Genomic DNA, 144,179 nt, shown 5'->3' with positions numbered 1-144,179 from the left:
GTAGGTATTCAACAAATATTTAACAAATATTCAACAAATATTTATATACAACAAATGTAAAACCATCATTCATATGCAGGTTTTCTGTTACTGAACTCTTGACATGCATCTCTGTCCTTCTCAAGAGCACAGCTGCCCCGCCCCCATAGTACATCATGGTGCATTTGACACCTAGTAGTTACACATCGAATGAATAAGTGCCTGCCTAAATTTAATATTTCCGGAGCTTACACTCCAGTATTTCTGGGTTTAGACTCCACAGGAGAACCGCTTTATAGTTAATTCCAACTGGTTGATGGTGAAAGCAGGAAGCGCTATTCTGACTGATTACGTAAATGACCTGGTCGGTGCTGCGTTCTGATGAAGACTTCAAACTTCCTACACGTATGTTTTATGGCACTAATATACTTTATTATCACTGGGCTTTATATTCTGGCTAGGGAGAAATTGTCATTGGTCTGTTTATCAAAATCTACACTTTGCTATGCAAAGACCTGGCAGAGAGCCTCTCAATTTCCAGCGGATTTTCCTCCCTAGGACAGTCACAAAGGAAAACCATCTCTGTATTTGCAAGGCATTTTGGCATCATTTCCTCCAGTCCCCTGGGGCAGAGATTCTGCTTCCAGATACATCTTTTCCTCCTCTTGCATGGTTGTAGAATTTTTAGCTGAGGTGTGGCCACCCCGTTCAAGACCACATTTCCCAGACTCCTTTGCAGTGAGCTACATCGCGGACTAAGTTCTGGCCAATGGAATGTGAATGGAGAATATGAGTGTACCTTCTTCACAGTGAGCTTGAAAGCTGAGTACCTTCCCTTTCTTTTCCTCTTCTGGCTTAAACGTGGACGTGGTAGTCTGGATGAGGGCAGTATCGAAAACGGCAGAACAATGAGGAAAAGGCAAGGGGATCAATTACATCCTAGCTGCTGTGCGGCCTGCATTAGAGTTCGAAGTTCACAATTTTGCTTAACTCACTGTTAGTTGGGATCTTGTTCCGAAAGATGGCGTGATTGCGTCATCTCTTCCTACCTTCCTCACTAAGAAAGTCAGCAGTAATAGCCCCCATCCCCGTTTAGTCAAACTGAGGTTAAGAGGAGGTATGCCCACACTGGGCAGTAAAATCAGTGGAAATGCTTAGCTTTAAGCCAGTACCTGCTGGGTCTCATTTTCTTTAGCTTCCTCAGCCACCCAGGCTTTTCTCTTACTGCCTATCCTTGGCCTTCTCCTAGCTCCTTCGGAACCTCAATCTCGCCCATGGACACCGATCAGTGGCACAGCATGATCTGAAGAAAGGATATTTTGAGAGACCCTGAGCAAGCTTATCTCCTGCTAGCGGTGTTTTTTGCATTCTCAGATGGACTCACCCCGTTCCCTTTCCTCAGCTTTCCCTGAGGTGTCATTTACTGCAAGACAGAAGCACAGTTCTTTCTGCCTTAAAGAGGCTTCCAGAACTGGTGATCTGAGCCTGTCCCTGTGGATTGTTTTCAGGTTATCAGAGACCCCTCGAACATTAAGACTATTTACTGATAGCAAAGTGCTTTCAAATGATTTCCATTTCCCTTCCCTCATTTACCCTTTGTTGAAAATAGATGATCTACTGTCTGCAAGTGCTCTAAGTGGAAGTAGCCAAGGAGGAAGGTGGGGCGAGTCAAGGTGTTCACACAACAAATGTATGCTGAGCACCTGCTCTGGTGCCGTCCCAGGCACTGAGATCCATCTGCAAGCAAGACAGGTAAGGAGGTTGCCTCGTGGAGCTCCCATTTTAGTGAGGGAGACAAACAAAGAGGTGGCAGAAGAAAGGAGGGGGAGAGGAGAAGGGGAGGGAGAAGGGAGAGAAGAGAAGTGAAACAATTTTGTGTTGTGAAGAAAGCACTAGGAGGAAAATACAAGGACAATGGGTCAGGCAGGTCTCTCTGGGGAGATTCTGAGCTGAGACGTGAAGGACACCAAGATAGGGGTGGGGATAACAATGTAGGGAACAGACCCAGGAGAGGGAACAGCAGGTGCCAGGGTTCTGGGATAAAGGGAAGAGCCCTGTGACTATCGTGAAATGAAGGAGGAGAAGGCTTGAGACAGACTCAGCTCAAGGTCCTTCAAGCCCCAGGAAAGGTCATGCATGGAGCTGAAAAGGTATGCCTGGAGGTCAGGAAAAGAGATGAGAAGCTTAACCTTAACTAGTCTCCTTCCTGAGAAGAGAGGAGCTTAAGAAATTTCTGGAAATCTGGCTTCAGTTGAGCCCATTCTCCTGTAGAGAGCATTCTGCCTGTGTTCACAGTTGCTTGAGTGGTACTTATAGTCATGATGTTAAGTATTGATAACTGACAGTGTCACTCAGCTTTGGTGTTAAACGCATCCTTGGGGTACCTGGGTGGTTCAGTCAGTTGAGCGTCTGCCTTCCGCTCAGGTCATGATCCTGGAGTCCTGGGATCAAGTCCTCTATCCCGCTCCCTACTCAGCAAGAAGTGTGCTCTCCCTCTGCCCTTCACCCCCACTTATGCTCTCTCTGGCTCTCTCTCTCTCTCAAATAAATAAATAGTCTTTTTTAAAAAAGGATCCTCTCCCATCTTCTCTAAAATAAGTACCTTCTAGCACAAGCAGAAAATAAAACTTCTTCTACTAAGCCTGAATACTTACTAAAACAACTCATTCTAAAAGCAGATCCTCAAATCTAAAACAAAAGATTCTTGCCCTGAAACTCTTTCCTTCCTGCATTTATGACACTGCGGCCCCAAAGGCCCAATCTCAGCCTTGACTGACCCGAAACAGAGGTTTTGATCAGGCCTCTGGGATGACCGAGATGAGCTCACGTGACTCACTTTATATATTTGGGCCTCAGTTTTATCATTGAAATGAACAAAAACACTTTAGAAACTAATGTCAGCTCACTGGCAAGTAGACTCTAGAATCTACCTTTTCTCTCTTTTGGTAAATCATGATGACTTCTGCCTCTCTCTGCGGCATACCTCCCATTCTCCATAGTTTCATAGAAATTACTGCTGGTGGGTCTGTGGTTATTTACTAATTGGCTGGGCAGCCAAAGGGGATACCATGATGGACAGGACGGCCATAGTTCCCGCCTTCAAGACACCAAGTCTAGTGGGGAACACAGATGCCGAACGAGTAATTTCTGGAGGCAAGTGCTTACAAGAGAGACTCAGGTCCCTTTGGGAACAGCCATCTACAATGGCCAGTCCTGGCTGGGACAAATCAAGTCTCCTCGAAGGTCTCATCCATCTTAAGAAATATATTCTATCTTCTGAAGAGTGTGTTGCTTCGTAACGAATTGAAAAAACTATAGAAGCAACTAGTTTTGCTTCCTATCATCACCTGCCTGTGGTATACCATCTCCGGAATCATGGCCTCACCCCATCTTTCTCTAAAGTACTTGGGAGCGTGTAACAGAAAGTGAGGTGGTGTGGTGGAAAGACCCAGCATTCGGCCCAAGATGATCTGGGCTCATATCCCAGCTTTGCCTCTGAGAAGTCCCCACACACTCTGAGGATAATAACTCTTCTCCCCACCCTCCCACCCCACCCCCCTCCACGTGATCATTTACATGAAAATGCTTTGCAAACTACAGAGCATTATTCTCATGTCAGCTGCTGTTTCACAAGTCTTAGCATATTGGGGAGGGGGCCTTCAGTTTTCCTGACACTAATATACAGATTCCCGCTACTCTTTTGTGACACCCTTCATCACGGGCCCCTCCTTCCATCTTTTGTTTGTGTTCATTTAAAATCGGAGCTATGACGGCTTTCCCTCTACACCACGTTCATTGGCTGCTTCCATCTTTTCTCTCTTGTGATTTTTTTTTTTTTTTTTTTTTGGGTAATGGTACAGATAGGATGTCATTTAAAAGTTCATAACCTTCCCAGGTCCTTTTAGGTCACCCTCAAATCCCAACTTCCCAGACATCCGTCCCGTTTCATACTACAACTTAGAAAATCAGAAAACTCCTTTTAAACAAGATCAAAATGATCTCTCTCAGCCTGATGCCAAGGAAGGATCAGCATACCCCTCAGCTTTTCCTTGAAATCTGTCCCATTTGGTGGTGACCCCAGAAGAACTGTATGAAAGCCACAGGGGCCAGAATTTCATCGAGAGCCTAATAGGGCAGCTCGGACAACCTAGAAGCTGTTTATCTGGGGACATCCCAAAGTTGTCTTGGGCCTCCCAGACACACCTCCCCATACACCGCATCAAACCCAAAGCTGGGCCTCTGTTGGCTGGCCTGCTACTCTAGATCGCTGCCTCAGCCTCCTGGGCAGTTCAAGGCAGGACAGAAGCCAAATGGAAGCCAACTTACAGCAGGTGAAGGAGGCAGGCTATTTCTCCCAGCGCGCTCAAGCATGAGCTCCCCTTCTTTGTCCAGGCAAGGAGAGGCTGTGGATTAATCCAGAGACTAAGTACAAACACGTGAAAACTCAAACTGATGGAAAGGAAATTCACAGCACTTATTCCCCCTTCAGTGGAAGAGGTCACTGGATAATAATGGCAGCTCAGACTCAACTTCTTCTTTGGAAGTGTCTTGCTGCCCATGGCGGTAACCAGGGAAGCCAGTGGAATGGATGACCAAACCCCAGGTCGTTACCGTGAGGAAAGGGGGCAGCTTGGTGATGCCAGCCTGCACACGGCTATGGACCAGTTCCTTCCACGCCCTGGGCACCTCAGCCATGGATCCACAGCTTGCCTCTCTGGCCGAGGCAGTATGGCCCCAGAAACACACCCAAAGAGACATACACAAAGGGCATCTCATTAAAAAGGATGCAGCCCTTGAGCAAAGAACCGAACATGGAGGGGCTGTGGCCACACCCCAGCTCTCAGCCTCTGACCTCTGCTTTACCAGGCGACAGCACCTTTCTCTGGAGTGACTCAGGGGCCATCCTGGGAGCGGGTGCATGTGTTTTCAAACAAAGACACTTTGGTTCCTGCGCAGGACCCAGGCTTCTTTCCTTTTTTAGCCTTCTTCAATCAATCTACCCATCTTCCATAGTCATTCCCAAGTGTCACCGAATCTTCTGTGTCAGAAACAGCCACTGTTAGCTTGAAACACAGGTTCGTTGGTATGCGGGAATATGACACATCCTAGAAAGGCAGATCAAGATGCACGCCAAAAACCAAGCACGGGCAAGAAAACAAAATGTAACTTTATATTGTCCAAAACACTCAACTGGGAAATACCATCTTTCACACTTGCTGCCGTCAGAGCCCTTAATGGACCTCATCTTTCTAATTCTGAGTACTGTTTGAAAATGTGTGCCCTTTAAGTCCCCTCCATTAAAGCCTGGGCTTTCTGTTGTTGTTTTGGTGATGACTGCCGGATTGTTTAAGGATTTCTTGGAGTTGTTTAAGGGTGGCCTTATTTTCTCTTTTCCCTTCTCGCTCTCTCTCTTTCTCTCTTTTCTTGGAGGCTGGGGGGAGGGGGCGTGCAGTGAGGTGGGGTAGGGTACGGAAATATTGACCCACGAGGATTTACTTAAATCCTCCTTGGTTAGAGGCCTCCAAAGACAAAGCCATATCCATGGCAACAGCAGGCGACCCAGCAGAAGAGAGAGCACACGAGACACAGAGCATAATAGCTCTGTTTACTGATGACTAAGGTCTTGAAAGCACTACTGTACATTCCAAGTCCCGGCTCGGGGCAGGACTCCAGGCTGTCCTCATCCTCCAGACCCAGCAATCTATAATCAGAGACACAGAGAGGAAAAGAAGTCCTTTTCCCAGCCCTCAAAGAGTCCTCCTCCTCCCTGGGAGGGAGGACTGTGCCCCTTCTCACGAGCCTCCAGATAGATGATCCTGCGGGAAAGGAAATGGTGAGCAACCCGGGGAGAAGGCAGAGGTGGGGCAAGTCATGGGGGGGGGAGCACAGCTGCCAGAGCCCTCATGGCTCATGGTAGTCCCATTGTCCCTCCAAAAAGTGAGCTCATCCAAGAAAACACCAGCATAGGAAGAACTCTGACCCAAAGTGCTTTCATTTAAACCCAAGACGTACGGAGCCCTCCACAGGAGATTCCGGTTGCCCAGACCTGGGAGGAGTGAGAGCAGTGGAAGGTGGGGAGCAACAATAGACAGGGCCATGTTCCCCAGGGTCTCCCAACAGACAAGAAAGGCCAGCCCAATGGCATCGAAACTGCAGAAAGCTTCCACTAGGAAGAAACGGACACAAGACAGGGCCTTCCTTGGTAGCCGCTTAGGGCATTTGTTTTCTATGTTGGGCTTCTACCTACACATTTATTTGAATTTTTTTTTTTAAGTTCCAGCAGTTAGGGACACCTGGGTGGCTCAGTCGGTGAAGCATCTGCCTTTGGCTCAGGTCATGATCCCAGGGTCCTGGGATTGAGCCCCACATCCAGCTCCCTGATCAGCAAAAACCTTGTTTCTCCCTCTGCCTGCCACTCCCCCTGCTTGTGCTCTCTCTCTCTGACAAATAAAATCTTTATAAAAAAAAATTAAAAACATAAAGTTCCAGCAGTTAAAATAGTTTGAAAATCATAGCTCTAGAAACAGGAGAAAGGGGTGGAGAGCCGGAGGAGAGAGAGATGGCAAAGAATCTGGGAGTGCCTCCTGGACACCTCTCCTATTTATTCAGCTATCCTCACGTTGACCTTACTACGCAGGCACTGCGTTTTCTATTGCTTTTCAGACGAAGAACTAGGATTTAAAGAAAATACAGAATTTGCCCCTAAGGTCACACATTGGCAGAATCAATTCTGAGCCTGTCCAAGTTGAAGCTGTGCTCCCAGGGTCTACTTGATCCCCCCCACACCCCCCAGCTTTATTCCTCTGGAAAGCTAGGAGCTGTTTGCCTCTGCTCCTGGATGACACAGGTTACACAGTATGGGACAGCTTTGCCAAGAAATTCAAAATATTCGGGGACCCACTAACGAACATTCCAGCAGGCCCGGAGTTGAAGCACTCGCTGTGACTGAACCTTTGAGACCAGATTTCTTCTAAATTCTGAAAGCTCCGGCCGCCAAGGGAGCCCTCCCTTCTTGTCAGAGGGCCCCAGGGACTCTTTGTTTCAGATTCCAGTGATCTGCAGAAGTTTAGGCTGCTCCCATTTTACCATCACAGGGACAGAACTTCGTAGAATTGCTGGGAAATCGAGCCAGCTCTCTATGTCCGGAGAATTTTCCACAGTGTCCTTGCCAGAGAGGGAGCCTGAACTCGCGTTACAGAGTGAAGCGAAAGGGATTTGCCAAGTGCGCCATTCAGAGCTGTGTGCCCGGCAACCACTCGCCGTGGGGGACCAGCTTTTGTGCTTCCAAGAGGCTCGTGGAAGCAGCCAAGTTTCCCTGACCAGAAACACTGGCTTTTTCCGAGTTTTGGCTGGTGGAGAATCTTGCCTGAAAAGGTCTGGTCTCGCCACAGCACCCAGGGCCAGCAGAAACCGAGAAGCAACATTGTCCTGTGGGCAAGGCCTTCTGCTCAGCATCTGGTCGCTGAGGTCATTTTACTCGTCAGTGGCTGGTGGCCCAAGCGATGCTGGCGCATGAGTCCATGACACGAACTTCAGAAAGAATCTTCCGCTGGCTGCACACTTGATCCCTCAGAACGTCCCCAAGAGTCATTGCACTTGGGTGACCCAACTCAGCCCTGGGCAACTGGGCAAGTCAGTGGTGAGGAAAGGACCTGGAGTGTCTATACTGGAATTCAGCTGCAACGCCAGGGACAGACACCCACACCGAGTCCTCTAAAGTCAACAACAACAACAACAACAGAAGAAGAAATAACCCCACACAACCAAAGCTAGGACCGCCCCTCCCCCCACCCCACTCCAAAAGTGTTCAAGGAAGACACAAGTGTTGCTTCCTCGATCTGGTGGTGGAAAGGTCGAACCCACAGCTTTCACTTCTGGTGTCTCTGCACGTGCTCCACTCTCCGCTCACCAGCATCTACCTCTCCCTCTGGTTCACCCACCAAAGGATGGTGGCAGATTTGGCAATCCATGCCTTGAATCTACATAATCCCCCAGCTCCTTAACTTCCTTTTTTTTTTTTTTAAGATTTTATTTATTTATTTGAGAGAGAAAGAGCACAAGCAGGGGGAGCGGCGGGCAGAGAGAGAGGGAGAAGCAGGCTCCCTACTGAGCAGGAAACGCAATGCAGGACTCGATCCCAGGACCCCAGGATCATGACCCCAGCCGAAGGCAGATGCTTAACCGACTGAACCACCCAGGGGCCCTTCATTAACTTTTTGTTCTGAAATAGTTATAGACTCAGCAGAAGTGACACAGCATTTAAATCTGAATCGAAATTTTACCTGAGGGAAAAGCTGTAGCCTTCCATGCTCTGCCTCCCTTTCCTAGAAGTCTCTTGGCCCTGTGGTGGACACCACCTGAGAAAAGGAGTAATTGGAGAGGAGACTGGAAATTTATGAACCCTTGGGGTCTAACTGTCTTGGAAGCAGAATGACTTTCTATGTAGATATGCACATGCATAGAGGTATATTTCTATCATGCCCTCTCAAGATCAAGTTTAAAAGGTAGAGAGCTCTCTCTAAATATGCAAGTTTTTCATTATGTTTTTATCATTGCTGAGCCTCATATGGAATGAATTCTATTTTCCCTTTTTATTGTCGTATTTGTAATACCTGACATTGGCCTCTTTACAGCTTGTGGAAGTACCAGTTGCTTCTGCTAACCCTCAAATAAGAACTCAAATAGAAATTCATTTTGATAAATCTCCCCAGGGCTTTCCATATCCAGCGAAGGAGTCATGGGTCAAAACTCAACCTGAAAATAATTTTAAAAGGGAAAACGACTTTGATTTTCATTTGCGACAGAGCAATAAGACAAGGCAGCGCCGTGTCAAGAGGAAGTTATCAGATGAAGAAAACCTAATGAGATCCAAGTTGTGCGCTTAAACAGTCTTTAAACTCTGGTGAAGAGCGTCTTGTGAAAGGTTACCAGATAACTGGTTTACTCAAAGAATCTCACATACAACTACCTGGCATTTCCTGTGTGAGGCCTGGGGTACCCAGGTTTTGTTTCTGGATGAGAAGATGGACTGCCCACCCCACTCTAGGGGAGGACATGGGGGCTGGTGTAGCGGGGCCTGGAGCTTCATCCCTTTGCTGCCCGCACTGCCCCCTGGAGGGGTCAGCCCAGAGCCCCAAGTCTGGAGGGTAAGAACAGCAAGTAAAGACTGACAGAAGGCTGGATGGCTCTGAAATCTCCTTGTCCTGGGGTGCTGAGAGCCCAGGAAAGGACCTCTCCTAACCCTTAACATAGACTCCCAAGATGTATGGATTTATTTCACGGAAGAAAGCTTATGACTATGAAAGTAATTATATACTCATTTCAAAGAAGTTGGATAGTTAAAATAAGCATAAAGGGGCAGAATCACTTGTAATTCTACCATCCAGAAATAATTACTGTTAACATTTTAGTATATTTCTTTCCAGTTTCTATGTGTGTGTGTTTACTTATACAAACATATTAATATGGGACACAAAGTTGGGCCCGCACTACACATATAGTTTGGGATCCTGCTTTCTTCTGTATCCTAAAATAATCCTGACTGTAAATAACACCAGCTGTACAATATCCCATCATATGGATATACCATTTGTTCATCCATTCTCCTATTTTTATCATTTTATTGCTTCCCATATTTTTTAATGATAGATGCTGCTGTTAGGGAAAATATCCTTGCTCATAAATCTATCCTCGTTCATAAATCTATTTCTTTGCTCTTCTCTCATTCATCCTTCAAAATCGATTTCTGGAAGTAGAATTACCAGGTGAAAGGAAGAACCACGTTTTTGGTTCTTGCTCTGTATTATATGCTAAGCGGCATTGCATGAAATTTGTCCCACTCACCTTCCCAGTGTGTCCAACAATCACACACAATGCATGTGCAAGAAGCTATGTGCCGACACGAATGTGCCCAACTTACAAAATAAGTAGTGGCCCGGGGCTTTGACTGATTCCCCACATAACGTAGCAAGATCAGAAGGGACGGGAAAATTTGCAAGACTTACAAAAAATAACCTAACAGGTACCCCCAGAGCCTCTGCCAGCTCATAGAGTACCTTTGCACAAATTAAGAAAAGTCACACCTTCTTCAAGACATTTTGCCCCCACCTGCCAGAAAATCATCATCCACAACATCACATCTATGCCGGCTGCCCAGCGACACGAGGCTCATGGAGCTGGGCCGGGCACAGCTGGTGCTCCTGGGATGTCTTGTCACGGTAGGTCAGCTACAGGACAGAACCTCGAACACGTTCCCGTGCACACGCTCTTCCCTCTCCTCCCTTTCTACCCCTGGCCACCTGCAACAGCCACCCCCACTCCAACCCCCAAACCCGGCTCCCTGAGAAAACCCCTCAGTCTCCTATTGGCCTGAAAATGACAATTGTTCCCTAGGTAGGTGTCGGGAACACCCTGGATGTCTTGCGCTCTTACATTGCTCCATTTAGATGTCCCCGCAGTGCCTCGGATTTGTCAGAGGAGACAAATCTCATTCTCTCTGCCCCACTTCTCTGTCTCTCTGGGGATGCTTATCATCTTGGGGTTGTCAACAAATCATCCCTTCCCTTCACACCCCACCGCTGAACTGTTGCCAGCTTCTGATTATGCCTCCTTTCCTTCCCTCTGCGCACCACTCTCTCTGCCTCCCTTGAATCCATTAACCCCAATCAGGACATTAACAAGCACAGGTTATGGAAAATTACTCTGGCTTCTGATAACTGTCAGGTTTACCATTTCCACCTCCACTCAATGAACACATTGGATGCTTACAAAATCTCCTGCCTTTTTCTCCACTCCCCCACTTCCAATTTGTCTATATTAGAGCTTAGAATGGAAAACAGCATTAGACCAGGAAGCATCCGAGGCAAGAAATAAATGGTGGGGGTTACTGTCTATGGCAAATAGACTCGCTAAGTTTATACACAATAAGGAGGTCAGGGCAGAAGGTGATGCACCCAGACTTGTCAGCCAACATAGCCAAGACCCACTGGGGAGGGGGGTGCGGGGCAGGGGTTGGGGAGCTCCCCAGGTCCACTCTCAAATGCTGCCAGATCTGGACAAATTCCTTATAAGGCCTCCATTTTCCACATGCAATTCTGTAACTTTTGCTTTTGAGCTTTCCAGTGGAAATCCTAAGGCAGGTGCTGTTCTTCAATCTAACCTGGGCTTCTCTTAAACATCAGACACACCCCAAGGGCCCACAGTTTCCATTTTAAAATCAGAGCACGGGGCTATGAGGCAGCCAGCCAAAGAGCATGGGCCCCGGAGAAAACCTGCTATTCCCCACAGCCCCTCCAAACCCTTCTTTTTGGAGCTTCCCCATGGGAAGTCTGGAGAGAAGCAAGAGGTGCCCAGAGCCAGCGTGAGATGCTGTCCTGAACATTTACCCATGTTTTGGCCATTTGTGATAATAACCAATCCTCTCTCCTCCATATCTAATGAGGAGAAAATTAGAAAAAAAAATGTAACGCATAGTAAAGAAATTGCCCGGAAAGAGTCTGGCCTTTGCCCTCAGCCTCTTGGAAGTCATCTATGTCATACCTGCTTGGAGTATCTTTCCTTAGGACAGGTGTTGGACACACCTGATAGTTTTAGGAGGGAACTGACCATGTCAGAAAGACCATGTGACTTAGGGTCAGGGCTCTGGGTCGCTTGTTATCAGTCAACCTAGAGACTGAGTTCAATCACGTGGGTGATCAATCAATCATGCCTACATAATAAAGCCCCAATAAAAACTAAGATGAGCTTCTCTGGTTGGCAATGCATATTGTCACATCAGTAAGGGGAAGGTAAAGCAACCTGATTCCCTGGAGAGAGAAGGCAATGGAAGCCTGGCATTTGGAACCTTCCCAGACTCTGCCCTCCGTGTCTCTTCCTTTGAATGATTTCCTTCTGTATCCTTACTCTGTAATAAACCATAACCACAGGTACTACAGCTTTCGGTGGGTTCTGTGGGTCCTTGCAGCACAGCATCAAACGTAACGGTGGTTTTGGCAAGCTCCCCAAACTTGCAATTGGTGTCCAAAGTGAGGGCGATTGTGGAGACCATGCCTTCAAACTTTGCAGTCTTACTAACTTCAGGCAAATGGGCTGAAAGAAAGCAAAGTATGATGTGAAAAGAAACTTTGTTTTATGACAAAGTTGTCACATTCTGAAAATGAGGTTATAAGCCATCTCGAGAGAACTGTCAAAACTTTCTCTTCTTCCTACAAAAGTGGCGTTAGTGCTGACTGCAAGCAGAGGGCCAGGCCAGAAGATTCTCAAAGGCCCTCCAATCCAGGGAGTCTCAAGCTGGGCTGGAGCTCTCTCCACGTTTAACCCTCTAGAGGTTTCCCGTCCCACTAAATGGGACGGGAAATCCAATGAATGAATGAATCCAATGAATGAAATCCAAGCTTCTTACCTGATTGTGAGTGTGCGTGTGTGTGTATGTGTGTGTGTGTGTTTTCCCCCAACTAAACTGTCTATCTAGATCAGTGGGGGCACATAATAAGCTCACTATAAATGGTGGCTGAATAAATGAATGCCTCGAATAAAGGAACATTAAAAAAGTTTGTTTTGCCAGCAAGATTTTACTTCTGGCTTACTTTTTCTTTTTTTTTTTTTAAGATTTTTTTTATTTATTTGACAGAGATCACAAGTAAGCAGAGAGGCAGGCAGAGAGAGAGGAAGGGAAGCAGACTCCCTGTTGAGCAGAGAGCCCCATGCGGGGCTCGACTCCAGGACCCTGTGATCATGACCTGAGCCGAAGGCAGAGGCTTTAACCCACTGAGCCACCCAGGTGCCCCTTATTATTTTTTTTTAATTGAGATACAACCCACATACCATAAAATTCAGTCTTTCACAGCAGAGAAGTTTTTCGGACATTCACAGAATGGTGCGACCATCACCACTCTTTATCTGACATACTTCTGAATCCCTGTTCCCCCTTCCTCTCCACCATGGGATTCTTGACAGGGCTGCCAACCACAATACCCCATGCGCATCAACCATCAGGAGAATGTGGGGGCCGGGTGAGGCCAAATTTGACCCTAGCACTTTCCAACAGAGACTGAGAAAGGCCTTCCGTCTCAGTGAGGGAAGCTTGCAGAATGAACATGGGGCTGGCAGGGCCCAGATCTCTTGCCATGTGGAAGCAGCTGGCCTGTGAGAGATGAGAAGAAATCTGACAGAGAGAGAGAGAGAGAGAGGGAGAGAGAAAACACTGGTTCTGGTTGTTCTGAGGCCAGTCACACTACCCCACTTCCCACAGTTCAGTTACATAAGACACTGATTCCCTCTGGCCCTAACTAGTTGTGGTGACTTTCTCTAACTCAGAGCCTAAGGTGTTCCTCAGGACAATACAGTCCTTGTCTGGCTCACACCTTCCCTCAGCACACATTTGTGCAGTATTTACTGTGTGCAGGGCGCTGGCCTTGCAGCACATAGTCTAGGGGCGCCACAGCAAGTGTGGGGAAGGCCGTGAGAGAGAAACGTGCAGAGCCAAGCATGTCCCATGTCAGTGGGGCAAGGCAGACTTTTGGAGGAAATGCCCTCGAAGATGAGACCTGAAGTTAGAGAGGAATAACTATCAGAAGGCAAGTACGCCAGACACCAAGGGGAATCAGAAGACATCCCTGGGACAGGAAAGGTAAGGGAAGCTCCGAGAAGGACATGACATCTGAAGTAAGCCTTAAAGGATGGGTAAGACGCAGATATTTAGAGAAAGGACACAAGAGCATTTCACAGAGGAAATACAGAGTAAAGGCGGATGCAGGACCCAGTGAGAAGTTAACGGGAATCTGTGATGCACGGAGGGAAGAGGTAGGAATTAGGCTGCAGAGGTGGGCTGGGAGCTCACAGCAGGTGAAGCCCCGCAGGTGTCAGGTGTAGGCGCAGGGCAGCAACGAGCTCAGCTGCGAGCTATGACAAGCGGAAAGAATGTGAGACGAAGAGGTGGGTGAGTTGGGGACAGAGAAACTTCCCACAGGTCATGGAGCAAGATGATCTGACCCAGCGGCAGGGGAAATAGATGTCAGCATACGTGGGCACGACAGAAAAGGTAGAAATGATCAGATTTAACGTTGTGCCGGGAGGTAGAAGAGAAAGAGGAACCAAACGCGGTAACAATGGTGATGGCTCCGGCTAATGGTAAGGGCCACCAGGGGCCACTGGTGCCGCCCAGGGCCAAGCCCTTTGTGTGGACTTTCTGATCTCATCTCCACAACGCCATGAGGCAGGTCCTAGTATTACCCCCATTCTAGAGTACAGAAACTGAGGGACGGATGCAGTAATTTGCATCGACACCACCTGAATGACATTTTAAGGAGTCAAGCAGAGCCTTGGGAAAGGACAAGGTCATTTTTGCACAGACTGAGTGTAAGTTGCCCATCTAGGGGAAGTCCGGCCTTGAACTTTGCTTTGATGTGCCCTTGCCACCCGCCAATAGCCGTCTTCCTGAGTACACAAAAAAGGGCAAGATCCCAAGGTTTCTTCAATCGAGATACATTATCGTGACCACCCCCACACCCCTGCCCCATCCACTGTGCCTGTCACTCTGTGACAGAAGGAAATTAGATTTACCTGCTAAGCTTTGTTTTTCACAAAGCTATGTGCGATGATTACCCAGGACCCCGTGGTCTTCTAGGTGTTTGCAAATTGATTTTTTGATTATTTGTTCCAGTGATTTTCCAGGTAACCAGTGTTTTTCCAAGTTGCTCAGCTTTACAACGTGGGTGAGTTCAATTATGTATTTGCCTTCCCTTTCCTGTATTAATATGAAGATTTAATGTTATGATTATAAGATCTCTTTTGCATGCAGCATATATCTCTGAGGGAACATACATACAAATCTCTAGGACTATAAATACATACGTGGACAGGCACACCATAATCTTAATGCACACTCCCACAGACTTTATGACCCCGTGCAAAAACGGGAGTACAGCGAGAACCTGCAACTAGCTCAAATACCCGAAATAAAGATCCTCACTGTCTAGAAACATTTATAGGGCAAATTAAAAAAAAAAAAAGTCTCAACATTTGTTATGACTATGTGCATGTAGCTATTCTGTAAACACTGACCAAAAGCCAGATACAACAAAACTTTAAAATTCATCTTTTCTGCACCCAACCCCCTTTCCTGAAGCCAGGATTTGGAGAGTGTGTGTCTGGACAGGACACTATGCAGAGACTCCGTTTCTTATGGGTAAATCTAAAGCCCAATACCAAGGAATCAGAGGAATAAAATCTCAGACCCATTGTTCCATACTAAAATGACCAGCTCAATGAAATAATGGCTAAGGACCTTTGTAGCTCAAATAGTCACTGAATCTAAAGACTGATTATGAGAATGATTAATGAAAATCATGGCAAAATGCTTTGCAAAAACGCAAGGCTATAAGAATGCCGAATGTAACTCAACCATTTCCCCACAAAGTTAAACTCTTTTTGTTTTATTAAACACGTCTTTAGAAGTATGTACTATGCTCTGAGCCTCAAGCGTCATAGGCATCTAAAGAAAGCTTTTGTCAAATCTGTGAGCCCCAAAATCTATTTTATGAAAATGAATTATTCATAGGCTGAGTACATTTGACAGCCTTCATGTGAATAGAACTCACCTGCTAGATCAAAGCAAATTTTGAACCAAACAAACAAAAAATCACAACTTCTCACTGGCAGCCCTCTCCATAAGCAACCCTCCCTCCCCCTACCGGTTTAGACCCAGGAGCCGAGAGGACTGACTGCATTATCCTTTGTTTCCCTAAACTCTGAATAAACCTACAGTAGTCCCTTTATTAAATTCCCTACTAAGAATCTGTCATCTGTTTCCTACTGGGCCCCTGGCTGATAGAGGCATAATAATATTACCTAATAACAAAATAAGGATTGAATAGCGCTGAAGCATTTAGCCTAGTTCATAGCAAGTGCTCAATAAATATTACCTATTATGATGACGATTGGGCTTTTTATTTTCCCATCAGTTCTGTCTTACTTGATTCCACAAATGCCGATTATCAGCTGATGATAAATATCTCCTCCAAGCCCTTTATTAGGAATTTTGAATAAATGAACATTTTCGCCTAGTAATATTCTCATGAAGGAGGACATTTGCTTTCCCGTCCCTTAGAATCCCAAAGGACTTTTAAAGGAGAGCAAATTTCAAAGTCACATGGACACCAAGTCTTTTTCACAGTCATTTCTCAGTGTTGGTGGCAGTCTGCGAACAACCGGGGAAGCTTCCAAAAATTCAGTACTAGTGGGAAAGGAGTGTGGCTTCTGCAGGCCTTGAGGATTTTCCTAATGGCAAATGTTTGGAGTGGTAAGCAAGCTAAGCGATTGCAGCCGAGGAAAACACTTCCTGGGTAACAGTTGGAAGCCGTCTTGTGACACATCCATACTAAGATTCCTAATTCCAGTTCAGCATAGCATGAGTTCCAGAAGTTTAAAAAACAGAATGTGTCAAATAAATGTTAGGGCTGGAGAAGAAAGTGGAGTTTTTTGGTTTTTTGGTTTTGGGGGTGGATAGTGTGTGGGGGGGGTGGATAGTGTGTGTGTGTGTGTGTGTGTGTGTGTGTGTGTGCGCGCGCGTGTGTGTTTTCCGTTTCCTCGCTCCATAGTTCCAATAACCTAAGTTTCCCTTTCCCTCCCTCCCTCTCCCCACGGAACCAGTTCAGTGAGCTCTTCGGATGGCGAACGCCATAGGTCCAACACTGAGCTCCTCTGCCCTTAATAACACGTCTTTTCTGGCAATCTTGCTGTCCTCAGTAGAATGGCTTTAGGCAACTTAAAAGCCTTATAATGCCCCCCCTCCACCATGCGTCTTTTCTTTTTCTTTCAAAGAAGAGCACTTTTTGGTCATCTGCTCCATGTCCACAGAACAAGGGGCAATTACATCGGTAGTACCTGCTGGAACGTGTGCTTTAGCACCAGACCCATCTTCTTCACTCGGATTTAAATCCCCCATTTCAAAAGCTAAACTTCCTCACCGTCGCAGCTACTGCCTTGCCGCCCGCTTCCGCCGGGGGCGCCCGGTTTGGGGAGGGAGACCCTGATTCCCTTCAGGCCCCAGCTTCCCTGCTGCTCTGAAATTGGGTTATAGGTTTTTCTATAAACACCAGCCTTCTGCTGGCTGAGGAGGGCCTAAATTGGTTTCTCTTTTTCCTAAAAGGATTGGCATTCCCACACCGGGAGTCGAACCCGGGCCGCCTGGGTGAAAACCAGGAATCCTAACCGCTAGACCATGTGGGAGACGACGAGAGAAGCAGTAAGTCTAGGTAAATTGAGTCGTTCACAGCGGCTTCCGCCCGCCGCTTCCTGGGTCCTTCGGCGTCAGGCTTCTTTCTGCGCCTGCGGGGATCCAGAGGTGCCCTTAACCCCTTGTCGCCCCGCTGTACTCTGCTCCCGGCTGAGGGCTGCGGAATCTTCCCACCCTCGCGTCCTTTGTGATCTCATGCAGTCCCCTGGTTCTAGATGCCGCGTCTACACCGAGTAGACCCTCGACTGGATGAGTCATTGTTCCTCATTCCGCACAGGAAACCCCTCAGAACGCGACAGGACTGGTGTTTGAGGGTTAGACTCGGGAATGAGAAACCGGGGCCGCGCAGAGTCGTCACCCCGCCCCAGCGGAGGCCGGGCCGAAGCCGTTGTCCCGGCCGCGAGCAGCCGCCCTGGCAGCCGTGCAGCCACGCGGAGCCTCCGCCCCGGGACGAGCTGCGCGCCCGCCGGCCGCCCCTGGGGTCCTGCTGTGCCCCGGCTCGGCCCGGGAAAGTTGCTCTTTCCTCTCCAGAAGCGGAAACGAGGGCTGCCTGGAAGCCCGCGGCGTTCCGGATCTGTTGACTCAGCGGCAAAAGGCAGGATCTGTGTCACCCAAAGCAGGCGACGGTGGTTTGTAAAAGTAGCTTATGAACCTGGAGGAAGGCCTCTTCCCGCAGGCAGTCGTGGTGGATGGAAATTCGTTGTGGTTTCCGAACCTGTCTGGGGTTGAAGGAGCATTTCACTGGGAGCAGTGTACGCGTTAGCCATCTACTGTTTGCATTAGGCGAGTCCAAAGAGTCAGTTATTCGGGATAGCCGGCGTGGGAGAGCTACGGTTCTGGGGTCCTCGTTGTGGCTTAGGCCACACACAAGCTGTTTTTGCCAGCGGCGGACACTTGGGGGCCCAATGAAAAGCCCACTCCCCCCACCTGCCAAAGAAACTGCAGGTCCTGGCTCTCTCCCCAACTACCTGAGGCTCTCTCGAAGGCTTCACTTGTGACATTCAGCGGCAAGAGGGGAGGGGCAATGAGAGACCCGAAATAGGAACTATTCCGCCTAGCACTTACGACCACAGATGAAGCTCCCTCACAGGGAGTGAACATAACCCATCTGAAACTGCATGAAGCGCCGACGAGAAACTAGAACCCACTGCCTGCAGACCTACTGTGGGTGTTAGACACAGTCAAATATGTCTGTTCACTTAATTCTCACATTGTACCTAAGAGATGGGTCTTATCCCTCTCTTATCCCAGTCTCTGGTGGTTCTTCCTGTACTATCTTTGCATCTTTGAACAGTTTCATTGGTTTTTTAATCAGTGAGATAGTTGTCTTCTTTTGGGGACGTCTGGGAACACTAAAGAAAAATCTCCAAAGCAAACCTCATCAATTACAGAATAGCTTACATCCTGCCGGTTCTCAGTTAAGGACCATGATTTCTCATGTACCTTTCAGTTGTGTATTAACATTTGACAATAATCTTTTTAAAAAGTGTCTTGCAAGTTTTTAAGATAAAATTTCCCTAGGTGGGGGCACCTGAGTGGCTCCTGTTCAGCGGGGAGCTGCCTCTGCCTCTCCCCTCTGCTCATGCATTCTCACTGTCTCTCAAATAAGTAAATGAAATCTTTAAACAAACAAACAGAAAGTTCCCAATGTAACCCATACATTGAACAGGCACCATCTTTAGGATATAACCAAATACGATTTTATCTTTGTCTCTCACTCTCCCTAAACTGAAATCTGTTCAGTTTTTCTCCCTGTCACTGGGTGAAAACTTGGGCAGTAATGAAAAGCCCTATGGGCACTTTAAATAATAAAGTGCAGGGCAGAACCATATGCTTTTCAGCGACTCAGTCTTCATTTTTAGATAGTTCTGCCCCTCCATGCCACCTTGAGCATGATTTCAGGCTAGGAACACTGGGTGTGAGCTGGCTCGGGCTCCTGTCGGCTCACAGGATCCCACTGTGGGCTGCTTGGTCCCCAGTCTGTGCTCAGTGATATCACATGGATAACCTGTGGCCTGGGATGGCCATGCTGGGAGTGTTATACCACAGCGAAGAGGCAAATGCTGCAAGGCAGGGCTTCCTCCCTCGGGACATGGTGTGCTGCTTAAAAAAGAGTGGTGCACTGCTTCAATATTTACCCACACAACACCCAGCCAAGGTTTACTGTCCAGGGAACAGGGTGTGATCACTTCTTATTTCACTTTGACCTTCTTCCTTTGGAGACTCCAAGGCCCTCCAAGATTGGAGTGTAGGGAGGGCAACAGAACAGGGAAGTGAAATCCTCCTGGATTGGTACGAAGTTAAAAGTTGGCTTCCTGCTTTCTGGGCCTGAGAGTGTTCTAGAGCTGACCCTCTTTCTCAGTGCTTCTCCAAGGCTTCGTGCTTAGGGTCCTTACACAGCGTCTCCCAGGAGGCCAGCCAAGCTCTCCCAGTGTAGGTCTTTCACCAGTGGTACCAGGATCACCAGGGGCAGAGTTTAACTGCAGATTCCCAACCCTACCCAGAACTTCCACCTGAGAACTTCTGGGAGCGGGGGCCTCGGAGACTGAATTTTTGACAAGCACTCCTGCGATGATTCTTATGCCACTAGAGTTTGAGAAACACTAAAGGAACTATGAGTTCCCTAAAACTGTAAGTCTGTAAAAGACCATGATCCCTAAAGCACACTGTCCATCATTTCCTTTTCCTGCTCAAAAAACCTGAAAAAAGAACACCCAGGTGGCTCAGTTGGTTAAGCCACTGCCTTCGGCTCAGGTCATGATCCCAGGGTTGTGGAATCGAGTCCCGCATCGGGCTCCTTGCTGGACGGCAAGCCTGCTTTTCTCTCTGCCTCTGCCTGCCACTCTGTGTGCTTGTGCGCTCTCTCTCTCTCTCTGACAAATAAATAAATAAATAAATAAAATCTTTTAAAAAAACTGAAAAAAAAAAAAAGCTTGTAGTTGCCTACTGAGTATGTGAAAGGTGAAATGAGGTCAGGCGAGGAAAGGTGAAAAAAGGGGTCACTTGTGTCACAGGGTTTTAAAACCGAGCCTGGAGTCATTAAGGAGATGGGCCTTATGCACGTCCTCACTGGTGGAACAGCATGCGTTTGAACTGGGCCAAACTGCAAATAACTCCAGGGGCTGAGCCCCAACGCCTGCAATTTGCCACCATAAGAGAGTTTGCTTAGTGATAGACTCAGCAACCACATATATCCTGCCAAGACTAGCTTTCGGCCACCAAATCAAAAATTCTTTATAAGCAATGCATATGAGCATTCTGTTTTTGCTTCAAAAATCGCTGACTTTTCAATCGGAGAAAGACAACTATCATATGATCTCCCTGATATGAGGACATGGAGATGCAACATGGGGGTTTACGGGGGTAGGAGAAGAATAAATGAAAGGAGATGGGATTGGGAGGGAGAAAAACCATAAGTGACTCTTAATCTCACAAAACAAACCAAGGGTTGCTGGGGGGAGGGAGTTGGGAGAGGGGGGTGGGGTTATGGACATTGGGGAGGGTATGTGCTATGGTGAGTGCTGTGAAGTGTGTAAACCTGGCGATTCACAGACCTGTACCCCTGGGGATAAAAATACATTATATGTTTATAAAAAATAAGAAATAAATTTAAACAAATTTTTTTTTAAATCCCTGACTTTTGCCCCCTAGTGTCCCTAGACATGATTTGGGTTGCCTGTGCAACCCAAATTGCAATTCTTTGATCCCAAATAAAACACTCTTGCTTAATTATTGCCTCCTGACAATTTCAGATTGACAGGTAAAAATCTGGCCAAGCCTTCCACGCTTTCCATAATCCAGTTCTTCCATACTCTGCTAATATTATCCTCCAGGAGCCCCCTTCAGACACCACTTTCCAAGTCTCCCTCTGTGCTCCATGCCACTTGTCCAGAGTGCTTTCCCGCCCTGATCCCTTCGCTCTGCCTATCTGTGTACTGCCCTCCCCAATCTTCTTTCCACGTCTGACCCCAATTTCAAGGCCAGCTCATCCCCATGAAGCTGCCTTGGGTCCTCCTGGTCACAAGTCACTCCCATTTCCTCTGAATCCCAAAGCGCAGGACTTTAAAAAAGTGGGCTAAAATGCCTTGCCACCCTTATTATTTGAGTTATTTAATAGGAAAGTCCATGAATAAAAATTGGACTCCATAATCCCCCTGGGAACCCAGTCCTGCACTCAATCATTCTACCAAAGAGTCCTTCCTTTTAACCAACTTAAATACTTCCTGCTGTACTTCTATGTGAAAGCTGCCCCCTTTTAACCACCAGCATGAACAAAATGTTCCTGGGAGGAGGAAAAAAAAAAACAGATTTTTGAATTTTAGCCAGACCAGTAAGTGAGCGGCATTTCTTTAGTTACACACACACACACACACACACACACACACAAAGCCTCCTTGTTGACACAAGGAACAGCTACTCCTGTTCCCATGCGTCTAGGGCCGTCTCATTTGATACTGGGAAAAAGCCCCAAACATATTGTACTTGCTGGGCATCTCTATTAGCCCAAGTGCTGGGTGCGATTCAGGTCCCTGCCTGCCAGTCATTTAGGAGTTAGGACGCTTACTATTTCTGGGGGCCCAAGAGTCACCCTTTCTAAGGGCACTGAAAATAAGCACCAATTAAATTCCGCTCTCCCAGGGAGAGCTCCGGCCAGCACAGACCCAGCTTACGGCTCCAAGTTAACCTCTAAGCTCTTTTGGGTAACAACAGCACCTGCCCCTGCTGACCAGGTGGGGTGAGTTCAACTTCATGGCCTAACACTAGGTTCAGTTTCTAAAACTGGATCTGAGCTCAGGATGCCATTGAGATGACAGTTTCCTCGGGGCTAGTTTAGATTATATAACTCTGCCTTTCACCTCTACCCCAAATCTCGTAACTCCTACTCATCCTATGATTGAGGGCAAATACCCTTGAACTCCTTGAAAATGGGTTAGGTGCTGTTCTGTGCATGTACTCCACTAAATCATGAGGCGGACGAACTCCCTGCTTCTCTCTGTGGCGGTCTATAAGCTCCTAAAGCAGAGTCTGGTTCTTCTTCTGTCCCAGCTTCTAGCACAGTGCTTGGCACCCAGAACCATTTACTGAATGAATCAGTCCTCCTAAGATATCTTTGTTTCTTTGGGGACTCTCATAATAAAGGTTACTTTTTTCCCCAAATCAACAAACCACAGGGAGAAACTATCCTTCAGCCAGGAAAAAATAATCTCTACAGCATGGTATCTTTCCTGACATATCAGCGACACTCGGTCAGTGCTGGAGTGGTTGCTTATTTGATTCGTTTCTCCGTTTGGGAATCAGTCCGTCAATGAGTCCCAGAGGAATAGTCTTGGTTTTCACATAGCACGTTAAGTGGCAAGGCAACAAAGGGTCTCAGGGGGCCATAATTTCAACATCTGAACAACTACAGCGTAGAACAAGAAACCACATCGCTGTCTGCTAATCTTCTTCCCCACCTCACAGACGCTCACTTTTTTTCCCTAATACCTTCCTTTCATCTGCTGTGCTCACAGAAGACAGGGAGAGCTTTGGCAGACCGTCTGTCTTCTTACTCCCCTGTTTGTATGCTCCTACCAGGGTCTAGCCCTGGGACAGAGAGAGAAGTTTTCTCATTTTTCTGGAGAGCCATACTCTGGAGTGGTACGAGTCTTGGTACTCCGTGGCCTGGCATCCAGAACACGTGGCCAGCATTGTAGTTTCCTGTTCTGTGCGACAATGGCTCAAATATCGAAATTATGGCTCTCTGAGACTTCAATTCATTTACTTTGCCACTTAGGTGGTTGGTGGAAATCAAATTGGATGGGAGGTTAAAACTATTTCTGGTTCATTTCTTAACTTCCCACCAGTAGTTCTGAGTTGAGTGAGTTTTCTAAACTCATTTCTTCTTGCCCTGTGAAATAATCTGTCTCAATTCCCATCAATAGATCCACAGCCAGAAATTATGTCAAGTTCAGTGTTCGTCATGGCACCCAGTATATATCTGACAGTGCTTGATATAAAAATAATAGCTATTACATATAGGATACACTATGTGCCAGATCATTCTAAACACTTTAATATATATTTACAATTTAATTCTCACAACAACTCGTTGAGATAGGTACTAATATTACTCCCAATTTATAGGTTAGAGAACTGAAACGGGAAGGTTAAGTAACTTGCTAAAAGTTTTACAACTTATAAACAGTAGAAGCATAATTCAAGAATTCCAAAATATGAACTCCTTTTTTTGTTTTAAGATCTTATTTATTTATTCTTGAAAGCGAGAAAGTGAGAGGCAGGGGCAGAGGGAGAAGCGGACTCCCCACAGAGCAAGGAACCCTAGGTGGAACTCAATCCCAGGACCCTAGGATCATGACATGAGCAGAAAGCAGACACTTAACCAACTGAGCCACCCAGGTGCCCCAGAATCTGAACTCTTAATATCAGACCAAATCTTCTATTATTCACAGCGCACAGGATAGGGGGCTGCTGCCACTGGCAATAATAATGATGATGACAATGCCTTCAGCAACAATGACAGCATACATCCTGAGGCCTGATGGGATCTTTGGGGGAGAGTAAAGATGCTATGGGCTCTTCTTAAACAAAAGAAAATAAAAATTTCATGATCTAAGTCTTCAAAGCTGCTGACATTGGCACAGAGACAACACCCCTGGTCCCTTCTCTCTCATCGTCTTCCCATTTTCAGACATACCACCTTCACAATTATCCAAAACCTAATTAATGTTTTTCCTCTCTCACAGTCCAGGATGAGAAATTCTCCCTAACTTGTATTCAGAATTATTGCTCACTGTTCATTAATTAGTTGATTCATTCAATCAACAACCTAGACACAAAGACTCATGAGGCATAAGATGTTCTGCCCCTCCGAAGCCACAAGCTACTTGACATCTGCACATGGATGACTAAGGAGCATCTCAGACTGAACATGTTTAAAACTGAGCTCATGAGCATCCACCACCCCCACCCCCACCCCCACTTTCTACCATCTTCCCCGTTTCTGTTAATGGCTGCGACATCCTCCCAGTTGCTCCAGCCAAAAATCCTGGAATCACTGTTGTTTCCATTCTCTCTCTCTCTTTTTCTCCATCTGATCCCTGGAGAAATCCTATTGACCATGAAAATATACCCAGAATCTGATCACCTCTTCCCATTCTTCTGGCTCAAGTCCCCATCATCTCTCACGTGGACCACTGTAATAGTCTCACTCCTGCTTCAGCCTACAAGCTCCCCTCCCCCCATCTCTGCAGCCTATTCTCAACACTGCAGCCTGAGGGCTTCTTCTAAATATTTATTTATTTATTTATTAGAGAGAGAGAGAAAGAGAAAGAGCACGATGGAGCTGGAGGGTATTTCCAGCACACTTTCCATGCAGCGCTGAACCCGATGCAGGGCTTGATCTCATGGCCCTGAGACCATGACCTGAGACCATGATCCCGAGACCATGACCTAAGAAATCAAGAGTCGGACACTTAACCAACTGAGACACCCAGGCGTCCCTGAGGGCGTCCTTTAAAACAAATCAGATCATGTCACTTCTCTCTCTACAGCCCTCCAGTGGCTTCCCATCTCACACAGAATAGAAGTCAAAATCCTGACAATGACCTACAAGGCTCTATGTGGCAACCACCCCGTCCCATTACTTACCCCTTCCCCTCAGCAAGTGCATTTGGCTCCAGCCACACTACTCTCCTGTCATCTTCACATCCTCTAGATACGCAGTCACCTCAGGACCTTTGGACGTGGGTGGGGAGGAGAGAGCTTTCCGTAGCAGGGGAATACCTTTACAACTTGTTCCCTGGCTCCCCTCAAATCCATTAGAAATTATCTCCTCAGTGAGACCTTCTTTGCTCACCCCATCACAAATTTCAGCAACCTGCCTTTTCCTGCTTTACATCTTCTCATGAGCACCTACTGGCACTTGACACATGATTTATTCTATGTATTTGTTTATTTATCTTGCTCATTGCCTTTTCTACCAGAGTGCAAAACTTCTGCTGTTTTAATCCCTGAGAGATGCCCTGCCTTGAGCAAAACTTTGAACTTAGTGGGCATTCAGTAAAAGCTTACAGAGCAAATGAATGAATGAAGACAGTTACACAGAAGAGTGCACTGAAGGGCACTCTGAGTGGTCCGGACAATGATAACCACCACGAGAATTAAGAGGTAAAAGATCGATTCTTGCCAGGGCAATCACAGAAATGTCAAAAAGCACGCGGTATCTGAGCTGGGCTTTTGAAAACAAGCAACCTTTTGGGCAGGTGCAGGTGGTGGGGTGAGCACAGGGGGGAAGAATGGAACATGAGCAAAACCCCGGGAGCAAATACGGTGTGCCTAGAAGGGAGGCTCCCTAGGAAGATAATGCCAAGAAGTTAAGCTGAGAGGGTTGAGGAAGCTTCGAATGCAAGCCAAGGAGCCTAACTTCCCACTTGCTTTGTCCACACCATAATCTTAGCTGGTTCTGCAACGACAGCATGTCAAATACGTGATGTGACCATAGGGTGCAAGGAAAGTAGATGTCAGAATTTCTTCTCCGATAATTGTATTTACTGTATTACCTATTAACTTACTGTTCCCAAGCACAGAAAAGCAGCTTCAACCCCAACATCTGGAGGCTGGAACTAGGGTTTTTAGCAATGCACATATTAGAGTTATAAAAGGAAAACTTGAGAACAAACTGGAATTCTTCTTCCAGTCGACAGATGATGATTTTCCTGTATTACCATTAGGCATACATAGCTGAGACTCAGCAAATTAGAAAGCAGGCTAAGCAAGTATGGCCCCAAATCATGAAGCAGATGTATTTTCAGAGGGCCCTTTCAGGAGAACATATAATTAACTTCCAGGCCATTGATAGACAGTTCCCATCCATTAGCCACTATTGAACCACAGTATCTTTCTTTGGAGCCGCTCTTAGGATAGTAAAACTTTTATAAAGAGGACTAGGATGTACTACTAAGTGCAGGGTAAGTCAACTACTGATTACTGATCCAAGAGGAATTGAATTCCCCCTTAGCAGCCCCTGAAAATTAAAGAGCTATTCAGACCACATCACAACGGCACTGTCTCCCACTGCCGGTTCCCTTAGAGGCCATGTTCTTGCCACCCTACATAAAAGGAGACACTCAACAGCATTTCCTAGTGACCCTCAAACAGCAGACTCCTGTCTGCATTGCTGTTTATCTGTTTCTATTATTTCTCTTGGCAAAATGCCAAGCAAAGGACAACCGATGCTTGTTAAAGTAAAAACAGAGACACAAGGGGGAAGCTATACAGCTGGTGAATCCGACCCAGCAGCGGCAGTACTCCTGTGGAAATAAGTGAAGACCAACCCAATGAGAAAAGCAAAGGCTGTTTCCAAGTTTGTCAGCCTCTGTCCCTTGCATTTGGGCAGACATTCCAAGGCAGGCAGAGGAGTGAGGAAAGTTGTACAATGAAAAAGAGGGAAGGCTGCAGGAGCACCCTGGTTGGAGGCTGCTGGCATGGGGAAGCAGGAGTCAGGCTAACTAGAAGCGGGTCGCCCTATGTGGTTGGGGAGTGGGGTTGCCTATTTAGCTTTCTCTAAAGGGCTCTTAGTTGGAAGTGGAGGTAAAATAGGGAAGCTGTCTGTTATTAATCAAGTCCTGCCCATTTGGGACTGATTGTTACAGAGGTTATTGTTTAGCTTCCTGGGTTGTTGTTATTGGAGTGAGCTGTCGGACTTCCTACAAGCGTGGCCCGTTGGTTGCCTTCCTGGGCGCATCATCGGAGAGCATGGGTGATTTTCCCAAGCAGGCTGCTGCACCGTGGGGGTCAGAGTTCAGTCTGTACACTGAGTCTTGATTCCCAAGAGGGTTAGTATCTCCAACAGTTTCAAAGCACCTCTTCAGGCCAAGACACATGATCCAGTTAGTCCTTGCTCCTTCCTTCTGCTTTCTGGACAGCCCCTTCACCTATGGCCCAGCAATGTGGATTCTTCCCTCCGTTCTGCCAGAACCGTCCCTCCTACCTACCCTGCATGAGCAAGAGCTCTCCTTTACACTCAAAACCATTTGGAAATCACCTGAAGACAGGCCTCCCCAGAAGGTTCCAGTTCCCCTTCTTGCTGAAGTATTCACATGTCATTTACTTGTTTGCCGGCACTCGTATTATCTTGTGGTGTTAACATAAAGAGCAGTGACTGTGTCCTTTTTTCCAAGACTGTCCAGGGACAGTGGCCACACCCAGAGAGGTGTGTAGTAAATGAATGCTCTAATGGCTGATGACCTTTGCCTTAGGAAAGTGAGAAGCAATTCCAGTCCACCAGTCAGGGCAGTTTCTGGTAACCTGTTTAACTTCAAGGGGCATCTTTCTCTCTTCAGGTCCTCTTTCTTATTAAATTCAGAAACATAGCAGAGGCATTTCCTCTATGTTTAGGGGGAAAAAGTCTCCCAGTTCTGACTGAAAAAGATACGTATCTATATAGATATAGATATATTATATATATTATCCAGCTACTGATTCAAATCTCACAATAACTATTAAACTAGAAGTCATAAGGCAATAATAATGAAATGGGCCCCTCCACATTCATAATCCAATCAACAAAATAAACTGGGTAGGTATAATAAGGGATGATGGACCAGCATCCTGTTATAACACTGCCTGTTACCTAGATCTGGATTGTTGTCTGGAACACCTCAAGCCTTACCATTATCTACCAGGAGAGTCTGATGTGGCATGAGATTTTGTCCAGTTTCTGGTACCAGATTCCAAATGAATTCCATTCAATTAAAATAAAGGGAGTTTGCAAAAAATGTCTACTGTTAAACTTTCAGATATTGGCATGGTCAAAGTCAGTCACTGACATTTTAAATCAGCACAAAGACATGGACTAGTGCCCTCCATTGAGATATGTGTCCAATTTATCTGGGTCCAAATTCTGACTTCAAGAAGAATGTTCAGGAGAGCCATTATTTATAAACGCCAAATCTTAAAACTATAAAACTGCTCTACGATTATGTAAGTTCTTTGCTCTCTGTTCTCTTTGTCTCCTCTGAATCCTCCCTTGGATAAAGAAACCTCCCTGGAACTCAGCCAAGAAGCAGAAAGAATACAAATAATAAATACCACTTCTCGTTTGCATTATGCTTTACAGCTTATAAATCAGCTCATATACAGTGAAGTCATGTGGACCACAAATTATGGGTGAACTACAATCAAACATCTGTGGCGTTCTATCTCTTCGAAGGTATCAGTCATTATCAGGGTGTGGGCACACAGGGAATTTACACACGCTCCACGACAAGCTCATAAAACTGTATGCAACCTATCTAAAGTTGCCAGTGGGCCTATCTCTCTGGATCCTATGGACATGTTTCTTCCTGCCTCCATCCACTGTACCCCACAAGATAGGCCAGGTAATTGCCCATGGTTTGAAGCAGTAATGGCCAAGTCAGCTGTCCATGACTACTCCCTTCCCTGACCTGAAGGTATTAAGTTCAAGTTAATGCTGGAGACTCTTCAGGCAATTGCCCAACAACCCCCAGGTAATAAACTATTTCCTTCTCCCAGTTTCTGACCTCTAGTCAAACAGGCTTTTAAAAATCCTGTGCTGAGGTATATGGGTGGCTCAGTCAGTTAAGCATCCGACTCTTGGATTTGGCTCAGGTTCTGATCTCTTGGCTCATGGGATCAAGCCCTGCTTCAGGCTCCGTTATCAGTGAGTCCACTTGGATATTCTCTCCCTCTGCCCCCTCTTTCCCCACCTCCCCACCCCTCTCTCTCAAATAAATACGTAAGTAAATCTTTAAAATAAATAAATAAATAACAATCCTGGGCTGGTTATTTCTATCCTCTCTTCTGTGATGGCCAGTAACTAAAACATTTGGTCTCTCTAAAATGAACACAATTTCCAGATGTTACCCATTGTAAGATTCTACTATATGGAGAGGGCAGTCATGTTTGCAAGTAGTTAAAAATTACCTTAGTGTCCTTTGGTACCAACTATCCCAATCCCAAAAACTACCTTAGAGATCTAGTTTGAGCATAAAATTGGTTTCTGCTGTTTTTCTTTACATTTCCTTTAGGAAGTACATCTTCTATCTACAGATCATATCTTTATAATACACATTGACTTATAGAATCATAGGAAAAAATAACACCCAAGATATTAGCAGACTGAGATTCTTGACTTCCTAGATCAATGCCAAACATAGGATTACAGCTGGTGTCTAACATGTATGAGCACTCAGTAAATAGTAGTTCAAATAACAGAAACCAATGTGTACAGTTGTGCACAATAGGGAATTTATTATAAGAATAACAGTGTCTTCTATAAACCCCCAGGCAGGATTGCAGCTAATTTTGGAATGCCCACCCTGCCCGTGCTGCTGTTTGTATACGTGACCCTGTTCGTTCACCCCCTATGTGCCAGACACAGTGTCTGTGGCAAGACCACAATAGGAAACACAAACTGATCCACCTTTTCTCAGCATAAGTCCCAGGGCTTACAGTCTAGCTGAGAGAGACAAATCAAGCTATGACACAAATACACAAATACCACTGTGGTAATGCTGGGAAGGGCAGGTACGTGGTGCTGAGTGTGTAAAGAAGGGCCTGACCTACTTAGGGAGGTCACGGAAGGCTTTCTGAGGAAGTGATTGCTGAGCAGAGATCTAAGTTTAAGCAAGCAATAACAAGATATTGGGGGAAAGGGAAGAGCTTTCCAGGTATTGAGAAGAGTAAAGGCCTCTTGGCAGGAGGAAGCATGGCAAGGCACCAGGGCTGGAGCTCCCATGGCTGGAAAGCAGATTAGGGGACCTGCCCAAGATCACAATAAAACCAGGGTCAACGCACAGGGATTTCTGCCCAGATCTGCACAGCTCCTTAGCTATTTTCATTCCCCTGCCAAGCCACCCTATCCAGCAAACATCAACTTCTTTCCACTCGAAATGTTGCTTAGGGATAGAGGTCCAACAATTCATGCTCATTCCCAAGGAAGAAAAATCACTGGGGCACCTGGGTGGCTCAGTGGGTTAAGCCACTGCCTTCGGCTCAGGTCATGATCTCAGGGTCCTGGGATCGAGCCCCACATTGGGTTCTCTGCTCAGCAGGGAGCCTGCATCCCCCTCTCTCTCTGCCTGCCTCTCTACTTGTGATCTCTCTCTCTCTCTCTGTCAAATAAATAAATAAAACCTTTAAAAAAAAATCACCAATCAAGAACATGAAAAAAGGAAAGCAATGGCTTGAGCCAAAGAAACGTAAGATCTTGCCCCAGAATTCAGTTTGTTGTCTTTGTTGAGTGTGACCAGTCTGGGACTGGGAAGTCTTGGGGAAGATCTATGTCAGTAGTACTTGAATGTGTGGTCCCTTGGCCCAGCAAAAGCAGCAGCAGCAGCATCTCCTGGGAACTTAATACAACTGCAAATTCTCAAGCCCAATCAGAGACCTGTGAGGCAGAAACTTGGGAGGAGGGAGACCCAGCAATCTGTATTTTAACCAGCAAGATACACTGCAGGGGCTTTTCCACACACACAATGGTCTATACCAGTGCTTCCCAAACCTGTCGGACCATATTCACCACCTCACCTGGGAAACTTGTTAAAACATTCCTGAGCTATATCCTAGTACCAATAAAACCCAGAATCTCAGGGTAGGAACTTGTATTCAAATGATCAACATTTTGTTTGGGAGCCAGCAAATAATAGTGACTGACACATGAACAATGAATTTTCAAATGCCATTTTTCCTTGCTAGGTAATTAAGGGTAATGAATACCACAGGCTCTACAAGTCTGACTCAGTACCTAATTTGATTGATACTTTCTAATTTTAATGACTTGATACCTTATTTCTTATTCTGATGGTTTTTGATGACTGTCTCCTGTCTCACAATTTCCTATCATCACATGTCAAACACCGTATGGGACTGAATAAATGCCTACCAAATTCAAACCCTGTGATTTTAGTTGTGGTCTAAAAACCTGCTCTTGAAAATGTCCCCAGGATTCAAAATATCCAAAAGAAAGCACCCAGCCTTGGAATGGAAATATGTATCTAATTCAGAACGTTTTCTTGGTTCTGCTTCTGCAAGGAAGTAGATGTTCTATCACAATGATTCAGCATTGTTTTAAATATATATACACAAATAAATATGGGAGGAACTGAGCCAATATTATGTCTAAAAACAAAAACCAGAAAATACTTCCAGAGCTGAAAGAACAGATATTATCACAGATTCATTTTAAAGCAATAACATTTTCAAGAATTTTCCCATTTTAGAATTCTTCCAAAATCTGGAATTTATGCAGCTCATCTGCAAATAATACTGACTGGTCTACTCTAATTTTTTTTTTAAAGATTTTATTTATTTATTTGACAGAGAGAGACAGATCACACGTAGGCAGAGAGGCAGGCAGAGAGAGAGAGGGGGAAGCAGGCTCCCCGCTGAGCAGAGAGCCCGATGTGGGGCTCGATCCCAGGACGCTGAGATCATGACCTGAGCCGAAGGCAGAGGCTTAACCCACTGAGCCACCCAGGTGCCCCTGGTCTACTCTAATTTTATGTGTTCTCAGACAAGGTAAAAATTTTTGACTTACTTCCCTCAAGATACAAGAAGGCCACAGTCCAGTGAGAAAGGGCCAAAAATAATCAGTGGTCACTGTGACATTAAAAAAAAAAAAAAAGTCCCAATTATTGGTTATCTTCAGATAGTTTAGTGGTTGGAGCCAGAAATCTTGTATAAAATCAAAATTTGGGAAGTGGCTGCTGCTACCACTCCCATAAGACATGGAAACAATTTCAGTAGTTTTTAAAACATGGGAAAGAGCATGGGAAGAAAACACAACCTTGATTAAGTAACTGCCCCTTATGACATAAAAAGAAACCACTGTGAAGTTACTTAATAATAAAGGATTCTTTCCTATTATATGGTATCATCTTCAAAAAAAAAAAAAAAAAGAAAAACAGAACCCTTCTATAGAGCACAAAACCTGGAAGGCAGTATCAAGAATGTAAACCATTTTACCTGTAAAAATAAAGGGATTAGAACAGCAAAAAAGTTCAAGTTCCTCTTCTACAGTTTTACAGAATAAGGAATTTAAAAAGTAACAGATCCCTAACTCATGCTATATGCAAAATAGATTAAAGATCAAAATATAGTATCACAAAAATATTAGAAGAAAAAACATATTTTAGGATGACACAAAGCTGCAAAGCCATCAAAGGAAAAGTAATAAAATGAACGTCCCCCCAAATAAAAATACTAGCAAGAGACTGCGATATTTAACGAAAGATTGAGATCCATGAAGTCTGTGTACAAATCAAAAAGAAAAAACCAAGCAACCAACAGGAAAATAAAGAATTAGAACTCGCAATTCACAGAATGCAATGGTCAGAAACAAACAAACAAACAAACAGGAAAGGTGGTTGGCCTCACTAGTGATGTAGCAAAGACATTAGGGTTCACAGCCAACAGCCAAGAAAGAATTCTTGAGAAGTCTTTGGTGCAAAAAGGTGATTTTATTAAAGCACAGGGACAGGACCTGTGGGCAGAAAGAGTTGCAGTGGGGTCAGGAGGAGTCCCAATATATACTTTCAAGTTGGGAGGGGATTAGGGATAGCATAAGTCTCTAAGGAATTTGGAAGCAATGTCTCCAGGACCTTGAGGGGGCTAGCTATTATTGGGAAAATGTCATTTTTATGGTCTAATAAAACCTTAGTCAAGAGACCCTTCAGATGTATATCGGTGGGCCATATGCTTGGGGGGTAACTGCCAACAGTTTTAGGGGTTTAGAGATAAAGGAAATTTCTAAAGGAATTTTTGTATGCTAAAATAGACGTAAAGGATCCTGGCTGGAGGTGAGGGGGGGGCGGTCTGGTTAAGACAGTCCTTTGCCCTTGTCAAAGTATTAACATTGAGGCAGTTGAGTCCCTAGAGGAATGTCACTCTGCCTGTTTCAAGGACTTGTCAATGGGCTGAATGTAGTAAGGAAATTTAGTAATTTTTCTTCTACCTTTGTTTCCCAAATCAACTGGTGTCAGGAAAATGCAAAAAAAGATGCCATTCTCTCACCAGACAGAATAACAAAATTATTGTATTTGCTGTTTTGGGACATTCTTGTCCCTCAACAAGGTTGTCTGAATATAACATATGTTCCACGTGAAAGGTCCAACACTGAGGACCCTACTACTGCTCTGGACTGGCAGCTGCAGACGGGACCGACTCCCGGGGTAGGAGTATTCGAAGGAAAGGCACATCTCCCCATGCCATGTGGGATATGGAAGGGGAAGCCTGGGCACTGCCTAGTTCTTCTCCTAGAGTCCCGAATCCTCTTCAGGCCCCTGAACAGAAAGCAGATACACTGAACACTGGGGAAATGTTTAAAAATTTTTCTTAACTTTTAAGTCCTTAAGTTTTACAATAGCATCAGCAAAACCAGTAAAAAGATCTGTGATACATTGGTAAGGGCATGGATAAAAAGAAACTCTCGTGAACTTGTCAAAGAATAATTTTCAAAAGTTGGAAACAAGATAGTAAACACAGGTCAAAAGACTTCTTTAACTTATTATCAAAGGATCCCAAAGGATGATATGAGATGATACTGGAAGAGAATGCAGGAGTAAGATTACAAATGATTAATGTCCTACAAGGCTAAACAACTACGACCTCCCTTCTACTAGAGAAAATGAACAGGTCACTCTACCAAATAAGATTCATTTATGGCCTATCAGTTTTGTACAAGTTAACAACAGACCTCACAGAGTCTGGGCCCTAATCAATCAGCCAAACAAAAAGGGTCAGTTAACCATTAGGTGCATTTTTAGATACTGCTCTAGTACAGTGACTTCCCAAACATTTTGGTCCTAGGACTCCTTCACACTCTTAAAAATTATTGAGATCTCCAAGAACTTTTGTTTATATGGGTTATATTTATTAATATATATAGCATTAGAAATTAAAATAAAATTTAAGTATATAATGCACTTAAAAACAAAAAACCATTTACATATTCACATGAATAACATTTTTTAAATCTCTGTTTTCTAACACAAAAAAGTAGTGAGCTGAATGGCATCATTTTAAAGTTTTCCAGATCACTGGCATTTCAAAATAATAATTTATTGATGACATTAATTCAATAGTTACAAGGATACAAAGACTATAACAGGCAAAACCAAAGACAGCCAGCAAGAGTGCTAAGAACAACTTGAGTTAAGCTCTAAAAACTCACGTATGTTTATCCTCAACCTACCACTTTAGAAAATTCTAGACAACACAAGAATAGCCAAGGACACTTCCCCTTAGCTGTCATAGTGATGACAGCATCAAATATCATATAGCTTTTGGAAAACTATTCATTCATAAAGAATTAGAGTGAAAAAAGCAAATAATGTCCTAGAATTATGAAAATAGTTTGAATTTCACAGACCCCCCTGACAGGTCCTGGGCCACACTTTGAGAATTACTGCTTGTGTGACACTGAAAGGGCAGATGCGAATTTATTTTTCTTATTTCAAGTTTCCATATGTTTTCTAAACATATTTTTAATAAGCATGTAATTTGATATAGCCTTCTAAAGGCCATTTGACCTTTGAGCCCAAGACTCCTACAGAAATATTCATAGATAAAAACAAACACACACACAGAGTGTGTATCAGTGTAAATTCAGCAGTGTTCACTGTAGTCTCATTAACATTAGAGAAAAACTGGAAACAAATTTCCCCATAGGGGAATGATGTTAAAAGTGAAAGCATATATATGCATACATGCATATATTTACATATATATACATAAATATTCATGATATACTGTCAAGTGAAAAATTTGCAAGGCAATATCTATGATGATTTTTCTATTTAAAAACAAAATTTATATAAGCATATTTAGACATTTGTAAATATGTGTATCTTAAAAGTCTGGAAATGCACTCCAAACTATTAACAGTGGTATCTCTGGGTAACATGATGATAAGAGTATAGGGCAAAACAAACCTCACTTTTTTATTTTATATACTACTGGATTATTTGAATTTTTACAATGAGCATTTTACTCTTGTCATAAAAAAACAACAAAATGAACAACAAGGTAACATGCTAAACGCAATGTGGTATCCTAAACTGAACTATCAAAAACAACACAATGGAAGACTGGAGTAACCAAAATAAAGCCTACAGTTTAGCTTTACAAATTAAATAAAAACAGAAATGTAACCAGAAAAACATACAGATGCTACGTGTTCGCAAACAGCTGACTCAGGAAATGGCGGTATTGCCCTCCAATAGCCAGTTAGAGACTGACGGAAATCGCAGTATGGAAACCTTCACACAAACTATGAAAACTTCTGTAGTGAAGCCATTACAGGTTGTCCTGGGGGTGCACAAAGACACATTATAGTCAAGTGGTACAACAGATCAAGAGAAGACCCCAGAAGTGTTTCATAGTGTGAACAGAAATGTCAGTTCAGGCATATTCTGAGTATCTGTCTTCTGTTACTCCATTTACTCACGTTTACTGGTTTCCTCCTCTTCCAATTTTGAAATAATCATTTCTTATGCCACTCTCAAGAAGCCCCCAGCTATGCTAACAGAAGACTGTTCTGGAACAAGCTTCCACCACAGTCAAAGTGGCTTTCCAATCCCAGAGTGACCAAATAGATACTGGACAAAGGAAGTCAATAGGGCAACTTTCAAATGCTTATTAAATACAAGGCAAACCCCTGGCCCTGGCCTGTTCCTTCAGCAGGGCTTTCCTATCTTCCTCTCCCCTCACAAGAGCAGCGGTAAGCTCTACTGCGCCTGGCACTGCCATTTTCACATTTAAATGAAGACACGTAGTCCATTTCAGAATTTAAATGTCTACTTTTTCATGGAAAAGAGGAAGGTGACAAGTAGTAAAAAGCAAATTGAGCAAATTTTAAATATGTCCAAAATATATTTTTCTAATCTGGCACTTGAGATACATAAACATGGTACAAAATGAAATACACAGAATGATTTCAACTATGTTATCTTAACAAGTTATAGAAACTTCATTTGTCTGATTGGATAGTTGATGATCTTAAGGAGTTATTAAATTTAAAGATATGGTGGGGATTTTTCTAAGTCCTTACCTTCTAGAGATATATACTGAAATGTGTAAGAATAAAATAATTAAGATGCCTGAGCATTTGATTCTAAATAATCTCAGGTGGGGTGGGGAGGGATCGGTGAGGTGTGGATAGAAATAAGACTGGCCACAGACTGATCAAGCATTGAAGCTGCATGACAGGTGGGAAGATGGGTGTCATTGCATTATTCTATACTTTTACATACGTTTGACATTTTCCAAAAGGAAAAGCTTTTTTAAAAGCCTTAACAAGGGGTGCCTGGGTGGCTCAGTGGGTTAAAGCCTCTGCCTTTGGCTCAGGTCATGATCCCAGGGTCCTGGGATCGAGCCCCACATCAGGTTCCCTGCTCAGAAGAGAGTCTGCTCCTCACTCTTCCCCTGTTCTTGCTCTCTCTCTCTCTCTCTTTCTCTCATGTGTGTGTGCTCTCTAATAAATAAAATCTTTTTTAAAAAATAGCCATAAGGGGCGCCTGGGTGGCTCAGTGGGTTAAGCTGCTGCCTTCGGCTCGGGTCATGATCTCAGGATCCTGGGATCCAGTCCCACATGGTGCTATCTGCTCAGCGGGGAGTCTGCTTCCCTCTCTCTCTGCCTGCCTCTCTGTCTACTTGTGATTCCTCTCTGTCAAATAAATAAAATATTAGAAAAAAAAATAGCCATAAAAAGGAGAAATATTTTTAAAGAAGCTTATTCTAAAACTGAAGAATATAATAAATGAAGAAATTAAAAGTCTAGATTAAAACAGTGGACTATCCCTCTCCTTATGCTACAAATTCCTTGAAATGATAATTAAAAAAAAAAAAAACCTGGACATTTAGGGGCGCCTGGATAGCTTAGTCGTTAAGTTCCTGCCTTTGGCTCAGGTCATGAACCTAGGGTCCTGGGATCAAGCCCCACATCAGGCTCCCTGCTCCATGGGAAGCCTGATTCTCCCTCTCCTACTCCCCTGCTTGTGTTCCCTCTCTTGCTGTGTTTCTCTGTCAAATAAATAAATAAATAAAAAGAAAAAAAAGAAGAACTGGAGATTTACAACAGGGAAGGAGTACAAAAGGTAATATTGGGGTGCCAGTGGTTTTGAGAAACTCTCAAGTTCTTAAAAGTCTCACAGTGGTTCTTAATGTGGTCCTCCAGACAAACCTTATCGGCATCCCTGTAAACTTGTTAGAAATGCAAATTCACAGGCCACATCCCAACCTCCTTATCATCTTCAGGGGTAGGGCCCTGCAATCTGGATTTAATAAGCCCTCTGGATGATTTTGATGTCCACTGAAGTTGGGGAGCCCTGTAAAGCTGATCAGACCGACAAAAAACAAGAATGGAGAGCCTCGGCCCCAACCAGCCCAGGAGACAACAATCAAAAAGGTGAAAGCAGGGGCGCCTGGGTGGCTCAATGGGTTAAACCTCTGCCTTCAGCTCAGGATCAAGCCCCGCCAGGGAGCCTGCTTTCTCCCCCTCTCTCCCTGCCTGCCTCTCTGCCTACTTGTGATCTCTCTCTCTGTTAAATAAATAAATAAAATCCTTTAAAAAAAAAAAGGTGAAAGCAATCCTAAGGACACCCTAAGCTGAGTCAACAAATGACAGAAAGGTGGGGGCCTCCAGCAGTGACTGTCCTATCCTAACCTTGTCCACCTCCAAAACCAAGTGATTAGTGGGAGTGGGAGAGTTCTGTCCTGAAGAAAACTGGAGAGAGGAGCTCTGTCCTCAGAATCAAGACCTCTATTTTGGCAAACATGGTGACTCTCCAGGGATGGGGCTGAGGATGGGACAAGAGCCTAGATCTCCTGCCCATTCCCATCCATGTATTATTAAAAGTCTGTGTGAACAAGCCCTCTTCTCCCAATCAAGGTAAAAAAGTCTTTTGGAGAAAAGAGGCCCATAGCAATGTGGGGAAATCCACACCCAACTACCAATATATTAATCAAGTGAATCTCTTCCATATGTTTGAATGATCCTTTAAAGACAACAAATAGGGGCGCCTGGGTGGCTCAGTGGTTTAAGCCGCTGCCTTCGGCTCAGGTCGTGATCTCGGGGTCCTGGGATCGAGTCCCGCATCGGGCTCTCTGCTCGGCAGGGAGCCTGCTTCCCTCTCACTCTCTCTGCCTGCCTCTCTGCCTACTTGTATCTCTCTCTGTCAAATAAATAAAATCTTTAAAAAAAAAAAAAAAAAATAAAAAAATAAAGACAACAAATAGTGGTAAAGATAATTAATAAATTAACAAAATAGTTGGCAATAGGGAACATGAGTAATTGAAGGAATAGAAACTAATGTAAATATTCCAACTGAGATTCCCAGGAATGTACGGGTACCACATCTATGAAAAAAGCAGTTAGACCAAGAGAGTAATCTTGAATATTAAAAACAAATGACTAAACTTAAAAGGAAACAGAAAACTTAAAATACTATTGTAATGGACATGTCTGAAGAGCGAATCAGTGATCTGGACAATCACATCTGAAGAATTCTTCCAGAATGGAGCAAAATATAAATGTCCAGTGACAGAGGACCAAGGGAGGAGGTCCCGCACTCACTCAATAAGAGTTCCAGAAAAATGAAACTGATAAAATGGAAAGAAAATCGTTAAAGAAACCATTTTAGAAACTGCTCTTCGTCCAAGAATGGTACAATTCTTCAGAGTGAAAGGACCATGGGATATGACAAATGTCCCACATACCTAGACACACAATGGTAAAACTTTTAGGACTCAAAGCATAAAAAGAAAATCCTAAATGTTTTTCAATGACAGAAAAAAACAGGTCTTTGTCAATATATAAAAGGAGAAGGTGAGAGAATCAGATTGGTGTTGGGTTTTTAAATCAGCAATACTGGATGCTAGCAGACCATTATATTAGGGCTTCAAAATTCTAAAGGGAGAGGATTTTGAACCTAACACCCTAAAACTTAATTTAAAAAAAATTCAAATGGAGGATTCAATCTGATGGGATTAACTGATGAGATGCTGCAGTAAACCAAAAAACTAACCTTGGGATGAAAGAAAAAGCAGTGAGAAGGAAAGAGTAAAACTTAAGAGTTGTCTAAATAACTACATGTACTGTTAAAACACATACAAACACATACACCAAGATAACAGAGATTAATCTGAAACGAATCCCACATCATTACAACACCAGGAGAAGAGGTCCAGGTGGGGAAGTGCAAGAATAGTAAGGGAAAGGAGTGGAAGATACAGCCACTGTAGCTGCAAACTCAGAGAAAAGGATAACCACTAAAGGAAGAGCAATAGGTTTGATTCTTTCCAAAGCAATAGAAAGAAAAACTAAGAGAAAAAACAATGCTCAATCATGCCACTGAAATGCTGAAGTAAGATACAAAATAAAATGGCAGGGACGATCCAAACATTTCAACAATTTCAATTAATATAGATGGATTATATTCCCCAGAGACCATTAGACTAAACTCCCAGAAAGCTGTTTTGACTACATTAATTGGGGGAAATAGGTCATTGCAGAGAGTCCTGAGGACAAACAAGAGTATTTCACAGTTACACAAGACATAACTCACCAAAAGTCATCATATATTGCTTTCTTTCACATTCAGAAATCAATTCACTATATGAACAGTAAAACAGGAATGTAGACTCTGTGAACAATTAACAAGCCAAATCCAAAAAAACTTTGTAACCAAGAATTGGCACCCCATCCTCTGAAAACACTCAATATTTACAAATATTGACCATGTATTCCATAAAGTAGAAACCACATGGGCTGTATTCTAGGTACTTAAAAATTTTAAATGCACTTGAAGAATTCCTGGGTTAATTGCTGAATCTGGCAACTGAAACTGAAATTACCCACTTAGAAATAAACGACAACAGTCATCAGAGCTCAAGACTGCCAGACACAGCCAAGGCAGTCCTCAGAAGAGTGTTTTCTGTCTTAAATACATTTATTAGAAAGCAAGAGAAATTGAAAATAAAACTTTTTGTACAATACCCTTTAAAGCAGTGATTGTGAACATTCCTGGAGTTATAGAGGTCTGTGAAAGCAGCCTGAGAGTCTGAATTCATTTATGTAGTTAAAGTCTATGGAATTTGCATTCCAACCTATAATAAAACTACAGACTAAATCATATTTTAGAATATCAACCCAGTTTTGTAACACTGGTTACTTCACTCTGATGAAACGGATTGGTTTAAAAGTCACAGCTATGAATAATATAAAAATTAAACTGAGTTCCTTAAAGTCAGGCAAGGTCTCATTCATTTTTATATTTTCAATCAATCCATGCTTCCAGTCGGCACCTAAGTAAGAACTCAACAGTGTCGTATAAACTGAATTAAGTAATGTGGTGGACAGGTAATTTTCTAAAACATGGGATTCACTGGAGGAGGAGAATGAAACAGAGTAAGAAGATCTGTATGAAAAAAAAAAAAAAGAAAAGATCTGTATGGTGAAACCCTGGCCTAAGAATGAATTTTGATCTCAGGTCTGTAGTATCACAGTGTTACATGCCAGGTGCTCCAGGATTCTGGATAGGATCTTACAAATAGAGGTTTTTCTTCAGGGCTGCCATCAGCTTTCTTGCCTTCTTCTTGCAAGATTTATGGACTTCAATAATCACAATGTCAGGTAACGTCAATTTTTCAATTACGACAGACTAATTTTTAAAAAGCCCAGTCAAAAGGGGAGGGCTCCAGCTCTAGCTAGCATGAGTAACTAGAACATAAGATCAAAATCTTTGGTATTAATCAGAGAGATTCAAATTAAAACCACATTGAGATACCACCTGACACCAGTTAGAATGGCCAAAATTAGCAGGATAGTAAACAACATGTGTTGGAGAGGATGTGGAGAAAGGGGAACCCTCTTACACTGTTGGTGAGAATGCAAGTTAGTGTAGCCAATTTGGAGAACAGTGTGGAGATTCCTTAAGAAATTAAAAATAGAGCTTCCCTATGTCTATAATTGCACTACTGGGTATTTACCCCAAAGATATAGATGTAGTGAAAAGAAGGGCCATCTGTACCCCAATGTTCATAGCAGCAATGGCCACGGTCACCAAACTGGAAAGAACCAAGATGTCCTTCAACGGAAGAATGGATAAGGAAGATGTGGTCCATATACACTATGGAGTATTATGCCTCCATCAGAAAGGATGAATACCCAACTTTTTTATCAACATGGATGGGACTGGAAGAGATTATGCTGAGTGAAATAAGTCAAGCAGAGAGGGTCAATTATCATATGGTTTCACTTATTTGTGGAGCATAACAAGTTAACACTGAGGACATGGGGAGATGGAGAGGAGAAGGGAGTTGAGGGAAATTGGAGGGGAGATGAACCATGAGAGACTGCAGACTCTGAAAAACAATCTGAGGGTTTTGAAGGGGTTGGGGGTGGGAGGTTGGGGGAGCCTGGTGGTGGGTATTATGGAGGGCACGTATTGCATGGCGCACTAGGTGAATGAATTCTGTTACACTGAAAAGAAAGTAAATTTTAAAAATTCTGGGAAAAAAAAAGCCTTTGGTATTAAAGGATCTATTTAAAAAGGATTCAACTGATATGCTCATAGGATGAATTTTAATTAAATCTTAAAACTGGTTTTAAGGTTTTACTTTTTTTCACAAACTACTGTCTTGCTTATAAATTGGATGGGCTTCATCAAGTACCATGCTTTATATAGTTTTCAACAGAGAAATTAAAAAGGTCCAATTCTGACCCATACCAAAAACAAGCACTTTCAGTGAATCTAAACACACTCAAAGGCCTTATCTATATTAATATTCCAAACATTCAATATTTGAAATACTTAATTAGTGCCAATAGGTGAATTTCAAAATGTCCTTTAAAATAAACAGGGAAATTTTAAATTTCAAGACTTTCTGAATATATTAATTTGATACGGTTTATTTTCTAAATAATCCCCCTTGCTATGGTTAAAGAATGATTCTTGTTCTCCTGCATTAAAAACAAAATGAATGTACTTCTCTCCCTGAGCTACAGTTTTGCTTAGCTGAATTTAACATTTTTAAAGCTTTTTTCTTTACTACTAAACCAGTATCTTCAATTCTTAACTGTCCCCAGAGCGGGCTTCCTTACCTGACAGTAATACATACAAGTAAATATAAATAACAGAATTCTGCCAGCAAATACTATGCACATCCCCAACAATACAGACACAGTCTTAAAAATCAGTTATGTATTTATTTGCATAGATTCAAAGGAAAGATTTAAAAATCCAACATAATATCCCATGAGGCCTATAATTTAATTACTAATCCAGTTTTTTTTGTTTTGTTTTGTTTTTTTAAAAAGGTTTTCCTCCACTAACTTTAGGATGGGACTATTTCACATTGCTGAAACATCAGATACCTATATATCTTCAGTTTTTGCAGAATTAGTATTAAGTCCAAAAAAGTCCTTTTTGATGATGTACCGAACACACTGCAAAATCACATTTCTTTCATGTCGGATGTCTGGAGCCAAAAGCTAAAAAACAATAAATAAAATGATTAGCTGGTAAATAAAATATATCCTAAAATATTATATGTGTCTCCCTCATATAAAGAACAGAACAATAAAGATATATATATTTATATACTTACCATATAATTTTTAATAAATTTGTAATATATGTTTAAATAGATTATTATATTTAAATTATCTTGTTAAAAAACAATGTAAGAGCATTTCCTTTTAACTTATACCAAGATTATCTAGCTTTTTGTATGGCACAAATGTTCACATTGGGCATCCTCTCTGGGAGTATGTAACAAAGGACAGGAAATACAGGTTTAAACGTCCGCAATTCTTTAATCCACAAATCATGTCAAAGAGGATCCTCCTAAACCCAAACCTACAAACAGTATAGAAACTGATAAGCAGATACAGTAAATATAGTAATGATGAAACCAGCAGTAAAAAATATCCCAACATTCCTGGGCTTTTGTAACTTTTCATTTTTGTGCTTATTGTAATTGAAGGAAATCTAAAAATCCCCCGTGTTTAGATGAAATACATAACCAAGGAATCTTCTGTGATTTGTCAAAAAGGATAAGATCACTCAATTTATCTCCTGATGTCATTAGTGCAGTAGAGAGACCTCACAAAGGAATGAACATCTAGTGAACAAAAGATTTAATTTACCACTTACAAGGTAAGTATTTTAAAAATGCAATTTACTTTATAGAAAGACTGAAATTTACAAAATAGTCCATTCCAGATCAATTTAAACAAGAAGCAAATGTGTCTACGTGTAACACCTCAAAGAGTGTAGCCACAGAACAGTTCAGCTATAGCAGAAACACTTAGCTGACAGGGCAAAAACAACTTTCACACATTGTCAATAATTCTACAACTCTAGTAAAAATTTTGGAATATTTTCTATTACTTCTAGCATGAAAGAACTGGATCTTTGAATGACTTCATGTCCATAACTTAGAATCAAAAGATGTGCTGCTGCTTCTTTTAAAATTTGAAGAAATAGATTTTTCAGCACATCACACTAAGAATAAAGCCAATAATGCACAAAATAAACACATAAAAAAACTCCTTCTCCCTTCAGTCTGCCTTTGTGTTTAGTTGTGATTTCAAGAGAAACTTTAAAAATGTCAGTACACCTCAATACATATTTCCTTACCAATCAGTTAAATTTAGTTAAATTTAGTTAATTTAGTAAATTTAGTTAAATTTAGTTAATTTAGTTAAAGACTAAAGTTAGTATTTAAGAAGGAAATGTCTTTGGTAAACTTTAAAAACATGCATGCATGAACCCATGAGGAAACCCAGTGGCTCTATCTTTATTATCTGAGAAGAACACAAAGATTAGAATGTAAAGAAAAATCATTTACCATTTCCAGGAGATATGGATGGTGTGTCCGTGGTTCAAATAACGTTTGATAGTTGTGATAATCTTTTTTCCTCTTAGGTTTTGTCTTTTTGAAACTTTTCCTTGGGCTCTCATACTTCCTAGCAGTCACTTTAGCACTGGGGCTGGGTCTCTTAGGAGTATTGCTAGGAAGAACCTCTTCAGCCACCAAAATGTCTGCTTCAGTCTTAATGGGAGCTTCTGAAAGTAATTCAAAACAAATACAAAGATTAACAATAACAACAAAAAAGGTAAACTTCCAAAATAACCAAAAAAGCCATAATACTGCCCCCAGCAGCCATAATACTGGCTACTTATTAATAAAAACTAGGCATTTTCAATGTAGTACCATATTTTTCAAATCAGAAATATAACTGCCAAGAACTGAAGAGATTACCATAAAGAGTTACAGAAAGTGATCTCTATGAAGGAATACCAGACGGAAACTTGGATCTACACAAAGGAATGAAGAGCATCAGAAATAGTCAATATGTGGATAAATACAAAAGACATTTTTTTCTGGTTTAAAAAAGGTTTTAAAGATAACTGACTATTCTAAGCAAAAATAGTAACAATGCATGTAGGATTCATAACATCTCTAGGAAAACCGGATAACAACAGCACAAAGGAACAGAAGAGGAGAGTGTAAGTATATTGCTATAAAATTCTTAAATCCTATATGAAGTGGTATAACATCACTGAAAGTATATTGTGATAAATGCAAGTTGCATACTATAAACTCTAGATAGACCAACTCCTAAAAAAATAAAACAAAGAGGTCAATGAATAAACCTATATTTGCACTGCCCTAATAATTAGCCAGCATAAATCCAAAGGCAGGAAAATAGAACAAAAGGTGAGACAAAAAGAAACAAGCCATATCAATAATTACAATATGTTTAAATAGTTTAAAAATACCACTTAAAAGGGTGAGTGGTCAGACTGGGGCGGGGTGGTAGGGAACAACAAGATCAAGTATGTCATGTCTACAAGAAACCAACTTTAAATTGTAGGCAGTTCTAGCTTTCACAAACAGAACTGAGATTAAATCTCAGTTACCAAGGAATTACAAAGCAAGGACTGCCTGCGACCAGTCACAGACTAAAAGTAAAAGGAGGAAAGAAAATTTCATGCATACACCAATTATAAAAAAGCTGGATTGGCTATATCAATATCAGACAAAGGAGTTTCAGAATAGGGACTATCATCAGGAACAAAGAAGGACACTTCATAATGATAAAGAAATCAATTCATCAAGAAAGCAAAACAGTAACACCTAATAACAGCATTTCACTATACATGTAGCAAAAGTCCACAGAGCTGAAACAAGAAACAGATAAACCCATTATTAAGGTTGGAGACTTTTAACACTGCTCTCAGTAACTGAAGAAAATTAAACAAAAAATGAAAAGGGATAGAGAAGACCTGAGTATGACTAAGAACTCAAACTGACAACACTCAACCTAATACATATTTTTGTCAGGTTCACATGAACATTCATTTGCGTTAGGCAACAAAACAAGTCTCAATGAACTGGAAAAAAAAAACTGTAAATGTGCAAATATGCCCTCTGACCATAACAGAATTAAAGTAAAATCATTAACATAAAACTATCTAGAAAACTGCCAAATCTCTGGAAACTATACAACACACATCTAACTAACCCACATGTTAAAGAACAAACCACAAGAGACATTAGAAAATATTTTTAAACAATAAAAATGAAAACATTACAAAAATTTGTAGGATGCAGCTAAAGCAATGCATGGAGGCAAATTTATAGCTTTGATTGCTTTTATGAGAAATGAAGAAAAAGGGCGCCTGGGTGGCTCAGTTGTTGGACACGTGCCTTTGGCTCCGATCATGATCCCAAGGTCCTGGGATCCAGCCCTACCTACATCTGGATCCCTGCTCTGCTCAGCAGGGAGCCTGCTTCTCCCTCTCCCACTTCCCCTGCTCATGTTCCCTCTCTTGCTGTCTTTCTGTCAAATAAATAAATAAAATCTTCAAAAAAAAGAAAAAAGAAACAGCCAATAGAGAAAAATCAATAAAGCCAGAAGTTGGTATACTCTGAAAAGATTAATAAAATTAACAAACAGCTAGCAAGACTGATCAAGAAAAAAACTTTTAAATACCATTTAATAATATGAGGAATCAAAGAGAAGACATCATTATAGATCCAACAGATAGCAGAAGAAAGTATCTTTAAGTAACTGTACGCCAATAAATTTGACAACTTAGATGAAGCAATTTTTTTTGAAAAACACAAATTACCAAAGCTGAACAAGAAAAAATAGAAAATCTAAATAGTCCTATACCTATTAAGGAAATTTAATTCATAATTTAAAATCTACCCTCCCCGCAAAATGCCAGGTACAGATGACTCCACTATTGAATTCCACAAACAAGAAAAAATGGTAGCAATCCTACACAGACCCTTTAAAAAAGAGGAGAAGGAAACAGATCCCAACTCATACCAAATCCAGACAAAGTCATTACAAGAAAAGAGAAACACAAACCAATAATCCTTTATGAGCATGGAAGTAAAAATCTTTAATAAATTATTAGCAAGGGCGCCTGGGTGGCTCAGTGGGTTGAAGCCTCTGCCTTCGGCTCGGGTCGTGATCCCAGGGTCCTGGGATCGAGCCCCGCATCGGGCTCTCTGCTCGGCAGGGAGCCTGCTTCCCTTCCTTTCTCTCTGTCTGCCTCTCTGCCTACTTGTGATCTCTGTCTGTCAAATAAATAAAATTTAAAATAAAATAAAATAAAATAAATTATTAGCAAATCAAATCCAGTAATGTATTAAAAAGGTAATACATCATGACTAAGTAGATTTTATTCTAAGAATACAAGACTGGTTTGATACTTGAAAATCAATCAACACATTTCACTATATTAACAAAATAAAGAAGAAAAACCATATGATTAGTTGAAAACTCACAAGTTTTAAGGATCCCCTCCCCTCACCCCTAAAATGGTTATTCTGTATTTTTGACAAGCTGATGTGATATAAAGAATTCGATTCTAGAAGCTGGAAGACTGTGTTCAAATGCCTGAACAAGAGTGTAGGAGTCTAATCATATCCCTCAAAACCTTTACACGCAAGTGTTAATTACATTTGAAGGGAAGTACAGGGTAAGTATTTGAAGCACAAACCCTGGTCCTAAACTGTTCCAAGTTCTAGTTCCATCATATACCAGTTGTGGTCTTAGAGCAAGTTACTTATCTCTACCTAAAAATCCTCATAAATAATGGCACCTGCTTCATGAGGTTATTATAATAATTAGATCAGTAAAGCACATAAAACAGGGCCTGACACAGAATAAGCACTATGTAAGAATTTGCTATGACAGGGCACCTGGGTGGCTCAGTTGGTTAAGCATCCAACTCTTTTTTTTTTTTTTTAAGATTTTATTTATTTATTTGACAATGAGAGATCACAAGTAGGCAGAGAGGCAGGCAGAGAGAGAGGGGGAAGCAGGCTCCCTGCTGAGCAGAGAGCCCGATGTGGGGCTGGATCTGAGGACCCTGGGATCATGACCTGAGCTGAAAGCAGAGGCTTTAACCCACTGAGCCACCCAGGTGCCCCAAGCATCCAATTCTTGATTTCAGCTCAGGTCATGATCTCAGCATTGTTAATGAGATTGAGTCCCCATGCTGGGCTCTGTGCTGAACATGGAGTCTACTTGAGATCCTCTCTCCCCCTCCAACCCACTTGAGTGCATATGCATGTGTGTGCATGCTCTCTATCTCCAAGAAAAGAAAGAAAGAAAGAATTTGTTATGATGACCACGGTTTTGATGTGCCTTCAAAATGATGGAAAAAAGAAAAATTAGAGAAATGTAACCATGTAAGAATGGAGCAAAGAATTCATAGTGGTTTATAGAGTTTAAAACTATGGGAAGTAGCAAAAGGCAAAAAGAAAAGCCAGGGCACTACTGTCTATTATTTCCTTCCCCTTCAAGCATTAATCTTCTGGGTGCCTGGGAGGCGTAGCTGGTTAAACATCTGCCTTCGGCTCAGGTCATGAACCTGGAGTCCTGGGATGGAACCCTGAAATGGGCACCCTGCTCAGTGGGGTGTCTGATCCTCCCTCTGCCCCTCCCCTGCTCACAGTTTCTCTCTTTCTCTCAGATAAGCAAGGAAAATCTTAAAAAAAAAGAAAAAGAAAAAGAAAAAAAGTATTGATCCTCCAATCCAGGAATACAAGAGTCAAAGGAATCAGAGCTTACACTGTCAATTTTCTGCTAAGGAATGAGGAACTGAAACTCTGTATTTTTCTTGAGGCTCACATTTCCCAGCTTAGAATCATTTTAATGTAATATTTATCAATCCAAATAAATTTAAAATATAACCAATGAATTTTTTCAAATCTATAAATCACACCTTTTGGTTTGTGGCCTTTTAAAATGAGTTTTCAAAATGAAACAAGATGGGATCAGGAGGGAGACAAACCATAAGAGACTCTTAATCTCACAAAACAAACTGAGGGTAGCTGAGGGTAGGGAGGTAGGGAGAGGGTGGTTTGGTTATGGACACTGGGGAGGGTATGTGCTATGGTGAGTGCTGTGAAGTGTGTAAGCCTGATGATTCACAGACCTGTACCCTGGGGCTAATAATACATTATATGTTAATTTAAAAAAAAAAAAAAAAGAGTTTTCAATTTGGAGGATCCCCAGTCCTAGCCCATACCAGTTTGAGAAAAAAAAATTTCGGAGAGCTACAAAACTGTAGTTAACTTCTAACATGGCAAAACAAAAACAAAAACTAACATGCAAAGTCCAGAACAGATATCAAACTAACCCATTTGGAAATATCACTCACTGAAATTTTCTTTCCTATGTATAACTTAATGATCTTAATGATTCTGACATCCCCAGAGCCAAGCATAGCCTCTTGTTTTGCTTCAGTCTTTCTTGAGGGACTCCTTCCTTGTTTAAAACTCATTCTGGAACAGCACTGGTCACATTTAAGATCCTCTATACCCGTTTGTATCGATTCCTAAATCAAGACAGATTATAACTATGATGATACAATTGTTAAAATCTGTGAGGAATCAAACTGCTCCTCTCCATTTAGAATCCACTTAAATAAGCAGCCTTATAGATGCTATTTCATGGTTCAGAAAAGCCCACTTTATTTCTTTGGTCTATTTCTTCCTAAGTCCCTATGTGTCAATATCCTATCCCATAGCCCAGAACTTACAATGGAAGTTGGAAACTTGCTGGTGACCTGGATGGCTTAACAAAGCTGAATTCAAACTACATATAATAATTCCGAAGCCTTAGGAATATAAAGCAAGGGGTTTTTCCTTCAGGCAGGGTATTGTAGACAATTAGTAAAAATAAATCATGTAAGATAAAATGTATCTTTTAATAGATAAATACCTTCTCTTATCTATAAGATAAAGCTATGCATTTCTGTGCAGTAAGACAGTAAATATAACAAAGAGAATGACTACAATGAAAGGCTTTTTTTAGATTTTTAAGTCCCTAAACCTAGGCTTTCTATCAGCTCTCTCACATACTAGCTTTGAAAACTTGTTTTCTTTAAGCAGAAGTTTCTATAAATGAAGGAGTGGGACCTCAAAGATCCCTCCCAGTTTCCTTCCTTTCTTCTAATTTAAAAATGGTGGCAGCTCCAGCGTGGCTCAGTTGGTTAAGTGTCTGTCTTCAGCTGAGGTCATGATCCCAGGGTCCTGGGATCAAGTCCCTCAGGCACTCCTTGATCAGCAGGGAGCCTGCTTCTCCCTCTCCCTGCTTGTCTGCTTGTGCGTATGCAAATAAAGACATGAGAATGAAAGTATTAAATGTTTTATCTTGGGAGAGAGAGGGAGAGCATTAGTGTGGCTTGTTTTTATAAGATTCAGTAATGTGATAACAGCTTTCATTGCTATCACCTGTCATAAAAACACATGATAAGCAGGAAATGTAATATATGTTTAAAGAATAACTCCATCTTCTATCAGTGTACTGGAAACAAGAGTATAGAAATCAAAATAAAAACAAGAAGAGGCAACCATCTGTTAAGAAATACCTGATAAAACCAAAGTAGTTTATATTTCAAAATTCAAGTAGCTTTTAAACAGCTACCATAGTAAACCATGGTCCATTAAAAAAGAAGAAAAAAATCCCTATGTTACAGATACATCTAAACATTATCCTTCACAGTAAATGCCAACTTGTTCTCCTTCAACATCTTCCAACTATACAGTGATTATCTCTAGCTTAATTAACATTAAAAGTGCCACCATCATCATCCAATTACATTAAAATCTTCCCTTCCTTCTACACACTCACCTGTAGAGCCTGTATTCTTTATCTTCAGTACACATCTAGTGCAGAGACACAGACACGTGAATTCTCTCATAGTTGGTAAAGCCCAAACAAACTTACTGTGCAGAGCCAGGTTTCCACAACAGAAGGGCAAGACTTATTCACTAAACATATGCTGATTATTTATATGAACCATGGGTTTAGAATTGCCATGCTACAACAGATCAACAACATACAACTTTGAGGTAACTCTAAATTAAGCTGGTTTGTTGTCATTTCTAAAGGTTAGATATGTATCCTGTACTGTACATCACCAATTACTTAGAACCTTGAAAGGATTCCATTCCATCCAGTCTTTAAAACACACAGGCTAATCTAACACAAGAATAGAGTTACTATGTTCTCCAAATGAGGTAATTTATGGTGGCTCAGTGGTTTAAGCCGCTGCCTTCGGCTCAGGTCATGATCTCAAGGTCCTGGGATCGAGTCCCGCATCAGGCTCTCTGCTCTGCGGGGAGCCTGCTTCCCTCTCACTCTCTCTGCCTGCCTCTCTGCCTACTTGTGATCTCTCTCTGTCAAATAAATAAATAAAATCTTTAAAAAAAAAAAATGCTCTACATACATGTAAGGAATTCTGTCATTCACTTTGTTACGAAGGACCTCTTTTCACCAACCAAAGGTGCTCTAAATATGTTAAGACAAGGGCTCTTGAGAGTAAACAGAGGAAATTAACTTTCTTTGCTGTATCTTTTAGAATTTTCTTTGATTCCATTAGTGGAATATTATTCTTCCCCTTCCTATCCTGTCATATTATTTTTGCCTTTTTCTCCCAGACTAGCAATACATTTCCTCATTTCTCAAGTTTTCCTTTATTCCATGCTAACACCAAATGAAAAATGTGAAGATGAAATAAAGAATGTGCTTGATACATCTTGTCCTCAGAAAGACACACATGAAAGGATGCTACTGGCGCACGGCATATACCAAATTCAAAAAGCAACAAAACAAAACAAACCCACCTGTAACAACTGAGGCTATGACTTACCTTCTGGCTCACTGTCTGACCCTGAGAGATTGCCATAGCTGCTCATGAGTGAGCACAGGGCTGGTGTCACTTCCTTGGGTATAACAGTGCTTTGTGGTTTCTCCTCTTTATCAGATTCTGAAACAGAATGGGAAAGAAGTAAAACAGTGTACCAAACACATCCACCGCCACAGCAAAGAAAGCTGACAGCTTCCCTACTCCTTTATACATTAGTGAAAAGAAAGTCATTTCTGACCACTTCCTTAACTTTCCCCCAAAACAAAATTCAGGAAACCTGGACATTTTCCCTTGGTTTAAACTATCGTGGTCAGAGAAGCTACTTGCCCCAAAGAGAAGACAGAAGGCCAGTGGCAGCTATAGCACAGCTAAGTTACTTACCATGCTTCACAGGTTACGAAATTTAGGCCTTCTCTAAATTAATTATACAGTTTTTGCTACTAATTAATTTTATTTTGTGCTATTGTGCTATTAATTAATTTTATTAAAGTAGTAGGAAGGCCAAGGCCAGAAATTCATTTAATTTCACTGGATTAGAATGACTGACTATAAAAATTAGATTTAGGAATAAATAATATATCTACCTATTTTGGTTTTTATTTTATTTTATTTGAAAGAAAAAGAGAGAAAGATTGGAAGAACAAATGGGAGGAGGGCCAGAGGGAGAAGCAGACTCTCTGTGGAGCAGGGAACCTGACATGGGACTCCATCCTAGGCCCCTGGGATCATGACCTGAGCCAAAGGTAGACACTTAGCTGACTGAGCCACCCGGGCACCCTACCTTTTTTGTTTTTAAGACTGGTTTTGAGGGCACAAATAATATTTAAACCATTCCATATATAAAGGCTTAGTCAAAGAGTTATGCTGCAATGAATTCACCCAAAGTTTATATTTAGAACTTCTAAGAACTTAAGTAAACAAGTCAAGCCAGAGAATTTAGCAAGTATCAAAGAGCCTGCCAAAGGCAGAGTTTGATCATAGCCCAGTGAACCTAGTTGTAGCCTCAGGATACCATCTACTACATTTGTTTTTGGCAGCTCTAAAAATATATTAAATCTCGTCTAAACAACCAATAAAAAATAAAAAGCCTGACTGAAGAATGAAGACAGGAAGTAACCTGTCTATGTAATGTACCAGCTCAACCACAACCAATATGAAACATTTCAAGGCAGCATTTAGTATTCACCCAGTCAGTCTAGGGGAAAACAAAACATGTCAGTAGGAATGGGGGTATACTTCTATGTGAATATGGAACTACAACCTACTGGTGGATGAAATTAAGTCCCCTCTCCTCCCTCCACCCATCCATATTACCCTGCACCATGCCTTCTGAAAACTGCTGCTTGTCAATTTTAAGCTTATGATCTTTCCTCCTGAACTAATAAGGGGAAAGAAAAATAATGCAGTTCTACATACAAATTATTAGTGGACTAGACAAATCTATAATAATATTAATATGGAGACTATTCAACTCACTGTTTGTAAGATAATAAGCCCAACTATTATTTCCATCTAAGACCCAAAGAGAGATACTAAAAAGCATAATACAGTTGACTATAACACTCTTTAAAAGCTTGTTTAATCCTTAGGAGGTTATAATTTTCACTATTAATTACAGATGATAAAGCCAAAATTCAGAGAATCTAAGTAACTTTTCCTTCAGGTAACAAAATTATACAACAGTTGGATCAAAGTTAAATTTGGGCTATCTGACTCCAAATCCCAATTCTTAATTAATGGGCTACAATCTCTCCTACAGATACATAAAATCCTCTTTATTAAAATGAAGCCATCCTACCAAAATGTCTCTATGATTAATAATAATGCTAATAAATGTCCTTTCTTCCAACTACAGTTCCATTTCTCTGTTCCCTGTTATAGCAAAATTTTGGCTCCAAATCCCATTTCTTTTTTTTTAATTTATTTTTTTAATTAACATATAATGTATTATTAGCCCCAAAGGTACAGGTCTGTGAATCGCCAATCGCCAGGTTTACACACTTCACAGCGCTCACCATAGCCCATACCCTCCCCAATGTCCATAACCCAACCACCCTCTCCCTACCCACCCTCCCCTCAGCAACCCTCAGTTTCTTTTGTGAGATTAAGAGTCTCTTACGATTTGTCCCAAATCCCAATTCTTAACTAATGGGCTGGAAGAGCTCCTACAGATACATAAGGTCCTTTTATTAAGATGAAGCCATCCTCCCAAAATGTCCTACGGTCAGTAATAATGCTAATAAATGTCTTCTTCCAGCTGTGGTTCCATTTCTCTGTTCCCTGTTATAGCAAACTCTAAACAACTATCTGTTGTACTTAGATGTGAACAAGCACGAGCTACAGGAGGGAAAGGGTTTGGCTTTGTTCAGTACTATATCTTCAGAGCCTAGAACAGTACGTTAAGTGCTGAACAAATATTTGAAGAACAAACTTGTGGGAATGAGTAAAGACGTAGTAAAGATGTATTCAAAAAATGCTAACTGGCACAGGACGATAGGGCTAGGAAAAGGTGGAGGCACAACACAAACCTAGTTCTGTCTGGATTCAAAGCTCATTTTTCTTCCTTTCTTTTCTTTAATAACATGATTCCATTTTTATTTTTAAAAATCATACACATGTGATACAAAAAACATTAAAAGGATATACAACAAAATGTTAGCAGTGGCTATCTCTGTAAGATAGTAGATTTTTTACAATGTTCTCCATTTTTTTGTTTTTATAATCAGAATATAATAGAAAATAAAATAAAGGAGAAACTGAAAAAAAAAAAAAAGAATAATATAATAGAAAAACATGGGAAAATAAACCCTGGAGGAATCACTTTCCTCCAGGAAAGTGTTTCCTCACAATTCAATTCAAGAAGCGGAGGGCAAGGCGTTAATAGGCCTCCATATTACCCCTTTTCCTGCCTTCCCTTTTTTAAAAAATTTATATTTGAAACAATTTTAGATTTATACAAGTGTTGCAAAGATAGTACAGAGAACTTCCATATACCCTACTATCTAGCTTCCCCTCCCTTACATACCCATGGCACATTATCATAGCTACCAAATTAACACTGGTAGAACACTACCAAAACTACAGACTATCCTGTGATTTCACTAGTTTTTCCACTAATACCCTTTTCTTGCTTCAGGATCCAATCCATCATATCACATTATATATTTAATCATCATGACTCCTTATCTGTGTCTCCTCTAAATCTCTGACAATCTGTCAGTATTTCCTTGTCTTTAACGAACTTGACACTTTTGAAGACTACCAGTTATGGAAGAACGGCCCTTAGCTAGGGTCTATCTGAGGTTTTTTGATGATTGCACAGAGGCTATGGATTTTAGGTAGTACCCTTCCCATCACACCATACCAGGAGTCCATGACATCAACATGACTTATTACTAGTGATGTTAATTTTGAGCTCTTGGTGGTTTGCCTGGTTTCTTTGCTATAAAGTTATGGTTTTTCTCTTTCATTTTTAAAAAAATGATTCATTAAATCTAGCCCACATTCAAGGGGAAGGGAATTAAGCTCCCCTCTCTTAGAGTAAGGAATATCAAAGAAATTTAGACATGTTAAAACCACCACAGTAACTAATATTTAGGGAGCAATATTTTGAAACTACATAAATACCATGTTTTAAAGTTTTGCCACTAATTTTACCATTCATCAGTGGTTCTTGCCTGAAACAACTATTCCTGTGGTGTTTTAATGGTGACTTTTAATTCCTTCATTTCTTTTACATTTATTAATTAGAATTTTCCTGAAAGATCTGTCCCTCCTTCCCCATTTCTTATTCATATCAATATGGACTCATGGATATTTATTGTATTCTTTGGGTTATAATCTATTATTATTTACTTTGTGGCTCAAGTTGTTCCAACTTTGGCTATTCAGAGCACTTTCCAGTTGGTCCCTATATCCTTCTAACATGACCACAATCCTGATTGTTTTCTGAGCACTTTCTAATCCTCTGGCACTACTAAGATCCTCTAGGTTCACTTTGTATTTTCTCTGTCCCAGCTCTACAAGCAATCATTTCTCCAAAAGGCTCTGGTTTCTTCAATTGGAAAATGGTAAAACCACAATATGGATGCTTGGTGTATTCATTACCAGGACTGCCACAGAGTTCACTATACTGGAATGTCTCCCCATGGGTAAGAGTTAGGAGTTCACAAAATGAACAAGTGCTCCCCTGGGTCGTTCTCTCTCAGTTATGTTTCAGGAATCCATGACACATAATAACATTTTGAAAAGAAATATCGTCCTTTTGGTCCTATCAAAACATCCTCTATAGTGACTTTTCATCTGAAAAGGGGGTGGGAGGCTGTTCCCACAGTCCCTTGGATCTACTAGCAGTTCGAATATAGGCATTGTCAGCAGTTGGAAAGATTATATTGAAGGCACTGTACTGGCTAACAAAATAATACTGAAGAAAATTCACTTTTTAACAAAAACAGCCAAAACACCTCTCTAAACTAAAACATGCCAGTAAAAAGATAGGAGTAATGAAAATGATAAAATCAAACTTTAGAATGATTATAAAATACCAGCTAAAATAACTTCTCATACTGTTAAAACCCTAGCAACACTTCTCCTCGAGTAAATCTCACCTCTCTCTCATACACAGCTATCATGCGCCCTCTGACCAAATATATATATATAAATCTAAAATTTATCACCAGACCATAAATTTCTTGAAGTCAGGGAGAAACTTCTCTGAATTACAATGATGGACAAGCAGAATGTAGGACTTCAAGTAAATCCCTATTAAAATGAAAAAAGGAAAAAAAAATAAAACCAAAAACCCGCCCTTTGTAAGTCTTGGTAAGTATAAATAAACTCTAGTTGTAAAAGCTCCCCTTCTGGGTTCTTCCTACAACTTATTTCTTTACTTGTCTCTCCCCCTCCATCCCCTTACTATTTCCTATTGCCTTTATGAAGCGAAACACAATTACATGCTCTAACCCCAAGAAGATTTATAGACAGATTAAGTACCTGAAAGAAAATGCAATTCTGTGGAAAAAGTCACCGGAAAAAATGGAAACCTTGTTTTATGGTGTCCAACTCTCAAAAACAAACATTAACAACGGCATTCGTAACAGCTGATGTGCTAGCTTATGTTCTTATCTTAATATTTACCTTTTAAACACCAGAAGCCCACCTCGCTTAATGTCCCCCAGTGTTCTATGACAACAACTGTATTTATACCGTAACGAACGACTAACAAATTGCGTCTTTTTCATTTTGTGGGCGCTGAGGCACTTCAGTCAGTGACGCTTGATGCCCATTACTGACCAGCTCTTCTCCCTCTAGCTCAGACAACACTTATTAAAACCACAGGTCAGGAAAGTCATAAAACATGCTGTACATGCATTTAAACAACAGCCACAAAATAAATGTGGTCTTAACTAATGAAATATCAAAAAAAAAAAAAAGATTTAAAACAATAACACCTTGAGGAAAGTAGTTAGCAGAACATACAAGGAACTAAAAAAAAAAAAGACATCATTAAGAACGTCTGATGAAAACAGGCCATATTCAAAATTGATAAACTGGGAGACTCCAAATGACTGGCTTTCCCTTTGAAACACTATCAATCCCCAGTTTAAAGCACCTGCATTGGTAATGAGAGTTCACATACTACCAACCAGCACAAAAAATACTGATTTTCTAAGCATGATCTGAAATCTGTAAAGATCCTCAAGAACTGTTGTCTTGTTTAAAATGTGATGTTGGCTTGGGTCATGATCTGAGGGTCCTGGGATCAGGCTCCATGTTGGACTCCCTGCTCAGCGGGGAGCCTGCTTCTCCCTCCACCTCTGCCTGCCACCCTGTCTACTAGCTCTCTCTCTCTCTCTCTGTCAAATAATAAAATCTTTTTAAAAATTTTAAAAAAACAAATAAAATAAAATGTGAATGCTGTTATTCTGAGCCAAAAAAGGAAAAAAATGTAAGGCACCGGGAGATCTTGATTTTACAAGTGAAATTAGTGATGAAAAGTACTAACTACCACCTGAGAGAATGAACACGGCCATATCATTGCCATGGTGCCCCACCAATGACAACCTGAATAATGAGCACAACTGATCATAAGGTTGGCTAGCTCTGGCCCAGGGAGAAGGAAGCTGCCTCCAAACAAGTGTAAGACTGAGAGATGAGAGAGTAGACATGCTGAGAATATTTAGGCATGAGGAAAAAATGGTACACACAGATTTTTGTAGCTATACCTGGAGTGAAAAATTGAAGAACCAATGGTCTAAACATTGATTTGGAAAATGTAAACAATCCAGAAAAATCCCAGATAAAGGATAATATAAATTTAAATGAAATCTTTCCTACAAAATTAAGTTACCCTAACTTAATCATTGTTTTTTTATTTCCTTAAAGAATAATATTACGAATTTATAACTTACTTGTAATATTTTTATATTCAAGACTTACATAATCATCTTTGACCCTCAATACAGGTGCATTCCTATCTTTGACCCTCAGTATAGGTAAAGGCTTACACATTTACACCAAAACAAAATTACTTGAGGTCTCTCATACAATTACTTGGACACGTAAGAATCTGACTAAACACTTTCTACCATTACGATGAAAGATACTACTGTTTCTCACATCGAAAGCATCTCCTGAAGACCTAGATACAGGCTTAATTAAGTAGAGCAAAATATATAATCATCTTTCTGTTGGTATTTTACCAGATTATCACATACTGAAATACTTCTTTAAAAATGAGAAAACAGTAGCACCTGGGTGGTTCAGTCAGTTAACCATCTGCCTTTGGCTCAGGTTATATCTCAGGGTCCTGGGATAGAGCCCCACATCAGGCTCTCTGCTTCTCCCTCTCATTCCCTCTCTCTGGGCGCTCCCTCTCTCTCTTAAATAAATAAATAAAACCTTTTTTGTGTGTGTTGTGTTAGTCACCATATAGTACATCATTAGTTTTTGATGTAGTGTTCCACGATTGTTTGAATATAACACCCAGTGCTCCATGTAATCCATGCCCTCCCTAATACCATCACCATGTTCACCCAAAATAAATAAAATCTTTAATAAAAATAAAAAACGAGAAAACAGAGGGGGCCTGCCTGGCTCAGTCCATAGAGCATGCAACTCTCAATCTCAGGGTCGTTAGTTCAAGGCATGTTGGGTATAGAGATTACTTTAAAAGAGAGAGAGAAAGATAACAATTACCCATCTACCAAAGCTAACAGAATGAAGACTATTCAAGATTACAGAGTCCCTTAAATGTTCATTTAGAGAATTGCATGAAGTGAAGAATTACATAATTTTCAGATTAGTAACTTACTAATTTTTTTTTTTAAGATTTTATTTATTTATTTGACAGAGAGAGATCACAAGTAGACAGAGAGGCAGGCAGAGAGAGAGAGAGAGGGAAGCAGGCTTGCTGCTGAGCAGAGAGCCCGATGCGGGACTTGATCCCAGGACCCTTAGATCATGACCCGAGCCGAAGGCAGCGGCTCAACCCACTGAGCCACCCAGGCGCCCCAGTAACTTACTAATTTTAACAGCAGTCTTTGTATTTGTGTTTCAAGTATTTTAATGACATGAAAGTTTGTATTTGGATACAGATGGTTTTTATCGTCAAGGTCACACACTGTAAATCTGAAGAAGTGTGTGGGCTCTAACACCTTCTGAAGGAAAGATATCAGTGCCCAAGAGTAAACTCAGCTCTGGCCCCAAATGTCATCTGCTTTTTCCCTGCTATCAGCAAGGATACAAAGATGCCTTTTCTAAACTCTCTCCCACATCACAACTATCCTAGGCTCATACACTTTTTTTTTTAGATAAATTCAGACTTCACATTTAAAAGAAGCACAGTGTCTGGTGGAACCAGACTCAAAAATTCAAACTCTAACACTGTTGCCAACTAACAGCTGGGCTAAGGTAAATTCTCTACCCTGTGTTCCTCAGTTCTAAAATGCAAGTAGCAACAGTACATATACATTGTAAAAGGAAAAGAGTTAACATCTATAAAGCACATAGAGCACTGTAGGTACCTTACTCAGTAAGTGTTAGCTGGTGTTAAAATAATTATTATTATTCTAACTAAATTATATATTATTCTTAGCCCAACACTCCCTATGCCAAGATCCTTTCCATCCTAATTCAGTCATTGAGTTAGTTATCCCATTTCTTGCCATCCAAAAGTTTAAATATTTGCCACGTGTTTATCCCAGAAGCCATTGTCTTCCAAGTTAAACAGAGCCTGCTACCATTAGTCCCCTCACTAATACTACTCCTTTGCAGAAGAGAAAATACATATAATAAGATAAAGCTTCATGATGATATTGGAAGGAAAGGTGGTAGAAATATTTTCATTTTTCAGAAGGGAAAATGGAGCCTCAGAGGCTGGATGATATCTCTGTGTGGTTAGCAGCATTCTGGTCCTTTAATTTCTCAATTTATTAAGCAAGAGTAAGGGAATTCAAGGCTAATATAAAGATATTCTATACGCTAAGGAAGAATAGTATCAAGAACAATGAAATAAAAAAAAGAACAATGAAATAATATTATTTACTCAAGGAGATCATATTCATGCTCAGCAGCATAAATCGTACTGGCTTCCACTGAAATTAGCCACCTCGTAGGTGGGGGAAAATTAACATAATTAAGCAACTCTGAATCTACAGCATCAAAACATTCAAAACGATCTTTTTTTTTCAAAGATTTATTTTGGAGAGTGAGAGCACGGTGTGGGGTGGGGGTGGAGGGGCGGCAGAGGAAGAGAGAGAGAATCCCAAGCATACTCCCCTCTGAGTACAAACCCCATGGGGCTCCATCTCATGACCTTGAGATCATGACCTGAGCCTAAAATCAAGACTTGGACGCTTATCCGACTGAGTCACCCATGTGCCCCCGTATAGAGCAATCTTAAGAACATTTCCAAGATTATACAGTACTATGAAAATTATCCAATAAATATCATCTTTCTTCTGCATCCTACCTGCCTCATGCACCCACTCCGCAAGAGTCAGAAATGAGGGTTTGAAAAGACACTCCTACTACAAACAAAAACAAAAGCATCGTTCTATTTTTTTTTTAACATATTTGCCATTAAATTCTCCACAAACAATGCCGTGAATAATCAACTTCAGCATCACAGTCTATAGACTTATAAACACACTACTTTCCTTTCAGCTTACCAGAATCCGTGTTTACCAAAACACCCAGAGGGTCTGCATTTGCTTCAGGTGGATCTTCAGGCTTCACATCACCCAAGCAACTGCCAGATCCAACGGCTGCTTTCTGTCCAACACGGTCATTTTTCCATTTGTGATGCCTGTGAGGACTTCTGATCTTTGCCATCTGTGAACGTCTGGACATCCCCTTCATCTTGCTGGAGTGAGAAAAATGCAATTCTATATATAAAAGGCACTGACCTCTCAAGACAAATCTAAAGGAGAGCACTGAATGCAAAAGAAACTTAGCCACCTTATCAGGTATTTGTAGCCTAGAACATTAAAGAAATCAAAATAAATAAACTCAACGGCTTCCAAAGACAAGAAATTTTATGGCAGACCTCTAAAATAACACACCACAATATACTATACTTTATCAATTCTGAGATGCATATGTCCTCCCATATTCTATCCCCTCTGAAAATGGTCTATGTTGTATGATCAACAGCAGGTCAATTTAACTGGAAAAATTCTTTCATTTTGAGTGTACATAAAAGTGTTTTTTAGATTTGAAAGTGTGTTAACTCTTGTCTATTCATTCTCCAGGAGTCTTAAAAGTTTCTGACACGTTTACAAATATGCTGCCTTGTTTGATCTTCATGACAACTCTTTGAAAGTAGGTTAGTTACTATTCTCTTCACTTTAGAGGATAAACTTAAAGATCATAAACTGAGCACAACTTCACTGCTACTTCAAATCAAGAGCCCTCTCAACAACTATAATTACTCCTCTTAGAAGGAAAACAAATGCTTGTCTGAGCATATTTCAAGGTAAACCGTGTAGGAAAAAATTTTCAGAAAAAGGTTCACTGTATGTTCTCAATAGACAACAATACAAGGTATCCTTTAGTAGGGCTGAGTTCTCACAAAAATACATGATTTTTCTAATTTGTCATTTATTGGCAGCATTCTTTTTTTTTTAATTAATAATGCAGGCTGCAGTTAGGAATACAGAAATTAGGAATCTGGGTTCAAATCCCAATTTGCCACCTACTAACTGTGCCTCTTGGACAATATTTATATCCCTACATTTGTTTACTCCCCCATTTGTAGAATGGAATCATAGAGACATAGAACTAATAATAAAGTGCCACACTGAGCCCTTAATAAATAGAGTTATTATCACAACAATTTCTAAATAATTTTCTAAACCAACATATCTGGTTAATATTTCTGCAATCCAAAGATTCTTAATTTTTTTAGGGTTACCATAATCCTTACAGAGTCTAATTCCAAAAATCATGTATATACTCCAAATTTTGCAGAAAACCATGGACCAATTTCCAATATGCAAGCACAGAAGTCAGGCCTCAACAGTGTCATCACAGGTAAAACAGGTAGTTTCTGCCTCTGGCCCACTGGCCCCATAAAGATAATGAAGAGATACCACTTTCCTTAGGTTCCTGTTCACAAATGCCTTCTCTGTATCCTGCTCCCATAGCACCTGACCACAGATGGCTTTTAAATGATCATCTTAAGGTATTCACATTAGTAAGTTAGAATGATTTTTTTAAGGATTTTACTTTTTTTAAAGATTTTATTTATTTGAGAAAGAGAGAGACAGAACAAATGGAGAAGAGAGGCAGAGGGAGAGGAAGAACCTGACTCCCTGCTGAGCAGGGAGTCCAATGTGGGACTCAATCCCAGGACCCTAGGATCATGACCTGAGCCGAAGGCTGATGCTTATTAACCAACTGAGCCACCCAGGTGCTCTAAGTTGTTTTTGTTTTTTTTAAGTAATTTCTACAGTCAACATGGGACTAGATACTCATATAAACCCATAAACCAAGAATTTTAACAAACCCCAAGCAGAAGAAACATGAAGAAAATACAAAGGCACATCATTATCTAATTGCTTAAACCAGTAATAAAGAAAAAATATTAAAAGCAGCTAGCGAAAAAAAGGCATTTATATATAAGAAGAAAATAATGATTAATTGCAGATTTCTTTGGAAACAATGCAAATGAAAAGACAATGGAGCAAAATCCTTAAATTAAAAAAAATAATAAAACCTAAAACTAAACAAAAAAGCCTGTTAATAGCCAAACTACGGAAAGAACCTAGATGTCATCAATGGATGAATGCATAAAGAAGATGTGGTATATATATATACGTGTGTGTGTATACGTGTGTGTATACATATATATACACACACGTATACACACACATGCACATATACATACAATGGAATACTATGCAGCCATCAAAAGCCAAACTATGGAAAGAACCTAGATGTCATCAACGGATGAATGCATAAAGAAGATGTGGTATATATATACGTGTGTGTGTGTACGTGTGTGTATATATACACACATACGTGTGTGTATATATATACATATATACACACACATGCACATATACATACAATGGAATAATATGCAGCCATCAAAAGAAACGAAATCTTGCCATTTGCAACAAAGTGGATAGAACTAGAGGGTATTATGCTGAGCGAAATAAGTCAATCAGAGAAAGACAATTATCATATGATCTCTCTGATATGAGGAATTTGAGAGGCAAGGTTGGGGGCTGTGGGAGGTGGGGAAGGAAAAAATGAAACAAGATGGGATCAGGAGGGAGACAAACCATAAGAGACTCTTAATCCCACAAAACAAACTGAGGGTTGAGGGGACAGGGATAGGGTGGCTAGGTTATGGATGTTGGGGAGGGTATGTGCTATGGTGAGTGCTGTGAAATGTTTAAGCCTGATGATTCACAGACTTGTACCCCTGGGGGAAATAATACATTATATGTTAATAAAATAAATAAATAAATAAATAAACCTGTTAAACTGGAATTGCATATCTAGCAAAAATATCTTTCAAAAAGAAAGGCAAAGAAAGACCTTTTTAGATACACAAAGCTGAAAGAATTCACCTCCAGCAGATCCTCACTACAAGAAGTGCCAAAGGAAGTCTTTTAGGCAAAAGGGAAATGCTATCAGATGATGGATCAACACTAAAGAATGAAGCGTACCAGAAATAGTAACTACGTAAGTATCCCAGCCTTCAGCTAGGTTAAATTAGCCATCAGCTAACCAACCCCCAGTCGTGACTGAGTGTTGTCAAGATCAGCAGATACGTCTAACTGAAGCCCAAATGACCCCAGACTTCTGAACAATTAATACTTACTACTATATTGGGGGAAAAAGGACACTCAGTAAGAAAGTAAAAAGGCAAGTCACAAATTGTGAGGGTATACTTGCAATACATCTACGCAAGAAAGGAGTTGTGTCTAAGTAAATAACTTCTACAAATCAAGAAAAGCAACCCCATTTAAAACTGGTCAAAAACTTGAACTGGCACTTCACAAGGAAATATCAAAACGGCTGATAAGCATATAAAAAGGTGTCCAACATCGTTAGTCAAGAGGGAAATCAAGATGGAGATAAGAGGACATGAGGAAAAGGTGTAACCAAGCATGAACCAAAGACAGAATAATTAGATGCACAATCAGTAGGAGTGTAAACTGGTACAACCATTACAGAAAAATCATTTGGCTTTATCTATTAAAACTAAATATATAGATGCCCAATAATTCAGCATATATCTATGACCCGTGAAAACAAGTACTTATGTCCCAAAAGACATGTAAAAGAATTTTCATTGCAGCTTTATTCATAATAACCCAAACTGGAAACAATCCAAATGATAAACAGGAGAATGGCTATTCTCACTATTGAGTGTTACACAAAGGTAAGAATGAACAGTTTAGAGCTACACACAATATAGGTGAATACCACAAAACAATTCCAAACCACAGAAATCACACACCAAAAAATACATATCTTATGATCCTACTTATATAAGGTTCCAAGAGCACATAAAATAAATCTATGATTACAGAAATCAGAAAAGAGGTCATCTTTGTAGGGAGGCAATAAACTAGGGAGAGCTTAAGAAAAATTCATGAGGTGAAGACATTTTGAATATTATTAACCTATGTGGAGATTACATGGGTGTGTAGGTGTATGTATGTGTATAAATTTGAGTTGTACATTTGAAATTTGTATCTTCTATTTATATTAAAAATTAACTTCAGTAAAAAATGAAACAGAAAAATTTTGAAAAAAATTCTATGAAGGTAAGGGGTTGGGAAAAATAGGGTGTTTCATATACTGCTAGTGAGAGAGTTAACCATGACAGGTATTTGGCAGTTAGCCATTAATATTACAAATACACATACATCTGGGGTGCCTAGGTGGCTGAGTCAGTTAAGCTTCTGTCTCTTGATTGTAGCTAGGTCATGGTTTCAGGGTCATGGGATCAAGCCTCAAGCCAGGCTCTGCACTCAACAGGAAGTCTGCTTGGGATTCTCTTCCTCTCTCCCTCCCTTTTCCCCTCCCGGCCATGCTCTCTCTACCTCTCTCTAATAAATAAATAAATCTTAAAAAAAAAAAAAAAAAGCTAAAAAACTAAAAAATAAAAAACAAAAAACAAAAATAAATACACATATTATCTTTCGACTTAGCAAATCTACTTCTAGGAATCCATCCTCAGGAATACTTACGTATGTGTAAAATGTATGTCAGGGCAATAATGGCAAATTTTTATTAGTAAAAGACTGGTAAAAACTTCAGTATTTGTCAATAGGAAATTGGCTTAAAAAAAAAAAAAGTCCTGTGGGACACCCTTAGGGTTCTACACATCCCTGAATAAAGAAGAGGCTAGTTATTTATTAATATCGCCAAGTATATCATTTGGCTAAAAAAAGAAAAGTATAGAATAGTGTCTAAAAGGGAAAGAAAAAAAAAAGACTATTATATTATGTGCTATATACAAATGAAGTATCTCTGGAAGGACAGAATGGGTTGTCTCTGGGAAGGAAAACTGTTTAGCTAGGAGACAAAGACAAAAGATTTATTAACAGTAAATCTTTTTGAAAAACCACATGAATATAGGGTACTACTTACTTAAAAACATAATTTATGGGGCGCCTGAGTGGCTCAGTGGGTTAAATAAAGCCTCTGCCTTCGGCTCAGGTCATGATCCCAGGCTCCTGGGATCAAGCCCGGCATCAGGCTCTCCGCTCAGCAGGGAGCCTGCTTCTCCCTCTCCCTCTGCCTCTGCCTGCCTCTCTGCGTACTTGTGATCTCTGTCTGTCAAATAAATAAATAAAATCTTAAAAAAAAATAAAATAAAAATAAAAACATAATTTAAAGAAATTTTGAAGTAAAAAAGTTATAAAAGCAAAGATTTCAGAATTAGGAGTACAGAAATTTTAAGATTTTGGTACATACTCTTGTTTATTATTTGTAAGTATACTCATTTGAAATAAACATGGAGAATGAAAGCAATTTTAAGGAACTTACCCATACTGTGTCGTCGTCAAAACTGCTCCTCTCTTTTCCTTTTCAAGTTTTAACTTTTTCTTTCTTTCGATATTGGCCAGAGTTGGGTAGTTTCTAGGAAACAGTAAAAAAGTCAATTATAAGAGGGCTTTTAGAGTACAAATTTAATTATGCAATCAAGCAATCTATGTTTAATTAGCAATTAGCATTTAGCAATTTTTGTTTAATTAATGACTAATACAATAAATCATTTTAAACCCTTAACTCTTTTTAGAACTTTTTTAAGGGAAAAGAAGCAGACAGTGCCACCATGGCTATTCAAAATGTAAACTGGCTGTTAGTCCACAGCTTTGCTATGAGTATGTAGGGAGCTTATACCAGAATTTGAATCAAATACCATAAAATGTGCTCAGACTGATATAGTTCATCTATTTGCCATGTACCTGTAAATACTATTAAAAAAAGTACCCCCAAAGAGTATAAAGATGAGGCGGGAGGAAAAGATCATAACTTGCTGGAGAAATCCAGAAATCCAGAAAGAGAGAGAGAAAGAAAATGAGAGAGAGAAAGAGGGAGAAAGTTAGTTGATCTTACATGGTGTTAAACAGAAATTAGATGGAAAAGCTTCAGTGGTTTAAGCAGAGCAAACAATGCAAACAAACCAAGGCCTCAGAAGGTGTGCAAGATATCCAGGGAAGGCAAGCGGTTTGTTTTGTATAGTTACAAGCCATCAGACAGAAAGGGAAGCTAAGGCCATGAAAAATGAAATAATGTGTCTTGAATACCAAATCAGGAATTTTATATTTAATTCAGAGGCAGTGGGGAGCCACTGAAAGTTATGAACAGGGCGAGATATGTACAAGACAGTGATTAAGATTAAATCTGATGACAGTGTCTAAGGTGATTTGCTCTAACAAAGCTTTCTTTGTTCCTTGGCACAGGTGTGTAGAGATGCGAGCACCAAATTCTGGTCGTAAGGGAACAGATCCTAGGAGTATAAGAAAGTACAAATGAGGGAAAACATAGAGAGCCCACTACAATTCAGCTTGGCTAGTCAACATAGTAAATTTTAAGAAATACCAACAAATTGTGTCCTGCCATTGTTTCTAGAACATTGTTTCACCCTTCTCCTTTTTTTCCTTTTTTCTTTTCTTTTTTTTTTTTTAACTTCTGCATCACTGACTTGCGTGGCACAGAAAATATGAAGCCTCTGGGTTGGCCACACTGGAAGATAAGCATGGAAATGACGTTGAGTAAGTGGTAAAATAATTAGAAAAAAGGGCAATGAATTTCAATGAGGACAGTGCAAAGCAATCCAGCCAAGAAAAGTAAACTCCATAAATAAAAGATGATGAGTGCACAAGCTATAAATAAACATAAGAGGGAAAGATCAAGGTCATAGGAGATAAAAATCTGACAGCCAGTCAGCACCATATGACTGGACTTCTGGAAAGCAAACATCACGTAAGGTTATGTGAAATGGAGTCTGGCACATGTGCAAGTGTGAAATCTCCCTCTCGCAGTACTCAGAAGTGGTCAGAAACTCTCAGGGCATGGTGTCCAGTTTTGTGCTTCTAAACTGAAAAGGAATGTTAAGGAAAAATAAAACTTGGATGGGATTCAGAAGAGACTCAAAGATGATTAACAGGCTGAAAACTAAAACCTCTGAGGAAAGATGAAAGGAACTGGAACTATTTGCAGCCTCTAAAAGAGGAAGAGAAGTGACAATAAATGCTCTTACAGAAAGGACGGTAGCCAGCTGGTCTCAATCTGAAGACAGAAATATGCAGAAGCAGAAATGGTGAGAAAAACAGTGATGACTTTCACAGGCCCCACACTGTCTAGGCATGTAACTCACAGCTACTCAACACCCTTCACATTTCTGAAATGCACTTATTCTTACAAGCAGAGTTTCTTCACCATTTTTCTTCTGAGTATTGCAGACCCTTAACATGCTGAGTCACATGCTGAACAATAAAGATTTAGTACTACAGTCTACCATGTACAAGCAAGCAGATGCTACCTAAGTGCTTCCCAATGGTAAAACATGTAAATGTTTGTTATAGCAAGTGGATTTTATGTGAGGTCTAAGAAAGAATTCCTTAAACAAGACATCAAGGATGTGGTGCAATCTCCTTTGGTAGAAGTCTTTCTTTTTTTTTAAGTTGGTTTTTTTTTTTTTGGACAGAGAGAGAGAGATTACAAGTAGGCAGAGAGACAGGGGAAGCAGGTTCCCTGCCGAGCAGAAAGCCCGGATGTGGGGCTCAATCCCAGGACCCTGAGATCACGACCTGAGCTGAAGGCAGAGGCTTAACCCACAGGAGCCACCCAGGCGCCCCTCGTGGAATCTTTTAAAACAGCTCACTTTCTCCTTCTAGCAGATCAAAGTAACACTCCCTGAAAGGTAAGGGATCTTTCAATAGTCCTTGCAAAGCTAGGAGATGCCATTTTTTCAGTGCTCATAATAAAACCCAAACCCTCATCCAAAATGTGTATCATTCTTATTTACACAGAACCTAGAGACAAAACACTAAGAAAAAAACGAAGGCACTAGAAAGCAAATGATCCAAAAAAAAAAAAAAGGGAAACCAGAAACATAAAACCTTGCTATACATACAAAAGAAAAAAAAATCAGAAAGCCCCCTCCAGCAACATAATATTAAAATAAAAGAATAAGGAAAAGTTTGGAGCTTTGATAAACAACAACAACAAAAAAAGAAATCCAGTTAAGGTTCCTAAAGTACACTTGAAATAAATCCAAACACTGTTGAGAAAAAAAAATCACACACCGTCTTATGTTATACCATTACATGCAGACAAAACTTAATCCAGTGTCTCCTGTTAGAGAATAGGTATTATGAACTTATAAAGCCTGTGACATGCTATTTTCACAGTTGGTTTCTCTGCTTTTACCTGCTAAAATCACTTTTTCCCTACACTTTCATCTTTCCCCAGTACTCCACGAAGAACTGGCCCTGAAACCACATGTCCTTTCTCCTTCTCCTCCTTCTTTCATGTCTTCCCTACTTTTTGCCCTCCCCTTGCTTAAGCCTTAAGTCTGCAGTGACAATCCTTAAGCACTACCAGCAATAAATGGGCAAAATTGTGCCAACATGATCCAAGCACATATCATTTTGGTTACATTATACACTGCCTCTTTCCCTCTCAAATCACCACCCATTTCTTGACTTTTCCCTAAGCCCATTCTCTATAAAAACACCATCCCTCTTTACTGGCATTGACCCGAAACTGCTTCAATACAAGCCATTCTGCTGTATTTTTGTTTCAAAGTTTTTCTGAACTTCAAAAAGACATTGCATTTTTTTTAGTATATGTGCTGCCGAAGCGAGCACAAGACATTGCATTTTTTTTAGAAGCCGACCCTCTCTTAGAATTCTGAAAGAAACGGAGATACAATTTAAAAGGATTTCCTCAGCACCGCAGTAACCACTGAAATACAGATCCCAAAGCTACTCCACCTAGTGGACTGTAAAATGTTTCAATGTTTCTAGCAAACCTCTATCACTATTTTCTGCAATGCCCAAACATACAGCATTTGTACCTCTCAGGTCAGGAATTAGGAAAGAATCACTTCGAACAGGGTGAGGTAGGGTGAGGGGTGAGGAGTGGGTTAAAAGTTGTTAGTAGAAAGCCTTAAAGTTTTTAATTAAACACAGTGGGCACCTCTGGGTTTGGCTAGATAAAGAAATAAGAGCAAAGATATGCCTTCTTCAATGAAGGACAATATACCAAGCAAATCTTTAGCATTTTCTTCCAACTCTAAACATTCTTGCTATATGAAAGTCTTTTACAAGGTTTCCTAACATAGCTATTACATAAAGATCTTATCTTTCCAGCATGTTAAAGCACACGGTGCCTTCCTCAGAAAGAATGTGGCCCTCAAAAGAAAATTCAAGACATAAGGACTATTCTGCCACATCCACATGAAATGTATTCTTTTCAGGCCTTCAAATAACATTTTTTTTACATTGAAAATGATAGAAATTTAGAAAGTAAATATATTTTTATAATCAGTTCTTTAAAAACTGCTAGTGGAGGGCGCCTGGGTGGCTCAGTGGGTTAAGCCGCTGCCTTCGGCTCAGGTCGTGATCTCAGGGTCCTGGGATCGAGTCCCGCATCGGGCTCTCTGCTCAGCAGGGAGCCTGCTTCCCTCTCTCTCTCTCTGCCTGCCTCTCTGTCTACTTGTGATCTCTCTCTCTCTGTCAAATAAATAAATAAATAAATCTTTAAAAAAAAAATAAAATAAAATAAAAAAATTTAAAAAAAAAAAAAACTGCTAGTGGAGAGAATGTTAATGTATTCTTGAGAAATGTATCAAATGTGCCAAAGAGAAATGTTTCCCATATTTTTATTAATAAAGTACATTTATAGAAATAATGTATGAGAACGTTACAGCAAAAGAACTTCAGAAATAAGATACGGAAAAAGTTCAGATGAATCAGTAAGTGCCAAGTGATAATTTCAGGACACTGTATTAACAAGGCCACATCACAGATACAAATAAACTTCATCCCAAATTGTTATCCTCACCCAATTTCCTTATTCTCTTTAAACATCTCTAAATTTCACAAATCTGTAATTTCAATTATTCACTTCAAAGGTTTACCCATTCCTCCTCCAAGACATTTCTGTCCACTATCACAGTATATATTCGGTCTACATTCTAGAAACTAGAACTGCACTGCCTATCCCCTGTGCCCTCACCTATCTTACATAAAAATCATCACCAATAAGCCTATTAAACACTTGCTCAAGTTTATTCCTTTTTCAAGACAGACCTGCTTCCAATACCACTTAAAAGTTTTGAAATACAATGAGCTTTAAACTCTGCCACCAAGCACTGAGGCAAACACTCCTAACTGCCTGTTCTTCCCCTCTTCCTTAATAATTTTGTTTGCGGATGTTCCATCAACTCTGTTGTCACTAAAGGTGGTCAAGCAACCCACTTGTAGCCAATGACAGCTACTGTGGAAGTCTCCTGGTTGGATCGAAAACATAAAGCTATTGTTGTCGCAATGAAAAGAGGCAAATTCAGCTTTGTGTGCCTTTTGCCTTTTTCTCATCATCCTGCCTAGAATGAGAGTCTAATACTTGCATATGCAGGAACCTCCTGATGGACACGAAGATGAAAGCCACCTACTAAGGAGCAATGAGCAAGAAAATGTGCCTGATGGTACTGCTAAGCAGCAACAGTAGCCCAGGACTTTTTTCTACCTGGGAAAATAGCCCTCTTTGTGCTACGCTGAGGTAGTAAGGTCGCTGTTCCATTTACTGAAACAGGATCCTAACTGATGCAAGCACCACTGCGTCCTAGCCATCCTCCTTCATCTGAATGATGTCCAAGCCCTACTAGGCGTATCTTGATTTAAAAACTTGCCTCCTAAAAGCAGGGTTCCTTTATTAAAGATTTTATTTATTTACCTGACAGAGAGTGAGTAAACAAGAGAGCACAAGCAGGGGGAGTGAGAGAGAGAGAAGCAGGCTGCCCACTGAGCAGATAGCCCGACGCGGGCTCACCCCCAGGATCAGGTCCAGGATCGTGACCTGAGCTGAAGACAGACACTTAACCGACTGAACCACCAAGGTACCCCCCTAAAAGCAGCTTCTTATAAAGTTAACCATATGCTTCTTATAAAGTTATACTTATTGTATGACTAAACAATCCCATTCCCAGGTATTTACCCGAGTCAAAAAAAAAAGTATAAACAAAACAAAAACCTGCGTATCACTGTTTATCAAGGTTTCACTCACTCATACTCACCAAATACGGGTAACATCCCAAATGTCCCTCAATTGGGAAATAAATGAACAAACTGTGGTACATCCATATAATGGAACAGAACAGCAACAGAAAGGAACTGACTACTGTTACATGTAGTAACATAAATGAATCTCGAATGCACTACAGCTAAGTCAAAGAGCCAGATTCAAAAAGCCACACACTGTATGATTCCATTAACATCATGTTTTGCAAAGATATGAATATAGGAGCAAGAAAAAGACCACTGGTTATCAGAGGCTAGAGCTGGGGGTAGAAGTTGACCACAAAGGGCATGAGGGATTTCTGGGGGGTTTATGGAACAGTCCTATACCTTGATTGTGGCAGTGATTACATGTCGATATACATCTGTCAGAACCATGTATTAAAAAGGATGAATTTCACTGTATGTACAACATACCTTAAAATAAACAGGGAGGTTGGGTGGGCAGGCACTATACCTCCTACAAGAAGTCTTGCAAAACAAATTAGTAGAACTACCTTCCAAAGATTCCAAGTATCCCTTGACTAGACATTATTATCCCTACAAGGTTAAAATTAATGCTTCAAAAAAAATAAAAATAAAAATAAAAATAAAAATAAATAAATAAATAAATAAAATTAATGCTTCAGTTCCCTGTGGTCTCATGGCCATCTCACATATATTTATCTTTTATTTCATATTAGGGTAAGAGTCTTAAAGGCAAGGGAAGTGTCTACTCCTATATGTTTTTGGTGACCTCAGCCATATATAACAGAATCCTTGCCTTTTCAAATACCAAATGTTTACCTCTAATTTTTAAGCTAAATAATTATCAAGAAGTTAGCCAAAGGTATCATAATATACATTAACATAAAGTATTAAAACAAACATATCATAATTTACAAATTAACATAATATAAATTCAAAGGTTACTAAGATATCTCACTAACATTAGAAAATCAAACCAGCCTTCTACTAGAGCCTTTACACTTGCTACCAAAGCTGGTTTTTGTCTTCATATTAATATACCTTAAGTTTCTCTAGCCAGGGGAATTTTTCCTTTAAAGCATTTTTTACACAAAACCACAAGGGGGCATAGTTCATATTCACACAGGGAGAGTTAATCTAGAAAGTAACGCATCCAAACACAGATCAGTTTGGTTTGTCTAGTGATGGTCTGTCCTATGTGGTGAGAATTTAATGCTCAAAACCACAGTAGTTTAAGTGCCATCAGCTATTATCAATAGACTTTTACCCAATTTCTTTAAAAACAACAAAGATGGGACACCTGGGTGGCTCAGTTAAGTGAAGTGTCTGCCCTCAGCTCAGGTCATGATTCCCGGGTCCTGGGATTGAGTCCCGAATGCACCAGGCTCCTTGCTCAGCAGGGAGCCTGCTTCTCCTTCTGCCTGCCACTCCCCCTCCTTGTGCACACACATGCTCGGTCTCTCCCTCCCCCTCTCTGACAAATAAATAAATAAAACCTTTTAAATAAATAAACAAACAAACTGGGTAGGGAGGTGAAGACAGAAGGGGATGACAGAAGGTAAAGGGGTAAGGGATGGGAGGTCTCAAATAGTGCAAGATCAGGTAAAGGTGACAATGGGAGCCGGATAGAATGGAAGTTATGATCAAAGAGAAGTATGCCTGGGGCACCTGGGTGGCTCAGTGGGTTAAAGCCTCTGCCTTCAATCAGGTCATGATCTCAGGGTCCTGGGATTGAGCCCCGCATCGGGCTCTCTGCTTGGCAGAGAGCCTGCTTCCCCCTTTCTCTCTGCCTGCCTCTCTGCCTACTTGTGATCTCTCTCTCTCTGTCAAATAAATAAATAAAATCTTTAAAAAAAAAAAAAAAAAGAGGAGTATGCCCAAGGGCACCTGGCTGGCTCATTCAGTAGAGCACGCAACTCTTGATCAAGGTTGAGTTCAAGCCCCACACTGGGTGTAGCAATTACTTAAAAAAAAAAAAAAATTTTTTTTTTTAATTTATAGAAAGACAAGTATGCCCAGCTTTAGGGTTTGTAAGGCAAAAAATTCCAGAATGTAAGATCCAGACTGTGATCATGAAAGTGAGCAGCTAAAATTGCATGGAGGTGAAGGACACCGGAAATATGAATATAAAAAGGCCCTAATGAACTATTATAAGCTATGAGTCTCAAAAAGTCAGGGGAATTCAAAGTATACACATTTCTTTTGGAACATCTAATAGGCCAACAACAGGTGGCAAAGGCAACTGCAACCCGCTGGAACCCATCTTGTTACAAGTCACTGGGGAGGGTGTTAGAACTGCAGAGAGCTGTGTAGACAGATGGCAGGAAATTCAAAGAAGGGCAAAGGAGCAGTCATCTGCATCCACATCAAGAAGGTCCTACATGTCACAAAATCAAGTAGTCACTTTTTGTTCTTGTTTTATTTTCCCTTAACACAGCAAACTACACTGCTACTATTAATCACATCTTCCTTCTCAAAATCCTCCCCTCTACTGGATTCCATGACATGTCATATTCCTAATTTTCGTCTAACTCTCCAGCCCTCACTTGTAAGTCTTATTGGTTTTTACTGTGAGGCTGTCTTCTCCTTTCTCTCTATCCTCTCTCTCTGGGGCGGTGGGGGCATGTCTTTATGTTTATAACTTTAGGATTTAAAAATATATATCTCCAGCCCAGTCTGGTCTAAGGCCCAATGTCTATGCAACATCTTCAAATACATATCTCAGAATCTCCTGACACTCAACAATGTCCAAAATCAATACATCCAAACCTTATTCCACAATTCACTATTCAGAGGGGCTCAGAGAGGAACCCAGAAGTCTCAAAACCTCTTTCCTCCTGAACCTCTTATCATCCAATCCCCAAACAGTGCCCCTTTACCACCCAAGTGCTCCATATCCACCTGGTTCTTTCTGTCCAGATCACTGCCATCTTTTAAAAACTCCTATCATCTGCAGAAAAAGCATTTGACAAAATCCAGCATCCGTTCCTGATGAAAACGCTTCAAAGTATAGGGATAGAGGGAACATTCCTGAACTTCATAAAATCTATCTATGAAAGACCCACAGCAAATATCATCCTCAATGGGAAAAAGCTTGCAGCCTTCCCATTGAGATCAGGAACACGACAAGGATGCCCACTCTCACCACTCTTGTTCAACATAGTATTAGAAGTCCTAGCAACAGCAATCAGACAACAAAGAGAAATAAAAGGTATCCAAATTGGCAAGGAAGAAGTCAAATTCTCTCTCTTCGCAGATGACATGATTCTTTATATGGAAAACCCCAAAGACTCCACCCCCAAACTACTAGAACTCATACAGCAATTCAGTAACGTGGCAGGATACAAAGTCAATGTACAGAAATCAGTGGCTTTCTTATACACCAACAATGAAAATACAGAAAGGGAAATTAGAGAATCGATTCCATTTACTATAGCACCAAGAACCATAAGATACCTGGGCATAAACCTAACCAAAGAAGTAAAGGACCTGTACTCGAGGAACTACAAAACACTCATGAAAGAAATTGAAGAAGACACAAAAAGATGGAAGACTGTTCCATGCTCTTGGATTGGAAGAATAAACATTGTTAAAATGTCTATACTGCCTAGAGCAATCTATACTTTTAATGCTATTCCGATCAAAATTCCACCGATATTTTTCAAAGAGCTGGAGCAAATAATCCTAAAATTTGTATGGAGCCAGAAGAGACCCCGAATTGCTAAGGAAATGTTGAAAAACAAAAACAAAACTGGCGGCATCACGTTACCCGATTTCAAGCTTTACTACAAAGATGTGATCACCAAGACAGCGTGGTACTGGCATAAAAACAGACACATAGACCAGTGGAACAGAGTGGAGAGCCCAGATATGGACCCTCAACTCTATGGTCAAATAATCTTCGACAAAACAGGAAAAAATATTCAATGGAAAAAAGACAGTCTCTTCAATAAATGGTGCTGGGAAAACTGGACAGCGATATGTAGAAGAATGAAACTCGACCATTCTCTTACACCGTACACAAAGATAAACTCGAAATGGATAAAAGACCTCAACGTGAGACAGGAATCTATCAGAATCCTAGAGGAGAACATAGGCAGTAACCTCTTCGATATCAGCCACAGCAACTTTTTTCAAGATATGTCTCCAAAGGCCAAGGAAACAAAAGCAAAAATGAACTTTTGGGACTTCCTCAAGATCAAAAGCTTCTGCACAGCAAAGGAAACAGTCAACAAAACAAAGAGGCAACCCACGGAATGGGAGAAGATATTTGCAAATGACAGTACAGACAAAAGATTGATATCCAGGATCTATAAAGAACTTCTCAAACTCAACACACACAAAACAGATAATCATATCAAAAAATGGGCAGAAGATATGAACAGACACTTCTCCAACGAAGACATACAAATGGCTATCAGACACATGAAAAAATGTTCATCATCACTAGCCATCAGGGAGATTCAAATTAAAACAACATTGAGATACCACCTAACACCAGTTAGAATGGCCAAAATTAGCAAGACAGGAAACAACGTGTGTTGGAGAGGATGTGGAGAAAGGGGAACCCTCTTACACTGTTGGTGGAATGCAAGTTAGGCAGCCACTTTGGAGAATAGTGTGGAGATTCCTGAAGAAATTAAAAATAGAGCTTCCCTATGACCCTGCAATTGCACTGCTGGGTATTTACCCCAAAGATACAGATGTAGTGAAAAGAAGGGCCATTTGTACCCCAATGTTTATTGCAGCAATGGCTACGGTCGCCAAACTGTGGAAAGAACCAAGATGCCCTTCAACGGATGAATGGATAAGGAAGATGTGGTCCATAGACACAATGGAGTATTATGCCTCCATCAGAAAGGACGAATACCCAACTTTTGTAGCAACATGGACGGGACTGGAAGAAATTATGCTGAGCGAAATAAGTCAAGCAGAGAGAGTCAAGTATCATATGGTGTCACTTATTTGTGGAGCATAACAAATAACATGGAGGACATGGGGAGATGGAGAGGAGAGGGAGTTGAGGGAAACTGGAAGGGGAGATGAACCATGAGAGACAATGGACTCTGAAAAACAACTAGAGGGTTATGAAGGGGCGGCGGGGGGGTGAGGGGGTTGGGAGGTTGAGGAACCAGGTGGTGGGTAATAGGGAGGGCACGTACTGCATGGAGCACTGGGTGTGATGCCAAAACAATGAACACTGTTATGCTATAAATAAACAAAAAAAAAAAAAAAAAACTCCTATCATCTCTTACCTATACTCAAGTTCTTGAACATGCCAATCCATCTAGATATGACCCCCTGCCTCCCCTCATCTTTTCCTAGTTAGATCTGAGTTCAGTTCAACCTCCCTTTGCCAAGGAACACTGCCCTCCTCCAGACTACATGCTGAGAAAGAGGGAAGCACTGTGAGAGTGAAATAGCTGGACCTGTAGAACACAGTCATTGAAAGTGGTGACCAGCATCAATATTGGTCTAACTTTCTCAAAGTTCATGATTCAATTTATACAGCCACCAGAGATAAGAGAACCAAAGCTGGTAAATTAGAAACTCATCTCAGACCTTTCCTACTCACTTAAGTGAACTCAAAACTTGCAAGATTCAACAACTGAGTTTAGTTAACTTCCTAGCTGCTTTATAATCTACGCTGACTAGCAGCCATTGTCATCTACCTCAAAAGAATTAGACATTCATAAAAGGGCCTGGCACCATTGAGCTGCACTAACTCCCAACTGATCAAAGTCAGGGATAAGTAGCAAGGGGAACAACAGCCTAGTGTTTCAGTAGTTAGGTTACTTCCATCCCATCTAGCAGGATACAATCTTCAATACCATCAGCATTCAGTCTTCAAAAACTAAGTATCAGACAGGAAGAGGAGTTAATTCTTCTCGTTTTATTATTCCTCTGTGTAAAATAATAAAAAGATTGAGAAAAACAAAGAAGCAAAGCAAAAAACAAAACACAACAAAATAACCACATACTTAGGGAACTGTGAGGAGAAACAACTCTATCAATAAAGAAGTCAGCTAAAGGGAGTAAAGTGCTTCAATATGCCATGCATATTGAGTTCTTCACTAAGTCAAACCACGTCATGGTCCTAAGTACTTCTAAGTTTGACCACGCAATTGGGTGAGCTCCCTTCATGCTAAGACTGGGTGTTCCTACCCTGTACCATTTAACAGAAATTCAATCAACAAATATTTATTCTCCACATACTAAATTCCAGGCACAGTGCAAAGTGCAGTGGAATCGAAGATGTCCAAGACTAAGGATGACTAGGATACTATGCAACAGGTGCAACTGCGGTTGTATTCATAAGCTACATAGTCACAAATAAGGTAGTCCATACTGCCTTAGGTTAGGGTGGTCCATGGATTAACAGCCAATCCACATGCTGAAGCCAGAGTATAAAACAACTATGTTACTAAGTAAATATTTAAATCAGCTGACATCTTCACCAAGATTTTCTCTCAATAAAAAAAGTAGAGGCGCCTGGGTGGCTCAGTGGGTTAAACCTCTGCCTTCGGCTCAGGTCATGATCCCAGGGTCCTGGGATCGAGCCTCGCATCAGGCTCTAAGCTCAGCGGGAGCCTGCTTCCTCCTCTCTCTCTGCCTGCCTCTCTGCCTACCTGTGATCTCTGTCTGTCAAATAAATAAATAAAATCTTAAAAAAAAAAAAAAGTAATGTATCAATTTACATTCTGATACAAGTTCCTTATCTCACTACAGACTAGTACTCTGGCGGCACTGAGATAAAGGAAATGAAGATTAAGAAGAAAGTGACATTTGAGGTGACATTTAACACAGGTCTCTCAAGATAAGATTCTGCCTAGGAGGTAAAGAGAAAAAGGCATTCCAGTATACTCTACTCCTGGTGGCTTAAACTCCTTCATGTGTTAGTCAAAGATGTGACTAAAATTCTAAGTCTACCAGGTCCACACTGACTGGCTAGATTCTACTTGCTTCAAAATTAAATTCTTCTGACGGTCCCCTCACCCTCATCTCTGCATTTTACAGTATTCATAACTGATATTTATATACTCCTCGACTAAATTCTGTTTGCTCTCAATTGGTTCTAAATCTTTATGTTTATGCTGGTTTCCCACAGGATTATCCCTATAGCTTTAAAGGGCAGTCACTAATTTTTCACCTAACAGTGTAATATCTGCCATGACACTACATATGCAAGTGGGTTTAAATTAAAAATTGAAGATACCATGGATGAACTTAGAAGGAATTATGGTAAGTGAAGTAAGTCAGAAAGAGAAAGACAAATATCATGTGATCTCACTTGTATGTGGAATCTGAAAAATAAAACAAATTAAGTAATAAACAAAAAGCAGAATCAAACCTATAAACACAGAGAACAAACTCATGATTGCTAGAGGGGAGGTGGGTGGAGGGATGGGTGAAGGGAAAAATGGGTGAAGGGAAAGTGGGAGACACAGGCTTCCAGTTATGGAATGACCAAGTCACTGGGATAGAAGGTACAGCATAGGAATGTAGTCAATGGTATTATAATAGTGTTGTGTGGTGACGGACAGTAGCTACATTGTGAGCACAGCATAATCTATAGACTTGTTGAACTACTACACTGTATACCTGAAACCAATATGACATTATGCACTGACTCTACTCAAATATTAAGAAAAAAACAAAAACATGTATTTTAAGATACCCTGGGCTGGGGCACCTGGGTGGCTCAGAGGGTTAGGTCTCCGCCTTCAGCTCAGGTCATGATCTCAGGGTCCTGGGATCGAGCCCCACATTGGGCTCTCTGCTCAGCAGGGAGTCTGCTTCCCTATCTCTCTGCCTGCCTCTCTGCCTACTTGTGCTCTCTGTCAAATAAATTAAAAAAAAAATCTTTAAAAAAAAAAAGAAAAGATACCCTGGGCTGTTTCTCATTGGTACATTTACTCACAACTTCACGTTGTACCCACAACACACATTAACGAACTAATAAAACATGCCATGTCATACTTTATTGTTTGCTGGGCATCCGATCAAGCTTATCTCACTCACATACCCAGACTCTGGGGATGACAACAGTGGTGATAATATACACCCATAATTTTACTAACATCCTCTTTTCATAACGCCAACACAGTCTCAAATTATTCGTTACAAATAAAAATGTTGAATTTAAAAATAAACTAAAAAATTAAGTTGAACAAAGCAAAAATTTCACCTGGTACTTAAAACTACCTTTCTTGACCTCAGAAGATAACTATCCTCTTTCTCATCTCGGGCTCTCTTCATTTTTTTTTTTAATTTTTTTATTAACATATAATGTATTACTAGCTCCAGGGGTACAGGTACCTCATTTTTTAACTCCAGAAAATCATCATCTGACTTAAAAATGCATTTGACCATTCAATAGTTCGGCCTGGTTTCAGCTTCAGGGTGAGCTGTCATATTCCTCGCTGAGAAGACAGTAAAAGAGTGTCCCACTGGGATTTTTCACGAGTATATCTAGCTAGACATCTATTAAACTTTCTCCCTAACAAGCATAAGGCCACAAGTCATGTTGTGGCTGAATTTTCTTAGCCATTACTCAACAGGAAAGAATTCCTGGTCTTTTTTTAATTAAGGATAAACTCATGTATCATTGCTATACTTCCTCTACCAAGCGTACTGCAGTCATCCAACAAGTTTTTGTTGAGGGAGAAAAAAAATCAAATGAAAAACATAGTCAAGTATTATATGTTTTTGAATAAGAGCACCCACTCATGACTGCCTGAGCACTGAATATCTAACATAGGAGACATGCAGTCGCTTCCCTCAAAGAGTAGAGTACGGTCCCATGACGACACCAGTTATTCACAAAGAGTCTTTGTGAATTTTTGATTCACAAAGATTTGAATAATCTTTGAGAAGATTAGGTCCTCTCAAAACTTACTCAATAACAAACCTCATATAATATAGCTCACACCCCCATTCCCTAGTATCAACATTATAACTGCCCCAGTAAAAACTGTACGCTTCTTTTTAAACTGCCCCAGTAAAAACTGTACGCTTCTTTTTAAAACATCAAGTAACAATCTCAAATTCACTATATACCAACCCCGAAGAACAGCAAAATTAGTACTAGTCATTTGCAGAGGAATATTTGCAATGTTAAAAAACACCATCATTTCCTTTTTCAAAGTACTCATTAGGGCCAGAACGGGCATTATTTGGAAGTAGTCAGCCTTGCCACAGTACAAGAAAGTTATTTCACTAGTTCTGAACTCTTGACTCACTTCCTTCTTTCTTCTCTCCATCTTGCAATCTCCTCTGGAGTGTCTAACTTGATCTTCTTCATACCAGGAGCATGCATCTAGGGAGAAAAAGCCTGCTGAACATCAGGAAGCATATTGTATGTGTTGGTTGTTTTTTGTTTTGCTTTGTTTGGTTTTTTAACTTGTTTTTTAAAGTAGGCTCCATGTCCCCCAAGGGCTTGAACTCACAACCCTGAGATCACCAGTCACATGCTATACTGACTGAACCAGCCAGGCACCCTCATGTTGTATGTTTCTGACTAAATTTCCAGTATCATGAGGGATAATGGAGACTCTGTACTCAACATTAAATTTATTAGCAGAGACAATTTTAAAACAAAGTAAGCAGGTGTTATCTATCCATTATTATGACTCCTCCTTTAAAGGAAAAAGAGTAATTTTTTATGTGTTTAGATCAGTGCTATTGATAAAGAAAAAAGGACCAACATAACTTTGGTTACAAAGTAGGTATGTCATTATTTCTCAACTGACATCAAATACCCAAATGAACGACAACCAACCAAAACTTACTGAGGTAACTAAAAAAATAATGAACAAACAGAATGATCTGAAGCAGCACCATGTAGTAAAACTAGTATAGAAGGTGTGGTCAAGAAACTCAAGTACAAGAATCATTTCTAAGGCCCTGGACAAGTCATTTTTTTTTAATCTATTGACTCTGGACAATATTTATCTGCTTCGCATAGTGGTTTGTGAGGATAAAATTGAATAATACAAAGTACAAAGTACTCTGTGACTTATTTATTATTAGGCTATGTAAACGAAGAGCTGTGGATAGCAAATCAATGAAATAAAAAGAGCATGAATTTAAAAAAAAAACAAAAACCCACACAAGAACTTACATTTCTCCAGTGGAACTGGACAATCTTCTCATGTGCACTAAAAGAACAATCTACTTCAGGACACTGAAAGAGTTTAGAAAAAAAGACATTCGATGTTTTCCATACTTTCCATGCTTCCATAATTTACCCTACTACTACATATTCAGACATAATCTGGTTGAATTACATAGTTATGCCATCTATCTTGTGTTATCATCTGATACTTACATCCATAGCAAAACAGCATTTCAAAACAGGATTGTTTTTAAAAAGGAATGACATTCTCAAAGCATATAAAACAATAATATGTATCACTTACTTCTCTACTCAGTAAATGCATGACATTGGCAATGCTATAAAATTTTCTTAATTCCCAAAGTTGAAGGGGCATTCATATTAACTAAAAAGAACCTTTCCAAATTAAGAACATTCTGGATTAAAAATTTCTTAAAAGTAGTTAATAAGGTCCAGGCCATCCTTAGAGAGTAATGGGCCACAGCAAATTACAGTGTGATTAAACAGTCAAGAGAAGTGTTTAAGGGGGAAAAAAAACACACAAAGGTGATAGAGGGGACCGTAGGTGAGGTCCAGCACCCTTACAAAGCAGAGGAGATGCACACACACAGCTGTTGGACCTCCCTTCTTTGCCGCCATCTTGCCTCTTCCTGAAGCAGTGGGCTCCCCGCCTCAAACTGCAAATCCCAGGGTCTCAGTCTCAATTTGTCAAGTAATCAAACAACTTTTCCATGAAAATTATAAACTTTTAAGGAAAAAAGTTCAGAATTTCTACCAAATATACCCAATTTGCTATCAATTTCAGGGAAACCAAGAAAAACCTACTTTCGTATGTTCGGACATGTGTTTTTCATACTTTTCTTGATTTTTAAAACCACGATCACAGGTATCACAAAAACAATGAAAAACTGGTTCCTTTCTTTTCTACAAAGAAAAACAGAGAGGCATTAGGCTTTTGATAAAAAAACAAAACCACAAAAAACGTTTAATCAGTAATAAAAATATAACTATCCTTCCAGTGGTATGTATTTTGATTTTTCACATAACCCCTGTATGTGGGAGAAATTTTTGAGTACATTTCTAATGAAGGGATATTTGTTTCTTTTGTTTTATTTTTTGGAAATACATTAGGAAAAGCCAGGCATGGTAAAGAAATTTTAAATCTAAGTAAAGCAAATATAATCTGTGAATAGATTTCAAATTGGTAATCTAATTAAGAATAGAGCATATGTCAAAATGATCTAATAATCAATATTCATGGTAAAAACAGCATTCTAACTTATAGGAAAAATAACTATATCACATTTTTTTAAAACCCAAAAAGAAAAAAACATTATTGAGTAAAGGTCAGTTTTTTTTTCAAATTTGCTGTTTTTATGTTTAAACATAAAACAAAAAAAGATAACCACCATGACAGACTATATAGGAAATGGTTTCCCATTGTTTAATGTTGGGATTATGTTAATAAATACATTATACATGCACAATATTTTCTTAGTATTACCTACACAGTTTCCATGCCAAAATGAAGAAGGATACTAATTTCATGCTGTAGACTTTATTCAACTCATTCTAAAATAATGACATTACTTTTTTTTAAAGATTTTAAGTAATCTCTACACCCAACTTGGGGCTCAAACTTACAATCCCAACATCAAGAGTCACATGCTCTACCAACTGAGCCAGCAAGGCACCCTGACATTTATATACCTTAAAACAGACCAGACTTATAACCCTCATCAGAATAAAAGAAGCCTGGGACACGTGGGTGGCTCAGTCGGTTAAGCATCCAGGACTCCTGATTTCAGCTCATGTCATGATCTCAGGGTCTTGAGATTGAGCCCCAGTCTGTTCAGTGCTCACTGGGAAGTCGGCTTGAGATTCTCTCTGCCTCTACCCCTTCCCTCTGTGCACATCTATGTGCAAGCTCTGTCCCCCTCCCCTCTAATATAAATAAATAAATAAATTGTTAAAAACAAGAATACAGGAAGCCTATTTTAAGATTTGGTCTCTGGGGGTGCCTGGGTGGCTCAGTGGGTTAAAGCCTCTGCCTTAGGCTCAGGTCATGATCCCAGGGTCCTGGGATCGAGCCCCACATCGGGCTCTCTACTCCGCGGGGAGCCTGCTTTCTCCTCTCTCTCTGCCTGCCTCTCTGCCTAGTTGTGATTTCTCTTTGTCAAATTAATAAAAAAGTATTAAAAAAAAAAAAGATTTGGTCTCTGGGGGCGCCTGGGTGGCTCAGTGGGTTAAAGCCCTGCCTTCGGCTCAGGTCATGATCCCAGGGTCCTGGGATCGAGCCCCGCGTTGGGCTCTCTGCTCAGCAGGGAGCCTGTTTCCTCCTCTCTCTCTGCCTGCTTCTCTGCCTACTTGTGATCTCTGTCTGTCAAATAAATAAATAAAATCTTTAAAAAAAAAAAAAAGATTTGGTCTCTGAAGCATAACCAAGAGTTGATCCTGATTTTAAAAAAATAACTTTTTTTCATAAAAATGGTAAATACCCACTACTGAAAAGAACTGAAGCATTACAATGAATTAAGATAAATAATAAATAACAATGATAACACCAAAAAACCTTGTCTGAACAATTTCAGACATTACTTCAGGTATAGAAGATAAACGAATTATGAACATTAAATTTAATTTTAATTGAATCTGACACAAGAAAAACAGCTGCAAATGCTTTTTTTTTGTTTTTAAGATTTTAATTATTTATTTGACAGAGAGAGACACAGCAAGAGAGGGAACACAAGCAGAGGGAGAGGGAGAAGCAGGTTTTCCGCCAAGCAGGGAGCCCAATTCAGGGCTCAATCCCAGAACCTTGTGATCATGACCTGAGCCGAAGGCAGACGCTTAACCAACTGAAGCCACCCAGGAGCCCTGCAAATGCTTTTTTTAAACACAGAATATTTGTTCCTAAAAGATCTGTGTTATAAAGAAAAAGATCATAAAAAATAAAAGGTTTATGTCATTGTAATTTGTTCTTAACTCCATGCTTTCAATTTTATAAGAGAAAAGTTTGGATTTCCATTCTTTCTCCCTGAACTCATCCTTCCCGTCCCAATTCTCTAATATACATGTATATATATATATATATATATACATACATATATATACATACACACATTTTTTTAGCTCAGCAAGGTTTAATAATGTTTACACTTACTAGTAATATAATTCTCAATTATATTTATTCATGAAAATATACTGAACTGGATTAAATGTTTTTTCTACAATTTCTCCATTTATTTCTCAAAAAGATTTTGCTTAAAGTTTTTAAGGTTAAGATCCTATTTTAGCAAGGTCTCACTGTGTCAAAAATGGATGCAAAACATTGAGACCATTATGATAGAAATATAAGGCATGAAACAGTGACATAGGGACTCAAGCATCACATTCAAGAATATCTTTAAAAATACCTTTTTTTTCTGTTTTCTACTGGGAGGGAAGTTGACATCAGTGAACTTTGGATCATATTTTCGTGGAAAATAAGGATGTTTAACTAAAAAACAAAAAGAAATCCATAAATATTTGCAACGACACAACTTTTAAATTTTTATTTGCCTTAACATGTCACAAATACTTGAGCAAAAACTACCTCTTCTAAGAAGAATAGTAGTTCAAACATATTAACAAAGATTAAGAATAGTCTACCAAATAAATATTTTTCAAATGAATACATATTGGTAAGATTACAAGTCCATACACACTTTAGGTGCCAAAGTAAAGAAAGGAATGGCCACTCTAACCTGATGAAATTTCTTGTAGTTATTTCAAACAGTAGAAATGTAAACAATAAAATCCCAATATAGTGCTTTCAGCATCAATTTTACACCAGGCAAACAGAGCCTTGTGAAATATACTTTCTCTCAAATTCTTTCCTGTCTTATTGCCATGACTCAACCTTTCACCTCTATTACTCTGACAGCCTACCCCACTGTCTTCAGTTCCTAACCCCTCTCTTCCAACAGACCCTGCACACTGACATCACAAAATAATCCTGGTCACTGGTCACAATCCTGCTGGACAATCTATAAATGGCTTCCCAGAGTTCTCTAATGGGATCTCAGTTTACTTCCTCAACCTACTCTTTCCTCCATACCCTCCACTCACTTTGCTTCAGTCACACCAGAACAGCGCAATTCTCAGAACTCACCTTGTATTCACACCTCTCCCAAGAGACTTCCCCCAAAAGCTTTCCCCAACTTCCTCTACACTCTGAAATCACCTTTCATATGCCTCCATCACCAGTCATGCTGTGCTGATTTACATTTATGAGCTCATCTCATCTGACTTACAACTGTCTTAGGCACATTCCTATTCCCAGCATTGGGCTGGAACCCAAACACTGATTTGGATTCAAGTTAATGTAAATTAAATCTTATGCAGAGTTGGAGAAGGGTTTTAAGTGAACAAACTCGTGGCTTTAAATACGATCTACATGCTGATGATATCCAAATTCACAGCTCCAGCTACAAATCTCCCCCTGGAAAGTACAAATTAACAGCCTATTCAATATCTCTATTTGACACAAACATACTTCAAATTCAACTCCTGGTCTTCCTTCCAAATCTCTTCCACCCCCATTCTTCTGCTAGTTTGGCAAAAAACTTTATTCTTTTCTCATCTTTACCTCACACTTTGTATCTGATCCTTCAGCAGATTGTGTTGGCCCTACCCTACCTTCAAAACAGATTTGGAATCCAACACTTCTCATCATCTCCTGAGCTCCACCCTGGTCCAAGTCGCCAAAATCTCTCACTTGCATAAATGCAAAAGCTTAATTCGTTTCCCTTTAAGTCAATTCCCACCAGTGGCCCATTAATCCTTCTAAAATATAAATAAAATCGTGTCACACTCCTAAACTACCCCTATCACAGGAGTAAAAAGTCAAAGTCCCAACATCTACAAGGCCCTGGCAGGTCTGCCCTCTTCCCCAATCTACAGTTCCACCTGGGGCTCCTTCCTCTCTAGCCACATGGGCTTCGACTCCAATCTACAGCTCCTGCCTCAAAGTCTTTGCACTTGCAGTTCATTCTGCTTACATCCCTATTCCCCCAGATTATCCACGGCTCTGATCCCTCAACTCCCTAACGTCTTTGTTTGAATGTCACCTTCTTTATGACTGACACTGACATTTAAAACTGCCCTATCATTCTTCTTTGTGTGTCTCTCCCCATAGAACTCATTGCCTTCTAATACACACTGCTTTATTCTGTCTTCTGCCACCAGGAAATGTTAAGCTCCATAAAGATAGGGATTTCTGTGTGTTTCCTTCACTGCTATGTTCCCAGTTCTTGCTACATAGCTGGAATTCAATAAATAACTGTTGAACTGACTGAGTAGGCAGGGAAAAATATTACTGTTGGACAAATTATGAGACATGAATGAACAGCCTCCAAGTGTGCAGGGCAGAATCAGAAGTAGAGGAAAAAGGGGAAAGTGAGAGAGGGAAGAAGGGGAGAAGAAAAGTAAGGGGGTGGTAAGGAGAGGAGTAACAGCCTACCTGGAGCGTTCTGATGCCCAGGAAAAACACCAGGAGACTGTCTCCAATACCATGATGTCGAAGCCTGGAAATTCCAGGAAGGCTGGCCGTTGAGGTGAGGCTGAGAATCAAGCGGGGACTGGGCGTCGAAGGGAGGCTGTGCCCCGGGAAGAATCTGGGCGTCGAAGGGAGGAGGCGCCTCGGGGAGAGCCTGGGCCTCCTGAGGGGGCCGCTTCTCTGAGGAAGGCTGTGACCCTGCTACGGGGGGCGACGACGAAGGCGGTGGTGGTGGCGGCGGCAGCATTGCCCAGAGCATCCAGCTGTCCCGCTGCGCGGCAGTGTCGCTCGGAGGCCCCAAAGTGGGGGTCAGCTCGGATGCTGGAAAACACCCTGCAGAAGTCACGAAATCACTAGCCGGCTCAGCCATGCCTCCCGCCAGGTGAGAATCCAGCATGCGAATGTGGCACACGCCTTAGGCGTCACCTCCGTTCTCGCGAATTACGCGACTCTGCCAACCAGGGGCTTCTACGTCATTGGTAGGCGCCGGGAAAACTTCTGCATTTCCGACGGATCCCGGGTTGCTTCTTGGGTAGACTTGATTTTGCGTGGTTAGAGTTGTATGCTTGAGCAGAGTCCGCCACTGCGGATGGCGAGGGATCTGATCGGGCCGGCGCTGCCGCCCGGCTTCAAGGCCCGCGGGACAGCCGAGGACGAGGAGCGAGACCCCAGCCCTGGTAAGCGGCGGCCTGGACGCTACCTGCCAGGCCCGCCCGCCCCGTCTCTGGCGCGGCCCCACTCTTTGAATAGAGGTCTAAGGCCTGAAAGGGCGGAGCGGTGGCCTGGGGCGCGGCGGAACAGAACTACTTGGCTTCTTTAGTGGTAGCGGGAGGGGAGGGTGGCCTGATAATCAAGACGACGATGATGTATTCTCATTTAGCGGTGAATGGGCTGGACCCTATGCTAAACAATCGATACACATTCAGTCATTTCATTCTCCTAGCAACTGTATAAGGCAAAGATTATCATTTCCATGTTACAAACGTAACACTGAGGCCCAGGCTGTTGCGCAGATCGCATAGCGAATAAACGGTGGAGCACGATTTAGAACACAGCCAGTGCTCCTAACCTCTGTGCCATTTCGTCTTCTGAGGTATGATGCTCTTGGCTCTTGTAGATGATGCTTTGCTCCCTCGTCTCCAGACTACCTTCGTAGCCCCTCTTTCTCTCATTGTATCTGAAAAACACGGCCCAGTGCTGAAACCAGTCCCGAGTTTCTGCGCTGTTCCTGAATATTCTAGGTTCTGGCCTCACTCCACTTCTTGACATGCTCCTACTCCATTCTCCAAGGCCCAACTTAAATGTCAGTGAAGGCTTCAGTGAAGCTTTTCCAAACTCTCCCAAGAATGGTCATGCCTTCCTTTTCCCCCCGGGTTTTCTTCTACTTAATTACATAACATATTTAATATACTTTTTTTTTTAATTTTTATTTCTTTGACAGAGAGAAATCACAACTAGGCAGAGAGGCAGGCAGAGAGAGAGGAGGAAGCAGGCTCCCTGCCAAGCAGAGAGCCCGATGCGGGGCTCGATCCCAGGACCCTGGGACCATGACCTGAGCTGAAGGCAGAGGCCTTAACCCACTGAGCCACCCAGGCGCCCCTAATATACTTTTTTTTAAAGATTCTGTTTATTTATTTGACAGACAAGAGATCACAAGCAGGCAGAGAGGCAGGTAGAGAGAGAGAGTAAGCGATGCAGGCTTCCTGCTGAGCAGAGAGCTGGGTGCAGGGCTGGATCCCAGGACCCTGGGATCATGACGTGAGCTGAAGGCTGAGGCTTTAACTCACTGAGCTACCCAGGTGCCCCTTTAATATACTTGTTAAAAATGATTTGTGACGTATCTGACTCACCATGGCAGTATGATCTTCTAGTTTAACAGAGTGGCACTTACCAAATAAATGCTTTCTATCTCCTTTAATGTTTGCTCTAATTTGTAGACTGGGATTGACACCAAAGTTGGAAAAGAGTAAAACTGGAAAACCAACCCACCCATTTCTTTCTTTCTTTTTTTTTTTAAATATTTTATTTATTTGAGAAAGAGTAGAGAGTGAGTGAGAGGGAGAGAGAGTACAAGCCAAGAGAAAGGCAGAGGGAGAGAGAGAAGCAGACTCCCCTCTGGGTAGGGAGCCCAATGTAGGGCTGGATCCCAGGACCTGAGATCATGACCCCAGCAGAAGACAGCCGCTTAAGGGACTGAGCCACCCAAGCTCCCCTAACCCTCCAATTTCTTAATCTAATTCTCATTCTTTGACTGGGGTGGGGGGCGGTGCGGGGGTGGGTAGCGGGCATGTTTCCACCTAGAGATCTCCCTTCTTTTAAAACTGCCAACAAGTCATGTTTATTTTTGCAAGGAAGGATCCGTTCAACTAAAGTTGAAGAAAAGTGGGGTTAACCAGATTTTTTTTTTTTTTTTTTTAAAGATTTTATTTATTTATTTGACAGAGAGAGATCACAAGTAGATAGAGAGGCAGGCAGAGAGAGAGAGAGGGAAGCAGGCTCCCCGCCGAGCAGAGAGCCCGACGCGGGACTCGATCCCAGGACCCTGAGATCATGACCCGAGCCGAAGGCAGCGGCTCAACCCACTGAGCCACCCAGGTGCCCCTAACCAGATTTTTTAGTTGGGTTTCTACATGTATGTTGTTTTTGGTTCACCATATTCCCTGACCTTAAACCAAGGTAGAATTTGCAGGTAAATAACCACTAATCTCCCAAATAGATACTTTAATTATGATTGGCTTCCATCATTCTGCAGCATTTATTTCAGGTACTCCTTTCTCCGTCTACTCTCTTGTGTTTGTTTCTTTTGTGTATTCCTTCTCTTCTCACCCCCACCCTCAGCACTTAACACTGTGTGTGTATGTACTCCCCTCTATCTTGACCAAGTTTTACCCCGCCTGGCACATAAAAGATCCTCGGTAGATATTTGTTGGCCACTTGCTTGCAAGCACAATGTCTTACGCACAGCATGTTCTTTTTAACACCTAAAATCCCCCCTACAATAATTCTGTTCCCTTCATAACCTTCTAGATGGCTGATCCTATAACTGTTGGCCAAAAAAATCTTGAGATATTTCTTTTTTTTTTTTTTTTTAAGATTTATTTATTTGACAGAGAGAGATCACTAGTAGGCAGAGAGGCAGGCAGGGGGGGGGGGAAGTAGGCTCCCCACCAAGCAGAGGGCCCGATGCAGGACTTGATCCCAGGACCCCGAGATCATGACCTGAGCCAAAGGAAGAGGCCCAACCCACTGAGCCACCCTGGCACCCCATTTTGAGATATTTCTTATCTCATTCTTCTGTCTGGTTACTTAAGTTTATAAGTACCAATATCCTTGAAATATACTTGGTTACACCATAGAAGTTCCCTTGTTGCCCTCTTCCAGGCACTACCTGCCTCCCCATCCCTCTTTCAACCAAAGGGGAACAACTATCTTGACTTACCATAGATTGGTTTTGTGTGCTTTATGTAAGTGGAAAAATACAATATGAACTCTCTTGTAACTGGCTTCATATTTTGACATAACATTATTTTGCGAGATTCATCATGTTGATGAATTATTGTGGGTGTTACCGCAGATTGTTTATTGTCACTGCTGTCTAGCAGTCTATTATGTGAATGTTCTGCAATATCCTACCCATTTTACTCCTGATGGACTTTTTTTTAAATATTTTTATTTATTTGACAGAGAGAAATCACAACTAGGCAGAGAGGCAGGCAGAGAGAGAGGAGGAAGCAGGCTCCCTGCGGAGCAGAAAGCTGGATGCGGGGCTTGATCCCAGGACCCTGGGATCATGACCTGAGCCGAAGGCAGAGGCTTTAACCCACGGAGCCACCCAGGCGCCCCACTCCTGATGGACATTTGAGTAGTTTCCCTCTTTTGGCAGTTAACAGCACCCTGTTGTGCGTTATAGTACATGTCTTTTTGTGAACACATGTTGCATTCCTTTGGAAATTTTTGGATCATTGGGCATGCATCGGTTCAGCTTTAGTGGATATTGCCAGTTTCCAAAGTAGTACCAATCTATACTCCCACCAGCCTGGGTGAGAATTCTAATGATTCCATATTCTCACTTAGTTGTCTGTCTTTTTAAACTCATGGTTTGTTTCTAGACAATAAACTTTTTTTTTTTCAAAAAAATATATATATATATTTCTAGACAATAAACATTTTTTTCAAAAAAATATATATATTTCTAGATAATAAACTTTTTTTTTTTTCAAAAAAAAATAATAAACTGATGGTTTGTAGCAGTGTCTCATGGTAGTTTAATTTGCAGTTCTATGATAACAAATGAAGTCCACTACCTTTTCATATGTTTGTTGTTGGTTTTTTGTTTTGTTTTGTTTTTTTGGAAACGCTGATGTGTGTCAGTCTTTTGTTCATTTTCCACTGGTTTGTCCGCCTTTCCTTACTGACCTATTGTTTTCTTTTTTTTTTTTTAAGATTTTATTTTATTTATTTGACAGAGAGAGATCACAAGTAGACAGAGAGGCAGGCAGAGAGAGAGAGAGGGAAGCAGGCTCCCTTCTGAGCAGAGAGCCCGATGCGGGACTCGATCCCAGGACCCTGAGATCATGACCTGAGCCGAAGGCAGTGGCTTACCCCACTGAGCCACCCAGGCGCCCTATTGTGTTCTTTATATAGTCTTAACAAGTCATTTTTCAGTTATGTGTGTTGCAGGTATCTTCTCTAATTCTCTGGCTTCGCTTTTCACTCTCTCAGTATATTTTGATGAACAGAAGTTTTTAATTTTAACATATTCTGATTTTTGTTTTTTTTTTTCTTTTATGGTTACAGCTTTTTGCACTCTATTTAAGTAGTCCTTGCCTCCTCTAAGGTTACAGAGTTGTTCTTCATTTTATCCTACAAGTATTATTGTTTTAGCTTTCACATTTTTATTTGCAGTTCATCTGGAATTGATATTTCTGTATGGTGTGAGATAGGGGCGAAGATTTATATTTTTCCTCACAGATATCCAATTGGTCCATCAACCTCCCCTCTCCATGACACTGTAATGTCACCTTCTTTATATATCATGTGACCATATATATGCATCTAGTTACTTTTTTATTCTGATAAAATACACATAACATATCCCATGCTAACCATTTTTAAGCATTTTAACCATTTTTAAGCATTAAGTACATTCACATTGTGCAACCATCACCACTGTCCATTTCCAGAACACTTTTCCTCTTGCAAAACTGAACTCTGTACCCATTAAACAGTGAGTCCCCGGTGCCACTTCCTCCAGCCCCTGGCAATCACCATTTTACTTTCTATCTCCATGAATTTAACTACTCTAGGTCTCTTGTATAAGTGGAATCATACAAGGACACTTGGGTGGCTCAGTAAGTTAAAAGTCTGCTTCAGCTCACCTCGTGATCCTGGAGTCCTGGGATCCAGCCCCACATTGGGCTACCTGCTCAGCAGGAAGCCTACTTCTCCCTCTGCCCCTCCTCTCACTGATATGCTTTCTCTCTCCCTCTCTCTCTCTTCAAGTAAATAAGTAAAAATCTTAAAAAAAAAAAAAGTGGAATCATGGGGCGCCTGTGTGGCTCAGTGGGTTAAGCCGCTGCCTTCGGCTCGGGTCATGATCTCAGGGTCCTGGGATCGAGTCCCGCATCGGGCTTTCTGCTCGGCAGGGAGCCTGCTTCCCTCTCACTCTCTCTGCCTGCCTCTCTGCCTACTTGTGATCTCTCTCTGTCAAATAAATAAATAAAATCTTAAAAAAAAAAAGTATGTATACAATAAGAGAGAAAACAATTTTTCATAAATTTTTGTTGAAATTCAAAGCATAAAGGAGTACAATTTTATTGTAGTGTATAAGCCTACTAATAATGAGAAGAATGGGATTGCTTTTGGTGGGAATAACATTTCATTTAATTGGGGTTCTGAGTTAGTGTTTCCTGTCATCAGAATCCATTGCTAATCTGTAATGAAGGTTGTTTCTTTAAGAGAAACAGAGCATGTGTGTACATGAGGATTTGGTTGGGGCAGGGAGCAGAGGGGGACAGAGAGAGAGAATCCCAAGCAGGCTCCAAACCCAATGTGGGCCTGATGTAGGACTCATTCTCATGACCCTACAATCATGACCCAAGCAGAAATCAAGAGTTTGATGTTTAACCAACTGAGCCACCCATGTGCCCCTGTAATGAGGTTTTATTTACTATACTGAATATATTTTTTTCTGTGCATAGTTTTGTGTTACAGATGTTACAAGGGAAAAATAATGAAACATAACCCCTATTCTCATGGAATTAATTATCTATTTGTAAAATTACCATTGCAGTGGGTGATCTACCTTAATAATTCTAATACAACATTACTGTTTTAGGACAGAGATGAACTAGTTCATTACAAGTGCCTAAAATAATTTTGAGACAAATTCGAGACAAATCCTAAAGAAGGATACCTATAAAAGAGTGAAGCCAGGTGTGTCCTTAATTTTATTAGAAAGTTTATAGTGTGGCTTATACCAACTTACATTTTCTTTTTTTTTTTTTTAAGATTTATTTGTTTATTTATTTATTTATTTATTTGACAGAGAGAGATCACAAGTAGGCAGAGAGGCAGGCAGAGAGAGAGGAAGCGAAGCAGACCTCTGGCTGAGCAGAGAGCCCGATGCGAGGCTCGATTCCAGGACCCTGGGACCATGACCTGAGCCAAAGGCAGAGGCTTTAACCCACTGAGCCACCCAGGTGCCCCACCAACTTACATTTTCAATATTCTTTTTCCTTTTTAGGTCACTATCTCTTAATATCCTGTTCCTTCATTATATAATGGGTATTTCCTTTGATACAACCCAAGTAGAATCTCACTCTTTTACAGTATTTTTCCTGTGATCATTTTTCAAAAATAAGGCTTTGCATCCTTCTCAGATGAATTTTATCTTCATCTATTTAACTATGCTCTTTTTTATATACCACACTTGTTTCTTTAAAAATTTAAGGCAAATTTATCTGTTAGTTATAAAACCAAGGACAGCACATATTTAGACCATTTAGTCTTTTAATCATTCGAACTGTATAAAAGAATAGTAAAATCTTTTTTCTTTAGATTTTTTTTCTTTAAAGATCTTATTTATTTGAGAGAGAGAGACGAAGATAGCAAGAAAGAGCACAGGTGAGGAGGAGAGGGAACAGCAGGCTCCCTACTGAGCAGAGAGCTTGACGTGGGACTTGATCCCAGGACCCTGGGATCATGACCCAAGCCGAAGGCAAACGCCCAACTGACTGAGCCACTCAGGTGCCCCTTAAGATTTTATTTTTTAAGTAATCTCTACACACAACATGAGGCTTGAACCTGCAGCCCTGAAATCGAGAGACACGTGCTCTACGGACTGAGCCAGGCTCCCCGTAAAATCTTTCCTTAATCCAAACCAATCTAAAATTACCCAGTTAGTGTCAAGTTGACAAATTACATTGGTAACACTCTCATATAAGAAAAGATGGGAGCAAAAGAGAAAAAAGAGAGAGAGGAAAAAAATCTCTAATATATAGAATGAAGAGGAAGATAAAAGAGCTAATCACTATGAAAGGTAAATTTTCATAGTCATTTTCATGGTGCAGCTGTGACCTCTAGAATTTTGAAGAAAGGTTTATTGATAGAAGGTGGTATCCTTCCCTTCTTACTATAGTCTAAAAGGTGTTTTCTCTAGGAATTAATACACATAAAGAGATAATTTAGAAATTATTAAAGACATTAATCACTAAGGTTGCAAGTCAGATACACTCTCCATGTATATATAGTTGGGGAACGCTTACATACTAACTATGCAGTCAGTCTTAAACAAGAGTTGGAAAGGGGGGCACCTGGGTGGCTCAGTGGATTAAGCCACTGCCTTCGGCTCAGGTCATGATCTCAGGGTCCTGGGATCGAGCCCCACATCGGGCTCTCTGCTCTGCGGGGAGCCTGCTTCCTCCTCTCTCTCTGTCTGCCTCTCTGCCTACTTGTGATCTCTCTCTCTGTCAAATAAATAAATAAAATCTTTAAAAAAAAAAAAAAAAGAGTTGGAAAGGGGCGCCTGGGTGTCTCGTTGGGCATCTGCCTTCAGCATTGGTCATAATCCCGGGTCCTGGGATCGAGCCCCGCGTCAGGCTCCGTGCTCATCTGGAGGCCTGCTTCTCCCTCTACCTCTCCCACTGCTTGTGTTCCCTCTCTCAGTGTGTCTCTCAAAAAAATTAAAAATCTTATAAAAAAAAAAAAAAAAGGAGTTGGAGATATGGTTCCTGTCCCTTAATTCTTAATGTTTTCCTCTTTTGCTGCTTGATTGTCCTTTTCTAGGCATGCTGAATTACTAGTGTAGCATGTGGTAAAATTCCTACCTTTATTTAATGACATACAGAAGAATATTGAAAAAAAATGCATCAGATTTTTAAAAACAAAAGTTTGGATTTTTAAGTCAACTTATTGTGTATTGAGAATTTCTTTTTTTTTTTTTTAAGATTTTATTTATTTGTTTGACAGACAAAGATCACAAGTAGGCAGAGAGGCAGGCAGAGAGAGAGGAGGAAGCAGGTTCCCTGCTGCACAGAGAGCCTGATGTGGGGCTCAGTCCCAGGACCCTGGGATCATGACCTGAGCCAAAGGCAGAGACTTTAACCCACTGAGACCTAGGCGCCCCTTGAGTATTTCTTCTATAGAAATACATGAAGAGGAGATAGGAAAAAATGTTCAGAAATAGACCAAATGTTCCAAAACTGGCCTTTTTTCCCCTCAGCTTAATATCAGTAAACCCAGATACCACTCGTAGTGCCACTGGCATGTTTAGTGGTCATGTTAAACTTAAAATGTGAAAAGCAAACTCGGGGGCACCTAGCTGGCTAAGTCAGAAGAGCTTGTGAATCTTGATCTCAGGGTCATGAGCTCAAATCCCCTGTTGAATGTAGAGATTACTTAAATAAATAAACTTTTTTTAAAAAAGCTTTCAAAAAAAGATGTGGAAAACAAATTCTTGACACTTCCCCCAAACTTGCCTTCCTCTCAGTCTTCCCCATATTAGCAAATGCATTACCATCCTCCTGATTGGCCAGCCAGGCCAGAAACCTAAGACTCAACCTCAAGTCCTTCTCCCCACCCCCACCCCCAGTCTTGAGGTCTTTTATTTTCTTTACATTTATCATGCCATGAATTCATAGGGAATGGGTTCCAGCAGTTCGGGCTCGTTTCCATTGGTTCTTCCGAAGTGTGCTTCACTGGGCAGAGCAGGCTGACGCTTCAGTTGTACCCAAGTACCTTTCTCTTTGGCTTCCTCCTTTTTCTGATCATTTTCCTTCACACGCTTCAGGAAACTATCTCAGCTCTTTGAATGTTTAATATGCTCAATGCATACATTAATTCTCTTGGCAGGAATCTTGCCCTTAACTTGTTTGTTTACAACAATGCCAGCAGCATGCCGAGTAACATTGTAGACTCTTCCGTTTTGCCATGGTAACATTTGTGGGGCATTCCCTTTTGAACAGTGCCCATCCCTTGATGTCCACAATATCACCTCTCTTGTAGATTCGCATGTATGTGGCCAAAGGAACAACTCCATGTTTTCTAAAAGGCCTAGAGAACATATAATGGGTACCTCTCTTTCCCTTTGTGTTGGTCATTTTGGCGAATTACTGGAAGATGGTGGTTCCAGCCAAAAGTCCTCAAGTCCTTTTTTGGGGGGGCGGGGAGGTCTCACTTCTCCCATCCAGACCATTAGCAAGTCCTCTTTGCCCTTCCTTCAAATTATGTTGCAAATCAAATTATTTCTTGCCAGCTTTCTAACTCATCTCCCTTACTCCCAATCCCCCAGTCTATTGTCCATAAGCAAACAGGTATTTTAAAAAATGTAATTCAGGTTATGTCTCTCCAGACTTAAAACCTCTCAGTGACTGCCTATCATTAAAATCCAAACTCCTTACCACATCTCATATTAATATCTATTGAGTGCTTAGTGGATGCCAGCTACTATGTAAGATGCTTTACATGTGTTAACTGACATAATCTTCACAATAGCCTTGTGAGATTGGGAATATTATTAATATCATTTTCAGATCAAGAATATAACACAGGTTGGTTAAATAACATCCAGGGGCACCCCAGTGGCCCCAGCGGGTTGAGTGACCAGCTCTTGGTTTCAGCTCAGGTCCTGATCTCAGGGTGGTAAGATCAAGCCCCGCACTTGACTGCCGCTCGATGTGGGGCAGGGACTGTCTGCCCGAGATTCTCCCTCTCCCTTCCCCCCACTTGTACATGCTCTCTCTCTCTTAAATAAATAAATAAATCTTTAATACATAAATAACATCCAGATCACACAGCTAGTTAGCAGCTAAGCTGGAATGCAAAGCCGAAGAGTCTGACTCCAAAGCATACAGTCTGGCCCCTCTATCCCAGCCTCATGTCATTTTGCTGACTTGGCTTGTCCTTCAAGCATATCAAGCTTATTTCCATGATGGGATTTTTGCAGTCACTATTTCTCTGTCTAGAATGTTCTTTCTTCAGATGGTTGGGTGGCCACTGTCATCTCATTTAAGTTTCCATTCAGATGTTTTCTCTGAGAGGACTTCCCTGACCTCTGTCTTTAAAATTCCTTCCCCACATATTTACAGTCACTCTTTATATTTGTTTCCTTTTTATATTGTTTTTTAGGAGTATTTACTTAGTATTTGTTGGATGGATGGATGTTGACTCTTCATTGAATGTTGCCTAGTATAGTGATTAAGGGTATAGGCTCTGAAATCAGGCTCCTGGGTCCATATCCCAACTCCTGTACTTAATTGTGTGAAGTTGGGCAAGTTGCTTTCTGCCTCAGTTTCCTTATCTGAAAGGTAGAAATAATAATACTTCCTAATAGGGTTGTTGTTAGAATTAAATAAGTTAATGGTAATGCATGTGAATTTTTTTTTTTTAAGTAGGCTCCACGCCCAGCATGGAGCCCAATGCAGGACTTTAACTCACGACCCTGACATCAAGACCTGAGCCGGGATCAAGAATCAGACACTTAACCAACTGAGCCACCCAAGCGCCTCTTGCATGTGAATCTCTGAAAATAGGGCATAGAAGGGGCTCCTGGCTGGCTCAGTCAGTGGAGCATTTGACTCTTGATCCCAGGGTTGTGGGTGTAGAGATTACTTTTTTAAAAATGCATAGCATATCAGAACTCAAGACATATTTTTTCCTCTTTTATTTATTATTTTCAAGTTTTTGCTATTATTAATATTGAATGAAGAGCATGCCAGGAAAGTTCTTTGGAAAATCATATTTTCAGGCCCTACTCCAGGCCAGCTGAATCAGAATTTCTGTGGAAAGGGCCCAGGAATCTTTTTTAAAAGATAATCTGGCTTGGGGCATGCATGCATAAATATATATATATGAATATATTTGATATATATATCAAATATATATATATGAATATATATGAATACATGTGTGTGTATATATATATATATATACACATATATATATATGAGTTTTTGGCAATTGTGATAAACATCCAGGTTTGGGAACTGTGGCAGCAGAGTTTTAGCATCACTGCTCAGGTTCAATGTAGAGAGGTGTGACATGACATCATGCAATGGCATTATATAGTCAATTGTAATTTTGCTAAGTTGTAGAGTGAGAGCAAGTCATTGTGGTGAGTGGGTCCAGAAGATCCCCAACCCCCATCCCCAGCATCGACATCCTGGTGTAGCCTCATTCTCTGTGTCTTTACTAGTAAGCAGTAAAGCTTAAAGTGACACTAATTTTTGTTTCAGCTTGAAAAATCATCTCAAAAAGAAAACAGGGGTGCCTGGGTGGCTCAGTCAGTTGGGCATCTGCCTTCAGCTCAGGTCATGATCCTGGGGTTCTAGGATCAAGCCCCGAGTTGTGCTCTATGTTCAGTGGGGGAGTCTGCTTCTCCTTCTCCCTCTCCCTATGCTCCTGCTTGTGCTCTCTATCTCTCTCTCTCAAATAAATAAACAAAATCTTTTAAAAAATAAAAATAAAAACTGGGAAGTATGATGATGCCAGTAAAGATACTTTTTAAAGTGGTGGTTCTTAATCAGAAACCAGAATGGATAGTTTTGATTATTGATGTGTTAGAGTATGGAATAGCAAATTTGTTGCTTGGTTAGCACGTGATGTAAATATTGCCTATCAAATGCTGTCTGTAGGAGCAAAAACTCGTGAAACTATCTTGGCAGTTGCACCAACCAAAATTGGAACCAATGCAAAAATTGTAAGATGTCAGGGAAGTTATATGCCATTGTTACAGTTACAAGTTTGGGTATTAATTTTTTTGTGAATTTCATACTACGTAAACCACGATTGCTGCCTTTCTGTAGTTGGAAAGACAAAACCACCACACACAAAACAGGGACAAATGAGATTAAAGTTCATAGTAATAGCCCACAAGTGCTGTGAATTTCAAAAGAGAAGATATAATATGTCATCTAGGGGCTTCATTGAAACAGTTGTGGCTAGTTAGGACTTACACAAGAAATTTTCTTCAGTTGCAGGACCAGCTCTGCCCCCTAATTATAAAAGTAGTAGCTCGGAGTCCTCAGACAGTGATGAGGACAGTAGTTCGTTGTATGAAGAAAATCAAGAATCTGAAGACGATGACAGTGGTCCAGTGGCAAGGTCGGTCACTTAAATTAAATGATAAACCAAGCTTCAAATCTAGCATACATTGGCTGGAACAGATAGCTAGTCAGAGAACAACATATCTGTATTTTTACAGCAGAAGAAGAAATTCTTTCACACAGCATTGCCTCATGAACTATACTGTGGAGAAAGAAATTTATTCTAGTAGCAGATAGCTGTGAGATTTTGATTAAATTCTTACAGAAAGGATTTTTCCTGAAAGTTTTGCTGCAGTGACTAAATATTCTAAATAAGCCATAGCATTTCTCTTAAAAATTTTTTCTGCAGTGGATGGTTTTTGCTTAAGTAAATGAATGACTTCCCTCTAACAATCTTACTTACCATAGATCCATGTAAATAAGAAGTGGAATCTTTGTTTAGTATTGGGTTGCAAGGGTTTTTTTTTAATGCATTTTAAAGATTATGGATAGAAATAGCAAGTTAAAACCCTTCCTGAATGAGATTAAAATGGAGAATCATGAACTTTTTGCTCTAAAATTTTCAGCACGTGCACTGTTCAAAACCTCAGCAAGTGGAATCTTTAACTAACACTGTAGAAAATATAGAAAACTGATAAGGTATTCCCACCAGAGAGAATTAACCAATCTCTGTTCTAGACCAAAAATAAATTCCAAGAAAAGGTTAGTGTAAGATCTACTGTGGTATCCATTTGCTGTTACTGGGTAAGATTAATTTTTGTTAGTATTTATTGTCAGCATTTATACAACTAGTTGGGAGTTAATGCTTCCTTTAAAACTCAAAACTTCTCTGTGAAAAAAATTTGCATAAAGTTGCGCTACTGTATTTTTAGAAAACAGAGGAGAAATCAAGATGATGACGACGATGATGATGATGAAGGGTTTTTTGGACCAGCTCTTCCTCCTGGATTTAAAAAGCAGGATGATTCTCCTCCAAGGTGATAATGTGTGATAGTTCAAGCCTGTCTTTTCTGAATATTTCAATTTGTGTTTGTTAATTCACTAAAGAGTTGTCCGAAATTGTTTAACTTACAGACTTAGGTAACATTTGAAATGCATAGGGATAAGTAATTGTCTCCTATAACAAAAACGATGATTTCATTCTGTATAAAAATTTTGTGGTTTATAAAAAAACTTTGCATCTCTTAGGTGATGCTCACAAGAGTGTTTTGTAGTAGACTGATTGGAACATTATCCTTCTTCCCCAATTTTTGAATAGTTAAGGTTGCACACATAGTGAGTGTCCTATCTGGCCTGGGGCTGGAATCCTGGTATTTGACTTTTAATATCAGATGCTTTTTCAGTTTTTTGGTGATAGAAGAAACAATTCCTGTATACCACGTTAAACAATTTGACAAACTTCTCTGTACCTCAAATCTGCCATCTGATAAAGAGGATAACAACAAGTACCTTTCAAAATTGTTGCGATGATTGAGATTTCATATTTACATACATGTACACATGTGTGTATGTCTCTTACGTGATACGTGGCCCCAAGTGAGTATATAGTAAGTATTGATTCCTATCTTCTTCTGGGAATTGTATGATTTTTAAATGCTGAATATGAAATTGTACACCAAATTGTTTATACTTCAGAACGTTATTACTCATACACAAGAGCAAGTAGAAAGGGCTATTGTACATTTTACTTTCAAACTTTGTAATCACATTCGTCAGCTCCAATTTTCGTATTACTTTGGTCTTTTTAGAATTAACAGGGATAAACTCTCCACTGATTTTGTATGGCCCCCAAGTCAGAATAATCTTTAAAGGGTCACTGAAAAAAACAAAGACAATCATGCCTACAAGTCCCATAGATGGCCTCAAAGCTTAAAATGTCCTCTCTGGCCTTTTACAAAAAATTTGCTGACCACTGAGGCACAACATTCCTTTTAAGAAAACACATTATTAGGTGTACAGCAATTTCTTTCTTGAGAGTTGTATTTTGGCTACTAAATGGCCAGGATCAGAACCCAGATCTGCTCCCAGTAGCGTTTTTCCTCCGCCAAGAAGCTTGCCTGTGAGGCTCTAGTTGAGCACAGTGCAACCTGGAAAATTCAGCTTAGGACTCAGTGCCATGTTGGTTGGTAATCCTGGCACAGTGACATCTCTGGGAAGAACATTGGTATGAAAGAAAGGATGAAGAAACTGAAAAGCATGAAAGAGAGGAGAAAATATCTTGTCTGTTATTTTTTTTCCTGATGTAAGGCTTTCTCTTTTTTAAGACCCAGATTTTAGGCACTTCTCTCATTTGGAACGATGTCAGTTCCCTCAGAAATGTGGCAATTGGGTAGCTTGAAAGAAAATGAACTTTGGCATCAAGGAGACCATGGTTCAAACTCTAGCTTGGCCACTTAACTTATTTGTGATGTCCTTGGGCATGATTTTGCTAACCTAGAAAATGGAGTGACTTACACCAACCAGGGTTGTTTGAAGGAAGCAGAAAGGCGCTGTGGTTGACATGGGATTAGCACAGCACCTTTTCCCTTGTCTGGAGGTCTCACGTGACTTACGTTCATTCTTGTAGACTTACGTTCATTCTTGTAGACTGATTTTCATTTTTGTAGACTTATGTTCATTCTCATAGACTTACATTCATTCTTGTAGAGCTCCACGTCATTGTTGGATCATTGGTAAGGACAGTGTTTAGATTTTTATACTACCCTGGCACACATAACCATTAATTGCCAACTTCTGTTGTATGCGTGTGCTGTTTACATTCTTCGAACTCAATTTCTACTTAAGGAGTTCTGACTATAATTAGATTGCCCCCGAAGAATGTGTCGGTGGACAATGACAATCAAAAGTGAAAGCCAAAGCACAAAATAGAAAAAGATCTTCACAGGCTTTAATTCTTAGTAAGGACTTTTTAAAAATTGGTATTTCTATTTAATGTAGTTCTTTTAGGAAGTGGGCATATGCCAGTGCCACAAAGATTGGGAATTACTGGTTTAATATCTTAGCATTGGCTAACAAATAGAAAGTAAAAAGGAGAAAATTAGATTTTTTTAAAGATACTACTAAGTGGAAAAATACTAGGTTATAAAATAAAAATACATTAAATAAAATTCTTGTTTTCAACATTTTATTATTACTTGGCTTTTTATTATTATTTGTGAACTTTTATTCTAAAAACTGCTTTTTAAAGTCAGGGAGAATGCTAAAGGTACATTTTATTTTTCAGGCCTATAATAGGTCCTGCACTACCACCTGGTTTTATTAAATCTACTCAGAAAAGTGACAAAGGCAGAGATGATCCAGGACAACAAGTATCATCATATTTCAACTCTGAGGTTTGGAAAATTTTTGGCTAAAGAATAAGATGTAGCAAACTCAAGACTTTACAAAGTAATATTCCTTTGCCTCAAATGTAACAAATATGCAGGCCTGTTCACATGAATCTAGGATTGTAAGGTAGAGAGATGAAATCAAAACCTTGTCCCAAAATGGAGATGTTACAAAAATAACAAGACAGTTACATGATGACAAGGATCTTACTTATTCATGCTTCTCATCTTTGAAGGGAAGCTTTAAAGTGCTAGGAAATAGAACATGATGAAAAGTTTAAGGAATCATTGTGATTTGACTTGAAAAAGAGGAAGCTGAGGAATTTGTTGACCATGATCTTTGCCTTGAAATCAGCTCTTAACGTATACAGCTTTAGTGCCAGTATATAACAAAGCTGGGAGTTAAGTGATGTTATGAAAAGATAGGTCAGATGATTTTAGAGTCAAGTATAAAAGCTGTTTTCTTGTTAGAGGCCTGGTCCTTATCAATAGCTGAGATTTGTAGAGTACTTTATAACTTGTAATGCTCTTTTCCCATCTATGGGTGAGTATTATTTTTATCTTCTCTGCCACCGTATGCAATAAATATGATCTGCCATCTTACAGATGCTAAAACCCAGAGAAATTAGGTAATTTACCCAATATTGCAGTTTATACTTATCAAAGCCACAGCTTAAACCCGTTTTTGTTTTCTTTTGTTTTGTTTGCAGTTTAGTTTTAAGTAACCTCTATACTCAATTCAGGCTTGAAGCTACAACCCCGAAATCAGGAGTCAGTCTACCAGCTGAACCAGCCAGGTGCCCCTTAAACCCAGTTCTTAAGACTTTAGATCACCTGTTCGGTCTGTTATTCTCCAGTAGCTTCCTGTATGCTCATCTCTACTGAGAATTCAGCAGTTACACTGAGGTTGTTACTAAGAAAAATAAATAACAGTGGTTAAGACCATGAACTTCAGAGTCATTTACTCATTCCTTCAACAGATATTTATAGAGCACCTACAGTGTATCAGGCACATAGTCACAGAAATGAGTCTGTCAACAAATCCTGTTGTCCTACCTTCAAAAGATATCCACAATCCAACCATTTCTGCAGTCACCCTGGTCTAAGTCAATATCATACTTCCCCTATTTTGTTGGTCTTAATACTTTATCCCTTGTTTTTCTGCTGCCTCTTTTCAACACAGCCGCTAGAGTGGCCCGGATAAAATGAAGTCAGATCGTGTCACTCACACCCAAAACCATCGGATTGCTCCTCCTGTCTCTGCATAAGAGCCGAAGCCCGGGGCCCCCTCTACAGTCTGGTCTCCTTTAGCTCCCTGATTTCCCCTCTTATTTTAATCTGACCACACTGTGCTCCTTGGTGTTCCTCCTCACATAAGCCAGGGAGGCTCCTACCCCAGAGTGTTGATGCCTGTAAGTCTCTCCAAAATGGTCTTCCCCTAGATATCTATGTGGCTTGCCTCCCAGAACTTCAGTTTTTGGCTGGAATGTCACCCTAATGGGGTCATTTCTGACCTCCTAATTCAAAACTGCTAACTCCTCCTCCCTCCTCCCTTAACTCCTCTCTCCTTCCCTCCTTTAATTTTCTCTAGAGCATCTGTCACCATCTCAGACACCATTTATTTTATTGCTTCTTTTTATTTACTGATGACCTCTGCCCACTAGAATGTGAGTCTGTTGAGGACAGAGATTTTTGTCTTCTCTCTAGTGGACATTCAGAAGCGTTTGTTGAATCAATGAATAAGTTAGACATAGTCCCAGCTAATCACACCTGCAGTGTACTGGGGAATACAGACACTAAACAAAAATCTAACATTATGAGTGATTCAAAAGGTGAAATGAAATACAGTGGAACCATGACGGACGACTCTAAACTAATCTGGAGAAATGAGAAAAAGTCTTTGTCTCTGAGAAAATGTCTAAAGATTGATGAGTTGGAGATATCTCAGCAAAGAGGGCAGGAAAGATTGTTCCAGAACATACAGATATCTTCTTTGAAGGCAAAAGAGGGTGGAGAGGGAGAGTTAGGATTTAAGAAGTCCGTTGTGGTTGGAGGAGAAAGAGAGAAGTCAAGAGTCATTGGAGCTTGGAATCCTGGAGGAGCTTGGTTTCACGTCAGTATCGTGCAGGTTGTTTTCCTTATCTTAGAGGGTTGTTGCAAGGATTAAGTCAGAACAGTAGGTATTCAACTTACAAGAGCTCTCATCATTGTCGTCATTCTTACCATCTTGACTACTGATGCCATGAGAGTATCTTTGAAAAATTTAGTGTAACTATAAGAAATCTTTATACCAAGGTTGCTAAATACAAGAATACATTACCAGAGGAGGTACCTCCAGGCACATGGAAGACTGAGCTGGCAGGTCATGCTTGGGGCTCCCTGCCACAAACACAAAGAAATGCCCAGGCAGGGGGGAATAGCAACAAAGTTAATACACAGCTAAGCTCCAGAGAAGGAAAGGGAAGTCTACAGGTGCTAATGACATTGAGAGAATTCAGAGCTAGAACAGGAAACACAAGCTTACACAGCAGAGGACCAAGGTAGTTTTAGGAAAGCCAGCCATAAGCGCTAGAGTTGGGCTTGGGGACCAGAGCTGTAGCTTTGGCTGTGCAGGCAGAGGAAAGGGAATTGCAGTCTCTGGATAAAACCCACAGCCTCCAGGTTCCACACTGCAAAAAAAGAGTCCTGGAGAAATACAACTTACAGCCCTTGGAATGTGGAAAGGAAGTTTCATGCTCTCTATAACCTACTTTCAGATGATTCCCAATATATCTGTCTATCTGTCTGCCTCACACGGAGAGTGGCAAGGGAATGGGAAAAGAAAGATAAATATGGTAAAATGTTAGGAGCTGATGGATTTGGGTGAGGGTACATGAGTGTTAGTTGTGAACTACATTTTCCAAAAAATTTGTTCAAGCATTCAGTTTATTCATGCTTGGAATTTTGTCCTAACTCAATTAGACAGCAGATGGATAGTTTATATCATTCCCTGGTGGTATCTATTCTATATTTTCTACTTCTCTTAGCAAAGGGTGAGGGGTAATGGTAGAGCAGGGCTTACGTCATCGTATGCCTGTTGCACTTGGTTGTACTCTTGGTTCTGAATTACTTGCTTTATAATTACCTTCTAACAAAAACTTTTTCAAAAAATACTTCTTGTTTTCATATTTTATTTTTTCAAAGAGGGGCTTCTCTTAGTCTCTCATTCATAGCATATACCCCTAAATTAAAACATACACAATAATACTAATATTTAGCAATCATTGAGCACTCGCCAAAAGCCTGACCTGCGTAGCACCGCATAAGCATATATTTGCATGACTTAATTATATTCCCAGACCATATAAACTTAATTGAATCAAAACAGCAATCCTGGGAAATGGTGTCATCCAGAAAGCTTTTCACTGCAATTAACAGAAAATCCTACTCAACATGGAACTTTGTCCTAACCTGTTTTATTAGCAAATAGGCTGTTTATGTAATTGCCTGGGCCATCTATTATCTATATTACCAAAATAAGGAGAATGTGTTTCATATGTAATAAATGGTATACAACTGGGGTCATTCTAGGTTGGTTGATTGAGCAGCCTAAATGATATCCAGGACTGCAGCTTTTTCCGTCTTTTCTGTCATCTACAGTATGTTAATTTCTCTTAGGGTGACCCTTCATTATACTTGTCAAAGTTCTAAGTTTCTCACGCACATGCCAATGTTCAGACAGAAGAGGAAATGATCTTACCTTGTGCCCCTTTTGTAGAGGAAGGAAAACCTTTCCAGGTTTCCTATAGACCTGTCCTCAGGTTTCTTCAGCCAGAATTGGATCATATGCCCAAGCCTTGGCCAGTCAGTTGGGCAAGAGGAATTCAACCAAACTGACTGGCTTAGAATTATCAACATTTTCCCCTAGGAGTTAGAGAAGTTCCCAGGTTCCTGAGAAAGTCATGGCTCCTAAAAGGATGATCAAAAACAGGGTTCTCTTAGAGTAGTTACTGGTTGGAGCTGTTATAATCCCCATCTGAAAAGACAAAAAGCAAGAACACCTGGGTTACTCAGTCAGTTAAGCAGCCAGCTCTTGATTTTGGCTCAGGCCATGATCCCAGGGTCCTAGGATCGAGCCCCACGTCAGGCTCCACGCTCAGCGGGCAGTTTGCTTGAGGATTCTCTCTCTCCCTCTGCTCTCCCCTCCCCGCCCCCCACTGTCTCTGTTTCTCTTGTTAAAGATTTTATTTATTTATTTGACAGAGAGAGATCACAAATAGACAGAGAGGCAGGCAGAGAGAGAGAGAGAGGGAAGCAGGCTCGCCGCCAAGCAGAGAGCCCGATGCGGGACTCGATCCCAGGACCCTGAGATCATGACCTGAGCCGAAGGCAGCGGCCCAACCCACTGAGCCACCCAGGCGCCCCTAAAATAAATAAATCTTAAAATACATAAATAAATAAAAATCAAGGCCTAAAAAAGCTAAATAGCACTCCTGAGGTCACATGCTAATACAATAGCAGTTTGAGGCCTTGAAACTAGTTCTAACTGTAGTCTACAGTATAAATCAGTAAGGTATATGATTTCTACTGTATTTCTAGATAAAATAATTCACCTAACTTTAACTCAACCAGGATACCAAAATGATTAGATACCTAGATTGGATTTGGATTATGATTCCAGTTTCTCTTTCTCAGTTTAGTATGTTGGGCCTGATTTTCATTTTGCTCCCTTAGTTTATAACTCCCAACACCCTAAGTGATCTTTATTTCTAAAAATTCCAGGCATTATCCTAACAAGACGTGCAAGATGTGCCAAATTCTATCTTTATAAGATCATCTCTTGTTAGATGGAAGTAAAAATAATATTCGCTTATCCAATACTTTAATACTATTTTAATGTCATGCCTCTTATAGTTGTAAAAGTTCATTGTATCTTTTATATTTCCTCATTTTATGACACCAAGTATTATTTTATAAGGGCTATAAATATGTTTATAATAATGTTTGACATCAAGGAGCCTACCCTGATAGAGATGAGCTATAAGGTTAAGGTTAAACATTAACAATTGAAATTAAAAAAAAAAAAAAATAGAGGAGTGTCTCTAGTATAAGTAGAAAACATACACTGGCCTTTATCTTAGAATATTTTCATCTTAAATACCAGTTTTGTAACCTTGAACAAGTTGTTTACCTTCCTAAATAGACTTCTCCAAACCTAGGTTTCCTAGAAAAGAAAACAGGAATAATAATGTCTTTTCACAATTGTGTTAGAAGGATCAAATGATGCATTGTATACCAAAGTCCATAGTTAGAGAAAGTGGGTGTGGGGGTGTGTGTGTGTGTGTGTGATTTAGAGTAAGCCAGGAGATAATATGTAATTATCTAATTGTTTGTACCAATAGCAGTTGCTTCAAGGGTGCAGAGAAGAAACCACAGATACAAAGTTACTACCAAGTAGCTAGTGGGAAAAATGTAAACAACACAAATGAATTTGATCCTGATAACTTAAAAAAAATACAAGCAAGAAGCTGCCCTTCCGAGCTGGAGGACAAATATCTTATTGTTGTTATCTTAACCTACCTCCTCCTTGAAGCCAAGGACTGCTTGACGCCCTAGAGTATCTTCCATACAAACTCTTTATTCAGATGATTTATTGAGAGCAAATTGAATTCACTTACTACAATACCATGACATGTTTAGGGTCAAGGGAGTGTTTTGGAAACAAAGTTAACTCTTTGGGGCCAGTATTTGTGAGCTGTTTTTAGCATTTATTTCCGTGCACCTTGCTGAGTCATAAAGGCTCATACAGCTTCCAAGAACTGTGTCTTATTCCAAAGAACTTTTTCTGTACCAGGAACAAAAATGGTTTCAACTTGTGTCATCTCCGACCAACTAGTAGTAATTACCTGGACTATTACTTTGAGAAGAATTGTGAGGCCACATCTGTGTCCATCAGGAAGAAAGCTGAAATCATTTAATGAGATCTGCCATGAACAGGGGAGGGCGGGGACAATGCACATTGCGTAGATTTGTCATCTCTGTATTGTGAACTTCAGGAAGGTGAAGAAAAAGTCCTCATTGTTCAATGGTTAGCAATATGTTGTTTGCATTTTTGTTTTCATGTCTCTAGGTAATCAGTTTTGGCAAAATTTTAAGTAATTTAGGATCATTTTCTGTAACCTATAGCTCTGTTCCTGGCTTAAAGGTAATGTCTTATTTCAAAAGGAAACAGATAGCAGTGAAGATGAGGACATTGTTGGACCAATGCCTGCCAAAGGACCAGTTAACTATAGCGTCACAACAGAGTTTGAAAAAAGGGCCCAGCGAATGAAAGAGAAACTGAGCAAAGGAGACAATGTAAGTTTTAAGGAGACTGTACTCTGAGAGATAGACTAAATGGATTAAAAATCTAAATTTTAAAAATAGACATGAAGGGGAGGCGAACCATAAGAGACTATGGATTCTGAAAAACAACCTGAGGATTTTGAAGGGTCGGGGGTGGGAGGTTGGGGGAATAGGTGGTGGGTAATAGGGAGGGCACGTATTGCATGGAGCACTGGATGTTGTGCAAAAACAATGAATACTGTTACACTGAAAAAAATAAATAAATTTAAAAATAGACATGAAAGAAAATATAGGCATGTGTGTATATAAAGAAAATTTAGGAACAAGGTAACCCAGAAGCTGGAAAAGGAAAAGACTGGCAAATTTGCCTATCTAAAATGTTCTGTATGGCAAAAGGTAACAAAGTCCGAAAAACAATAAATTAGATGAAGGTATTTATAACATATATGACAAAGTATCAATTCTTTTTATTAAATTCTTTCTCTTAACATATATTTTTTAACCTTAAAGCCTCAACTGAAAAACATGGCCATTTACAGAGAATTTTAAACACACACACACATACACACACTGTCCAGGCTACCTTTTTTTTTTTTACTTTTTACTTCTCTTAAAGGATTCATCTAAACCAATGACAAGAGAGTCATGGATGACTGAGCTTCCTCCAGAAATGAAAGACTTTGGTCTTGGGCCCAGAACTTTTAAGAGAAGAGCAGATGACAAATCTGGAGATCGATCAGTCTGGACAGACACTCCAGCAGATAGGGAGAAGAAAGCCAAGGTGAGAGGGTTTGTTTGTTCATGTATTTCTGCCCACATTCACTCTATTTTGAGAGGATATAAGACATAATTGTCTCAGGCTACTATTTTTAAAATTACGATTTCCAAAAGGAAAATACAGAATTCCCCCGAAAGAAAATAAGGAAAGTGACACCAGTTGCTTACTGTATCCCAGTGAACTGTCTCATTTATATCTCAAGAAAACCCAGAGTTATAGACTTCTTGACTTCATTTCATAGAGAAAGAAACCAACTTTATGAGGTCAACTTTTCTGGAATTAGAAGGCTGATCAGCAATGAATAATATTTCTATTCTAGAACTTTCTGTAACAGGAGAGAAGGCAACAAAAGAGGAGATGTAGAAGTGAGCGGCACACTTTGAATGACTAATGTTGGAGTGCCTGTCTACTCTTTCTTAACTGGTCTTTTACAAAAATAATCTATTGGAATTTTTGTAATTTAGCCTCTAAGATTGTTTCAAAAAAGACATTCCCTTGTTTACAAGGATTTATTCATGCCTACATTTAGTTGTGCTTTTCTCTGTCCTTCTGTTCCTCATTATAGGCAAATAGATTGTCTAGCGTATAGGCAGATATGCAAGGAATCTTCTTCAGAGGACAATATGACAGAAAATGGAGCAAATGGAAATTAAACACCAGAGTGATTTTAGGCCATGGGATTGAGTTCTTTAGATCCTTTCCTTTTCATTACTGAAAGTGTTTTTCTGAGTTTCACAGTGAACTCATAAAGAGTTTACTAAAACTCTTCAAATTTTATGCTGTACAATGTTAAGCATATAGTACCGCAGACTTGTATTTATGGCATGAACTATGTAGTATCAGTGTCAGAGAGCTGTTCATTTTTGAGGTAGTCCCAGTAGTTTATTTTTTATTTAGTTTCCTTGCCTCAGGAGACATATCGAGACGAAGTTGCTAAGACCGATGTCAAAGAAGTTACTGCTTGTGTTCTCTTCTAGAATTTTTGTGGTTTCAGGTCTTGCAATTAGGTCTTGAATCCTCTTTGAATTTATTTTCATGTGTGGTGTAAGAAAATGGCCCAATTTCATTCTTTTGCATGTTGCTGTCCAGTTTTCCCAACACCATTTGTTGAAGAGACTGTCTTTTTCCCGGTGGATATTCTTTCCTGCTTTGTTGAAGATTAATTGACCATATACTTGTAGGTTTTTCACTTCCGGGCTCTCCATTCTGTTCCATTGATCTATGTGTCTGTTTTTGTGCCAGTACCATACTGTCTTGATGATCACAGCTTTGTAACAGAGCTTGAAGTACGGAATTGTGTTGCCGCCAGCTTCTGTTTTGAGGTTGCTTTGCCTGTGTGGGGTCTTTTGTGTTTGCATGCAGATGTGAGAACTACTGGTTCTAGCTCTGTGAAAAATGCTCTTGGTGTTTTGATAGAGGTAGCATTAAATACGTAAATTGCTTTGAGTAGTATGGACATTTTAACTACCGTTCTTCCAGTCTGTGAGCCTGAAATGTCTTTCCATTTCTTTGTGTCATCTTGAATTTCTGTCATCAGTGTTTTATAGTTTCCAGAGTACAGGTCTTTCACCTCTTTAGTTAGGTTTATTACTAGGTATCTTACTGTTAGGTGTACATTTCTAAATGGGATTGATTCCTTAATTTCTCTTCCTCTTTCTTCGTTATGTTGTATACCAATGCAACAGATTCCCGTACATTGATTTTGTTCTATGTGACTTTACTGAATTCATTGATCAGTTTAGTAGTGTTGGGGGGGGGGTCTTTTGGGTTTTCTATATAGAGTATCATGTCATAGGAAATAGTGAAAGCTTCACTTCTTCCTTGATGACTTGGGTCCCTTTTCTTTCTTTTTGTTGTCTGGTTGCTGTGGCTGGGACTTCTAGTACTATGTTAAATAAAAGTGGTGAGAGTGGACATCCCTGTGGTATTCCTGACCTTAGAGGAAAAGCTCTGTTTTTCCCCATTTAGGATGATCTTGGCTGTGGTTTTTTCATATATGGCCTTTATTATGTTGAGGTTATGTTCCCTCTAAACCTACCTTGTTGAGGATTTTTATCATGAATGGATTGTTGTACTTTGTCAGATGCTTTTTCTGCATCTGTTGAAATGATCATATGATTCTTACCCTTTCTTTTATTAATGTGATGCCTCACGTTGATTGATCTACAAATACTGAACCACCCGTGCAACCCAGGAATAAATCCCTCTTGATCATAGTGAATGATTCTTTTAATGTATTGTTGGATTTGGTTTGCTAGTATTTTATTGAGAATTTCTGCATCTGTGTTCACCAGGAATGCTGGCCTGTCATTCTCTCTCTCTCTCTCTCTCTCTCTCTTTTTTATTTATTTTTTTTAATTTTAAGTAGGTGTTCTGCCCAGTGCAGAGCCCAGTGCAGGACTTGAACTCACGACCCTGAGATCAAGACCTGAACTGAGATCAACAGTCAGATGCTTAACTGACTGAGCCACCCTGGTGCCCCGTAGTTCTCTTTTCTTAGTGCTTTCTTTGTCCGGTTTTAGTATCAGGGTAATGCTGGCCTCATAGAATGAATTTGGAAGTTTTCTATTTTTTGAGAATAGATTTTAACTCTTCTTTAAGTGTTTGTTAGAATTCTCTGTGAAGCCATCTATCTGGTCTTGAACTTTTGTAATCAGTCTGTTAACTTTTCTGTTTCTTCCTGTTTCAGTTTTAGTAATTTAAGTGTTTCTAGGAATTTATCCATTTCTTCTAGATTGTCCAATTTGTTGACATATAGTTTTCATAATATTCTCTTATGATAGTTTATATTTCTGGGGTGTTGATTGTTATTTTTCCTCTCCCATGATTTTATTTATTTGGGTCCTTTCTCTTTTCTTTTTGATAGGTGTGGCTAGAGGATTATTAATTTTATTTATTTATCTTTTTTTTTAAGAATCAGCTCCTGGTTTCATTGATCTGTTCTGCAATTTTTTATTTTCTGTCATTTTTTTTCTGCTGTAATCGTTACTGTCTCTGCTGCCTTTAGGCTTCATTTTCCATTCTTTTTCTAGCTCCTTTGGGTGTAGGATTAGATTTTTTGTGATTTTTCTTGCTTCTTGAGATAGACCTGTATTGCTAGACACTTTCTTATGAGGACTGCTTTGGCTGCATTCCAGAGGTTTTGGACCATTGTGTTTTCATTTTCATTTGTTTCCGTGTATTTTTTATTTCTTCTACTCATCTTTCTTTTTTAATATTTGACTTCCCTGCATAATCTCCACTAAGTGGAAATTAAGCTAAGTGGAGACTAAGCTACTGAGTTCTCACATTCACTTAGCCAACATGGCCTAAAAGAAGTAAGATTGCTCTTTAGAAAGAAATGGAAGTGTTCAGTATAAATTGACAGACATCTGTCATGCCCTCACCTCCCCGTCTTGACTAGATCTATTAACTCTTAATATTAAATGGTTAGGTTTTATCGCTATCTTACTATAACATCATTTCTTCCTTAATATAAATGAAAGCATCTGTTTTCTAGGAAAATTTTTTATGAGAAAGTAAGAGCTGAGCTAGTCCTGTTTTTAACAGTGCTTTATTAAATACAGCATTGTTTTTGTGCAGTTATTTTTAAGATTTTATTTATTTGTCAGAGAGAGAGAGTGCAAGCAAGAGTGACAAGCAGAGCAGGCAGAGGAAGAAGCAGGCTCCCTGCTGAGCAAGGAGCCTGATGAGGGACTTGATCCCAGGATTCTGGGATCATGACCTGAGCAGAAGACAGGGGCTTAACCGACTGAGCCACCCAGGTGTCCCTATAGAATTTTTTTTTAAGTAGGCTCCATGCCCAACTTAGGGCTTGAACTCACAACCCTGAGATTGAGAGTCTCATGCTCTACCAACTGAGCAACCAGGCGCCCGTTTTGTACATTATTAAGATAAAAATTGTAGATGACCTCCTTGGTTTTCTTAAGCAGATAACAACAGTATACAAATATGCTTTGAGATTTGTTGGAAATTTATATTGGCACTTCATCTTGTATATGCAGTGTTGTTAATGTTGTGGTTTTTTTTTTTAAGTTCAAATTCCAGTTATTCATTGTTGGTATATTTTGTATATATTTTGTAGATGCTTTGGAATTTTCTATGTAAACAATCATGTCATCTATGAATAAAGATAGTTTTATTTCTTTTCCAAACTTTTAAACCTTTTCTCTTTATTTTTTTCCCTCGAGTGATTTTACTAGTTTTAAAAACAGATAATGCAGAATTTCTTTCTTTTTTTTTCCTAATTTTATTTTTAAGTTATCTCTGTACCCAATGTGGGGCTTGAACTTACAACCCTGAGATCAAGAGTGGCATGCTCTACCAGCTGAGCCAGCCAGCCGCCCCTGTAGGAGTTCTTTTAAAGCCTTATTTTCTCTCCTACATCTCATCATTGTTTGTCAGACTCCTTTGTGAGTTTGATAAATAATTGGTTTCTTCCAGTTATTTGATTGGATTGGTTTTTTCCTTGTTTTCAAGAAAATCATAGAGTAGAACACCAACTGATTCCTTATCAACTACATGTATATTCCTAGTAGGAAAAGATTGAACAATCTTAGTTTAGTCTCTTAGTACTCAATCTGAGTAAAAATAATATTTCTTTTTTAGTTTTTCTTAACTATGTGATTCACTAATGTGTTACCTGTGTTCATTCTTCAGGAAACACAAGAAGCAAGGAAGTCATTTCATAAGAAGGATGAAGAACATACATTGTCAGGAAGGGAAAAGAGATTGGCTGAGCAGGTATCCTCATACAATGTAAGTAAGAATAAAATATGTAAGCTTTTCCTTTTTTCTTTTTTTTTAACAGAGTAGTCATAAGTTTCATTGTTTTTTAAAGATTTATTTATTTATTTGAGAGAGAGCGAGCACGCGTGAGTAGGGGGAGGGGCAGAGAGAGAGGAAGAGAGAGAATTCCAAGCAGACCCCACACTGAGCGCCAAGCCTGACTTGTGGATTGATCCCAAGACCCTGAGATCACTACATGAGCTGAAACCAAGAGTCAGACTGACTATGCCACGCAGGTGCCCCTAAGCTTTTTTTTTGTTTTCCTATCCTTCAATGTTCTTCTCATATTTTTTCTCTTTCTTGTTTTTCTTTCTTTTCTATGTCTTCCTTTTTAGCTTGGTCTTTTTCTGTACAACTGCCCTGAGAAATATTCCACTCTGTTGTGTTACATGTCTTTATATAAAATCCTATTTATAGGATTTTTAATATATTTGTATAATATTTTCAGTTTGTATTTTACTTAAGTCATATGTTGGAAATTTAATTTGTAGAGATTAGAAACAGATGAACAGAAAGCAAGAGCCCCTGCCCTGCAGCCACTCCCTGCCCCACCAGGGGGCCTGCACCGTCCAGCCATGGTTAGTTCCACCATGTTCTGTGACGTCGCCCTGGACAGGGAGCCCTCGGGCCACCTCACCTTCGAGCTGTTTCAGACCAGGTTCCAAACACAGCAGAGAACTTCCGTGCTCTGAGCTCTGGGGAGAAAGGATTTGGTGATAAAGGTGCCGGCTTTCACAGGATCATTCCGGCATTTCTGTGCCAGGCTGTGGACTTCCCACCCCATACTGGGCCTGATGGCCTGTCCGTCCAGGAAGAGAAATTCGCTGACCAGAATTTCATCCGGAAGCACAAAGGTCCTGGCATCTTGTCCAAAGGCTTGCACCCCACACAAACGCTTGCCAGGTTTTCATTAGAACCACCCACACGGAGTGGTTGGGCAGCAGGTCGGTGGTCTCGGGCAAGGTGAGAGGGCAGGAACACTGTGCACGCCATGGGGCAGTTTGGAGCCAGAAACGGCAAGACCAGCAAGATCATTATTGCTGACTGTAGACACACCTAATAAATTTGACTTGTATTTTACCTTCGATAGCAGACCATTCCTTCTGTAGCCCAGGAAAGCAATCCTCCACCCCCATCTGCTCTAAGTATCCGGTAATCTTTGTGCTCTTGCTGCAGTGTTAAGGGATTCCGTATTTTCCTTGGTCCCCTTCCAAGTCCAGCCGGATTGCAGAGTTAAGTTTATGATTATGGCATAAAAACTAAACAACAACAACAAAAGAAAGCAAGAGCCCTACTAACTCCTAGAGATCCTCAGTTCATATTTTAAATTATAAGCCAATTTGGAATGTTCGATATGAAGATTTAAATATGAAAGAAAAATGGTTTTTAAGGTACAGTTCAATAAAAAAAAAGATACAGTTCAATCTAAATTTATAAACTAAACAGTGTTCAGTTAACATTTTGTTATTTCATTATATTCTCTTTCTTTAAAAACAAAACAAAAACTGGTGAGTGGTCCAGCTAAATGTAAATCACCAGACCCTTTGGGCCCTCCAGTGTTCAGGTGTCTAAGGAAAATTACCTCTGTTCCCAACATATTAGTTAATGAAACGTTCCGCAAGCATTAAAAATATAGTTAGCATGATTAATTGGACCTGTGTAGACCAGTGAAGCATACATGTGAAGCATACATGAAACAGTTTTTTGAAACTGACCAAAACTCAACGCACAATGGAGCATTTATGAAAACTGAAGAATTACTGGAAGAATTACTGTCATTAAAACCATGTTCTCTGACCACAAGGAATTTAAGTTAAAATTTGGAATAATTTAAAAGCCTTGTACAACTTGAAATTAGAAAATTCAGAATTTGCATGAAGGACAACATGATAATGGAAGTTAGAAAATACGTAGACGTGAATAACACAAAAATACTACATATCAAAAATGTGGGCAGTGCACTATCAGGTGGTACTTAGAGGCAAAATTATAGCTCTAGTGGGTTCTGTTAGAAAAGACTAGCTAAAAATCAATGAGCTGGGCCTTTTTCCAAATAGGCATTTCCAATAGTAAACATACATCTACCCCGTGACCCTGTAGTCTCACCCTTGGGCATCTATCTACTTAAGGCAAATGAAAACCTATTCACACAAAGACTTGAATATGCTTTTTTTTTTTTTTTTTAAGATTTTATTTATTCATTTGACAGAGAGATCACAAGCAGGCAGAGAGGCAGGCAGAGAGAGAGGAGGAAGCAGGCTCCCTGCTGAGCAGGATCCCAGGACCCTGAGATCATGACCTGAGCCAAAGGCAGAAGGCTTAACCCATTGAGCCACCCAGGTGCCCCTATGCTTTATTTTTAATGTCCTCAAAAAGACTTCTAGAAGAAACTGTGGATTCCTGGTTAGCTCAGTGGTTAAGCATCGGCCTTCAGCTCAGGTCATGATCCCAGGGTCCTGGGATTGAGTCCCGCATCGAGCTCCCTGCTCAGTGGGGAGTCTGCTTCTCCTTCTGCCTGCTGCTCCCCCTGCTAGTGATCTCTCTCTCGCTTTCTGACAAATAAATAAAATCTTGAAAAAGAAAAAGAAACTCTACTTATGAAACTAATAATACACTATATGTTAACTGAATTTAAACTAAAAATAAGATTTGCACATTGAAAAAAGATTTCTATAAGAATGTTCATAGAAGCTTTGTTCATATTAGCAACATTCTATGGACAGCTCAGATGTTCATCAATAAGAGAAAGAAAAACTGAATGCAGTGAAATACTACTCAGCAATAAAGAGAAACAAATTACAGATAGATGGAACAACTTAGATGAGTCTCGAAGTCATTACACTGAGTACAAGGAAGTATGTACAAGGAAGTACATACTGCACCATTCCATTTAAGTGATGCTCTACATTAAGCAGAATGAGTCTGTGATTGAAAAAAAGCAGAATACTGGTTGTAGGAGTGGGGGTGTCGGCGTTGACTAGGAATAGGCAAAGTGTTCTCGGTGATAGAAATGTTCCAGATTTTGATCGAGCCCCAAGCTGGGTTCTGTGCTGGGCATAGAGCCTGCTTAAGATTCTCTCTTTGCCCTTCCCTCCAACTCCCCTCACATTCTCTCTCTCTCTAAAATAAAATAAAATAAAATAAATTTTTTAAAATATACCAAAAAGATTATAGTTATAATCTTATGCTGAAATTTTATTCACAAGATTTACTTTTCAAAATAGTAATAGTCTTAAGACCACCCTCTAACTCTTGGTTTGGATAAATCGAACACTCTTTTAAAGTATTACCATGAATGGGGCGCCTGGGTGGCTCAGTGGATTAAGCCGCTGCCTTCGGCTAGGGTCATGATCTCAGGGTCCTGGGATCAAGCCCCGCATCGGGCTCTCTGCTCTGCAGGGAGACTGCTCCCTCCTCTCTCTCTGCCTGCCTCTCTGCCTACTTGTGATCTCTCTCTCTGTCAAATAAATAAATAAAATCTTTAAAAAAAAAAAAAAGTATTACCATGAAGACAAAAAAAAAAAAACAAAAAACTCGGGGCGCCTGGGTGGCTCAGTGGGTTAAGCCGCTGCCTTCGGCTCAGGTCATGATCTCAGGGTCTTGGGATCGAGTCCCGCGTCGGGCTCTCTGCTCGGCAGTGAGCCTGCTTCCCTCCCTCTCTCTCTGCCTGCCTCTCTGTCTACTTGTGATCTCTCTCTGTCAAATAAATAAAAAATAAAAAAAAAAAAAAAACTAGACTCTTAGTGTGAATTTTCAAAGGCAGCTAAAAAATTATCTCATTCATGCTGTGAAGTGTGTAAACCTGGTGATTCACAGACCTGTACCCCTGGGGATAAAAATACATTATATGTTTATTTAAAAAAAAATAAATAAAATTTTCTTAAAAAAACTCATTCAAAATAAATTGCACTGACTTAGAAATTGTTATAAAACACATTTTGTTAAATGATTAAATTTGGTGAATCAGCAAATCGGTCATTTAGCAAATTGCTCTGTGCGTGAATTGTCCTCAGGGTGATTTTTAGTGAATTGACTGTTTCTGGTTGTTTTCATAATTTTTTTAATAGCTCCAGCATTGGTTTGGTCCTGGGGGTCACAATGTGCAAATTACGCTGAAACGGTATCCCTGAAGCTGCAGACAAAACAGTTCATTTATCGTAATAGATTTGAGCACTTGAATCATTTGAATTGATTGTAGTAATCCAGTGGTTTAACATAGTCCTCCCTTTATTGGTGTTTAATTTACTAATATAGGGCATTGGTAGATTGAAGCCCGCCATCTTTGTTCCTCCATTTTGGTTTGATTTTGTTACCTTTTGTGCAGTTTCCCATTTTGGTTTTTTTTTTTAAGAGAGGGATGGAGGAGCAAAGGGAGAGAAGAGCGAGTTGACGCGGAGCTTGATCTCAGGACTCTGAGATTTTGACCTGAGCTGAAATCAAGAGTTGGACACTTAACCAACTGAGCCAGCCAGGCACCCCATCCTTTTGTGCAGTTTTGATCATCGGTATCTATCCTGTTCTTCAAGTGGCTCGAGGTGAAATAGGGCCTCTACAGCTTCATTCTTTCTCACATCGCCACGCATCTCTTTCAAACCTTGTTCTCTGCGCCACGCATCTCTTTCAAACCTTGTTCTCTGTTTTCTCCAGCACCTTCTTACAGCTTCAGGCCTTCCCCCTGCCAGCTCTTGATAGCCTGTCTCCCTTCAGCTTTACTACCCCACTAATGAGGTATTTTCTCATTCATGAGAAAGGGAGGGGAAGATGTGGAGAAATGATGCTGAAAGCTTAAGGTTTTCTAGTATGGCTTTCTTACATTTGTACATTTATATATATATAAATATAATACATTATAGTTCCTCGTCCTACAGTTAACCCTGTTCTTCATGTCCTTTGTCTCGCTTTCTCTCTCCTCTGATTTTTAAAAGCACGGGTTTCTGAGACTCACAGTTGGCAATTTAGATTCACGAAATCTACCAGTGGGGGCTCAGGAATCTGTATTTCTTTTCGGTCAGGAGTGGAGACCAGCAGTCTTCAGGTGTTTTTGCTTGGTATCCCCTAAAAGAAACCTTTATCTTGACATCTAAAAATTTTTATTGTAAGTTTCAGTAATTACAAAAAATGTATAGTATAGGGTATTACTCTGTTCAGTGTTTCAAATGGAATCCAAGTGCCATAGCAATTCAGTATCAGTTATTAGCCATTAAAAAATATACCCAAACAAGCACTTTCTTAACATCTGACAGTTTTATTTCATCCTTTTTTCTCCTTGAATTCATAATTTTCTCTTCTGCCACAGAATTTTTTCATAATGGAAGTCTCTTACAATTGCAAATCTTTTATGATAATATTGACAAGTGTCTCTCCCTCTCCTTCTGCCCCTCCCCACCTCACATGCACACTCTAAAATAAACAAATCTTAAAAAAAAAAAAAGTGGAAAGCACTTGACGTGCAAATCAGTTTGTTTCTAAAAGATTTTACAGGGGCGCCTGGGTGGCTCAGTGGGTTAAAGCCTCAGCCTTCAGCTTGGGTTGTGATCTCAGGGTCCTGGGATAGAGCCCCACATTGGGCTCTCTGCTCAGCAGGGAGCCCGCTTTCCCCTCTCTCTCTGCCTGCCTCTCTTCCTCCTTGTGATCTCTGTTTGTCAAATAAATAAATAAAATCTTCTTAAAAGATTTTACGAACATTTATGAAATGAGTGAGAGGGATTAGGAAAATGGTAGTGGTAGTTCAAATAAATACTTAACTAACATATCTTTTTTTTTTTTTTTTTTTTTTTTTGCCAGAGAAAGAGCATGGGGGAGAAAGAAAGTGAGAGTACAAGCAGGGGGAGCAGCAGGCAGAGGAGAAACAGGCTCACTGCTAAGCAAAGAGCCTGGTGTGGGACTTGATCCCAGGACCCTGGGACTGTGACCTGAGCCAAAGACAGACACGAAACTGACTGAGCCACCCAGGAGTCCCAACATAACATCTTTTGTACATTCTGCTAAAACCTACAGCTCCAGATTGAGCTTATTCAGTTGATGGGAAATAACTGCCACATGACCTAATTGGCAAAGTCGGTTCTGGTTGTTAAATCAGCCAGTTAAGACTCATTTTCTGTCAGAAAATCTTACTTCATTTTTCCATTCAAATAAATGTGTTAATAATTATCCCAGTGACACTTTGGAATTCTGAAGTAGATAGGTGGGCATGATAGTTTATCTCTTGGATGAAATAGGGTGCTGCCATTTTCAGCATTTCTTACGAGTGTTATGTTGCTTTCACTGTCTTTACTTCTTTGCTCTCAAATTCTTTAACAGGGTAGGGCCTGGAAGAGATGTCGTTGCTAAGCAAAAATTGCCCTTTCTTCCACTGCCCTTCTATCCAGTCTGTCTGAGCACGGAACATTCAAACAAAAACCAAAACACCAATTTCTGAGGGACACCACACACTTAAGAGAAATATGTTTAAGACACAGAACAGGGCGCCTCGGTGGCTCAGTTTGGTTAAGCATCTGACTTGATTTCCACTCAGGTCATAATCTCTGGGTTGTGAGATAAAGCCGCATCAGGCTTTCTGCTCAGCAGGAAGCCTGCTTCCCTTCCTCTCTCTCTGGCTGCCTCTCTGCCTACCTGTGATCTCTGTCTGTCAAATAAATAAATAAAATCTTTAAAAAAAAAAAAAAAGATAAAGAAAAAGATCCTCTCCTTCTGCCCCCACCAACTCCTACTCTCTAAAACAATAAAAGTTTTAAAACACACACACAGAAGAACCAAAGCCTTCCTGGGTTTACAGTACCTCAGTTAAGGGAAGTATTTCCCATTTTTTGTTTGAAACCTTGGAGACATGCTCTCCTAGGCAGTATTCTTACAGTAAGATTCTGAGAGGCCTCTCCTTTGTGAAGTGGCAAAGGGCTATAATAAGAGGGGAGAGATCAAGCTAGCAAGATGCATTATGGAGCAAAGTCAGTTTTAAGTGAGGTTACATGAAGAAGTTGAGCATTGTGGGTAGATAACCTTAAAATTATCCGTGTCTTTGTACCACACAGACCCCACTCTCTGTAGCCCGCAGGCCCACATCTGCCCCCACTGAAACTAAAGGCGTTTGCTCAGACCTCATCCTACCTAGGTATATTTGAAACCATGAACACCTGTCCCAACTAAGAAGAAAGAGAATGAGAGATGTAAGAGAGAAAGAACAGAAAAATGAAAGGAACAAAAATCTCTTAGCTTATGGAATATGCCAGTATATCCTGAACGGGCCTTAAATTCTGTCACTCCTGTGCCATTATTTTTTGGGTTTGCCCTTGTTTCTGCATTGGCCCGGCCACACCCTTTTCTTCCTGTGCACCTGTTCAGGCAGTAGACCAGCGCATGCATGACGCTTTACCCAAGCTCCTCAGTGACAACGTAATTGCTCTTCCCTCCTCACCCATGCTCTTGGCTTGGATTCTAATTATGACACATCACACATGGTTATTTCAAAATGTATTTCCTCTGTCTTGCTTTTTTTTATTACTATTATGTAATGGTAGTGAGTAGATATCTTCATTATGGTTGAATTGAATTTGCCTCCGCTACATATTTTCTTCATGGATCCTGTCTTGGATTTGGCAAAACCTGACAGGGTCTGTAAAAAGCCCTCCTTAATTTCATCATTACTGCTTAATCATTTTGCTTCATGATCCTGTTCTGTCCACAATCTAGACAAAGATTTTCATTTCTACTCTCTTGCTTTCCCCCAGGAATCAAAAAGATCAGAAACTCTTATGGACATTCATCATAAAAAATTAAAGAATAAAGCTGCTGAAGAAAAAAATAAGCCCCAAGAAAGAATACCATTTGACCGTGATAAAGATCTCAAGGTTAATCGGTTTGATGAAGCTCAGAAAAAAGCTCTCATAAAGAAATCCAGAGAACTAAACACCAGATTTTCACATGGCAAAGGCAGTATGTTTTTATAAGTAAGTATGGGAGGTCTATTTTCAAACTAATAAATTTGAACTTTTCTAAATACTCTGTTATCGAGAAATAGTTGTGTGTGAAAATCTATTTCCTTTTATAATAAAGTAGACTGTAAACATGAAAATCTTTTTGATAAGTCAATCATGATTTTTTGAATATTCAGCCCTGTGGGATAAGTAGCTTTGTCTTCAGGCATTGCTATTAATCAGGCATTGCTATTAAAGACACTAAAGTTAAAGTTTAGTTTATAAGAAATGGCAAAAGAATGAGTGATTTGAAGCTTGGTTAAATATGCATGCTTTTTTAAAGAATGAAGAAAGGAGATGTATTTATAATCTCTGTGTTAAACAAGATCACAGTTAGAAAACACGCTTTGCTTTGAAAGCTTCTCTATAAGTTAAGCTTAAGTTCAAAATCATTATATCCTTCATCCATAGCCCAGTCTGACTGGACTTAAGGAATTACGTAAAAGCTGAGGTTGCTTCTTAAAATCTTGAGGATTTTAATTGTATGAAACCTGTATCAATATTAAAATGTGGCTTTGAAAGAAAATACAGGGCACCTGGCTGGCTCAGTCAATGGAGCATGCGACTCTTACTCGCGAGGTTGTGAGTTCGAGCCCCACGTTGGTGTGTACAGATTACTTAAAAATAAAATCTAAAAAAATAAAGGAAAATACAGTTAAAATTAAAAATATTTTCCAACTTACTGAACTTTCTTATTCTTCAGGGGGATTTCCCTGTGCAGTGAAGAAAAGTTGAAGAATACGCTTTTATCTGTCTGTCCACCTTTATCCCTTTGTTTTGAGTTTCTTGAGATTAGAGATGACTTCACTCTTAAGAACCATACAAACTTACCTTGTGTGTATATCCTGTAAGTTCTTGGAAACCTAGTCAGTATTTCTTATGTGGAATAGAATTTTATGTGTCTTGGCTTCTGAGGAAGTGTGGGCTTTTCTTCAAATAATTATTTTGAGGCTCTCCCATCTGTTCCCTAATTTTTGTGGTGTCTCACAAGTATCCTCCTGTAAGATCTTGGTCAGGACTATCCACCAAATCCCCACCAAAGCTTAGACCTCCTCATCAAGTATTACTCATCTGCCCCTGGAGTAAATGTGCCAGGTCCTTGCAGTAAATCCATGAATTTGAAATTGTTTGGGTTTTCCCTCTAAACCGTGAATACACATTTACGAATAGAGGGCTCAGAGGTTTCATCTGTTTTGTTCACATTTTGCTTGTTTGGGCAATCAGGGCTTTTTATTTGTTTGGGCTTTTGTTTTTCTATTTTGGTTGGCTGGTTTTTAAGTCAGGAAGAAGGGCCTCTGCTTTATCTCATGTGCTAAGTAAAAATTATATTGATTTTTCCAATATTAATAAGTATTTCTGGGGGAGGCAACCTAAGGGACAAAATATGCCATTAAGCATTAGCGGTGTGAAGTCTAAGACTTGCTCTCCATGGTCTCAGCCAAAGCTTTCTAATTAAGTCTTTAAACTTTGCTTTGCAATGATCTTATTTAACCCTTTTATATTTAACAGATTTTAGCTAATTTATTGGAGACTGATCTTTTGTATCAGTCATGTATAGTCTCTTAAAAAAATCAAGTTCCTAATCCCTGAATACAAAAATATAAATGGACACGCTAATCATAACCACCCTAATGAGAGTATGTAAGTTTGTAATGCTTGAGGTACTGTCTGTCAGGATGTTAAATAGAATATTCTACATGGTTAAATCCTAAATTCAAATTCTCTAAGTTATGTTTTCTTACAGAGCCATTCTAATTGTTCACTAGTTCTGTGGTCTAGTCTTGATAAAGCATGAGGGGTTTTGTTTTTTGTTTTCTATGGGGAAAAAACAAAATGAGAGACAAGGTGGGAAGTGTGAGGTTTCCATGGAAAAACATTCTGATCCCTTGTTCATTTAGATTTTATGACAATTGAGTGACCTCTTCAGATTATGGCACAAATTATTCTTTGCTTTTATGATATCAGCCTAAACAGTAGCCTACTCAAGGAGTGTAGCTACTAAAACGATGAATTATTCTCCCAAGCAAACTGAGAAAGCCTCTTGTCTCAGAACTTGAACAGAACTACCATTTGCCTAAGATCTCATTTTAGTGAGTAATATTTTCTGAACCCAAAACTTTGTGTAAAAGCATCCATTGCTCTTATTTAATTTTGTTATAATTTTTCGCCAATGAAAGGAAGAAATGTTTTCTAGTTCCTCATCCTTGTATGAATTCCTAACATATTTTTGGGAAACTTGGTATTTTTTAAAGTAAAAATGTCACCTCTGGTTACTTATTTTTGTTTGTTTTCTTCATCTTAAGGAGATAGGATATTTCCGTATCACATATTTACTGTTTTCCCCTCACCTTGAAGCATCTTTGTCCTCAGCAAAAGGGAGAAAAACTCTTCTTTTGGCCTAATGCTTTCCATGAGTTACCACCTTATTGCTTCTTGCCACCCCGGGACAGTTTTAATCAAATGTAAGGCCAAATGGGAGGTTTTTATGCCCCTCCCCACACACGGACTATGCCCAATATAACAGCATTGATAACAGAATAGAGTTGCTATTTACACAGAATGGAAAGGTGCTCATGTCAGCCCCTCCCCTCTTCCAGAGTGGTGAAAAGCCTACTTAAATCAAGTCTCCATCCACCTGGCAGAAAATTGGCATTGTTGACATCTTCTAATAAGAACTTTTTAATTTCCTATACTTCTTGGCTAAGTTTTCTAGAACTGCGACCTCCTTTGAAACTTCAAAATGAAGAAGAAAAAAGAGCAACACTCAGTTCAAAGGGTGAAGCAGATACTTTAACTTTCTTTTCCATTGAAGGTGACATCTAAATTCATTGTACCTGAAATTATATGGTTTTTGTCCACCTCTGTAAATCGTCATCTCAGATTGAGTTACTACCACAAGTAACCACATTACTGATAAATAAATGGTGACTAGCAAGTGAGAGAATTGGGAATGGGGACAGAAGGTGAGAGATGATGGCTTCACCCATTCATTATCAGATAAATTAAAGCCCTTTTTTTTTTAAGATTTTATTTATTTATTTGTCAGAGAGAGAGACAGAGAGAGAAAGATCACAAGTAGGCAGAGGTAGAGGGAGAAGCAGGCTCCCCGCCGAGCAAGGAGCCCGATGTGGGACTCGATCCCAGGATGCTAGGATCATGACCTGAGCCGAAGGCAGCCGCTTAACCAACTGAGCCACCCAGGCGTCCCAAAGCCTTTTTATATTGGACAGAATATTGTAAATTAAGCCCTGCTCTTAAAAAAAAAAAAAAAAAGCCATGGTCTTACTAAAAGTTTTTAATCATCTTTGGATATAGCAACCATTTGACATTTAATTTATCTCTTAAACTTTTAATAGTTCTCTGACTTAATGTCTTATTTAAAAGTGAGGTTGAGAGGGATGCCTGGGTGTGGCTCAGTTGGTTGAGTGTCTCCCTTCGGCTTGGGTCATGGTCCCAGGGTCCTGGGATCAAGTCCCGCATCAGGCTGCCGGCTCAGTGGAGGCCTGCTTCTCCATCTCCTACTCCCCCTGCTTGTGTTCCCTCTCTCACTGTCTCTCTGTCAGGTAAATAAATAAAATCTTAAAAAAAAAAAAAAAGTGAGTTTGAGATTGACATGGTACTGAAACTTACATGCTCCAGAATAGATTAGTAGTTTTTCTATAAATTATTTGGTCCCCAAACATGATGGCACTTTTTATTTCTTATATAGGGTGGATAATGTTAATATTATTACTCAGAAATGTATGATCATGGGAGATGAATTGTTAAACTGTCTACAAGAGTTCTGTCATGTCTCTTTTGTACTTCCATGCTAATGATAAGCATTGTCAGAAAAGGCAATTCTCTGTTGAGTTACGTAGCTCAGAGGAAGAATTAACGTGGGGGGAAGTGGTTAGAAATAGTGCCTGTGTAACATCGGTGCCAGCTCTTCTCTTTCATGATATTCATTTATTCTGCTTTGGCTTTTGATGCCATCGTGAGATTTAAGTCTGCAGTTACAGAAGTCATGCATTTCTTATTATAGGAGAGGTATATTTTTTTGCAGCTTAAAAAATTGTTCAACTGTGACTCTAGTTTGTAAAATACTATAAAGAGCTATACACTGCCCTTTCGAATCTTTTCATTTTGAACTCTATAGGAAAAGACTTTTTAGAAAAGAATTCCTGGTGTATAATTTTTTACATATAAATAAAGTTTCATCTCTATCTAAGAAGTTGTGGACTTTTATTTTTGTTCTCTTTTAATATAATTAACTTGTCTGAAGCCAGCAATACTAGCAAAAAAAATATTCCATAAAAATACATTCTGGCGGGGCGCCTGGGTGGCTCAGTGGGTTAAAGCCTCTGCCTTCAGCTCAGGTCATGATCCCAGGGTCCTGGGATCGAGCCCCGCATCAGGCTCTCTGCTCGGGGGGAGCCTGCTTCCTCCTCTCTCTCTGCCTGCCTCTCTGCCTACTTGTGATTTCTGTCTGTCAAATAAATAAATAAAAAATCTTGAAAAAAAAAAACATTCTGGCCAATCAGATCATTTTAGGAAGAAACCTCACTTGCCACGTTTTCATTATCCCAATCTAACTACAAACAGTAACTGTTTCTTTAGACATGCAAGACAAATTGGAAATGCTCTTAAGAGCATCATGACCCAAGAGGAGCTAGAGCTGGCTTATAACCAAGATTCCATTGTTCTATGTATCATAAGGCTTTAGAACAGTTGGTGGGTGTTTTCAGGGGTGTTTGATGATCACCTTTTTTTTTTTTTTTTTTCCTTTCTCTACTTCCCAGATTCTTTAAGAAAGCATGTGTTCTTTTTAAATTTGGGGTGCAGAGGTTAATCCCCCCTTTTTATAACATCCTGATTTTTTATTATATAGGGTTAGTTGAGGACAAGAAACCTTTTATGTAAAATGGTAAGGAAAGTCTTTCTGAAAAGACATCATTTAAGCTGAAACCTAAAAATGAAAAAGATGCTAGCAGTGTGAGCAGTACTGACCACACATGCAAAGGCGTTGAAGCATTAGTTGGGAAGTGTTTGAAGAACTGTACTAGTGTGGGCGTATATAAGAAATAATGGGGGCTCAAGGTTGGTCCCTGCTACTGATGCTAGGAACCCCAAACAAGGGCATCTGACCCAGTTTTAGAAGGTGAAAGGAAGCCTCCCAGAGAAGAGTATGCTTTAGCCAAGTCATAAACTTCACAGAGGAGTTAGCCAGGTGGGTCCTAATACTAAAGATCTACCCTCCTGGCTATGTCTGAATTTCCCAACCATGTCTGAATTCACCCTTTAGGCCCAGTGCTCTGAAGACAGCATGTACTCATGTCCTCAGCAGAAAATTAACACATTGAACTTCTGCCCATACGTGTCACCAAAAGTAATTATTTTAAGTAGAGCTGGAGTCGTTTTTCTATTTTTTCAAAATTTGTCATGAATTATTTGTTCATTTCCTCCTCATGGGCCTAATTATTAAGGATATATACATTATTTTTTTTTAAGATTTTATTTATTTATTTGACAGATAGAGATCACAACTAGGCAGAGAGGCAGGCAGAGAGGAAGGGAAGCAGGCTCCCTGCTGAGGGCTCGATCCAAGGATCCTGGGACCATGACCTGAGCTGAAGGCAGAGGCTTTAACCCACTGAGCCACCCAGGCGCCCCGAGGATTATATACATTATTTTTAAGAGGTAAATAGCACCAGATGAATGCAACAGATACCAATTGAGTAATTCATCTTTAGAATTCCAGGACGTGGAAGAATATTTTCTTTCATTTTTTTCTTAATTTGTGATCCTTGGACCACCATCAGAATCACCTGAGGAGATTAATAAATGAAGGTTCCTGAGGAGATTGATAAATGCAGGTTCCCGGAGCAACCCCTCTTGAATGGAAATGTTTGAGGTTAGAGCCAAGGAATCTGTTTTTAACAATTTCCCAGGTCATTCTTTGTAAACTCAGGTTTGAGAATCACTGCACCACTTATCTACATAATTATTTTATGTTGCATAACTACAATCACAAGTACCAGCAGTAACTTGCATTATAAAGAGTGATTGTCATTTCTATTGACTAAATCTATGCCGAAAAGGCTTTATTCTTCAAACGTTTTTCCCAGCCTGCTACCTCAGGGCTCAAAATTCTACTGTCAGTGATAATTTAGTTTCATTAGACTGCCTTCTCTTAAGCTACTTTTAAAATGGAAGAATCGGGCGCCTGGGTGGCTCAGTGGATTAAGCCGCTGCCTTCGGCTCAGGTCATGATCTCAGGGTCCTGGGATCGAGCCCCGCATCGGGCTCTCTGCTCCGCAGGGAGCCTGCTTCCTCCTCTCTCTCTGCCTGCCTCTCTGCCTACTTGTGATCTCTCTCTGTGTCAAATAAATAAATAAAATCTTTAAAAAAAAAAAAAAAAAAAAAATGGAAGAATCTTGGAACGCCTGGGTGGCTCAGTTTGTTAAGCGTCTACCTTCAGCTCAGGTCATAATCCTGGGGTCCTGGGATTGAGTTCCACATCTGGCTCCTTGCTTAGTGGGAGCAAGCCTGCTGCTCCCCCTGCTTGTTCTCTTTCTGGCAAATAAAATAAAATAAAATAAAATAAAATAAAATGCAGGAGTCTTTAAGAATAGTTAGGTTATAAGATTCTAGTACCTGGCTGTTGGGTCCCATGAAATCACGGAATACCCTGGAAGTGAAGAACACTGAAAGGGCCAGGGGCCGCCCAATGGATGCTAATGACAAACTCCAGAGGTAGTCTCTGCCTTATGACTTTTCCTTAGCAAAATTCATCAGTGTTACCGAAGTGCTTTGAGGTCATAGATAACCATGCCTTGACAGCTAATTATCTTAACTAAAGAACTTTGAAAGCAAGTGGGTTTACTTCTAGATACCATTTTCTGCATTTGCTAACAAAAGAAAGATGACAGTAGATTTAAAAAATGGCAAAAAGAAACAAAGGGGCATGATTGTGTTAAGGCTGAAAATTTCAAGGACCTACACTAGAATATTAAAAAGAACTGCAAAACTCATTTCAAGTCTCTGATAACCACCCTTCTACTGTCCAACTTCCATTTGGTTTCCTTAGGATGGAGTGATGTTGGCCAAACAGTCCATATGATAAGGTATCGAGTCCTAAAGTTTTCTTTTCATACAGTCAATGCCCTGGGATGAAAACAGATGTGCTCCTTCTACCACCAGGCACAGAGCCCTCACTAACACAGGGGAGTTAGCTACACTAAACTAATTAAGAGCAAAAAGTTGGAAATGGCAGCCTGGGATGGAATCCAAGTTCTGCCACTAGCTGTGTAGACTTGAGAAATTTCCCTAACCTATTTCAGCCAAATTTCTCTTAAAATGAGACCGGTAATACCTCACAGGCTGCTTTGAGGATTATGGAAATGACAGATGTAAACAATTAGCACAAAATCCAAAAATCAATGATGGTTATCGTTGTAGACCCCTGGATGATAAACCCGCACGGACTTTAGTAAACATACCCATTCCTTCCTTATAATCTCAGAGTAGTCCTATATTTATCAGGACTCTTGGCAGCAAGTGAAAGAAATCTAACTCAAACTGGCTTCAGCAATTAAAGAAAAAAAAAGATAATTTATCTTTTGTAATTTAATGTAATGAAAAGTCTAGAATGTGGCCCTGGTTTTAGGTACAACTGGATCTGAAGGCCCAAATTATGCCAGCAGGATTCTGTCCCTGTCCCTCAGCCTGCTTTCCTTTGTGTGGAATTGATGGTTGCATGGGCTTCCTAGTTGGGGACAACCGTGGATAGCAGCGTCTTTAAATCAACAGCCTACCAGCTTTGCAACCCAATGAAAAGAAAGCTTCTCCCCATTAAATCCAGTCAAAGCCCAAGGACTAATGCTAATTGGCTCCAAGGACAAGCTTTGGTCATTTGTTCATCCCTGAATCAATCATGGTCAGGAGAGACAGCACCTGGTTACCCAGGCTGGCTCACATCCCCTTCCTGTGGAGCTAAATCCTACCCAACCACACAGATTTCAATGTTGGGAGGTAGTTCCCTCAAAGCAAATTACAGTGCTATATCTGGAAACAAAGTAACACATGCTACAAACGCAAAAAAACAGCTGAAGCTTGGGCTAGCCCCCATCTCAGTTTTCTTTCCTACCCATATTCCAATGAGGATACCAGTATTCTGGGGTGCCTGGGTGGCTCAGTCAGTTGAGTGTTTGCCTTCAGCTTGGGTCATGGGCCCGGGGTCCTGGGATCGAGTCCCGCATTGGGCTCCCTGCTTAGGAGGAAGCCTGCTTCTCCTCCTCCCACTCCCCCTGCTTGTGTTCCCTCTCTCACTGTCTCTCTCTGTCAAATAAAACCTTGAAATAATAATAATAATAATACCAGTATTCTGTTTTCCAAAATAGGATACCACCCAACTGCCTGTCAGTTCTCCCCAGGTTATCAGTATTACTACCTGGGCATGTGGCTCTCCCGTTAGGTATCTTCTGGTCCAGGTCTCGGGGTGATGAGTCTGTGTGTGGGGAGGGAGCATGCATAACTGAAATGCTTTACAGATACCTAAGCCAGGTAAGGTTCCACCCAGTAAGATAGTCCTTGTCTCCTGCTTCTTGGCTTCCATCGGACCTTCTGACATCAAGAAGCATGATGAGCACAACGTAGATGAGAAATAAAGTCATCACAGTGTATCCACCACATTCTGCTGCAACGTACAAATCACAATACAATCTGCTGCAATGTATGAATCACAGGACAATTCAGAATGATTTATTTAGCCTTTCTTTTTACAAATGAGACAAGAAAAAGGAAAGGGAAATGACAAATTGTGGAAAATTGCCACCTTCAACCCAATCAATAGCAAAGAAGCTTGCCTGACCTTGCCAATTAATCATGTATCTTGGATAGAAGGTATTCAATGTCTGAGGCAGCTCTTGAGAGGGGAGAGCTGAAATGGGGACCACAAACCCCCACACCATAAAACTCGGTGGCAGCAAGAAGGGAGATAGGAGAGTCTCAAATTCTCTCCTGAGCACCTGGAGGTCTAGGTCTGGAGAAGTACCAGGGCAGTAGGCGCATCGTGGTCCTCAAAAGCCATGTCCACCCAGAGAACCACAATGTGACTTGTTTGGAGTAAGGGTCTTTGAAGATGTAATTAAACTCAGGATGAAATCATCCTGGATTGAGGGTGGGCCTTACATCTAATGACTGGTATCCTTATTAGAGAAAGTTCCATTTGCCACAAGCCAAGGAAGTTTACAAGCCACCAGAAGCTAGAAGAGGGAAGGAATGATTTTCCCCTGGAGACTTCAGAGGAAGTGTGGCCCAGTCAGCACCTTGATTTCGGACTTGTGGACTCCACAACTATGAAAGATAAGTTCTGTTGTTTTAAGTTGCCAAGTTGTGGCAGGTTTTTGCAGCAGAACTCAGAAACTAATGACCAAACGGGAACTGAATTCACCTTTGCTTTTTCAAGCCCAAGATGGCGGCCTCATGTTAGCAACTTTTAGCTGGCCATAGTGTTGACTGAGGGCACTGATGGGCCCCTGGATTCACCAGGTGCTCTGCTGGTTTCTAGTCTCTGTGCCAGAATGTTTCCCTGAAGGAAAGTGGAGGGATTTTTACCTAAAGAAGGGAATATATTCTAGGCAGGTAAAAACGTGAAAACAAACAAAACAGTCAGTAAAAAGCCTGACAGGGAATAATGAGCAATGGATTTTTTTAAGTGTTGTCAAGTGGAAGTAGTTCTTTAATAAATATTTGGTTTCGATTAGCAATCAGATATGTTGCCATAGTGCCGCTGGCCTCCTATGCATTGCAATTACATATTTGTGAATGTTATGTTTCTAAAGATAATAAGATGGGGGTTTGGGGACTCCTGGGCATGATCCCGGGATCCTGGAGTTGAGTCCCACGTTGGGCTCCCTGCTCAGTGGGGAGCCTGCTGCTCCCTCTACCCCTCACCCTGGTCATGCTCTCTCTCTCTCAAATAAATAAATAAAATCTAAAAGAATAATAATAATAATAAGGTGGGAGTTTTTTTCTTACATAGGTAACTTTTTAAATGAGCTTTGTTTGTACTTCCTCCCCAGGAATTGCACTTCAATGTGGGCAGTAATCACATTTATTTAGGCATTAATAATATAAATTATTAGAGTATGAGCTTTGAATTCTTAAGTTATAATGCAGAAAAGCGTTCAGAATTCATTTAGACCAACACAGTGTGTAGCTGTAGCCAAAATAATGATAATAATTATATGCATCTCTTTAAAGCTAATAGGTTATTACATCAGAGAGAAAAGGAATATGAGGAATAAAAAGTGGTGCTACATTTGGACAAAACTATGGTGTGTCTTCCCAGAAAACTCTTTCTTGTTCTAATTTCTATACCTCAAGAAAAGACATAATGGGGAGGGACCCCCTAGGTAGCTCATTCGGTTAAGCGTCTGCCTTCGGCTCAGGTCATGATCTCAGGGTCCTGGGATCAAGCCCCACATTGGGCTCCTTGCTCAACAGGGAGACTTTTTTTCCCTCTGTTTGCTGCCCCACCCCCGCTTCTGCACACACACTCTCTCTCTCTTTCTGACAAATAAATAAAATTTTAAAAAATAAATAAATGTAAAAAAAAAATGAAACCATAGGGGCACCCGGGTGGCTCAGTGGGTTAAAGCCTCTGCCTTCGGTTCAGGTCATGGTCCTAGGGTCCTGGGATCGAGCCCCACATCGGGCTTTCTGCTCAGCAGGGAGTCTGCTTCCTCCTCTTTCTCTGCCTGCTTGTGATCGATCTCTCTGTCAAATAAATGAATGAAATCTTAAAAAAAAAAAATGAAACCATAAAAGTACTGGAAGAAAATGTGAGAGAACTCAATTTCATAATCTTAGAATGGGCAAGGACTGCCATAGGATAACGTAACTTCTAGAAGTCCTAAAATAAAATGTTAATGAACTGGATGACATTAAAGAAAAATTAAAAGCTTCTAAAGACAAATGAATATTTGCAACTCGTCACAGACAAAAGTGTAATTTCCTTAGCATTTGAATAACTGATAAAAGTCGATAAGAAATTCAACAACAAGGGACATCTGGGTGGCTCAGCTGGTTAAGCGTCTGACTCTTGACCTTAACTCAGTTCTTGATCTCAGGTTTGTAAGTTCAAGCCTTGCGTTGGGCTCTATGCTGGGTGTGGAACCTACTTTAAAAAAAAAAAAATTCACCAACAAAAAAATCAACAAGTCAACAGATAAATGGGCAAAGAGTATGAGCCCAATTCATAGAAGCAAAATAGTATAAGATAAATATATGAAGAGAAACTCAATCTTGCTCATTAAAAAAGACAAAACTACAATAAGAAATCACTTTTCAAAAAAAAAAAAGAAATCACTTTTCAGTTAATAGGTCAGGAAAAGTAAAACATGTTAAAACACTTTGTTGGCAAGGGTGGTAGGAAATGTGTTCTTCACATTGCTGGAAGGACTATAAACTGTTGTGGCCTTTTTGGCAATTTGTGAATATTCATAAAAATCACATACAACAGAACAGTAATTCCACTGGTAGGAATTTAGCCTACATGCATACTCGCAGAAGTGTAAAAGGATGCGTCATTTCAAATTGCCCATTGTTTGCAATAGTAAGACGTAAATGCCATCACAGGGGACTGGCTTTAAAGAAACTGCAACACCTCTTGATTAAAAGAATGAGTCAGTTGTGTACATCCTGATAGGGAATCATCTTCAAGTTAGACTAAGTGAAGGGGTGCCTGGGTGGTTCAGTCAGGTAAGCTTCCAAGTCTTGATTTTGGCTCAGGTCATGATTTCAGTCGAGAGATTGAGCCCTGGGTTGAGCCCACCCCAACTCCGTGGAGCCCCACGCTCAGCGGGGTGTCTGCATCTGTCCCTCTCCTTCTGTCCCTCCCCCTGTACATGGGCGTGCATGCACCTGCTCTCTCTCTAAAACCAATCAATCAATCTTTTTAAAAAAATCCTCTGCCCTGTGGACATCTCCACCTGATGCTGCATAGGCCCTTCAAACCCGTACCAAATAGAATCCATTATTTGCTTTAAATTGAAATATGCCTGTAGAAGCCAAGACCATGCCTGGGAGAACACACAAGAAGCCGGGAGGCGTGGCTGCCATGCTCTGGCCTCTCCTGGATTCCCCCTCTTTGTGAACAGGCACCACTGTCCACGACGGCACCCAAACCAGAGCGCGGGAGTCATTCCTGAACATAAGTCCCCAACGCAACGCCATCGTAACAATCTTTGTACCGCACGCGTCTGATTACGTTGCCCCCTGCTCAGTGTCTTCCAATGGCTCCGTAGCCTTCAGATTGCAGGGCCATCTCTTCTGACTCGCTCACAAAACCTTGCCCGCTGCACCTGGGGGTGGCGCCCCCTCCCAGCCTCTGCGTGCCCCTCGGCTCACGCATGCACCCCACCTTCTGCCCGGGGAACACCCTGGTCCTTCCACGAGGTCCCACCACCCCTGCTTCGGGTGCCCGTGAGTGTCAGCCAGCGGGGCTGTGCTGGATTCAGTCAGCTCCAGACACCTTCCCAGGGGTTGCCACCAGCGCGGTCTCCGTCCCTGCTTCTGACTACCGAGGGACAACCATAGGGACCCAGAAAAACCCAGGTATTACTGCCTAGTGGACCCCGCGGTGTTTTGATGACGGAATCCCCTGCTTGATGAGATCAGGGTCTTTATTTCATCTTTCAACTTTGAAGGACCGGTTCTTTGAACATCCAGCTCCAAAAAGCCTTCTACTTTTGTAGCATACACGGTTTCCCGGGCACCTGGGTCCCTCCCTACTGTCATTGTCCCATTTGCTCCTATGACTGTTAGAACCTGTTACACTTGCTTCGTCCCTTCCCCACACCCGAATTGTGAGCCCTGTGAAGGCAATAAATACCCTGTTCTTAAGAGTACTGTTTCTGGGGCCTCGCCGAAATGTAATGGCTACCCAGTGACGTTTGTGGGAAGGAAGGAGAGGAGGACGGATCTATTAATGCATGGAGAAAGACCACTTTGCTTCCTAAATACTAGCAATAAAACCTTAGTTTGGGGTTTCTTTCCCCCTGGATGGGGAGGTCGAGCTGGAAGTGTCAGAAAGGCCACAAGGGGGCACTAGAGTTCCACCCGGGCTCCCTCTGCCAAGAAAAGCCAGTTCGAATGAAGTGTCTTGACCTGGGCAGGTGCCTTGTCACAGATGCCTGGTGGGGCCAAAATAGGCCAGGAGACAGGATTCGAACCGAGGACTGGGGGGGGGTGGGGGGGGTGGGGATTAAGGCAAAGAGGCTACAGCACCGCTATGGCCAAGAGATGGATGGTGCCTCTAAAGGGACTTCAGCATGAAAGAATTCCCTCTGCACCTGTGACCAGCATCCCCCCTGCCCCCCAGGAACCAGATCCAGACAATACATTGCTCCCCGACCCCAGTTTTCCTCCTCTGCTAGTGAAGCAAAATACTGAAGCTCATGATAGGGGGATATCTTCCTACTGCCACAATAGGTCCCCTAGGAATCCTTCCTTCCTGGTTCAACAATCGATGACAACTGTCATGAATATTATTACCATCTCCCCCTTTCCTTCCCAAGAGGTCACGGAAACTTTCATCTCAGACCTTCAGACCCTGGATTTCTGGGTAGGCTGGGGAGAGAGGAAAAAAAAAAGTCCTTTGAAATTTCAAATACATGTATCTAACTCCTGCGAGGGACTGGGAGATGTAACCATAGCAACCAGAGCATGCCTGTAACCATGGAGACCCATTTAAACCAGCTGGGCTGTAACCGCCTAGAAGCTGGTGGGGCGTGGCTGTTAGGATAGTTAATATGGTCGAGTGATTTCAATTGTTTAGGTGAAAATTTACAGACATTTCAAGCAATTTTGAGGTACTGCCAGCACTGTAAAATGTTAATGAAAAAACCTTTTAATAGGCCTTCCTCTGTTTGACTAATTTCTAAAGGATCCCCAAATTTCTTCCCCACCCCCTTACCACACCTACAGAGCCATCACTTAATCAGACAGTCCTTCCGTAAACACGTGCTAATCACTGTGGTGTGCTGAGCACTCTGCTGGATCCCACCATGTATGTTTTCCAGATAATACACATTATCTGTTCCATTATCTTTAATGCTGAGCCAAGTCCTTGAATAAGAGGTCTCTTTATCGAAAGGCTTCTTTACCAGAATCCATCAGAATTTGGCTTTGTGCTTCCAGTAAGTGAGATGTGACCTAGCCTTTTGTTATTTTGAAGGAAACTGCCCCTAGCCAATGTCCTACAAGTGCTTCACAAAGCCAGATCCTTCTCTTTATCCCACGTGTTTTATTCTTTCCCAGCTTCTGCTACAACCCCATCATTGCCCCAGAATTTCCGCTTCCAAAGCCTGGTGACAGCTTGGTTTGTGAGCTGTTCTGTGGTGTGTTTTGTACCCCGATTGTGGTTACAGGATTGAGCGCTGGAGTCACAACACTGGCTCCTGCTGCCCACCAGCCCGTGCCCCGAGGCAAGTCACTGGAATTCTCGACCCCTCAAGTTTCCTCCTCTAGAAAAGGGAAACAAAGCCTACCATTATTTGAGGATAACTTCACACGGGGCAGATAGATCAGCACTGCTACCGTGTTGTCTCCTGGTCTTACCTGCACCCCCTGCATATCGCTCAGCAAACTTCAAACCTTCGAGTTCTTCAGTCCCTTCTATTTTACTCAACAGCTGGTCCAAATCTTTACAACTCCCATCAGGCACCGGAGACCATCTGGCTCAGCAGATAGTGACAGTGGAGACGACGCCAGTAAGGACAGTTGTGACACAGTGCCTGTGGTACTCCAGGCACTGTTCTAAGCCCTCCATGTATTCTAACTCATTTCATTCTTAAAACAGTCCATTGCAGATTCTTATCCTCTCCATTATACAGGTGAGAAAACTGAGGCACACAGAGTTTGGATAAATTTCTCAGGGTCATGAGGTAGGGAATGACAGGAAGAGAACGTGAACCTCAGCCACACCTCCTAAACTGGCCCTGCCCACCGTCATCAGGTCTTCGGCCTCTCTCAAATGACTGTGTCCTGTCCCGACTCGCTGTAAAGAGAGTCCACAGGCACAGACACCCTCAAATGTCTCCCGTTCAACCCCTGCACTCGCCACACGAACTAACGTCTTGCTCAGCACCTGTCCCAACAGCCTTCCTCAAGGTTTTTGAGGAAAGGATCAACTTTCCTCCAACCACCCCCCACCCACCCCGATATCAGGTTCCTTGCTCCCCCAATTATTCCCTTTTTCCTGATCATCAGTCCTTCTTCTCATTTGGCACTTTCTTCCCAGCATGCCAGTACTTCCAACTCTCTCCTATCTTATTAAATTTTTTTTTAAATGTGACTCTCTCTCTGCTTGTCACATTCTCTTTCCTTTCCTCAGCCAAACAAACTTCTAGAAAGTTTTCTATCTCCACCTTTAGGCTTCCTGACTCAGCACTCTACTGCAACTATTCTCCCGGCACCCCTCCAAATTATAAAATAAAGGACCTCATGCTTCCCCTCCATCCTACCCTCCCTTCCTTCCTTCCACCTTCCTTTCTTCCTCCCAACACCCTTCTCCTCCCCCCTCCTCCTCTGACTCCTTCTTCTTCTCTCTCTCTCCCTCCCTCTCTCAACTTCTCCTCTCATCCCAAACCTTCTTCCATGTCTCCCCATCTGTACCAAAATAAATAAATAAATGATAATAAAGTAAAATAAAATAAATGATCTTGCTAAGGTACTGGTCCTGCTCCTCATTGTAGCACTTAACTCCATTGATGGAGTTCTCCCCTTTAATAGGTTCACCTTGGCATGACTACCTGTTCTCCCACTCTCTGGTTCCTCCTCTTCCATCTCCTCTGCTGGCTCCTCCCTTCCTGCCTATTCCTTACATCTGGGTGTCCCCAGAGGTCCTCAACCAGGGTGTCCTCTCTAGGGACTGTCACTGTCGTGTCTGTATGTTTCACCACAACTTTGTTCTGAGTTTCGGAATAGTAGATGAAAATGAAGATTAACCATGTGACCTAGAGGGTCCCCCCGCTCCTCCTCCTCAGCTCACTCCTGCCCTCCACTCAGGAGCCCATCATCAAACCAGAAGTCGCCCTCCAGTCTTTGCCTCTCATCCACCTCACCAGGCCCCCTTACATGTAGATCTTATATCTCTTCTTTCTGTTCCTTGCCCCATCCCCTCTACCACAGCCTTGGGCCAAGCTCTCATCCTTTCCTGTAATATTAATATCACCTCCTTACCTTATGTCTCAACAGCTATCAACCAAAAGGCTATCAGCAAGTCTTTCTAATATATCTATTAATCTATCAATATATCTATCATTGCTTAGAAGTCAATCTATCTATCAATCTATCTATTAATCTATCAATATATCTATCATTGCTTAAAAGTCCTTCAAGATCCTCAGTATCGGGGCACCTGGGTGGCTAAGCCTCTGCCTTCAGCTCAGGTCATGATGTCAGGGTCCTGGGATCCAGTCCCACATCGGGCTCTCTGCTCAGCGGGGAGACTGCTTCCCCTCTCTCTCTGCCTACTTGTGGTCTGTCTCTCTGTGTGTCAAATAAATAAATAAAAATCTTTAAAAAAGAAAGAAGGGAAGATCCTCAATAACAAGAGAGGCCCTTCATGACCTGACCCTTGCCTCTTTCCAGCCTCACCAGCTGCCTCTCTACCTCTCTAACCATGGTCTAACTCTGCGGCCACAGTACTGAGCTCCCAAAGCAATAATGGCCCCAAGCACTCCACTCATACTTCCTCCCTTGCCACATTCCATCCCTTCTTTCTAGAACTGCCATCTCAACTTGTTCATCGCCGCCATCGACATCAGAAAACACAAACCAAATGCTGTCAATAAATGAACAAAAAGAGCTAACCATCCAGCAGCACAGAGTCACAGGGACATAGTAGTGTAGACGCCCACACATTTTACATAAACACAGTGGCATGCAGACGTCACCAACACCACGTGACACGTTGTACTAGCTGGTTTGAAGGTTCTCTTCAAATACCGACATTCTGGGAGCAAAGGCATGAAACCAAGACATCCAGTCAAATCAGCCACCATTCGAGTGGCTATTATGTGCTAGTTCTTTCACTAAATGCTATAATCAATGGGTAGGAATAGACACCAGTACTTAGATCAAAGATGAATATAATTAAAGGCCATTTGGATGGGAGATTGGGGCGGTAAAAACGGGAAAGACGGAGGAGAGAGCTCATTCAGCTTGTTCAGCTAACACTTGTTAGGGCCCAGCTCTGCCAGGTTCCTTGTCAGGAGCCAGGGCACAACAACGAAACCATGTGCTCGCTGCCCTTAACGTGTTCATGGCCTGGAGAGGCAGACAGATACACAACCATCAAATGCAAAAGCAGGAGGGGAACCATTGTGATTAATTCTGCCTGGAGAGAGAACACAGGATGGAGCGCAGACCTCAATAAATTTCCCAGTCGTGGCATGTGGTATGGCTCTTGAAGGGCTAATGATTTTTTCAAGTGGGGAAGGGAGAGTTCCACAGTGAGAGAACAGAACGAACAGAAGCAGCACATAGAGTTCGCAGCTGAGGCACCTTGGAAACCATTGATTTTCTCCAGGACGCGCACAGCAACAGCTGAGCGACTTGTTCAGAGCCCCATAGGCCCTTCCGGGGGCCCGAGCGGGCTGATGTGTGGTCCTGTGTGGCTGGGGTACACGACGTTGGCTGGGAAGTGGGGAAATACAGCAGGGTCCCACGAAGCTAACACACATTTCTCGGATGTGCGGAAGGAAAAATACTTTTTAATTTAATCTGTCCCTGATCTAGTCTTCCTTCTCTTTCCTACCCACACCTTTGCCAAGAACAGAAGTAACTAGACGGCTAATGGTTTCACAGTCCGTTTGGGTAAGATGTGTCTCTCAGATATTTCACTTTGCCCTCTGCTTCTTTTCAAAGAGCATGCTGAGGAGTATGGTTTTTACAATCTCATGAGGTCCAGGAGTTGGGGCCTTAAGAAATTAGGGCAGTACCTCGGTCCCTTGGGTGCTGTCCATTGTGCTGGCCTTTGAGGCTGAACGTCTGCATCTTTGTTCTAATTTAGCTGGACCCAGTCAGCCAGCAGTGCTCCCTGGACTCTGAGCCCTCATTGGGCCCCCCACACCCGGAGGTCTGTGACCCCCTATCCACCCTCACTTGGGCACTCTTCCCTGCACAGGACTTTTCTATAGAACATCTTCACCACATCTGGAGCTCCTCAGCTGACCCCCACATTTTACCTGCGCCATACTGGGATCCAGGATGCCTTCGGCCATTAAACCTCCCAAGATCGCTCTGCCTAGGCAAGATGAAACGGTAGCACCCAGAGGTAATTAAAAATATTTAAAAGCCGGGGCGCCTGGGTGGCTCAGTGGGTTAAAGCCTCTGCCTTCGGCTCAGGTCATGATCCCAGGGTCCTGGGATCCAGCGCCGCATCAGGCTCTCTGCTCAGCGGGGAGCCTGCTTTCTCTCTCTCTCTCTCTCTCTGCCTGCCTCTCTGCCTATTTGTGATCTCTGCCTGTCAAAAAAAAAAAAAAAAATTTAAAAGCCTTGAAGATATCCCTTGAAGGGATATCTGCATCCCCTGCCTGCCTCTCTGCCTGTCAAAAAAAAAACTTTTTTAAGCCCTTGAAGGGATATCTGCATCCCCTCCTTCATAGCAGCATTTTTCACTCTAGCCAAGACGTGGGAGTGACCCAGTGTCTGTGGATGGATGAATGAATAAAGGAAATATAACATATACATACAGTGGCATGTTATTTGGTCTTTAAAAGGAAGGAAATCCTGTCATGTGCTATACAATGAATGAAACTTAGGGTATCATGCTAAATGAAAGAAGCCAAATGCCAAAGGACAAATACTTTATGAGCGAGGTATCTAGTCAGTCATAGAGACAGAAAGGGGCTACAGAGAGGGAGGAAAGGGGGAGTTTTGTGTAACAGATACAGAGTTTCAGATTTGCAAGACAAGTAAGTTCTGGAGATCTGTCTTACAACAACTCGAGTACTTAATACTACTGAACTATATACTACAAACGTTAAGATGCTAAATTTTATGTTACAAGGGTTTTTTTTTTTTAACCACAATTTTTAAAAAAACTACAAATAAAGACATAAAACCCAAAATATTTTAAAAGCCTGTAGACTGGGGCGCCTGGGTGGCTCAGTGGGTTAAAGCCTCTGCCTTCGGCTCAGGTCATGATCCCAGGGTCCTGGGATTGAGACCCATGTCCGGCTCTCTGCTCAGCGAAGAGACTGCTTCCCTTCCTCTCTCTCTGCCTGCCTCTCTGCCTACTTGCGATCTCTGTCTGTCAAATAAATAAATAAAATCTTTAAAAAAAAAAAAAAAAAAGCCTGTAGACTATCAACACAGCACAATCCACATGGACCCCAGTCCTTACAAACCCGACCAGACAACCAGAACAGGCTCGATTAGGGCAGATTGACGCAGGAGCACCCGCTAAGATGGCCTCCGTCTCCCCAACTTAGCTACATTCTGTCCCCTGTCCAAGCACGTTTTTGCCCACTCTGTTCTCCTCGCTTTGCCCCTCTGGTCTTCTCTCCACAACTGCTCATGCCTAAGAAGGCTTTTATTTCATTTCTACTCGTAGATTTTATTTATTTGTTTACTTACTTACTTACATATTTTTGACAGAGAGACAGCACAGGCAGAGGGAGCAGCAGACAGAGGGAGAAGGAAAAGCAGACTCCCTGCTGAGCAAGGAGCCCAGTGTGGGACTTGATCCCTCGGGTCATGCCCTGAGCCAAAGGCAGATGCTTAACCAACTGAGCCACCCAGGCACTCACCACTCACAGGTTTTAGGTACAAGGAACAGAACCAGCTCTGGCAGAGTCAAGGGGCAAAGGAATTCCATCAAAAGGCAATGGAGAGCCTGCAGGATCCTTGGGAGAGCCAGAACCAGGCACCAGGACTCTGCAACCAGGAAGAATCCTCACAGTAAGGCCTTAGAAACACTGCCGTTGCTATGGACCTGAACCTCATGGGTTCCTCCACTGACAACACTGGACACAGCCAAGGTCACTGTCAGCATCCAGCACCAGAACAGGCTCTGGACTACAGCTGCTTCTTCCAGATACCAGCTTTTGAATCAAAGTTAGAGTCAATGTATCTGACTGGCAGGGGCCTCACTTATTTTCAAGGGAAGATAGGAAAGCAAGTATTCGGTATTTTCTGATTTTTTTAAGACTTTCTTTCTTTCTTTCTTTCTTTCTTTCTTTCTTTCTTCCTTATTTGAGAGAGAGAGAGAGAACACCAGCAGGGAGGAAAGGGAGAAGCAGGCTCTGGTGAGCAGGAGCCCAATTTGGGGCTCAATTCCAAGACCCTGGGATCATGACCTGAGCCGAAGGCAGACGCTTAACTGACTGAGCCATCCAGGCACTCCTGATACTTTCTAGTTCTATGGTAGGTGCAGGCTCTGCTCAAATAGAGAAAAGGGCTTCAAAGCGTGTATGTCAGTATGACTGGCCTGTTCTAGACTTCCCTCACATCTTATTGTCCTACTACATGATATTACTTGTCTGGCTGTCCTGGAAATTAGGAATAGGATTAAGTCAGGCTTAGCCAATAAAAATACAAGATGCCCAGTTAAATTTGAAATTCAGATAAACAGCAAATAATTTCTTAGTGTAAGTATGTCCCTTGCAATTTTGGGAACATACTTATATTTTAAAAGTTCTCATTGTTGGGGCGCCTGGGTGGCTCAGTGGGTTAAAGCCTCTGCCTTCAGCTCAGGTCATGATCCCAGGCTCCTGGGATGGAACCCTGCATCTGGCTTTCTGCTCGGCGGGGAGCCTGCTTTCCCCCCACCCCCCTCTGCCTGCCTCTCTGCCGAAATTTAAAATCAATAGGGCTTCCTGCATTTTATCCAGCAACCCTCCTTCAGGCTTTCTTTTCTGTATGACACCACACTTTCCTACACTATACCAGAGCCTGGTTCCTGACTACACTAAAGATGCTGCCATGCAAAATCCATATTCAAGACAAGAGCCTCATTGCCGAATCCTGTCTCTAAGCGCCCCAAATCGGAAATTACCCAGTCTTTCTCTTCACTTGCCACCCATAACAGAATTTCATCTCCTCCAAATCAGATATATGCCTAGAACCAACTCAGGGGAAGAT

General features: G+C 40.8%; 2 protein-coding genes, 1 non-coding gene and 1 pseudogene across 4 annotated transcripts; 1 reads left to right on the top strand and 3 right to left on the bottom strand.

Annotated features, from left to right (window-relative positions):
• Positions 1 to 17,133: 17,133 nt before the first annotated feature.
• TRNAE-UUC lies at positions 17,134 to 17,205 on the bottom strand. The gene has a single exon. It is a non-coding gene; the product is annotated as a tRNA-Glu (tRNA).
• Positions 17,206 to 42,417: 25,212 nt separating this feature from the next.
• On the bottom strand, positions 42,418 to 87,728 carry NUFIP1 (nuclear FMR1 interacting protein 1). Its single transcript, XM_045978073.1, has 10 exons — positions 87,281 to 87,728; positions 85,194 to 85,276; positions 82,603 to 82,701; positions 81,784 to 81,846; positions 80,903 to 80,979; positions 65,932 to 66,024; positions 60,588 to 60,781; positions 51,421 to 51,537; positions 44,084 to 44,301; positions 42,418 to 42,722 (listed from the first exon to the last, which is right to left on the bottom strand). The coding sequence occupies exons 1-10, from the start codon at positions 87,711 to 87,713 to the stop codon at positions 42,606 to 42,608; spliced, it is 1,494 nt and encodes a 497-aa protein (XP_045834029.1). The 5' UTR covers positions 87,714 to 87,728; the 3' UTR covers positions 42,418 to 42,605.
• Positions 87,729 to 87,808: 80 nt separating this feature from the next.
• On the top strand, positions 87,809 to 127,252 carry GPALPP1 (GPALPP motifs containing 1). Of its 2 annotated transcripts, none has more exons than XM_045978076.1 (9): positions 87,809 to 87,993; positions 99,787 to 99,916; positions 100,731 to 100,835; positions 103,082 to 103,190; positions 109,389 to 109,520; positions 110,125 to 110,289; positions 114,946 to 115,044; positions 122,799 to 123,017; positions 125,642 to 127,252. In XM_045978076.1, the coding sequence occupies exons 1-8, from the start codon at positions 87,879 to 87,881 to the stop codon at positions 123,015 to 123,017; spliced, it is 1,074 nt and encodes a 357-aa protein (XP_045834032.1). In that variant the 5' UTR covers positions 87,809 to 87,878; the 3' UTR covers positions 125,642 to 127,252. The 2 variants fall into 2 exon arrangements, with proteins under 2 accessions (XP_045834032.1, XP_045834031.1); XM_045978075.1 differs by lacking the exon at positions 125,642 to 127,252 and adding an exon at positions 123,748 to 125,317.
• LOC123924999 lies at positions 96,434 to 96,938 on the bottom strand (annotated as a pseudogene).
• Positions 127,253 to 144,179: the final 16,927 nt, after the last annotated feature.

The sequence above is a fragment of the Meles meles genome, chromosome 14 (genome assembly GCF_922984935.1).
Source record: "Meles meles chromosome 14, mMelMel3.1 paternal haplotype, whole genome shotgun sequence".
NCBI lineage: Eukaryota > Metazoa > Chordata > Mammalia > Carnivora > Mustelidae > Meles > Meles meles.
The sequence above is the reverse complement of the archived record's forward strand: the minus strand, read 5'-3'. Positions and strand labels throughout refer to the sequence as shown.

Coding starts and splice junctions, on each gene's coding strand:
- GPALPP1 (XM_045978076.1), top strand. CDS start 87,879: ATGCTTGAGCAGAGTCCGCCACTGCGGATGGCGAGGGATCTGATCGGG. Junction 99,917..100,730: donor GACAGTGGTCCAGTGGCAAG/GTCGGTCACTTA, acceptor CTGTATTTTTAG/AAAACAGAGGAGAAATCAAG. Junction 109,521..110,124: donor AACTGAGCAAAGGAGACAAT/GTAAGTTTTAAG, acceptor CTTCTCTTAAAG/GATTCATCTAAACCAATGAC.
- NUFIP1 (XM_045978073.1), bottom strand. CDS start 87,713: ATGCTGGATTCTCACCTGGCGGGAGGCATGGCTGAGCCGGCTAGTGAT. Junction 81,847..82,602: donor ACATGTCCGAACATACGAAA/GTAGGTTTTTCT, acceptor AAACTCTTTCAG/TGTCCTGAAGTAGATTGTTC. Junction 60,782..65,931: donor TTGACGACGACACAGTATGG/GTAAGTTCCTTA, acceptor TTCTCACTCCAG/CAAGATGAAGGGGATGTCCA.